General features: G+C 37.7%; 8 protein-coding genes and 1 non-coding gene across 9 annotated transcripts in view; 6 read left to right on the top strand and 3 right to left on the bottom strand.

Moving 5' to 3' along the window:
* Positions 1-11,901, bottom strand: part of rcc1l (RCC1 like) — a 13,920-nt gene extending 2,019 nt beyond the window's left edge. The window contains exons 1-10 of the mRNA XM_067437765.1: positions 11,698-11,901; positions 11,028-11,324; positions 9,866-9,995; positions 9,337-9,465; positions 6,990-7,056; positions 6,621-6,672; positions 4,439-4,523; positions 4,060-4,241; positions 2,316-2,403; positions 1-124 (exon numbers count right to left, since the gene is read on the bottom strand). The exon at positions 1-124 is cut by the window's left edge and continues 50 nt beyond it. Coding sequence (XP_067293866.1) covers positions 1-124; positions 2,316-2,403; positions 4,060-4,241; positions 4,439-4,523; positions 6,621-6,672; positions 6,990-7,056; positions 9,337-9,465; positions 9,866-9,995; positions 11,028-11,312 — 1,142 coding nt within the window. The 5' untranslated portion in view covers positions 11,313-11,324; positions 11,698-11,901. The remainder of the gene's footprint in view (positions 125-2,315; positions 2,404-4,059; positions 4,242-4,438; positions 4,524-6,620; positions 6,673-6,989; positions 7,057-9,336; positions 9,466-9,865; positions 9,996-11,027; positions 11,325-11,697) is intronic.
* A 1,542-nt stretch (positions 11,902-13,443) lies between these two features.
* ncf1 (neutrophil cytosolic factor 1) lies at positions 13,444-23,459 on the bottom strand. The gene is made up of 11 exons (XM_067439937.1): positions 23,302-23,459; positions 22,852-22,932; positions 21,366-21,441; positions 20,681-20,846; positions 19,991-20,058; positions 19,771-19,893; positions 17,003-17,110; positions 16,779-16,896; positions 16,545-16,658; positions 16,291-16,451; positions 13,444-13,864 (listed from the first exon to the last, which is right to left on the bottom strand). Exons 1-11 carry the CDS (start codon positions 23,371-23,373, stop codon positions 13,719-13,721), a joined length of 1,233 nt encoding a protein of 410 aa, XP_067296038.1. The 5' UTR covers positions 23,374-23,459; the 3' UTR covers positions 13,444-13,718.
* Positions 23,460-30,241: 6,782 nt separating this feature from the next.
* polr2j (RNA polymerase II subunit J) lies at positions 30,242-35,072 on the top strand. The gene is made up of 4 exons (XM_067439936.1): positions 30,242-30,392; positions 30,926-31,015; positions 31,103-31,277; positions 34,692-35,072. The coding sequence occupies exons 1-4, from the start codon at positions 30,340-30,342 to the stop codon at positions 34,725-34,727; spliced, it is 354 nt and encodes a 117-aa protein (XP_067296037.1). The 5' UTR covers positions 30,242-30,339; the 3' UTR covers positions 34,728-35,072.
* Positions 35,073-35,320: 248 nt separating this feature from the next.
* Positions 35,321-37,638, top strand: alkbh4 (alkB homolog 4, lysine demthylase). Its single transcript, XM_067439935.1, has 3 exons — positions 35,321-35,456; positions 36,119-36,313; positions 37,024-37,638. The coding sequence occupies exons 1-3, from the start codon at positions 35,349-35,351 to the stop codon at positions 37,540-37,542; spliced, it is 822 nt and encodes a 273-aa protein (XP_067296036.1). The 5' UTR covers positions 35,321-35,348; the 3' UTR covers positions 37,543-37,638.
* A 1,610-nt stretch (positions 37,639-39,248) lies between these two features.
* On the top strand, positions 39,249-58,522 carry lrwd1 (leucine-rich repeats and WD repeat domain containing 1). The gene is given in 17 exon segments (XM_067439934.1): positions 39,249-39,290; positions 39,292-39,329; positions 40,375-40,609; positions 40,732-40,851; positions 40,993-41,139; positions 41,267-41,359; positions 43,968-44,315; positions 44,317-44,448; positions 45,919-46,042; positions 46,138-46,244; positions 47,233-47,440; positions 50,306-50,378; positions 50,525-50,665; positions 50,773-50,879; positions 51,827-51,985; positions 57,097-57,206; positions 57,561-58,522. Coding segments are annotated over 17 exon segments (2,334 nt in total). The 3' UTR covers positions 57,711-58,522.
* Positions 58,523-59,993: 1,471 nt separating this feature from the next.
* Positions 59,994-98,423, top strand: bckdk (branched chain ketoacid dehydrogenase kinase). Its single transcript, XM_067437764.1, has 11 exons — positions 59,994-60,404; positions 62,576-62,644; positions 63,233-63,343; positions 70,347-70,394; positions 71,473-71,592; positions 71,735-71,833; positions 75,934-76,007; positions 80,585-80,713; positions 89,751-89,840; positions 93,463-93,618; positions 97,001-98,423. The coding sequence occupies exons 1-11, from the start codon at positions 60,150-60,152 to the stop codon at positions 97,143-97,145; spliced, it is 1,296 nt and encodes a 431-aa protein (XP_067293865.1). The 5' UTR covers positions 59,994-60,149; the 3' UTR covers positions 97,146-98,423.
* Positions 98,424-102,901: 4,478 nt separating this feature from the next.
* orai2 (ORAI calcium release-activated calcium modulator 2) lies at positions 102,902-113,239 on the top strand. The gene is made up of 4 exons (XM_067437762.1): positions 102,902-103,054; positions 106,549-106,594; positions 108,280-108,515; positions 110,842-113,239. Exons 2-4 carry the CDS (start codon positions 106,558-106,560, stop codon positions 111,412-111,414), a joined length of 846 nt encoding a protein of 281 aa, XP_067293863.1. The 5' UTR covers positions 102,902-103,054; positions 106,549-106,557; the 3' UTR covers positions 111,415-113,239.
* A 3,254-nt stretch (positions 113,240-116,493) lies between these two features.
* LOC137072193 (Z30 small nucleolar RNA) lies at positions 116,494-116,589 on the top strand. Its single transcript, XR_010904642.1, has one exon. It is a non-coding gene; the product is annotated as a Z30 small nucleolar RNA (small nucleolar RNA).
* Positions 116,590-118,356: 1,767 nt separating this feature from the next.
* On the bottom strand, positions 118,357-124,648 carry pex12 (peroxisomal biogenesis factor 12). The gene is made up of 3 exons (XM_067439933.1): positions 124,321-124,648; positions 120,662-121,197; positions 118,357-118,920 (listed from the first exon to the last, which is right to left on the bottom strand). The coding sequence occupies exons 1-3, from the start codon at positions 124,444-124,446 to the stop codon at positions 118,530-118,532; spliced, it is 1,053 nt and encodes a 350-aa protein (XP_067296034.1). The 5' UTR covers positions 124,447-124,648; the 3' UTR covers positions 118,357-118,529.
* Between the last annotated feature and the right edge of the window lie 2,715 nt (positions 124,649-127,363).

Genomic DNA, 127,363 nt, shown 5'->3' with positions numbered 1-127,363 from the left:
ACACTGGGGTTGAACTCTGACCTCCCAAAAAATGTGGCTGGCACTCTTTCTGGGACAGCAGACTCTGAAAGTTTTGGGCCTTTTCCCAGAATTCCGAAACCCCAAACAAACACATCTCCTTCCTCTGCAGAGATTGAGTTATTTCATGTATTACATAAAACAAAATTACAAAGCAAATTATTTTGCTTTTCCACAATACAAGAATTACTCGTTCAGACATTAAAACATTGAGCATTCTAAATTATGAAAGAAGAATATAAGGAGAATGTCCTTAAAATATTCAGATCAGTTTATAGGGTTTTTGGTAAAGTACAGAAGTAGATTCACACAAATACTACGGTGGTTTAAATGATGGTATAAGGTTATAATATTAGGTGTGAAGGAAAACAAATGTCAAAAGTGTTGCAATATTTTACCTTATGATACTGTATCGATGTTTATATATATATATATATATATATATATATATATATATATATATATATATATAAATACTAAAAAAAAAAAAAACCTAAGAACTCAGAGTTGGGATTCCCAAACTTTTTAGACCATCAACTCCATTTGAAAATATTTAGATTATTAAAAAGTGTTTTTATTATATTAATTTTACAATATTAGAATAATTTAGAATATTGATTGTTTTTATTTTAAATTATTATTACCATTATTATAAATTATTACAGTATATTTAGATCAAAACTCACAATCCTGCATGTATGACAAGGCAAAACCTGACATGACCCAATGTCATGACCCTCATAATCAATATTAAATATTGTATGGTCAATGCTGAAAACATCCACCTTCCCCCTCCTCCACCTGCCTAAATCTGTATGTTTTTCTTAAAGGGTCATGAACTCCCAAAACCCACTTTTTGAGATATGAAAAGATATGTACAGGCTGCACATCACTGAAAACACTAAAAGCACTCATAAATTATCAACAAGTGAGGCAATTTGGTTAATTTTTGTGACGCGCTACAGTTCACGGAGACCGAGATGGCAGAAAGTGTCTTGTTTTTTTTCCCTTTTATGTTACAAAAGCATATTTTGTTGTTATTGTGAGTTTACACAAATAGATGCATTACTCGTATCTATATGAACAAAACTTAGTATTTTAAGTTGTTTCCGCTGATATCAGGAAACATGCTAGCGATAGCGCAAGCTAATACTTCAGCTTCCAGACTTGGAAACACTTGTAAATGTGCAAAATAATAGCACACATTTATCAAGGTTAATGTTAGAGCGAGTGGCCAAGTATAGTTGCTGCTAATTGCATGTTTCAAATGATAAGCCATATTTGATGTTGATGGATAAATGGCAAACATTTGTATTTCCTGCCTGACATACTGTAATTACCACAAGAACCAGCCGTTAACTAATAGAAGTTTGGTTGACTAATGTTTAGGGGCAGTCCTAGTGGACTAGGGCTGCTGTTGCTGCAGAGCAAGTTTGGACTTTTATCTGCTATTAGATCCACAGATCCACTGTTGTGAGCATGTAAGATATGATGCTGCTGCATTAAATAAATGCACATAGCTTGCGTACAAATCTAGGGAGGTAGAGGGTTTCAGAGAATCCTAATAGCAAATGGATCTCTCACCTATATTTGCGTTTTGCGATTGAGTTAAATGCATTGTTGTTTAAACAGAAAAACATTAATGTTAAAGTTATTGGATTACTAGGTTAATTTTTGAGAGAAGTTACTTGTTTTACCAGTAGGCCTATGTTATAAATAGCCTATAATACATCAGGAAACTAGATTAGGTAAAATAAATCATGCATATGGGTTAACATTCTTTTGATTTATGTTCATATGTGAAAGAGCATTAATTCTAACCAAATGCCTTAAGCCTAGTCTCAGACTAAAATGGATGTTTGAGCCGTCTTAACTGAAAGCAACATCTTAAAATATGTCAGTGCCATTGTTTTGTCTCAAGACAATGACTCCAGTAATGTTTTTTCTAAGGCAAGTTTATAAAAGCTACTTAAATGCCCTAATTGAACTAAGGCCTAATCCTGGCTTTATTTAAGTCCTGGCTACAACTTGACTATACAAAAAAAAAAAAAAAAAAACATGGTTGACTAAATATGACAAAAATTAAAAAGTACATTTGATGCAGGACTAAGAATAAATTAAAAAATAGCTGCTAATTAGTAATATATAGTAATATAGAACTAAATAATTTCCATATTTATGGACCAATTATATTGTACTTCAGAGAACACAATGGTACTTCTGGTCTTTTTTGCAAGTGTAATGAATTGCTCAAGCAAACTCTAGGATGTTTTGCCTCATTAAGACTGTAATCTTACCGTTGAGAACAGCCACCTGTGTTCCTCCACAGGCCGCCTGTCTGATTCGACCCACACCCCTCAGGGGCAGCAGCCGTGGCGAGCTAATCTGAAAAATCAGACTCCACAAATGAGCTGCACAGCCTGGTGTGGTTGCACACATTGGGCCTCATTCATGAAACACGAGCAGAACGATGATGGTGTGTGTAAATTGTTGATAAAGCTACATGTCGGATTCACGCATTTTCAAAATGTTCATTGGTAAAAAATTAATTTACACCTGCTCCCTACCATGTGTGAATGGTGCGTAAAACATCTGAACGACTAATTTAGGCAAACAGATAACATTGCATTTTGATGCACTATGTACCATCATAATAATTCACGAGTTTATTTGCCCTGTTTGTGTGTGTGTGCGTGTGTTTTTACCAGTCAACTTTGGGTAATATGCAGCGTTCCTCACTGTCCTTTTTTTCCCGGCCATCAAATCACAGTGGAGGGGCAGGACAAAAACTACACTGACCAATCATCTCACTTGTGATTGAACTGAACAACAATCATAGAGAAGTTAATATTGCTTTTGTTTTTACTGCATTTTTATATTCAGTAATATTCTTCAAAATTAGATACTATAGTAACACATTATTGCCATAGATGTTCTGTATCACAGCAACCAAAGTATCTCAGCTAGAAAAAAGCTGCGCTTTCAAGCGCCACCAGCTGGCCGTTTTCAGAAGAGCACCAGGCGTTTTTTTTAGCTGGCTAAAAGTGCTTTGGTGGACACACGATAATTAAATATTTATTGCTAGGCATATGGCCAATTAGTCTCTTCAGAAATTATGCAAAATACTGGAGCCAAACCTAAGAAAGAAGTCAACAAAGAAGTCCTGAGAATATTCCACATCGTTCCTGGACACGTCAACATTTGCATTTGCAACTCAGGGGCGGGGATTATGCTAATTATGAATGAGCCTGAACACACACTCTATTTAGGAATGTTTGTAATTCATTATTATACACAGTGTTGGGTGTAATTAGTTACTAAGTAATTAGTTACTGTAATTTAACTACTTTTCCCTTGAAAAAGTAAAGTAAGGGATTACTCTTATTTTTTCTGTAATTTAATTACAGTTACTTCTGATGTAATTGAACTAAATACTAAATATAATTATACGTAATTCAATAGTGGACATAACATCAACATTTAAAGTCTAACTTTAAAATGCATGTTTTTATGTATCCTTCTCACATTTTTAATACTTTGGTCAGTTAATAAGAGTAATTTATGTAGTTTTATAATGTGTATTTGAATGAATTAAAAGAGCAGTTTTTATGTCTAACCTTGAATCGCTTAACTCGAGGTTGATATAGGATTTAGAAAGTAATTAAAAAGTAATTAGTAATAAGTAATTAAAAACTTTTTGGCGGGAGTAATTTGTACAGTTATCTAATTACACTATTGAAGATGTAATTAGTAATTAATTACTTTTTTAGAGTAACTAACCCAACACTGATTATACATACAGTACATTCAACTACTTTATCCTTGGTTTGTGAAACAGGAGTAGAGTTTTCGTAAAGGTCCATTTTACGAGCAAAATACTCTGAATTTCTTGAATGAGACCCAATGACCTGTTTGCATATTTTGCATAATCTCATTATAATTGTGATATTTTAGACTAATTATATGACAGTGAAAACCACTTCAATCATTCCTGGTAAATGTTTGCCAGCTGTTGTGTGCTGTTTGCGTGTTGTGCTTTACCTGTGTGGACTCCGTGACAGAGGCCAGCTGCAGGTACTCAGAGTTTCCCCAACCAAAAACTTGCCCATCTGTGGACACAGCCAAACTACAGTCTCCATATGTGGCCACCTGCTGAACCTTGACCCCAGCCAGATCTCCTCCGACGGGCACAGGACAGGAGGACTTGTTGTGATGGCCCAGACCTTAAAAAAAAAAATCGGAGACATTAATTGAGAGGGAATGGTCACATGGTCTCAGCCATGAGTCACCTAGTGTTGTCTGGATACATTTTTTTAGAAAACACCTTTAGGCAAGTTTCATAATGGAATGGAACAGAACAAACAGGCACTGAAAGAAAAGAGATAGACAGAGATAATGATAGACAGATGGTGAAACAAACCTGTTTGTCCATCTGCCCCCCACCCACAGGCATACACTGTTTCTGTTTCTGTTAGAAACAAACTGTGATCCTGGCCACAAGCCACCTACAGGACAAGAGAAGCAGGACAGTTGGAGTGAATCTCACAAAGGCCTTATTTACACCTGATATTAAAGGTGGGGTAAGTGCTATGAATAAATTAAAGTTATATAGATCATGAAAAGAGGAAACAAACATATATTAGGAGTATAGTATCTTACTTGTCGGACACATTTTGTGAGCTGATGCTTGAAACGGACAGTGAGGAGATTTAGACGCTCCATACGGTGTGGAAATGAACGGGTCTTTATCATCGCTGAAGTGAGCGACAGTACGATCGCAAATGGACAAACAAGCGGACATGACACGAGCATATTCAAGCAAAAGCCAGCATATATTAGTTCTCGGCTAATGTCCGTCCTGTGTGTCGTGTGTTTTGAATAATGATGACTGATGGTGCACTAAGCGCTCTCCTCTCACGATCATTAGTAGACACGCCCCATACCTCCAGATTGGCTACAAGTTTTTATTGGCCTCGTTTGTTATTGGCCCGAGTATGCTTTGTAGTACAGTTTTGAAATAACACTTAACCCACCTTTAAGATGCGATTTAGTTGATCAAATCACAAGTGCATGATGTTAAATACAGGTGTGAACGTGGACTAAAACGCTTTGAGCTTGTCCACTTTTGACCACTTCCAAAGGTAGTTGAAAACGCATTTGAACAGATTGTTTTCGTAGTGTAAACGTTCATGTTGTCAAACGTGTTCAAACAGCCACAAAAGACGCCTTCTCTCCGCCTACTGACCTAATGTGTAAACATTACGGGAAGCGCGCTAGCCAGACAGGATTTATGCTGCTTTCACATGCTATCGAAGTTATCGTAAATACGAGTTTCCGAGGTAAAAATTGCACATGAACGCCCTCTGATGTCGTGTTTACCACTGGGAAGTTCGGAAATAATTTTGATACCCAAGTTCCAGAGATGGGTGTGGCATAACCGTTAAAAACTGTTATGCTGCTGTGGCAGGTGTTTTATTATTATTATTTTTTCCACAACAATTTCATTTTCTTGTCTTGTCGTTAAAGTAGTACATATTTACATAAATTAATAATCGTTTGAAGCATATTGTGTATTTTAAACACATCAAAAATCGCATGTAGTTGACCATTCCAGAATAGTGAGCAAGCTGACTATCTAGTGTGGTAAAAGTAGCTATACAATAGGATCATGTATGGCTTAAAACTATTGCCATTTTAGTCTTTAAGCAGCCTTATCTGATAGAAGTTTGGTTGACTAATGTTTAGGGCTGTTCCTGCAGAGCAAGTATAATAATCTACATTATGCTTTTATTGCGAATGTGATTCTAAACAATATGCTTTCGTGTTGTCCTGCCATGTTTGCCAGCGATTCTATGATTTTCTGGGACCGGGAAATGACTGAAATGGTTATAGTGCTTAAATAACATTTTCCAAAGACGCACAAAAGTATGAACCTGGCGTCCTCCATTCTTTCCGACAACAAAGCACCTGAACACAACAAGCTCATAATCACGACTTCTGAAGTGAGAAGTAAGAAACTTCCAATAGCACGTGAAGGCAGCATTAAACTTTGCCGGCTGAAATAAGAATAAAAATAAGAAACCAACTAGCACAATGTTATCTCACTATTCCTAATTTCTAACACACACTCACAGCGTTTGCGAGGTCTTGTGGCTGTCAGAGCAGAAAAGCCCATACATTTACCCACCCATAGACCCTCCCCTCAAAGAAATCAGGACAGAAGTGGTTGAAAGTGGACAAAAGAGATGGATTAAAAAACACCAGGTGTAAATGGGTATGTCTCCCTCGTCTACTTGTGATCCATACAAACGACCAAAACTCGTCTTAATACAGATTTAAACCGGGCCAAAGACAGTTCCTGGTCATATCTCAGCCCAGATTCAAAAGAAAATAATAATAAAGCATATTTTTCTTTAAAAAATGGTTATAATGGTGAATTTCCATCAAAAGAAGAAAATGTGAGTAGAAATTTTAGCTCAAGTAGATTATTAGGAACTATTATCATTACTAAAATTGTCTTGTAAACAATACATTATGCATTAGATTATTTTTAATGTTGATATTGTTGTATTTACCATCACATCTGAATAATCAACACATACCTGGGTGACTCGACTGTCAAAACCCTCAATCTTGTGAACAAGATGACTGCCACTGTAGGGAATAGATGAAAAGGACAGCCATTAGACAGAAAAAAGCAGCTCATAATGGTTATTAACAAAGGAAACAACAAGAGTATATATATCGTTTTTTGCTTGGATGAAAATGGTTCATATGAGTTGATAATTTGCCTGATGATAAACCCAATTCTCCGTCATACTGAATAATCTAAGCAAATCATAAAATAAAGCATCAAAGTTATACACCGTGGATAATTCAAGGCTACTGGGATACAGGGCAAGCAATTGTTCATAATGTGAAGTAGAGTCCTTTGGTGTAGAATACTGGACATATGTTGCTGAAAGACAAACCTGTACACTTCATCCTCCACAATCTTCCTCCCACACTGCCCGTAAGCATTATTACCCATGCTGAAAACTAATGAGAGAGACAGAAAACGAAAGGCATGAAGGACTCATCACTACTACAGCACAATGATTCAGTTTTATTTGAAATAGAAATCTTGGACATGATTTTTCCTACTGTATAGTATCTGAACACCTACAACTTTACTACTTGAGTGAAGACCCAAGAACACAAAAAAAGTGCTCTATAAAGGAAAATCTTCATACTAAAGCTCCGATATTGTATATGACAAAACAAACAGCTGTTTCATCCACCTATTTTATGGGTATTTTGGGATATTGGTGGATGGAACACCAAGTTTCAGAAATTCAAAAAATATACATAAAAAAAATTTTTTTATATCCGATAAGAGGACATTCGCTAAACTATAATGGAAATACATTTATCAAATAAATCCCTCAATGTGCACTCCAGGGTAAAAAAAAAAATGGGCAAAGACAAAAAATGCCATTTCTTTTAATGATTTTAACCATTTGAATCCCAAATCACTGGTCAGGAAATTAACAAGAATTGCACAAACTGTAGATCAGGGATCCCCAAACTCGGTCCTGGAGGGCCGCTGTCCAGCAGTTTTTAGCCCCAACCCCTATCAAACACACCTGAAACAGCTAATCAATGCCTTTATAGGACCTAGTAAGACATTGATTAACTGGTTCAGGTGTGTTTGATTGGGGTTGGAGCTAAACTCTGCAGGACAGCGGCCCTCCAGGACCGAGTAAGGGGGACCCCTGATAGATAATGTAACTTAACATGGAATAGCCTTCGCGCAGACAGCGTTTTACAGGAAGAAGAGTGACTCGATAATGGCTTCAAACAATTCATGAGTAGTTGAAAAATGTCAGCCAGTTTGAATTTAACGTGAGACCAAATATTCACTATAGGGTTCAATTCAAACCATGAGCCTGATGGACTTGTTCTCAAGCCACTTCTTGGATGTCTTTGCAGTTTGGGCAGGAACATTGTCTTGTTGAAAAATAACATTTGATCATTCCTCTTATGATAAAAACTTTTAATTTGTAAAAAGCAAGCCATTCTGCAATATTCTCTTGTTTTCCAAAGCTTTAAATTCCTTTTTTTACAGTGAAGTAGCTCATCAATACTGGCAGCTAAAAAGGCTCCACACACAATGACACTCTTCCTCTATGCTTCACTGTGGAAGAGATGCATTTATTATTATATTTCTCACCAGATTTCCAAAAACAACCATGCAACTCGTGTTTCACTGTGATCCATCACTCCACACCCAACTTCCCATATTCTGCCAAAAACTTTATTCTGTCCTTGATATTTTTTTTTTTTGAGACAGCAAATACTTGGTAAATAGTGCATTTGCTTAAATTGAGCTAATATGGAAACACTTCACAATAAGGTTTCATTAGTTAACATTAAAAACACAATATGTAGTTTTTCACCACTAGAGGTCGCCTATTCAAAACAAATGCGTAGCTTGATGATGCAGAGATTGAGCGCAACATTTTGTCATCTTCACCTCACAGCCGGTGGAAAAGAATCAGGACGGGACTCATGTTAAAGGATGAGATTACGGAATTAACATTATTGTAGTATGAAGCAGAGCAGGGCAGAGTGTTGTGGGAGCTGAACTGGAGCGATTGCTAAATAGAGACGAGTGCGACACATGGGGACAGCAGCAGAACTTTTATTATGTCACAGTCGCCGCTTCCACTTCTTCTGGTCAAGCGGATGTGAGGTAACGCAGCACTGTTTTATCATATAAGAAGCTTTTTGAGTGTGTTGAAAATTATGCTATAACATTACTTTGCGTTCGCTCCACAGCTGCTATGAGACACTTGTTGTAAACTGCAGTAAGATATTACAATATATTAATAAATGCTGGATGGCTTGTGTTGCTAAATGGCATGCAATTCATTTTAAAACATTGGATGATGGAGAAAATGCTGTAGTATTGTACAATAATTAGTTTTCTGTCTATAAATGTATCCAAACAGTTGTTCCCTTGTCTGATAAAACATAAAAAATACATTAAAGCGCCTTTGGTGTATCCATGGTTTCTACAAAATAAAACCGGAAACTGAGGGTAAGACAGGTATCGCATCCCTGATAGGAGACACACGGACACAGTCCGTGTCCTGCTGAAAAGGCCATTTTCACCTGGATTTAAACATTCCTGGAAACATCTGTGATAATGTAATTACACAAGTCAAAATATATAACATTGTTCTAGTGGTTCTTGGATATTTTAATCCAAAGATCTTACACATTGTGCCTTTAAATTCACAACTTTGGATGGAAACATAGCTAACATTTGCTCACCTCCCTCAGAGTCTGTGAGCACCAAGGAATGAGCACGTCCACACGAGACCTGCATCACTCGCGTCTCCTGAGGGTTCAGCAGCGGGAGAGACACTGGAGACGGTTCCAGGACATAGTCATAACCTTTATCTACAAACACAAGACAAAGCAGTTGATTTAGAAAAGTGCTCGAGGAAAAGGTTGTTTCTTAAACGTTGTATATTGAGTGAAGTTTGACATCAAATTCCATCAAAGAGGAACAGAATAGATCATTAACATCAGCCAGATCAAGAATCTTACCATGTTCAGTAGGAAGTGCTGATGAACACTTTCACTACCCCTAAACCTCAGACCAGAACTCAAAAAAACACTTTTTAACGTAACTTCCCTAACAAAAAGTACAGTGGCACTACAGTATTTTTGAAGTACCCTGTTATATAGAGTACATTTTGAACCTGCTGGTATAACTGGAACTTGCTTGTTAGGGTTGTTTTTACCCAAAGCAGATGAGTTACTAACAGGAATGCAATGGGATTCTGGGATTTCTTACTTCGGTCGTGTTGAGTACGCTGAAAGCCCAGCTGGGAATCTTTGTTAAGGCCCATGCCCCACAGTTTGGTCAGATCTCTAGTATTACAGGCAAGTAAGGTGAAGCCATATCCACAGGCTGCTGAGGAAATCTACCAAAAAACACACACACACACACACATACACATACAGTACCATTCAAAAGATTTGTTTTTTGAAAAGAAATTAATACTTTTATTTAGCAAGGACACATTAAATGGATCAAAGGTGACAGGAAAGAGATTTCTAACGCTACAAAAGATTTATATTTCAAATAAATGCTGCTCTTTTAAACTTTCTATTCAAAGAATCCTGAAAAGATAAACATGATAATAAAAATAAATGTTTCTTGAGCACTAAATCAGGATATTAGAATGATTTCTGAAGGATCATGTGACACTGAAGACTGAAGTAATGATAAAGAAAATTCAGCTGTCATCAGAGTAAAGTACATTTTAAAATACATTATTGCTGAAAAATAAATAATTAATATTCAGTAACATAAGTAATAATATTTCACAATAATACTGACTTTTTGATCAAATAAAAGCAGCTTTGTTAAGCATAAGAGACTTCTTTCAATAATATATATTTTTTTAAAACAACCCCAAACTTTTGATCAGTAGTGTTAATAATAGAAAACCCATTCCAAATATTTTGGCAATTTTTGTTAAAGGGTTAGTTCACCCAAAAAATGAAAAGTCTGTCATTAAAGGGTTACTTCACTGATTAGCATACAGCTTTGTATCAGTAGAAACCCTGGAGTATATTCAAATGAATTTGCTTGGGATTTAGGATTTTAGTTACATAACCATTCATAAACTCACATCAGTTGTGATAAACGGAAGGTCAAGCATGTACGCCTCCCCTGTACGAGAACCAATGAGGTTCATTCTCAAATTCATATTCATACTCTCAACTTATATGGAATAGTTTTACAATCTCCATTTGAACTTTTTGAAGGATCAAAGTGATAGTCGCGTAGCTTTCAAGGGACAGATAGAAAGCTCTCAAATTTCATCAAATTTATTTTCATTTGTGTTCTGAAGATGAACACGGTTTGGAACAACACAAGGGTGAGTAATTAATGACAGAATTGTCATTTGTGGGTGAACTAACCCTTTAAATCTAGGGTAGGACATAACCTTTTGTGCAGTATCCAGACGGTATGGTGTGAGCTGGTACTTCCTGGGCTTTTTCCTGCCACTGTCCGGCACTACAAAGCTTGGGATCCCTAAAGCTCCAGTAAAACTGAAGCCCCACACAAACACCTTCTCTTGGGGCTTTCTGTGTTGACCCACATACTGGAACACGGGTGTGTCATCTTGCTGCTCCCGCTTCCTTGGGGTGCCAATGGGTCGTGTGGCATACGCACGGAGACACAGATCAAAACCATGACGGCCACGGGAACTAATGTTGACTAAAGCCATTATGACATTCACCTGCATTAAATACAAAATAAATTCTGTTATACTTAATACAAATAAGCCTACAAAATATTAGGCAAATGAAGAAAATTATCAAACACTAAGAAAAAGTTCCATGGTGTAACTTGTTTGGACATATAATATGGCAATTTCATTTTCTAAATACCTTAGAACAGCATGTAATTACCACAAGTAATACTATCATGATTTCCTCGACATGGTACCATTGCATTTTCACGACATGGTACCATTGCATTTTTTGGAGGTACCGTGGTGTCTTGTAACTGTCACTACTATGATGATATATATCAACACTGTATTAACATATCACACCAGAGTATTTTTGAACTCTATTTTGTTTGGAGGTGAACTCATTATAGTTACTCACCCCTCAATGATCGGAAAATCCTTTATAGTATATTTGTCAAGTCGTTTTAAATACTTATTATCGCGTAATGTGATTCACACATGGGCGCATCTGTTCATCTGTAAGCAGCGAAATAAAATATACACGGTAATACTCTTCACTCTGTGTTTTACGTTCTTCTGACATGTTTTCTATGGAGGCGGCCATGACAGTCTCCGCGTGCAATGTGACGTATGACGCATGACGTACTAGCTAGTCATATGTTGGTATTTTTTTACGGTCTATATGGTTGGTACTATTTTTTTTTTCCTTCAAATTCCAAGAATAATAATATAGCTATCCGTACTCTTTTCCAGAGAGAAATTGTTACGGTACCTTATGTTTTGTCTCATTGGACCTCTTTACTAAATGGAAAATGTAATTTGCTGGAAGAATGTATGATTATTACCGCAGAAATATCATCTAAGAAATAAGATTAAAGAAGTTTCTTATAAGCTTATTCACAGATTTTATCCAGTAAGTCATTATTTACAAAAAAAATTAAAAAACAGATACATGTGAATTGTATTTTTTGTGACAAATATGATGAAATCATGCACTTATTTTGGCACTGTATAATATGTCACATTATGGTGTAAGGTTAAAAAATGTATCAACGAAAACATTCAATGTTCAAGACCTATTGCACTCTTGTGGGAAAATGTACTCTTTGGCTTTACTGACTATTCTGAACAAGAAGAACAATGCTTTTACTTAATTAATTTAATTGTATTATTAACCAAATTTTACATCCATGAGTGTAAATTCACCAGAAAGAAACCAAATGTCTTAATTTTACTGACTGAAATGTGTATGTATATTGACAGTATCAGAGATTGTCTGAATATGAAAGCTTTAAGAACTTTGAAAGTTTGTAAAAAAAAAAAAAAAAAAAAAAATTCTTGTTGTTACCATGTAACTAATCATTATAATGCTGTTTGTACATTACACTCCTGCACTTCTGTTATCCACATATTTATTTTTATAGTCTCCAGTTTACTTTCTCACTTATTTTATTCCACATCTCTTATTTCTTTTACTTGATTTATTCATAATTCTACATATATATATATATATATATAGCACATTTATCCTATTCCTATTTTATAATTTATTGTGCTTTTTTTGTTAATTGTTATTTGCTGTCCATGGAGCGGACCTGTTTACATTTCACTGCCGGTTGTATTCTGTATAACTGTGTGTGTGACAAATAAAACTCTTGAACTTTATATTGATGTTTATATTTGTATGTATTTTCTGTTTTTGCATTTCCCCTGGCAACTCTTTTTGTTTATTGTAAATTGTAACCATTTTTTCCCCTTTCTTTTTCCTTTTATATTGTTTCTTGATAGATTATGTTATTGTTCTTTGCATAAAAAAAATAAGGTAACAAATGTTTCTCGAGTTATCAATTATATTCGAGTTTATATAGCTTTCTTTTTTCGACACTATACACACAAAGGAACGTTTAGCAAAAGCACATTGTCATTGCATTGTTTGAAGTATCTTGGAGTATGAACACTTATAAAAAGTAACAAATATAGCATGAATTTTAGCTCCGTGGCACCGCGTGACAAATTACCATGGTACTAACATCTGATACCATGGTACTGATTTGCCAAAGTACTTTTTGTAAGTAAATAGCATTTTTCATTAATATGTTAATCATGCAATCACAGATTTCTTCACAATTTTTGTCTTCATATTACCACACATTTCATTTGTAAAATAAAGATATGTTTATTTATTTGTTACTGTTTATGAAAACAGGATTGAACACAGTAAGTTATAAAAATGCAGTATAGCTGGTCAGCAATATAGGGGCTAGACATAAACATTATTATACATTAAAAAAACACATGTCTAACACACACATAGCTTATAACAGGTTCTGGGCTAAGCAGGAATGAACAGATAATTTGCGTAGCTACAAGTATCTGAATGCCTGTTTACATTTCTAATACATTTTCAAGTCAAGTTGTAATGTGTGCTGTTGAATCATTTCAGTCGGCCTCATGTATGCTGACTCTCTTGCATGTGTTCTCAGTGCAGCGCTCCAGAATGAGCTGAGGACTGGGCCGAGGAGGAATGACTGGGATACTTTTATCCAGATCTTCTGCTTGAGGAGAGTCTGATTTTACGATGTTATCTACATAAACAAAAACATAATACAGATTTTTAATAAGATCATCCTGAGATTTCTTTCAACCAGAGCCACATATTCTGTGAGCAATGCATTAATAATAAGTTTAAACAGCACTAGGTAACTTTTCAAACTTCATAATATATTTATAAGACTCTTGTGATGATACATCGACTTACAATAGGTTGAATGACACGTCTGCCATAGCTTGACGGGGTCTGTATCGTTTTTAATCGTACTTTTAAACTTCGGGTTTCGGGTAGAAACCCGAGAACAAAAAAAACTACAAAATTCGACTGCTTTACGGCATATACGTCACTTCCACCAACACCCACACTTCCTTAAATTCGGACGTGCGAGCCCAACTTTTTTCGTTGGATAATATAGTCATGTCCGAAGCAGCACAGACAAATAAGAAAGAAAAGGTTTTGTTGGAGGAAAGCAATAAGAGGAAACGAAAAAGTGATGGGATTAAAGGCAGGACGAGGATCAACATGTGACCAGCGTTTGCTCGTCGGCGTGAGCTGAAGGAGGCGTGCCCGACCGATGCTGTCCTGCTTGTTACGGTGAGCTACCACTCAAACATTGAACTGAAGTATCATATAGATTCTGTAAAACGGTAACCAATAGACTAATATAATGACGCTGGCTTGTAAACGTGAGCATCGTGATTATTTGGTGTTTGAAAAAAATAAAACCCATGAAATTATATTCATATGACACGCTGAAACATATGCCACTGACTGTACCTGGGATGAAGACATTTCACACGCGACACCAGAAGAACACCTGCATGTGAACTCCTCCTGCAGTGTTCAACTGTTAGTGCTGCACCAACCCACGGAGACGCTTCCGCCCCGCACCACTGTATATATTTTTACAACCTGCCCCGCACCCGCGACCATTAAATAGACATACGGGGTCCGCGGGTTATGAGACGACCCACGCATCACTAGCTCAGGGCTATCAGGGCTGTCATGTCAACAAATGCACGCGCGATGGCATCCCCTGTTGTAGGATGACAGAGCTTACGACAGTAGTTGAGGACATTATTTTTTCCAACTGTAGGGGGACCCCGAGAGCAAAAGCTACCCAGTGCTGCTTTAATAATAAGTTTTGTTTATATAGCGACTTGTGTCAGTGCCCTTGGCAAAGGTAACTTGCACTTCTGTGAAGGCACCATTAATGCTGAAAAGTGCATAGAGATTTTGGAGCATAATATGCTGCCTTCAAGAAGATATCTTTTCCAGGGACGTCCATGCATATTTCAACAAGACAATGCAAAACCACATTCTGCACACATTACAATGTCCTGGCTGCGGAGGAAGAGGGTACGGGTACTTGACTGGCCTGCCTGCAGTCCCGACCTGTCTCCAATAGAGAATGTGTGGCACATTTTGAAGCGCAAAATGCGACAACGAAGACCCCGTACTGTTGCCCACCTTCAGTCCCTAAACGTCTTTTAAGTGTTGTGAAAAGGAATAGCAACATTACAAAGTGCTAAATGCTTTACTGTCCCAACTTTTTTTGAAATGTGTTGCAGGTCTGAATGACAGGAAAGGATGCATATTTACATATGACATGAAGTTGACCAGACAAAACATGAAATATTTTGTGTTCATATTGTCTGCAATGAAATACAAGTCAAAGTAATTTTAGAAATCACTTCTTTTTTATTTTATTTACACATTCCATACTGTCCCAACTTTTTCTGATTTGGGGTTGTATATAATTAATGTAAATGTCATTATACAACAATAACATTACATAAAGGGGTGAAATACATTATATATTTGTATTTGTTTCATTTAATATAAGTGTTTTAAGATATTTGTATTTATCTATTTTATATTAGGCCTATGCTAATATACTGTATTCTATAATTCAATATGAAAATATGTTTAAATTAATTATTTTACTTTTATTTTATACATTTTTATATTTCATTTGTGTGTGTGTGTGTGTGTGTGTGTGTGTGTGTGTGTGTGTGTGTGTGTGTGTGTGTGTGTGTGTGTGTGTGTGTGTGTGTGTGTGTGTGTGTGTGTGTGTGTGTGTGTGTGTGTGTGTGTGTGTGTGTGTGTGTGTGTGTGTGTGTGTGCGTACGTGTGTGTGTGCGTACGTGCGTGCGTGCGTGTGTTTATAATGCACTAGACATATTTCTTCATGAATACACAAATAATAGTGTTTTCAACTAAATATCCAAATAAAATTAATTTCTTAATTAATTCTATAAACTATAATACTGATCTGCCAACATTGTCACTATATGATAAATTAAAATAAGCTGATAAAATCACCGCTTTCTCCAGAACGACTGTACAGTACAGCCGAATCAAATTTTGTTGCAATATTGTCCTGTTTAAAACTGAGAAGCTGCTTTGACACAATCGTCATTGTAAAAGCGCTATATAAATAAAGTTGACTTGACACACCTTTGTTTGTCTTCCTCTCCTGCAGTGGAGATCGTATCACACCCCTGGAGTTTAGTCTTCCTCGCTGCTGTAAGAACCGTCGGCTCTGTTTCCGATAGGAGTCCTGACTGATTCGCTGACGTCCATTAGGATGGATGCTCTGGGCATTGCGTATGGTAGATCTGTTGGCCCAAATTTAAAATAAAAAAAGTATTACATATTTTGCTCATTTCAGCCAATGTTCAGTTATTGTTATCTTAATAAATGCTGTATACCTTCTGGGTGGTGGTGTCGCTCTTCTGACCACATCCTTCTCAGCGTCCACCTCTTTCTTCTCTCCCGTCCTGCACAGGAACATGGATGGGTAGAAGCCTGTCTCTTCTCCTTTCCTGCATAAAAATGATTTTTTTTAGACATTGGGGAATCCGACTCAATTATGAATCATCAAATGACTGCAAGCGTTTCAATTGTTTCGACACACCATGAAGTTAAAATGAGATGACTCATACCTGACCACCCACCACCCATCTAGAAGTTTATGGATGACCTCAATCATCTCTCCTTCCTCGAGAGTCAGCTCATCCGCTTCGGCAGCTTTATACCCTTTAATGGTTTTATAGAGCTCTCCTGTTGTGGGTAAATATCATCAGCATAATCCAAATAGCACAATGAATCACTCCCAAAATAGTGTTTTGGGACTCATATCAGTGGAATTATGGCAATACACACTGACCTGCATAATTAGGCTCTGGTTCCTCAGATTCATCTGCTCCATCCAGTGGCTCTAAATATGAAGCTGGAACCCAGCCTCTCCTGGACTCACACTGACAAAACCACCAGCCTGTACACATCAGATCAGATCACCTTTATCTCTCACTGTTATTATAAAATGTGGAAAGAGAGCTGTAAGTGCATTATGAGTGCCTGACCGTTTCATTGGTCATGTAATGGAGAAGTTTTGTAGTGCACTGAAATATTTTGTAATTCATATCATAACATCTAGATATGGCACAAGCTGATCCTTTACATGCAGTCTGCATGCAGTCACATAATTCCTGCATGGCACAAGCTGATTGGTCTCTGTTAATCCTGCAGCCAATGAGATTGCTTGCTCAACATTTCAACAGTCTGGTTCACTGTTTGCAGTAAGCTAGTCCTGCAGCGCGGTATCATAATCCCTCTGAAACCCTCCACCTCCCCCAGCTCCACCTGCCTAGATCTGCTACAGCGTGTCTGTTAAATATGTCTATCTATTCATGCAGCAGCATATATTTCATTAATTTAATTTATTAATTTAATTATACCTGCACTGTAAAAAAAATTCAGGTCACCATATAAAAATGTTCTAGTGACTGATCACATCTAAAAATTTTAGTTGGCCAAATTGAATTTCTGTTAATTAAATTGCATCAATTCACATTAATTCAATTTGGCCAACTGAAAAATTTAGATGTGATTAGTCAATACTAGAAAATGTTCAATTGGAGACATCATTTCTACTACTATCAACAGTTTGGGATTGATAAGATTTGTAAACGTTTCTGAAAGTTAAAGAATCTCTCACAACCTCCAAGATTGCATTTTTTTCAAATTATTCAAAAATACAGAAAAACTTTAATATTGTGAAATATTATTACAAATTAAAATAACTGTATAATTTAAAATGTAATGTATTCCTGTTATGGCAAAGGTGAACTTTCAGCATAATTACTCCAGTCCAGATCCTTCAGACAATTATTCAAATACGATGATTTAATGCTATCACTGTTGAAAATGTTTTACACAAACAGAAAGTTCAAAAGAACAGCCTTTATTTGAAATATAAATAGTTAGTTAAGTTATAGTGTGTGTGTGTGTGTGTGTGTGTGTGTATGTGTGTGTGTGTGTGTGTGTGTGTGTGTGTGTGTGTGTGTGTGTGTGTGTGCTTGTTTTTGTGAAATATCAGGACACAAATGTGTATAATGACATGGATATGACACAGGTATTACAAGAAGAGGGTGAAATATGAGGACAACCATGTCCCCACTTTTCAAAATGCTTAAAGGGGGGGTGAAACACTCAGTTTCAGTCAATCTTGAGTACCTATAGAGTAGTATTGCATCCTTCATATCTCCGAAAAGTCTTTAGTTTTATTATATTTATAAAAGAAATATGGGCTGTACCGAGTCTTTCCGGAAAAAAAACTTACACAATACGTCTGGAGGCGTATCGTGTGGGCGGAGCTAAAGAATGACGAGCGCGCAAAGCGGTGACGTCCTCAAGCGTGGAGAAACCCATTGTTATCGATCTCAGCTAATAGATATATGATCCAGAATCATTCGGAGGCTGAAATAAATTGAACAGAAGAAACAGCAACAGCAGGACGTCCGTCTCCGTGGTATGTACTGTATTTAGTGGCCTGTCAACATTTGTGTGTCTTTACTCGCAGTTTATGAGGACATGATTCGGTTTATGGACTATTGTATGCGACTAAACCTTAGCAGTAGCAAGCAAAATGGTTTTGCACGTCAGACTAGTGTAACGTTATACATAGAACAACAATGGAGTCCGTTAGTGCATTTGAATGACGAAGCACGCGATCGTGTCGTTTACTGATGTTTACTCACGCGACGATAGCCAACAGCAGAGACATTTGAAGCAGTTTAACTCACCGGCTGCTTCCAAAGCAGGACTGAACCTTTATCGCTGGGACCGCTCCGTCAAAAGCACACTTCTTGGAGTGTGGAGATCCACTTTGCGACGCGACTGAAGCGATGTTGTGAAGCTTCCCGTCATTTCTGCGTTCAAATCGGTTCAAATGCAGCGCTGCCTTTCCGGAATGCTGTGCTGAAGCGTTGAAGTCGCTTGATGTCACCCATAGGAATAAAGTGGAGCGCGGCGCGTCATAAGTGTTCACGGACGAGTGGATCTGCAGCTGAGCGAGTGTTTATGGCCGTGCATTTCCTCTCTCGCTCTATTCACGCGCGCGCACCCTACCGGGAGAAGAGCCCGTACGGCCCATACAAGGACCTTCTGCTCTATTAACGTCAAGTCGAGCCATACTCGAAAAAAACTCTCCGAAACTTGTGAGAAACCGGAAGGAGTATTTTTAACACAGAAATACTCCATCAAACGTCCAACATTAGTTTTTGAAACTTTGTCTATGTTTAGGATGGGAATCCAAGTCTTTAAGAGTGTAAAAAGCTCAGTATGCATGAAACAGCATTTCACCCCCCCTTTAATCATACATGAGTTTTTTTGAGAAAGTAAAAAATGCAAAATGTTTCCTAAGATTGTCAGGTTTAGAGGTAGGGGCAGTGTAGGGGGATAGAAAATACGGCTTGCAAGGTACTAAAACCATTATGCCTATGGAATGTCCCCACATTTCACAAAATGTGTGTGTGTGTGTGTGTGTGTGTGTGTGTGTGTGTGTGTGTGTGTGTGTGTGTGTGTGTGTGTGTGTGTGTGTGTGTGTGTGTGTGTGTGTGTGTGTGTGTGTGTGTGTGTGTGTGTGTGTCTCACCATTGGTGCTTTTCTCCACGATGTCCACCATGTCTCCCATCTTTAGAGTGAGCTCATACTTTGAGCTCTTACTGTAGTCTGCGATCACTCTGTAGCTCTCAAGCATAATAGGCCCTGTGATTTCTGTACAAAGAACAACAGCTATAAAAACCTGTTGAGAAATGGGATACGAGATTTTGCTATTAAATTATATCATCAAAAACAGGAAAGTTGATCTTGCCTGATGTGGTGTTGGTGTTGCTCCGTGCTCTGTTTGTGGACATAATAAAGGTCTCATTTCTTTTGAATCTATAGAAAGAAACATATGTCTGTAAATACTGCTTTCTTTTTTCATTTCTTTTTTGCATTTAAGATTTTTTTTGGCCTTTTTAATTCACAGTACAAAGCAGATCCAGCACTGGAGGGAAAGCACAATCTCATGGCAATGTGTAACTATTTTATATTTTGGCAAATTGGTTACTAATTCATATGAATCTTATTTCTATATTTTCGTATGATCTACTTACTCTCCAGTGATGGGTGTTTTTATAAAAATCATAAATGTTCATGCATATCAAATTTAAGAAATTGTAAAAATGTTCCTGTGAGTTCAGATTTGTGGGGAACATGATCAGCTACATACGAACCCCCCACCCCACCCCACCACCCTAAACCTACCCAAGAGTGTGTCATATGCACGCCATAAAGTGCCTATCATATGCACGCGAAAATCTGCGCAGCACTTGCACGCCAAAACCCATTTTGGCGTATCCATTCCACGAGATTTAACACTCTTACTATTTATACGCATGACCATGAGATCGTGTTGAACATCATCAAAAGCAATATTTGAGCATTGTCCATAACCACTATGGCTTAAAGCATCAAAACGTTGCCACAGCTCTAACTAACTTTGACCAGACAGGCTTACGGGTGCGGTGCTGGTGGAGTTTCATCTTCAGGCCGCATTTTGAAGAAGTCACACACAAGCTGACAGCGAGAGATCTTCGGCAGCAGGCTGAGAAGGGCCCGGAAGTATTCAGCAAGAGTCGCCTGCCTCGTCTCTGTCGTTTTCTGATTGTCGAGCCATTTAGGAGCTGAGAGAGATTTAATTACAGAAGGTCAGGTGGACTGTTTCACTTGTGTTGTCTCTGCGGTGACCATGTTGCACAAGCTCTTTTGAAACACTTTTTTGTTACAATATCTGTATCTTGCCTGCCACGTTGGAAAGTCCAAAGAAAGTACAGCTTATCAACATCGGTCACAATATCCCCCATAAAAAAGAAGTTTTTTTTTTTTACTTTGAACTTTGCAGAACTGAAACTTAAACTAAAAAAACCCAAAATAAAAAGGAATATCACTGTATGACATGCAAACAGAAAAGGCTTTAACATTACGTGTAGAGTAGACACCTTTCATGAACTTTAAACAGACTGATATGCTTGACATGAAGCAGGTGTTTCCTATTCTGATAGGAACACTGAGACCTGAAACTTATTTCTGTATTTTCTGAAAAATGAAACTCACATGATGGCACATTTATTGCTGGTCGTAACTGTTTTATTTTATTTTTTCTGAAAGACATTACTGTAAAAAGTGACAATAAAGACATGTACCTGGTAATGTAGGAATGATTCTGTCCTTTGCATCAATGTCTCCTGCCTCAATAGGGAACATTTCCTTCAACGTTTTCTGTAAATTCAATGTTTTTGGGTTACACTTTATTTTTAAGTGTCATTGTTACAGTGTAATTATATATATTTTATTACTATGTCAAGGACATTTTAACATATAACAAGGGCACTGTAAAAGTGTTACCTAACAACATGCATGAATAATATCAACATGCATTTTTAATGGATATATATATATATATATATATATATATATATATATATATATATATATATATATATATATATATATATATATATATATGCATAGTAATGTGTAACTCCATCACCGTAAAATATTGTGAACTATTTTTTTAATATAAAATTAGCTTATGCATTCATTTATATATATATATATATATATATATATATATATATATATATATATATATATATGTATATGTATGTATATATATATATATATATATATATATATATATATATATATATATATAAATGAATGCATAAGGTTCTCGATTAAAAAAAATCTAATTAATTAGAGGCTTTGTAATTAATTAATCGAAATTAATCGCATTTTAATTGCATATAAATATTCGAACTGGAACAATGATAAGTCATTTTTCACATGGATTTTTAGTATACCATTGAATAATGACTGAATACATAAGCTTAATCAACAAAATATTGTTTATTGATTTCAGTCCAGCAGACCAGTGCAATGTTTGCCATTAAGTGTAGCAAAAGCATATTTGTGATATTTGAGGCTCGTTGTGCTGCGGTGATACGCAAATTCCTTGTTGTATAGCTTGCACACAACCATGCTCTTGTCGACGCTTCCATCCTTTCGTTTTTTAAAACCAAATTTCCCATCCACGGGGCCAAGCAAAGCGGTGTAATTCGCTTCTTCGTTCCTGTTCACTATGGTTTGTTGTTGTCGTGACTCGTGAGCGCTAGTTGGTGTTCCAGTATAATCGGTCCGTCGAAACTCATTCATTGAAAAACGTTCCACGGTGCAAAAATAAGAGTGGTTAAAATAGTTATTTATTTTTTGGCGTAATTAATTAACGCGTTAAAGTACCGTAGTTGATTAATCTTAAATCTTAATTAACGCGTTAAAGTCCCGGCCCTAATATATATATATATATATATATATATATATATATATATATATATATATATATATATATATATATATATATATATACTTGTTTCAAACTTTAAAATGAAGTTCCATTTGTTAATATTAGTTATAATATATATGCTTTTACCTAACATTAACAAATAATGACTAGTTACACTTTTTTAGCCCGTATTGTAAAATGTTTAAACATAATTTTATACAAATGTGATCATGCGTGACTAGAAATACAGGAAATGCTCGCGGCAATGATAATGAAATCAGTTAAGTAAAGGGAAATGAAACACACTCTGCCACTTTCAATTGTAGAAAACAGAAAAAGAGACTTACATGAAATGTGTGGATTTCTGGATAGCGTCTGTACACCAGCTTTTCAGACTGATCACTCCATTTAACCAGGAGCATGTACACCTTCAGTAAAAAAATAAATAAGATTAAATGTTTCTTATAGGAAAAACTCTATGACAGTTGTAATCATATCAAAGCACTTTACTTCACACTAAAAAAAATGCTGGGTTAAAAAACAACAACCCAAGTTGGGTTGAAAATGGACAAACCAAGAAATTGAGTTGTTTGAATGGGTCTATTCACTGGGTTCAAACAACCCAATTTCTGGGTTTTTCCTTTTCCAACCCAACTTGGGTTGTTGTTTTTTAACCCAGCATTTTTTAGAGTGTTGTTTATAGCTATGCACTTGTCTTGATATTTCACAATAATGTGTAAAAAAATAAAATGTAAAATATCATGTGTGAAATGCTGATTTTGGAGTATTTTACTTACATAGTGCTGACTGGGAAAGAATCTTTTCTCGAAGCCTAACAGTTCCACATGTCGCACATAGGATTCAGCCATCCTGCAGAACAAAGGTCAGACAGCGAGCTGTGGGAGAGTGTGCTGAGCTGTTATGATCACCAGGGGTTTATAGAGTTATAGACTATGAGTGTGGGAGGGGCGTTCTGCAACAAAAACTTCCTATTCCACAAACCCTGATGAGGAAATACAGATAGAATATTCCACAATTAGTTTTGTTTAACATTATACAATAAGTGAATTTATGTCTGATAGTTAACAAATATTGAATGATATGATTTACACTGGACATACTTTGACATGTTGTACATTACAAAATTCAACACATTTTTAAGTCAGTTTTAATGTTGATGTTTTTAAGTTGAAATTACTTAAACATCCAAGTAAAACCCATTTAATCATGAAAGTAAAGAAAGACAGATAAATACTAGGTAAGGACTCCCAGAACATTAATGAGTGACAGATGCGCACCTATCAAATAATTTAGGTGCTATTTGTAAATGCAGGAAAGGAAAATCTTGCTGGTGTGCAACATAGGAGAAAAAAAAGAAGAACAAAAATATTACAATAATATCCCATATAATAATTTCCCATTTTATGATTAAACAACCTTAATTCCTAATTCAATTACTTTATTGGTATCATGGTAAAGAAGAATGCAACACATAGGTCATTTCCATGATAAAAGGTTTATTGCAGGTATGCAGAAGACAAATGACGTACGGTGAGTAACTGAGAGAATGGATAGGTTGTCTAGATCAGGGGTTTTCAAACCTGTCCTGGAGGACCCCCAGCTCTGCACATTTTGTATGTCTCCCATATTTGACACACACACTTCAGGTCTTGCAGTCACAATAATGAGCTCATCAGGTGTGTTAGATGAGGGAGATATACAAAATGTGCTGCGCTGGGGGTCCCCAAGGACAGGTTTGAGAACCAGTAGCGATGAATGACAGTTCTTATTGGATTCAGATGGGAATGGCAGATGACTGGAGAGCTGGAGAAGACTGAAGACGAGCTGAGACGATTGCACGGGTAAGTGTCTAAGAGGTAGGAACAATGAGACCAGACAATAGAACTGATGGTTGACTGCTCATATAGTGCATGGGTGATGATTGAATGCAGGAAGGCGTGCCAAACTCTGGAGAAATTGGCGTCTGTGATTGGAGACAATGTCTTCAAGTATCCCAAAGTGATGGAAGAGTTGATTGAAGAGGGTTTTGGCCATCTCTAGGACAGTAGGTAGCCCTTTCAAAGGAATTTATTTACAGGCCTTCAACAAAGGAGATCAGTAAGGAAGTGCATTAGTAGGACCAGGGTCAACTCGGGACAGGTAGAGGTACCAATTTATCTCCAGGAAGATGGTGTGGGACCTGGGAGATTGCACAGACTGAGCATCCTTGGATATATCGGGAGACCTCCTGGCCAAACATTAGCAGTTGCTGATGAGCAAGATGGTCAGCTGGCAGCTTGGGTGTCCTGAGCCTGGTGATGTGTGTGCTGAGTCCATTTAGGACAAACAAAAGTGATTTTGTACATCCCTCTGGACCTCCCAGTGGAGACCACGAGACTTCCGCGATTTGGTCATCAAGGGACCACTGGATGGGACAGACAATGATGACTGGAGGGAGAATGGGTTCGGAGGAGCAGTAGTAGTCTCTGGATTGTGTTTACATCAGCCTTCTGGGCCTTGTCACCAGGTCGGTAGGTTACGGTGAAGTTGAACCGAGTGAAGAAAAGGACCGAGTGAGCTTGACGAGTGTTCACTCTCTTGGCTTCTTGGAGGTACTAGATTTCGATGGTCATTGATCATTTTGAATGGGTGTTGGCTCCCTCCTAGTGTCGCCACTTTGATGGTCAGCAGTTCACGGTTGCCCCTGTCATAGTTGTGCTCCACCGGGACAGTTTATTTTTAGTAGAAGGCACATGGATGGAGTTTGGGTCCTGTTGCTGAGATGCCATTGAGGACAGCTTATACCCCAGTGATGGAAGCGTCCACCTCAGCAATGAACGGATGTTCAGGATTTGTATGGTCGTTGGATAGCAACAGGATTTGTTCAGTATCTGTACAGAAGGCTTTCTGAAGCTGACTGAAGGTCATGGTGGTAGGGTCGTTGTTCCAGGACGGAGAGAGACTTGGGCAGTGAGAGATCAACTGATCTTGCTGAAGTTATTCATGAATCTCCTGTATTTCTATTAATTTCTTTCTCCTGAAATTGGCAAACCCCGGGAAGCCCAGTAGCTCCTTGATGGATGGTGGTTGTGGCCAGCTCTCGATGCCTTGTACCTTCCTCTAGTCCATCTGGATGCCATGTTGGTTGTAATGGCGGACCACTCTTAGTTGGGACGTATGCTTAGCTTCTTTGACAAGCTATTCGACTCATAGAAATCTAAATTGTACCTTTTTGTTGTGGATGAGACAGGTTCCAGCCGATGGATGTACAGGGCAGGTGAGTAACAGAGGAACGTGGACGTAACAGAGGAAGTGAATGGTGTCACGGTGGAACACACACTTCTTGAGTGCTTCAGGTATAGTTGGAAGTCACAGAGTTTCCGCAGGATCTGCATCATGTGGTGAAGATGATCAGACAGGTTTCGGGAGAAGATAAGGATGTCTTCAATATAGACAGGTATTCTCATCCCTGGTCCTCGAGGTTGACTGTCCTACAGAGTTTAGCTCCAACCTTAATCAAACAGACCCGAACCAGCTAATTAAACTCTATTAATGCCAAAAGTGAAATTATCCTTTGCACCATTTTAAAAATGTACAGTGTAAATAGTCAATAGTAAAAAAAAAATATTCTGGTTGCCTGAATAATTCTGTAAAAAATACAGTAACGACGTAAACATATTTACAGAACAACCTGGCAATTTTACAGTATCAACCAGTAATTAACAGTAAAAAAACAGCAATTTAAACCAGAAGTTCATCACAGTCTGAATTATACATGCTTCCAGAAAATGCACAGAGTCATTAACACAAAACACCATAATGGTAACACGCACTAAAATAATGCAATAAACATTATTAAACAACAAATGTAACATAAAACCCAAATGTGCATACCTGATAAAAAAACAAAAAGCAAAACAAATTAAGAAACATAATTATTTAAACAAAATACTTTCAAATGTGTCCCAAAGGGAACTCTGGGAATGTCAGTTTACAGATTTTCACTGTAAATTAAACGTATAATTTGCCCTTTTTTACTTCTACAAGCCGTACATTGAACAGTATTTTACTGTACAAATTGCCTTAAATGGCTGGTTTTACAGTTATACAGTCTGTAGTACGGGATCTTAGTGTTAACCTATTTACATTTGTTACAATATTTTACAGTTAAAATGACACTAATTCTTTACAGTGTACTTATTTGAAAAAGTAACTCAAATATATTCTTGATAATCTAAGCGTCACCCCAAAATTGTTAAAATAAAATAGAGAAATGCATATTTCAGCATGTATAAATTAACAGTTATTCATAGTTGATGTCATTGTTGATTTACAGTTAATGCTGACATTCTCAATGAGCAGTTTTTCACGTTCACATCTGTCATTTAGAGGTGTTTGTTTACCGAAAAAGAGAAGGAAGCGATTGTAAATCCAGAATCTTTTTCAAGTGTTCATTGCCTTTCATGGCGTGTTCCTCTTTTTCATCATCATCATCAAAATGTGTTATTGTCAGAAATCATTGAATGGTTGGAAACAGACATGACTCTTATGGCGATCAAATACTACACTGCTTCTGAAGACATTTTATTATAAAGCTTTATAATCATTTTCTTGTTTATTTTTCCACTGTGACAGTGTTTCTCAAGCTAGACGATTTCACAGGGGATTTTGGAAGACTGATTATGAAAGATGTAACCACAAACCTCCCCACATGCATGTAGCATCCTTAAAAACTGCAAAATGTTTAAGATTTAAAGTCAGTATTTTTAAGATAATGTTTTAAATTATTGGCTTGGCCTGCATAAAACATTATAAAAGGCCTTTGCTAACAAAAGTTTTTCTTAATAATATAACTTTATAATATATAATATCACTTTTTTGTAACACAAAGCATAAAGGGATCTTTAGTCATGAAATTATATTACATTTATATTTTTGGAAGGGGGTCCCTTATGATATCATCTCAGGGTCATTGGCATTGAACTTTTATTTTTTTAAACCCTAAATCACTTTTGTTTAATATAAAATATAAAATAAATAAAGACTACACACATAAAACAATATATTATTAGTGATGAATATATTAATGTTTTTATTCAAACAATTTTATTATTATTATTATTATTTTTTAATAAAAATAGCAATTTTAAGTGTACATGTTCAGGTTTTGATGTGCACATGGCAAATGTATATAAAAAATAAATGCTCTTGAATAAGGTTCCTTGTGTTCCTGTGAGAAGTCATTATCGAGTCAAATCAAATGTGGAAGGAGTGAAGAAACTTGTGAAAGACTCGTGGTCTGGGTAACTTCATGGACATTCTTCACCCACACAGGACAATACTCCCTTTTGTAAACACACACCCACATATTTCACTTTTCTTTTCTTTTTGATGATGTCTATTTTTCCACATGACTGTTTGTGGTTGCTATCACATCTGTGCAATATTTATAGCATCCCTCTCACACAGTTTTAATAAGAAAAACAAGAAAATCGAATGGAAATCGGATAAAAAATATTTTACATTGTTTAGCGCATAAGAAAAAATGGAAAATTAAATTTTATTAATATGTTATGCTATGTCCTCAGGAAACCAGGAAAAATAAAAAAGCATGAAAAGGCAAAAACAATGGCATTTTTTTTTTAATCAATCAATTTTTACCTAATTTTTTAGGTTTCAGGATTGTATAAAGATGACCCTCAACTATGTTAATTATGATATATAAAAACAGAATGTTTTGATATCATTTTGCTTCAATATATATCTATAGATTGATGCAAATGAGTGTGTTCTTGGGGCAACATGCATAATAATGGGACTAGAGACTGGCAAGATTTTCTTAATGATATCTAATATTTCATAGAAATATTGAAATATAATTTATTTCCCTTCACTTGTTGTGTCTCCTAAAATGCCTGATGAACATGCAGGACAAGTCCTGGTGTCCTCTAAAGTGGACATGTATGAAATCGATGTCCTGTTTTATAACAGTAAGTCATATATTGATTTGAAACCCCTTTTGAGATGGTGATTTAATGACAAAATATTAACAATTAGTCATATAAAAGTTAAAGGGATAGTTCACCCAAAAATGAAAATTAGCCCATGATTTACTCACCCACAAGTCATAGGTGTATGACATTCTTCTTTCAGACAAATCAGACTTCTACTAATAAATGTCCTGGCTCTTCCAAGCTTTATAATGGCAGTGAATGGCTGTTTCTGTTTTGAAGTCACAAAAGTGCATCTATCCTTCATAAAACTGCTCTACGGGGGGTTAATAAAAGCCTTCTGTAGTCAATCGATGCGTTTGTGTAAGAAGTTAAATATGATCAGTTAATGTCAGTCATTTTTAAAGTCCAAGGAAAGGCAGTTGTCATTGTGAAACTTCCAAACATGTGGCATCTCTGAGAAGCCCTGAATGTGCTCTTTACAGGACATCCAGACTGTGACATTATGTTGTCAGAGAAATTGACTAACAATGTTGTCTATACAGAGGACAAAAATCTATTCCTGGCTCCCATGCAGGAGGATATATGTGGGCAGTTGACTATAGCTTTCATCAGAGCATCAGTGTTTCCTGAACTACTGTCACAAGACTGCTCGCATCAGTATTTTCATGCATTACTATAAAGAATGACTAACAACATCTAAGAAATGAAAGCTTTAGCATAAGTTCTGCCGGGAAGACTTAATTGTGAGGTCACTTCAACTAGCTATCCAATCACATTCTAATACTTGGGTATAAAAGATCGGTACTTACTCATGTTTGAGTTTGCAGATGCTGACGCCCCAATTCACCGCCATCCTCCCCACCACCTCCAAGTCAAAGGGCCTCTGCCTTCGTCTTCAGGCAGGATATGCAGAGTCCATACCCTCTGATTGCGAGCTACGGACGGGCATATGCCAAAGTACTTTATTGCTTGCTGGGTTGTTAATAAATGGATTATTCTCACAGTATTTATTCTCCCGATTCTTTCTGGCAGAACTGTTTTAACCGAGGCCTATTTATGTGCTTTAATGACAAATATCGAAGAAAGCTGTCTGGTGTCATTTCCTATAAAAGGAGACTTTCCGTATTGGCAAATCACAGTTGTTGTTTTTTACACAGCATTCAAGAAGTTGTAAAATGCATGATTCATATGTTATGAACCTGTGAGTAAAGATAAGGTCATGAGGAGGAGTGCCTTTCACGGCTGAAAAATAAGGTTTAGTCTCTCTCTCTCTCTCTCTCTCTCTCTCTCTCTCTCTCTCTCTCTCTCTCTCTCTCTCTCTCTCTCTCTCTCTCTCTCTCTCTCTCTCTCTCTCTCTCTCTTTTACAGTTTTTCGGAATAGAGAAAGTATGTAAGACCAAACAGGAAATAATTATATTTATGTCTCAATATATAATTATATGCCTGAATATATATGTAAATCTGAATATAGTTATTATATATATATATATATATATATATATATATATATATATATATATATATATATATATATATATATATATATATATAGGCTAATTATATGTTATATATTTATTTATAATAACATATATAAAATATATAATTTAGGTTTATTTCCCAACCATTTCAACTTATGAAGAATCTTTAAAAATCTTTAAATATTTAAAATAAGGCTGACGTCTTTATTAATGTGTTAAAAACACCGCCTTTATTTAGCGTTAGCATCCTTTTCCTCAGTAACTGATCTACGGCTAATCACTGCCCTCTGGCGGTCTTCACCCAACACTGCGCGCAAAAACGGTCGTTTTTAGCTTCGTGTTACTGCGCCTGCGCAGTATAGTGTGCGTCCATTAGCACAATCGCCACTGGGTTTCAAACAGGATGAACGCGCCACCAGCATTCGAGTCCTTTTTGCTATTTGAGGGAGAAAAGAAGTAAGTGCAGTTCAACGCAATCTTTACTATTCAGTGAAACTAACTGATAGCTGCCTGTAATGAAACAAACAGCCATCTGGAATACAGGAGGTAGCTTGCAAAGTGTTTAGCTTGTTGGCTATAATGGCTAACAACAGATAGTAAGTCCATCTGTAAAAAATATAAATGAATAAAAATAATGTTGCGATTTTAAGTAGACCTGTGCAACTTTTCAGGTATCAAACAAGGCATATTTATATAAAATATAAACTGGAAATAATGCTCTTCATGAATAAGATTACTTGTGAAAGTTACTGAACTGAAGTTAGATTTGACCAGTAAAATTAAACTAGTTAAATCAAATTGTTAAACGTGTATGTATGTACGTTTTTGGACATTATTTAGCATACCATGATGCATGTACAGTATGGTGATTGTCCAGTACTACACTCTTAATCAAAGTTTCACAATTATTACCACCATTGTACCGCCACAGTAAACGGTTTGTAATGGAAAGCTATTTTCTTATGTTCATGTTCAACTTCCTTTTACAGGATCACAATTGTTAAAGACACCAAGGTGCCAAATGCATGTCTGTTCACACTGAATAAAGAGGATCACACACTGGGGAACATCATCCGCTCGTAAGTACTTGATGGCCATTCAGATTTAAGTCATTACTGTGACACTCTACTGGTCTGTGAAATCAACCTCTGCCACGTTTCCATAAGGCAACTGCTGAAGGACCCTCAGGTGCTGTTTGCTGGATATAAGGTTCCTCATCCTCTAGAACACAAGATTGTGATCCGTGTTCAGACGACACCAGACTACAGTCCCCAGGAAGCCTTCACTAATGCCATCACTGATCTGATCAGTGAGCTGTCTCTGCTGGAGGAGAGATTCAGGGTATGTGTTTTATGCATAGCATAAGATTGTTTCAAAGCAGCTTCAAATTAATAAATGATCAAAAATTCTGGTAGCACTTTATTGTTTACAGTCATGTTCCCCATGTCCATACTATATACTTATTATAGTAATTACAATAACTGGGTAATAATTAGGTTTCTACTCTAAACCTACCCCTTAACCGAACCTTAAAGCTACACTGTGTGATATTTTCCCCAATCTAGCGGTGAAAAGGTATATGACCATCCAGTGAATATTAGTTTCTGTTCCTCTCAATTCTGATTTCGTTTTAACTCCTACGGTGGCTGATTTAGTGCAAGATTAACATGGCTTCCAATCATAGACCGTAAAAAATATGGACGACTCGGCATCATCCGTTTCCGCTTGCCAGAGTTAAAGCTTTCAGGCAGCCTGCACGGCGCTGACATCTTGGGACCGAGTCTGCGCACAGTGCGCAGTAGAGATTTCGGCACCGGAGTTGCGCAGTAGAGCGCAGGAAGTACAGTCGCGATATCAAAAGCCCGCCCACACTCTCACAGATGCAGAACAATTAATTATGTTTGGTGTGAAATAAACAGTTATGGAAATGTAGAAATTAAAGCTAAAGCTCCAATCTGCTCCCAAAAATCACGGAAAAAATCCGTTAGTGCCTCAGTGACGACTTCATTCAGAGAAGCCGTCAGTCTCAGCTGTCAATCATGACGTCACACCCCCCGTTTTTAAAGCATCAGATAACTAACTAAAACTAAAGATCCTGATCCAGATCTTGCATCCTATCTGGCAACCTCGAGTCAGGGAGAAGGGGAGAGGATACACCGCTCTACAGTAATTTGAAAGTGATTGCAGTACCACTTTTGGCCACAATCTTACATAAACTTCCTTTAAGTGAACGTGAACGGTTGAGAGAAAGCACATGCGTAACATTATATTGAATCCTAATATACCTGCTGCTGTCTGTGTCATTAATGTGATTATTTATAAGAGTAAGATGTTTACATGCAATTTTCATTATTCTGATTATTCGCTAATGGTTATACCACAGTCAGACAGACATACAGTATGCATATTACCGCCCATTTTTTTAATCTACTTGCTTCAGTTTCAAAGTATGTTTTCATGGACGTACTGGATTTTATTCACTATTCTGGGTTTGCCTACGCTGCCATGGCGTTCTTCCCGCAGTCAAGATGAAGATGTACGGAGCAGAGACTGCGTAGCCAGTTGTGTTGAGAGAGTTTAGTGATTTGGAGAAGAGAAACTTTAACGAACTTGTGTGAACAAGACATGGCATCCATGTAGAACCGAGCACATGCACACTGGTCAGAGCAGTAATAATATGATTAAGGTGTTTACGTGTCTGTTTATTGAGATTTAAAATCGGTGTGCACCACATAGTTTTAATGCGACTATGGGTTTAATCGTATAAGTTTGATCAAATAATTGCTAAAATCCCATTATAATTGCATTATAAGGGTGCATGTAAATAGCCTGGCTCTGCCCTCCTACGTACTTCCGCTCAATTTTCATTTTCCTTCAGTACTACGTCTGGGACTGCTGTGTAGTCTGCTGTGTACAAATTTTTACTGGTCCAATCAGCGAACAGAGGGAGTGGCTGAGAACGATGACGTTGATGTCATGCGCTAGTTTGAGATGTAGTTCAGTAATGTCGGCGGAGTAAGATGCAAACTAGACCATTCATTGCATTGTGGCACCGCTGCCGAATAGAAGTTAAAGCCGGAGCAATAACAGTCTTTGCTGGGGTTAGTTGGTGGCCATGATGTTGCGGCCCTCCAACAGGGTAAATTCGGGAAAAGTTTGATTTTCCAGATCGCTTCGTTAGTGATGAAGGAGTTGGCTGAAGCCCTATTCAGATGGTAGCTGTTTCTCGTGGGGTTGGAAGGTATTGCCATCATTTAGGTTACAGGGACTGGTCAGTTATTTTATTGCCGTCCGTCTCTCACCACCCGCGTAAAAATCCCCGGCCGAGTTACCTACTGCTTCTGACAAACGCAAGGTAATGTTGATGTAACAGCTGTCCGAATCCACATCTCTGAGTTTTCAACAATATATCACTTCAAAATTCACTGTTTGAAATCATTTTTGACCACTGCAGAACACCATACGGTTGCTTTGATGTTATTAGGATGCATAGACTTGTATTTCCTTAAAATGCTGGCAAGTGTTTAAGAGCAATATATTTCATCACTGATCAAACAAATCAAAATAAAAACACTTAAACATTTGAATTGGTCCATTATTTATAGCAGCATTTATTATCATACCAAGCATATGACATTTTATTTACAGCATACAATGATGTTACGGATCGCGTGAGTGCCGCCGATCACAAAGTTCTCCTGTCCGCCGTGGCGTGAATAAACCACAATCCGAATGCACGAGTTTTAGGTTTTATCCTATAGTTTTATTACTGAGGTGGCCTGCACATGTGCACATTTATTTTGTCGGATTTCCATGAGTGAAACAGGCGAAGGGCGCATGACATACGTCACGACCAAACGATAGCGATTGGTTATGGCAGATCCAGAGCGGCTCAGGGCAGATCCAATAGTTTTAAACTTCAACAGAGTACCCGCCTTCGCGGAAATAAACCCTTGTCAATGAAGAGTGGCCAGACTCTATGTACAAATGAAATGTACGAGAGTCTGGTAAAACCAGGCTAGCATGTAAACTCACTCACTGTTAATGAAGAATAAAAGATAAATAAAATCACTAAAGTCACTAATCTTCACTGAAAAACTTTTGTTAAATGAATGATCTATATTTTATTTATAAAAAGTAAACTATGCAGTGTTATTTTACATTTGATTTTAATTTCTGATGTTCAGTTGTATTTTTATTTGCTATTTTGTTCTTATTGTATTACTGACTATATACATGTCTTTAATAATGCTTGAAATTTATATTAGTCTAGTTTATTAGTTAGTTGCTCTTTAGGCTGATGATTTTTGTTCGTTATTCAGCTGCAACAGAATGTTTTGCAAAAAAAACAGAATACATGTGTTTTTTTTGTACCAAATTTTTTTAATTAAAATTTGAAATTAAGAATTGGAATCGCTAAGCAGAATTGGATTTGGAATCAAAATAGCAGAAATTCAAATGAAACCCAGCCCCACTGATCGGTGTATAACATCATAGCACTGCGAGAGCGAATGGAAAACACACGGAGCCGTAGGTTCTGAACGCTCTGGCGATATTTTGAGGACACCAATCGCATCCAGTCAAACACACCTTGAGTGTTACTGACTGACTGGGAAGAGATGTGCTGCAACAATGTCAGATGTGTTTTTTGAACATATAGGCATGACATCCTATTCTAGTAGACCCAAAATGTTAACCAAGATTTCGCAGTACTCCTCATCAGTCTTGTTTACTATGTGACCTTTTTTATTTTAGGTTGCCATCAAAGACAAGCAGGAGGGAATAGAATGAAGAACCATCACACTGCATTGGATGACAACAACTTATTCACAACGAACTGAATAGTCACTGCAATGGGTGACAATACTCCCGTTTATTTATTTTCTTAAAATGTGACGGCTGACAAGCTCTCAGAGAACAGCCTCTAGTAACATTGAGGTCAAGATATTTGGAGTTCCTCTTCCAGTATTGTTTTTCTAACAACACATGTTGGAGTAATAAAATTAATTATTGATTAATTGAATATTTCGTTGCATTGTTTATGTACAAGGAAATCATTTCCTCATCAGTCAAGTTCCACTTTATTGTGATGTACTTTATTTTTTTGTTATTAATAAATTGACTTTTTTTATGAAATGCATTGATTTGTGATTTATTCAAGTCTTATGTTGTCTTCATGCTATTAGAAATTACCTACTTCCCACTTCTGAAGTCGTGATTACGAGCTCATCGCCGTTGAAGTCCAAATTTTTAAAACTAGAATTTACAATTATTCCGATAGCATTTGAAGGCAGCATGAATTGTAGCATAGTTTCATGGGTTTGTGATCCATGCGGCTTGAAGAGGTGGGAACTGATATGCCTTCAGTTGTTTTACGGGGACACATTAAAGTGATGCACAAATGTTTGCTTGATGGCTGCGGAATATATTCCGAGTTTTAACTGTGGTTGTAAAGGAATAAGAACATGTCTGAGGTGCGAGGCACAGAAGTCTAAACATTTACTGCTGGAGAATGACCTGGTGAGTCAACAACACTACGTTCAAAAGCGATTGTCTTAACATGCATAGCCAAAGTTTCACTCCATCACAACCTGAGTTAAACGGGGTCCTCCATTTGATTAAATTCAGATAGCCTGACTCCCAAAATTACGCTACTAATCTTTACACACGAAGGTTTGGGGTTTAGTTAGGGTTTTTTTTTTTTTTTTTTTTTTTTTTTTTGTGTGTGTGTGGTGAAATTCTCATGCTCACCAAGCTTTTATTAATTTGATGTAAAGTTAAGCAGTACTACAAAAAATTAAATAACTTTTCTATTTGAATATATCTTAAAAATGTAACTTATTCCTGTGATGCAAAACTGAATTTTCAGCATCATTCCTCCAGTCGCAGCGTCATATGATCCTTCAGAAATCATTTTAATTTGGTGCTCAAAAAATATTTCATGGTAATATCTATGTTGAAAACAGTTGTGCTGTTTGATATTTTTAGCATATTTTAATTCAATGAACAGAACATTCAAAAGAACAGCAATTATTTAAACTTTTGTAACATTATAAATGTCTTTACTGTCACTTTTGATGCATCCTTGCTGAATACAAGTATTAATTTCTTTCAACAACAGAAACATTTTACTGCCACAACTTTTGAATGTCATATAAAAATAAATAAAAATTCTATTGCAGATCCATTATGATTTCACCTATGATCCAGTGTCAAAGACAGCGGTCCGAGAGGAGGAGAATGGTGCTCGACAGTCCTTTGTGTTTCCTGGAATATTTCTGTGGGAGAATTTTGTGTCAGAAGATGAAGAGAGAGAGCTGATCGCCAGAATGGATCAAGACGTCTGGAGAGAATCTCAGTCAGGCCGACGGAAACAGGTGATTAAGGGGGTAAAACTTTATTTATCAGCAGCATGATCTTTATGTAGTAGACATTTTAGATAAGAACATTTGTGATTTAAAGTTAGAATATTCATAAATCTATAGTGGAAAATTGTCATAACTGGTCACCATTTTCTTCTAGTAAATCACTTTTTGAGGATTTTTGCAGTTTACTACAACTGTGCTGTGGTATGCCATCAATTTTTAAAGATGACCTGTTATGCATGTTTTTGAGCTTTGCTGGAATAGGTTTTTTATACTTAAACATTCAAAAACATTATTTTTCACATGGACCAGTGTGTTGTGATTGTTCATCCGCTGTAGAGCTTGTTTTGGAAATGTTGTGCCCCTTATCATAATAGCAACACAGCCTTGTCCCCTTTATTTTGCCTATGCTTTGGGCGGGAATTATTTAAATGAAGGATGTGATGTGTACAGAAACAGTGTGCACTGGTTTAGAGAATAACTCCTTTTGGAGTGACTATGCACTTTGTAACTTTGCAGAACTTTTTCATGCTGAAACAGCAACATTACACCCTAAAGAAAGTCGAAAATGTAAAATAAAAATAATAGGCCTTCCTTAAAAGTTCAGAAATTCGATGTAGTTTCTCAATTATGAAAGTTGTTATTAGAAGAGGTTATACAAGTTGTAAACCAGTACTATTGTAATAGCATCCAAGTAACTGTATATGTATAAATATCCAAAGGACTTTGGGCCAAAGGTGAACTTCAAGAAACGCCGTGTCCGTGTGGGAGACTTCACAGGCCTGCCTCCTATCAGTCGTCACCTGCTGGACAGGATGTCAAAGGCGCCTCAGTTGGCCTCCTTCAAACCAGTGGAGCAGTGCAACCTAGACTATGATCCCGTCAGAGGCTCTGCTATTGACCCTCACTTGGATGACAGTTGGCTGTGGGGAGAGCACCTGGTCACCATTAACCTGCTCTCGGACACTGTCCTCACGATGAGTTTAGACCGAGGCTGGGGAGAATTGGGCCACGGGGAGGTGAGAGTAGCTGTGCATTTACCACGCAGATCATTGGTCGTACTCTATGGAGAGGCACGTCACCGGTGGAAACATGCCATCCACAGAAAAGACATTCATGGACGCAGAGTGTGCAGCACCTTCCGGGAACTGTCTGCTGAGTTTCTTCAGGGAGGAGAGCAGGAGAAACTGGGAACAGAGTTGTTAGATATAGCACTGAGTTTCAAGGGTACACCTCTATAAGTTATACCTCTATAAATGTATGTTCAGTTTTCATTACACACAACTGTAAAGTGATTCATTGTAAATCTTAATTTAAATAAATGCATATTAATTTTACTCAGTGTTATTATTTTTTTAATGAACAATGGATATGAGCTGCAATAATTTCTAACTAGTTAGAAATATATACAATAATTAGTTCTAATTTCCAACTTCTAATAAAAATATTGATGTAATGATTTCCTTTTATGTTTAGAGCAAACTAAAATTGTGTAATATTTTCATCTCCCCCCCCCCCCCCCCCCACATATTTCATATTGCAAGGGCACATGAATAATGTATAATCATGGGCCATTGATTTTAATTATTTATCATGTATAATACATACTGCAATGTTCCATAAAAATATGAATTCTCAATATTGATTTTATAGAAACTAAATGTTTCAACAAAGCTGCACTATTAGCCTTTTACCTTAAATTTATCTTTTTATTTTATTTTTATTAAAGAAATATGTTTGATTTGGTTATTGTATCAGTGATTCTCAACCATTTTTACTCCAAGGTCCTCCTTTGTCTGAAAAAAATATTTGAAGACTGTCCTATAAGCTGATAAATACCTTTGGTACTTATGCACTTCAGCTCAGCAGCATATTTCGAATATTTATGATATATGCAATTTTGGACTCAAATGTGGAGCACTGAGCTGAACTGGTTAAATTGTAATAAATACAAATAAGCACATGCCAGTTTATTGTTGTACATCTTTACTTTTATGTTCCTAAAAATAATTTTAATTAAATTAAGATTATATTACCTTATTGAGCCCTTGGAAGTTTGCCCACTAGGTGAGATGTGCTGGTTAAGATTTATGTTACAAGTGTGCTTGAAATATTTATATTTTTTCAGTTATACTGAACATTTAAGTTTTTCTGACTACAATGCCACACTCAATATGGCGGAACGGCGACGCCAAAACCCATACCAACTGAAGCGTCACAGCTGGTCAAAGTTCAATTGTATTTTCCCGGGAAAATATCTGACGTTCTAAACCACATGAGCTCGTGTATTGTATATTTAAAGATCTCTAGCACCGCATGTACGTTCGAGGTAAGCTGTTCAAATAGTTTTGAGCACCAATACATTTGTTTTTATTCCTAACCATAACACAACGTTTATTTAACAAAACTAAACTCGACCGCTCAATAAACATAAATAAATAATGCAGTGAGGATTTTAGCAATCGAATAATGTTAACGTCTTAAGTTGACAGCTACGTTATTACGTAAATATAAACAATATGTAATCTTTGTTTTCAAATTCGGCTTTAGCATGATTTTAACAACAATATTGTTTTGAGTAATATAGTTTAAACCTGACAAAAAAGTAATGTAATGTAACTTTTGATTAAGTTGTATATTTAGACATTTCTTTTGGGAATTATAGTGTTTCCCAAAATATTTCGGTTGCATTTCCCAGTGTTTTCTCAATGTAAGTGATGTTGCTCTCTGGTCTCTATAAAAGTTTTAGGGTAATCTCCTGTGTTCAGAGCCCCCGCAGGGTGTGAATAGACCACTTGTCCTGTATCATTACATAACAATACAAGTTTCTGACATATAAATACCCAATAGCAAGAGATCTACAAAGTCTCTGAAACCTGCAATCATTCCAGCCTACCTTTATAAGGTCTGACTAAACACACTACTCACACTTTCACTGTGTGTAGCCATGGAGAAGATAACAGAGAAGATCCTGCTGGAGAAAAGCTCTCCAAAAGACTAACAAACTGGACCAGATCAAGACCCTCAAGTAAGAAAGATATTTTTGTTATTTTAAGGCACACTATGATGTAGGTCAAACGTTTTTTTTTTAAAAATTATTATAACAATGTTTTTGAAAGTCTCACCAATGCTGCAGTTTTTTTGAGCATAAATACACTAAAATATTAATATTGTGAAATATTATGTCAATTTAAAACGAACCTGGGTTAGTTCACCCAAAATGAAATTGATGTCAGACACAGTTTAAGATAGTTTATATTTAGTCTTAAACTTAAAACTATCTTAAAGGTCTTACGGGTGTGGAATGACATTAGGGTGAGTCATTAATGACATCAATTTAATTTTGGGGTGAACTAATCCTTTAATATATATTTAAATGTAATTTATTCTGTGATGGCAAAGCTGAATTTACAATCATCATTATTCCAGTATTCAGTGTCACACGATTCTTCAGAAATCATTGTAATGTGCTGATTTGTCTCATATTATTATCCATGTTAAAAACCATTTTTTATGGAAACCGTAATACACTACCATTTCAAAGTTTGGGGTAAATAAGATACATACATAAAAAATAGAATTTAATACACAAGTGTGAGGTAAGTAGATTTTTTTGACAGTAAAGACATGTATAATGTTACAAAATATTTCTAATTCAAATGCTCAATTTTCAGTATTAAGCAGCAAAAACTAATTTTCAACATTGGTATCAATAAGAACCATTATTAATAATTGAGCTCAAATAATAAATTATAGCTGAGTACTTAATTAGCATATTACTGGAGATGCTGAAAATTCAGCTTTGCTTCACAGGAATAAATTATATTTTAAATTATATTTAAATGGAAAACAGATATTTTAAAATATAGTAGCCTAATATTACTGTATTTTAATAAATTCAGCCTTGGTGAACAGAAGAGACAAATCTATCAAAAACATTAATAAATCGTAATTTTACCGCCAGTGTATAAAAAAAGAGAACTTTCTATTTGAATTCTATTTAAATCCTTAGGTTATAAAAACAGAATTGTCTGGCATATTTGATCTGAAATATACATGTATTCTCTGTTCAGTCTCTCGCGGATGGGTCTGAAGAGCGAGGATCTGCCTGTTCCTCTGCTCTCTAAACTCTGCAGTCTAGAGCAGTTGGATTTGTCTGGGAACATGTTGCAGGAGATTCCCAAAGGCCTCGTTCTACCCTGCCTGAAAATCCTCAACTGCTCAAACAACGATATGGAGGATGTGGCGTCACTGGAAGCCCTGAGAAACATCGAAGAACTTAGACTTGAGGACAACCTCTACCTCACAGTGAGAATCACACTTTAAAATAAAAACCCTTGTATTTATCTTCAATCCAGAGCATCAGCAGTGGCGTTTGTAGACACTATAATTCTTGCTCTCTGTGAATTATTTTTTTATTTTTTATTTAGGTCAATGATGAACACAAAGTGATCTTCATGTTACCTAAACTGAGGGTGTTCAATGGGAAGGATATCAGCTCTACAGCCCATCATATTCGCCATGGCAGCACTGAGATCCTCAGGAAAAGGGTGAGAACTGACTTTTACACTAATTCATATCATTTTCATGCATGTAATATTTCTGTCTGTTAATGTAAGTTAGTTTGCACATTTTTAAGGATCACATGACATTGCGATCTTATTTCTTCAATGTTTTTTGACCTTCTTCAGGTGATTGGTTTGTGGGAACGAAGCTTCAGTCTCCCTGATCCCATTACGGCACAGAGTCTGGCTGCTGTCGAGAAGAGTTTTGTCAATGCTGTCTACAGCCAAATCAAATACGGCCCCAGTTCCTTGGGTGATTACACAAAGTGGAGGGTTGGTACTCTTGCCTGTTTATTGCTGTCACTGGGTCCTCGTGTGGATTTTTGCATTAATAGAAATCTATATCGTTGTGTCTCTGTGGTTGCATTTGAACTCCTTTTGTTTCTGCTTTTTTTTTTAGCTTGAAGCGATTGCAAAGGAATATCTAAAGTCACTAACGTGCAGTGAAGAAGGAAGCAAAGTCACAGACATAACTCCAACAAAGGAGAATGAGGTAAAGCCAGTGGCATAATTTTTTTGATGTAACGCCAAATCAAATCAATTTTTTTAAATGGTACGGTTTAATTTAAATCACTCAAACACTTATGTATATTATTCAGACTCCCAAACTGAGCAAAAATATGCAATTTAATGCAGTTGCTGATATTTATGTGGCCAAAAAAATTGTAATTTTAATAGCTTCTAATGTAAATCAATGAGATCTTTATAACAGTGTACCAGACCACTTGCATAATCTGCATGTAAATATCAGTTGACAGTCTATATTTCCCAAAAATATGTTTTAAAGGTGCACTATGTGACATTTTTAAAGTATAATATCCAAAATCCACTAGGCTTAGTGTTGTGTATTTTGTTCAGTTGAGTACTTACAATATCCCAACTATTTGTAAATCGTGAGAAAATTGCTATTTTAACCAATGAACCGGGACGTCTGAGGGAGTCTCCTGTCATTTGTGTCATATCTGCGTTACCCTCAGTTTCCAGTTTTATTTTGCAGAAACACTTTACTCTTACTAAACACAGCAGCCGCTGAGAAAACGCACAGAGTAACGTCATAACGTCATTTTAAACACACTCAGATGTATCTTATATGATAAACAGAGCTGCGTTACCTTATACTCATGACCGGAAAAGCAGAAATGGCGCCGGCGACTGGGGCATAATAAAAGTCTTATTAACAATCGCTCCAGCTGCCTTGCTCAGCTCCTCAACACTCGGTCCTGCTCTGCTTCACACTACAGTAACGTTAATAATCGCATCCATGAACATGATTTCTGCCCGAGTTCTATCCCGATTCTTTCCCACCGGCTGTGAGGTGAAGACCACATGTCTGTCATGGCGTCATCAAACTACGCCTTTTTTTTGAATAGGTACCCTCTAGAGGATGGAAATGTTACATAATGCACCTTTAAGGCCTGTTCACATCGAGAATAATTTTTAACAATAACAATATTACCGTCCACACCGACACACACTTTCGTATAAGAGCGCTGAAGTTTTGTCCTGCCACTTTAAATACTTGAGCTCTTTAAAGCTGGTTAGATTTAGTTTGGCTGTCAATGTATTTATTGCTCATCAGTTGGAAAAGAAATCATTCTGAAAGTGATTCCAAAGATATTATTTCTCTCTCTCTCTCTCTCTCTCTCTCTCTCTCTCTCTCTCTCTCTCTCTCTCTCTCTCTCTCTCTCTCTCTCTCTCTCTCTCTCTCTCTCTCTCTCTCTCTCTCTCTCTCTCTCTCTCTCCTCTCTCTCTCTCTCTCTCTCCTCCTCTCTCTCTCTCTCTCTCTTCCTCTCTCTCTCTCTCTCTCTCTCTCTCTCTCTCTCTCTCTCTTTCTCTCAGTGTGAATGGGTTTTTAGTAAGATATATTTCTATGCATACATTTTATGATCAAAGCTCTGATAATCAGATCAAAACCATCAGGGCAAAACCTATGATGCTACATACAAATAAATGTTCCTCAGAAGTCTGATGTATCATATTTACTACTGAAATATAAAATGATTTATGGATAATCAAGAAAAACTAATTCAGTCCAGTAGGTGCTGCTCATCTTGAAATATTTCTTACAATTTAAAAACTTTTTTTTTTAAATAAAAATCAGTAAAGATTTCACAGCAAAAAAACTTGACCTGCAGTAGGAAGTTTTTACAATGAAAAGGCATTTTACTTGCTAATAAAGTATGAAATATCAATCAGCGTTTCAATATCAATAATTTTTTCAACAAATGTTTACTACGAGACATTTTTTTACTCGTAGTAATGTTTACTACGAGAAATGTTTGCAATTTCGAGACATTTAAGAGTCTCGAAATTGCAATCCACGCTCTTATATCTTCAGGACTGGACTACTGTAATTCTTTATATAAAGGAATTAGTCAAGCCTCTATTGCATGGCTGCAGAAGGTCAAAAAAAATCTGCTGCGAGATTATTAATGAATATTAAAAAACATGGACACATCACTCCGTCGCTAGTCTCTTTACATTGGCTCCCAGTACTACTTGTATACAAATCTCTGCATGGCCTTGCACCGTCTTATTTATCAGACCTGTTAATTAAACTTCAATTAGGAAGAACACTGAGATCAACAACTCAATATTTGCTTAAAATTCCAAGGACTAAATTAAGCCGGAAAGGGGATCGTGCATTTGCGGCAGTAGCACCTAGACTTTGGAATAGCTTACCAATAAATGTCAAGGATGCTGATTCCATACATGTTTTTAAAATACAACTTAAGACTCGCTTGTTTTCCATGGCGCATCCCTAGTATTAAAATAGATATTAATACATAGAGATAGAGAATAATTTTATTATGATTATTATGTGTATTGTCATTACTATTGTTTTTATTTCTTTTATATATAGATGTTGTAAAGCACATTGGTCAACGTGTGTTGTTTGAATGGTGCTATATAAATAAAGCTGACATTGACATTGACAAATGTTTGATCATTTAGAGGCTTTAGAAATCTGCCTATTACATATAATACTATGGGCTTTATAGAGTTAAAATGATTTTTCCATTCAAGCTGTTTGAAAAACATTAGACTATAATACAATAGAAATGAAAAAACTAATAAAATCTTTTTTTTACACAACACAGACTCAAGCAGAGAGAAGGACTCGTGATCTTGGTGGTAACAGTATCGCAAGTCCTCTGAAAAGAACCCGAAATAACACAGACGTGTCTGCAGAGGCCAGTCCACGAAAGTCGAGTCGCTTAACGAGCGCAGCTCCAGTTGAGGCTAGTCCACGAAAATCCACACGAGTGCTGAGCACTCCACAGAAAAACGACCCTATATTGTCCAGCCCCAGAAAGCATGCCAGAATAACCAGTGTGGATACTCCAGAGGGAAGTCCAAGGAAATCAAGCCGCCTGGAAAATATTTCTCAGAAAGTTGTTAGTAAAACTGAAAGCCCAGAAAAGCAGCTAAGAGCACAGGCGTCTCTAGCCCACATCAAGGCCGGCCAAATGTGAGAGCCCGAGAAAAACTGTTAAAGATCAGAATACAGCTCAACGAAGCAAACGGACCACTGCCGACACACCCCGGAAAACTACCAGAGTCAAACTCCATGTTCCTCAGGTGGGTCAAAGACATGATGCATAATTTCTTCTGTATATCTATTCATTTATTAAAGGGGTCCTAATATGCCTGTTGTTTTTTGGGTGTACTTGAATACGTTTTCGGCTTGAATGTTCAAAAATAAACATACTTTTTGTCATCATATTTGACATTGCAGCACTCTCTTCCCAGTCTGACAGTATCTCTCTGTTTTGCTCCTGTCTCAATGAAGTCCTCCTTATAAAAGCACATTGTGCTCTGTCTGATTGGTCTGCTGGACCAGTGTGTTGTGATTGGTCAACTGCTTTGGGCACATTTGCTTCGAGCGTGGAAATGTCACTGGGCAAATGCTTTGGGCGGGAATTAATTGAATAAGAAAATTTTTGACGTACTTACCCGGAAGAAAACTCGAGACTACAATGGAGGCATTTCAGGGAGTTCAGAAACAGTGCGCACTGATGTAGAGAATAACTCCCTTTGGAGTAGCTTTGTAACTTTGCAGACCTTTTCATGCTCAACAGAAACATAACATTAAATTAAGTAATGTAATGTAAAAAGCATAATAGGACGCTTTTAAAGGATACATTAACAATCCATCCAATGACTTAAATATCCAATGACAACTATGATGAGAAATTAAAAACCTGCTGAATTATGACTATTTTTTAGTCTATTAACTATTGACTTAACTATTTTTTAAGTCAAGGTCTTCAGATTATAATAAAGAAAAAACACCTCGTATAGAAGAATCAAATTCTTGAAAGCCTAGTAATTTAGCATAATCTTTTATAATTATTATTTCAGTATTTATTACTTTTCATTTAATTTAAACAAATACATGTTTTTGATTGGTTAAAATATAAATGTATGATTTTTCAATGCCAAATTAAAGTCATGTGGTGTGACCAACATGCAGGGAAAAAAACATAAAACTAGACATTTTATCATAGACAGGAGCCCTGCTGTGCCAAGATACATTTTTTTAATACAAAATAAAGTTGGATTAGTTTGTAAAATACCATGTGGCTTATCCCCCTATTTAATTATATTTTTTTTATCCATAAATAATTTGATATTTGTAAAATACCTTGAACATTTTTTTTTAAAATATGTATTGATGTTTTTGAGATGTAATGAAAATATGGCATATTAGTTTCTTATTAGGCTACTTAGACCACATGACTTTAAAAAATATCTATAAATATATATTTCAAACATGTAATGTAAACTGCATTTATTCTGTTAATTTATCTCATATACTATTATTTGTTGTTTTTGAACTTTAATCCACTTTCTGACCATAGTTTTGGTCTAAGCAATTTCCTGATTGCACCAGATTATTGTATTTGCATGTCTATATTCACTGAATCACTCTCAAGGTGTGGATTCCTATTGTTCCCTTACTGTGAGTGTATTGTGTGTATTGTTGTTTGCTCAGCACACACTCATTAGCGCATCGTTAATGTGCGTCTCTCTCCCCTGCCGTTACAGGAGCCGGTGAGTCTGCAACCGTTCCATGTCCTGCAGTGTCACAGCCGACAGGACAGTCCCGACGACTTCAGCACTCAGCTTTGGGCCTGTGCTTTTGAGCCCCCGCAGGATTGCAGTGGTGGTGGTGAGCACTGTCAAGTAATTCAGTTACATGAAATCAGCTGTTGGCTTGAATTTATTTTTGCTCTTAAATGTCTGCAATTGCTTTGAATCTTTTAGATACCAGAGATGGGTGTCGGACAGTTGCCACATGTGGGGGGGAAACTTTGTGCGTGATTGACTGCGAGTCAGGACATGTGCTGAAGAAATACAAGGTTCCTGGTGAAGTGAGTGCGAAGAAGTTCTGTGCAATACCGTCTCTTACCACCAGGCGGTGTTTGTGTATAGACCAATCAGTTTTCTGCATGACAGGATGAGACCTGGAATACACTGACTATTCAGAAAATCAAACCTCAGTTCTGTTATTTCTGCGTTATCGAGAATGTACACAATTTTCCATATGCGTACCGGAGTGACCTACAGAATTTGCATAAGTTCAGTCTTCAACAAAGCAGACTTTGAGAAATATTATTTCAAACAAATACAATATAGTCCATTTATAATTAATATATTAGAGAGATTTGTTCTTCACGGGTATTGATTATTTGTATGTGTATGTCTGATAACCGACAAGTAGAACTGATGTTTAGTTAATATTGTACCTCTGTTTTTGTTCAATTTCATATCACAACAATAAAAGAACATGTTTTTATGCCAATAACAACAATAACATTAACAGGGGGGGGGGGGGGGGATTATTCAGTTTAAACTACAGTTTAAATTGAAAATGTAGGTGTTTGAAAGTGAAGGAATAAAGTTTACTGGAATACATTATCAGGAAAGCAACAATCAAATCAGTAAAAAAAAAAAAAAAGAACTGCATTTTGTTCTATTAAGATTGTAATTTTATTATATAATCTTATAAATGACAGTTTTGCTTGCAATTCTTGAAATGTTTATTGATGATCCCATATTACAAACCAATATCTGATAAGAGGTCAGATGGGGCAGGCGCAGGTTTGATGATATGGGTAGGTTTAAGGATGGATTAAGGCTTTTGGGAAGGGTCACCAGTGTAATTATAGATACACTATAGATATACAGTACTGTATTCAATTCTGAACATAGCCACCAACAAATCTATTTCCATTTTTTTATTTGGTTTGTTGTCACACAAACCAACTCATTTAACTGCAGGAGTTAAAGGCTATAGTCTGCAGTTAACTGGCATCCACTGCCTGTAAATTTAATGTTGCATTCCCTGTTGTCTTGTAGGAGTTCTTCTCGCTAACATGGTCCACGGTGCTGATGTCCAGGACAGGTGGCTCTAGCCGACCCTGCAATATCCTGGCTGCTGGGGGAAAGAGGGGTCTTGTAAAACTCATCCACCCCAGAGTCAACCTGGCTTTCGGAGAGTTTCGTGCCAGTCGGCGTGCCATTTCCATAATGCGCTTCAGTCCAAGCAACGCTAGCTTTCTCTTCAGTGAGTAAAACAAACAGTTAATACAATAGGGGCTTTCACACCAGAGGGACGTTTTTATAGTTCCTATAACTATTGTTCCCATTACTTGGCGTGTTCACACTGCTGGATCTGGGAATTATTTTTGTTCTAGGAACGGCTTCTAATTATAGGACTAAATTAACTAATACAAATAGGAAATACTTGAGACGTAAGTGTAAGTTGATTGGCCAATGCATGCTATAGGATACAGCAGTACCCGCCATTTTTAAAAATCAGTGTAAACTCAGTTTATATATACCGAGGTGGGAGGAGCAAGCATCAAGCACAGTGGGTGTAGAGTCAGGCCTCAGAGAGCCATTTATTAAAATGAATACAACATAAAAATGTCCAAAAGGGAATTAAGTGTCTAAGGGAAAAAAGTGGGGCGTGAGGGGCGGCGGCTCGGCTTGCCTGGAACCGCAGTGTTTGAGAGGCAGGGCGGCCTGCTTCCTGCTCGGGGCTAGTCCGGTAATTCGGGAATCCCTCCCCACTTCCCTCTCCCCTACTAGGCCTAGGATGACACAAGCGTGCATGCACAGGGAAAAGAGGTCCCTTGAGGGGAAGTGTGCTTTGCATTTAACAGCGGCAGTGACAGCGCTTCATTTACTTTAGCTGTGCCTCATAACGCGTTGTCAGTCCTGGTTGTTACAGCATCCCTCCTCTCTCTCACACACCCACTCCAGTCAGGAACCTGGCCAAGGGTGGCGATTTAATGGATAGTTCACCCAAAAATGAAATGTGTCCCATAATTTACTCACCCTTAAAGGGGTACTTCAGCGCTGGGAAGATTAATCTGTATTTAAACTGGGTCATTAATGTAGTAGAAATGTGAAATTATTTTTGAATTTGGTGCTTTCTAGACTGAGAAAAGACAGAAAATGTATTTTTGTCTCATGGGGATGAAAAACTACAATTCCCAGAATGCTTCACTGCCCTGTATGGTCGGGCACCGTATCCGGTCGGCTAAACTCCGAACACATCTTCCCTTTTTAAGAATGACTTCAGTGCCGCTCTTTGTTCTTTTCTCAGAGGAAAGCTTAACTCCAAGTCTTCCGGAGGCGCGGGCAGAGCTGATTCGAAAGACCGCCGCCGTTCGCCAGTTTCTGTGTTTACTAGAAGACTGTGTTACTAGAAGCACGCAAACGCAACTCGGCCCTCGTCATTATGGCCCCGCCCGCCGACTCTATAGCCTACCTACACGATGTGATTGGGCCGTCCAGATTCTGAGGAATACAGCTCAGATAGAAATTGAGAGTTGCTAGACCACACTTGCGGGCAAATTAAATTTGCTGCCGCTAGGGTGCGTCTAGATTTCTAGGCTAGCTCTCGTGATGAGAGCTGAGGTAATCGCGACCACGTTCGCGGCATACATTCACAACGCGTTTTCAGTTCATGCCTTTGGAAGCTTAACTTTCATAGAAATTAATTCGAGAAGTTAAAACACTTACATTGCTTAGCATCCTGTAACAGATTCAACCCGGCGCTCTGGTGGAGTTTAAATAGTCTGTAATCGGTGCTCTTGGGAAAGGGAAAAGACGAATGGCAAAAAAGGCAGGTCCAAGGCACTCAGTTAAGTAAAGGATGAGGAAATAATTAAAAAGCCTTTATTTGGTATGGCTTAAATCATTTTAAATTACAAGAGCCAACATGTTTCGACCCAAATTGGTCTAATCTAATCTAAAATCTGTAATTTAAAATGATTTAAGCCATACCAAATAAAGGCTTTTTAATTATTTCCTCATCCTTTACTTAACTGAGTGCCTTGGACCTGCCTTTTTTGCCATTGCTTAGCATCCGTTTAAATTAATGGCTGTAGCTGAGCTGTGCTGTAAGTGTGATCTCCATTCCCCATGCACGAGTTGAAAACATGCGGAAATGGCTCCCTCTGCTGGCTGTAGTCTTTAGGCTCTGGGCAAACATTCCTCTCGTTACGCAATTATCGTCAATTTGCGTCACGAGAGGAATTTTTCCAGAAATAAAATGCATAAATCTCTCGTCTCAGGGGGATATAAGAGGGGGGAGCACGATCATTTGAATATACTTCAGGGTTTCTACTGATACAAAGCCATATGCTAATCGCTGAAGTAACCCTTTAAGCCATCTTAAGTGTATATGACATTCTTCTTTCAGACGAATACAATCAGAGTTATATTAAAAAATGTTGTGTCTTGTCCAAGCATTACAATGGCAGTGAATGGCAGCCCAAAATTTGAAGCCCCAAAAAAGTGCATCTATCCAATATAAAAGTAATCCACAAGGCTCTGGAGGGTTAATAAAGACTATCTGAAGTGAAGTTTGTGTAAGAAAAATATCCACGCTTTTTATGTTTTTTGTAAGTTGAATACAGAAGGTTACCTGGTGGACGCTAGATATTTTACTTCATAACATTAAATATAGATCTTTTTCTTACACAAATGCATCGCTTCAGAAGGCCTTTATTACCATCCCTTTAAGTTAGGCACTGATAATAAGGGGGAGGCAGCCATTCCACCATAATACTTACTCCACAAACTATCTCCATAAACATGGAAAATCGCAAAAGATGGACCGAGATGAAGTCCAGGCACTTCACAACGTTTATGAGACAGAGTTGAGTGCCACGCTTAAATTGTGTCGCTGTCGGCAGGCTTAAGTCACTTCAGAGTTCCTAATGGCGGCGCAAATGCAACCAGGAAAATGGCCCTAGGGGAATATTTAGTTTTTGGGTGACCGCCTTGCCCTGGTGGGCTCCTATAACTAAGCTCCTGTAACTACCGGTGCAAAAGCCTCTAATGAGATTAACTGAATAGACTGATTATCAACTTATTTTAGCTATATAGACATAAATCACTTTGTTTCTATTTACAGCTGGAACGTATGAAAATAAGATCTTTTTGTGGGACATTGGTGGACTGGATCAAGATTACAACTTTAAAATCAGGTTATTATTTATTGAGTAATTTTTTAATACTGCATTGCTAACATGCTGCATTTATGTTCAAAAGCATTTCAATTATTATTATTATTTTTTTTAATCTACCACACTTTTCTATTTCATAACTGTTGTATTTCTTATATTACCCACAGTAAGCTGCTGGTCCTGGAGACGAGCTCCACTCCTCTGCATCTCTCTCTGCTCCCCGCGTCTCCAGACACACACCTGCTCTCGGCCTGTGATGAGGGGCTCTATGTCTTTGACATCCAGCTCAGTAAAAATACACAGAAGAGGTTTGAGTTCTCCATCAGTTCAGATATGATCATTCCTCTGCTGATTAATCTATGTGGCAAAGAAAAAAGTTTCTTTATTGAAATTTGCTTTTTTTTCTTTCTTTCAGAAACGAGGAGATGGAGATTGTGTTTCCAATTTACAAGAAAAACGACAAGAAAAAAAACACCTACCGGACTATTGACGGACTGAGCTTCCTCTCAGATGATATAGTGGGTGAGTGAACGATAAGAACAATATAAGACTAGTTAAACAAATAATACATTTAATATATAATGTATATTTTACAAATGAAGGTGCATTTATTTTCGATTTTTTTTAATTATTATTATTCATCCAATATATATATATATCCTCTTAAACATATTTGTAAAAAGTACTGATCATTTCTTCAAGGTTGTCACTTTTTTTGTCCTCCATTGAAAGTCTATTCACTCGAAACTCTGATGGTTCAAAATGTTAATAAAGAGATTGTAAAATAAATCCATATGAAGCTAGTCCTATATGATGCTTTAGCCCAATTACAAGTCTTCTGAAGAAACCTGATCGCTTTATATTATGAACTTTATATGATTTAATTTAGGCTTTTATTTACATTGATCAGTGAACATGAAAACTGAATGTAAGTCTTTTGGGTTTGGAACGACATGAGAGTGAGTAATTGATGATTGATTACATTGATAACGCTTTAGAATAATAGTCATTAGTTAACATTAGTTAATGTATTAACTAACATGAACTAACCATGAGCAGTACATTTGTTACTGTATTTGTTCATCTTTGTTAACGTTAGTTAATAACAAAACAGCTGTTCATGTTAGTTCACTGTGCATTAACTAATGTTAACAAGATTTTAATAATGCATTAGTAAATGTTGAAATTAACATGAACAAAGATAAATAAATGCTTTATAAGTGCAGTTCATTATTAATTCATGTTAACTAATGTAGGTAACTAATAATGACCAATATTCTAAAGTGTTACCACTGCATTTTTGAGTGAACTAACCCTTCAAAGCCCTCAATTATAGTGGATATTTTGCAATCTCTTTATTAACACTATGAATATTCATTTTTAGATGAACTATCCCATTAACACATTTCGTGGCCTTTGTTCTGTGTGATATTGAAGGCGATAATGATGCATCTAATTTTTCCTCCCAGCATCAAAGAGCCACATGCAGGGGTCTATCTACTTGTGGAGCTGGAGTGGTACACGGGCCTCTTGGAATGGCAGAAAAAAAGAGACTGCAGCTGTTGTTCTGGCAGAGCTGCAGTGGTCCAGCACTGATATCCCATACCTGTCTCTAGGCACCTGTCCAGGTATTCATGTTGTCTTTACAAAATGTTATATGGTCAAATATATTAAGAACAAAAAACAACTTCTTCTCATTACTAATAGGTAGAATCTGTCTGGGAAGTGTTCATTAACCCTTGTATAACCTAATGCCCATTTTTGTCTTTTGCCTTTTTGTTATTTTGTATCATTTTGTTAATGCCAACTGCATAAATTTAGGCACAAATGTGTATTTTTATTGAAAATTTACTATTTCACCCCCATTTCTTTTTAATAAATCTATTTTACACTAGAAACACATTTTACACTCAGGACCTTAAAAGGTACATACACACACAGTTTCTGCCAGTCTTGAGTTAATCTTGAGTATATAGTGGTATTGCATCCTTCATATCTCCACAGAGTCTTTAGTCTTACCATTTTTTTAAAAGACAGTGTTGAGGCTATCCTGTAAGCCTCGGCATGGATGGCGTGGTGTTCTCAACTCATAGCAACAGGAATCCAAGCTCAAACGTTAGCTTTCTTTTCTCATTTATTATAAAGGTAAAAGGTAAAAGGAGTCCATCGAATGGCTCTTCACCCAGTGTGGCTATAAACAACTGTTGTTGTGCTGTTGGTGGAAAGGGTGTTCACGGCTATGGTAAGAACCGTGCGTTCCCCGCCATCCACACCTTGTCTAACTAATTACCACACCTGTAAATATACTCAACTCTCGGTGAAGTGCCACGCCTAGTGCAATGCTCCCTCTAGTGGCTAAAATAGGAAATAACAAAATTAACCTGTCTAAAAGTGAGTATAAATGGCTCCTACAGACAGATACACTGTACTGATTCTTTCCGAAAACAGCTAAGCTTGTGAAGGTGCGGTGGGCTGAGCTAAAGAGACATGAACATGAACACACACACACACACACACAATACATCTTTGGATTATCCCGCCCTGGATAACTTTTGATTCACTTTATGTTTGTGTTGTTTACATTATATGCACTTACACTCCGATTATCAACAAAATCATTGCCAAAAAACCTGCGGTTTCGACTTGTGACAGGGACAAAACAAACAATATGTGATTTAGCCGCTGAGGGAGTCTCACAGCCCAAAACGCTGCAGGAGTCAGATATATTGACAGTCATGGATGAGTTTGTGATGAGAGCTGAGGTAAACGCGTCCGCGGCATAGATTCACAGCGCATGTTCAGTCTGACGCGTTTTCAGTTTATCCCTTTAAAAGCTTAACTTTTATAGGAATTAGTTTGAGAAGACTTACTTTGCTCTGCTGGCCGCACCGTTTAAAGGGATCCCATGGTGTTGAGACTTGTATGGCTTAATATAACATAAATGATGTCTCTTACTGAATTATGTGGTAGAAAACCCATGAAAGATCTACGTTATTTAAAAAATCGATTTTATATTTGGACCATGGGCGGCGCCATTTTGTTTGTGTTCTAGGTTGATGACGTAGAATGGTTAAACTCCTCAATCAGCTGGCGTTACCCGTAGCTATTTTTACCACAACGCAACTCCAAAATTGTTTCAGAGTTAAACAAAACCAATGAATTGCTTTGTAATTGTACTTAAAACACACTCAAACATACATGTGCACACAAACTCACCTACACAAGTCACAGATCGGCGGGCGCGCACACACACCTGACAGACTGCTCTGTCTCAATCGCATGCATCATCACCAAAACATCCTGCCTCCTTCCTCACGTTACCTTATCCCATCGTCCTACCTAGATATTTCCCTCTGCTGGTTACATTAGGCATTACAGTTAATCTACTGCATATCAACAGTCTATCTATGATATCAACACAGGGAAGGGTTATGTATGCGCGCACGCAGTGCGTGTGTGTGGGTTCGCGCCGATCTGTTGGGGTGTGTGTGAGTCTGTGAGAGAGAGAGAGTTTGTGTGCACATGTATGTTTGAGTGCGTGAAGTCGGACAGCTGTTTGTAAATCGGCTGTACACTCGTTATTGCGTTGCCACGTGAGACTGAATCACTGCACTCGAACATGTCCACTATGGTGTCGGACAACACTACAAATGGCCGTCCCTTCAAATAATGCCCTATTTAAGGGTATAGGGGGTTGATTTCAGATTCAGCCCCTGTCGTGGAGACTGAGCAGCCCAACATCTCGATTGAGACAGAGCAGTCTGTCGTGTGCGCGCCCGCCGGTCTGTTTGTGACTTGTGTAGGTGAGTTTGTGTGCACATGTATGTTTGACAGGGTTGCCAACTCTCACGCATCTGGCGTGATACTCACGCTTTCAGGCTCTGTCTCACGCTCTCACTCCGCCCAACACAATCTCACGCCAAATTGCCAAACCTGCTTTTGATATTAAACAAAGCTATAAGCTTTAATTTTTTTAAATGTGTTTTAATGAAATTCAAACAATAAATAGCGTTTTGGCGCTAATGTGGCATAATGTTAAAGCCAGAGTCGTTGAAAAGCGGAGTTGCATGCTCTCGTCTCCCTGCGGTGCGCGCTGGTCACGTGGCCCATGAGCGCTCAATACTTCTAGCGCTGTGCCAATGAATTTAAATGGCTTAAGCGGATACACAACAGTTTCACCATATAGATGTTTGCTGCAAGTTTTGGTAAACAGTACAGCATAGTGTTAGTGTTTATTGATTATTAAGTCAGCCATATTTACAGGATCGTTTTATTATGGAGAGTGATAGAGATTCAACATTGTTAACATTAATGTTATTCTTGTATTTAGCCCTCAGGTATTCCTTACTAATAGGTCACACTCATACTCATTAAATTATATTTATTGAATATTTTGAGGAGATCTTTTGGTACTAAATACTATTTGTGCAACAATTATTGTCAATAAATGACCACTTAAAATATTTTTCTTCTAATATTTGTATTTCTTCTAAAATTTATATTACAATTAGTGTAGTAATTAATATTAAAATAGAGAATTCCAATTCAAAGAGGCAAATTAGAGTCATTTTGTGGCTAAAAAATATTAATGTTTATTTGTAATGCCATTAGGTGCCTTATGGCTCTTTAATAAATATACATGTATCTAATCTAGTTGCTCAAAAATATATTGCAGTCTTTGCATTCTAATAAATATTTAGATATGATGATCAAACACTAAATTTCTTTAAATGTGAAATTTCAAAACTTAAATAACTTGCATCCTAATCTTTTTAATGAATAATGATACTTATATAAGCAGTCACAAGTGAATATTAAGGAATGGCACATATAATTTGACCCAAGAAATCTTTAAACTAGTGCCAAAACAAACATATTATTATGTACAGTATATATACTAGATATAAACTGATACTGAATCAAGATCAAAAGCATCACCCCCCCCCCCCCCCCCGGCCCTCAAAAAATCTCACTCCAACCTAAACTTAAAAGTTGGCAACCCTGTGTTTGAGTGTGTTTTAAGTACAATTACAAAGCAATTCATTGGTTTTGTTTAACTCTGAAACAATTTTCGAGTTGCGTTGTGGTAAAAATAGCTACGGGTAACGCCAGCTGATTGAGGAGTTTAACCAATCTACGTCATCAACCTAGAACACAAACAAAATGGCGCCGCCCATGGTCCAAATATAAAATCGATTTTTAAAATAACGTAGATCTTTCATGGGTTTTCTACTACATAATTCAGTAAGAGACATCATTTATGTTATATTAAGCCATACAAGTCTCAACACCAGGGGATCCCTTTAAACATGAATGCCTGAGGCTGCAGCTTCAAGCTGTGAGTGTGATCTCCCATCCCCCATGCGCGAGTTGAAAACATGCAGAAATGGCTCCCTCTGCTGGCTGTAGTCTTTAGCCTCTGGCCAACAATTCCTCCAATGGCGCAAATTGGCGATATTTGCGTCATGGGAGGATTTTTTCCAGAGATAAAATGCATAAATCTTTTGTCTCAGGGGGATAAGGAGGGGGAAGCACAATCATTCGAATATACTCCAGGGTTTACATTTACATTTATGCATTTAGCAGACGCTTTTATCCAAAGCGACTTACAACTCAGGAGAACAGGAAGCGCCCATCAACTGGGTTTCTACTGATACAAAGCCATATGCTAATCGCTGAAGTAACCCTTTAATGTTGTGGTCTAAAAACAAAATGACAGCGCTGCCGACGGCTTCTGTAACTCGAAAGAAGCCCGTTGATGGGCGCACCCTTGCTCTTGCTATGGTTGATGTGCGTTCACAGTTGTCCTGGAGAAGTGCCCATATAAGGAATTCTTCCATTTCTGAAGTCATACAGGGCCATACTCAAAAAACATTCCGAAACATATTTAAATCCTGAAGGAGTGTATTTGGCTCAGAAATATTCTGTCATACTTCCAACTCGTTTTTTGAAAGTTTGGCCATGGTTAGCATAAGAATCCAATTCTTTAACAGTGTAAAGAAGTCAGAATGCATGACATAGCATTAGATCCCTCCTTAATGACAAAGATTTCCGCATTAAAACCCATTAAAACTGCTTTTTTAACTATAAAATGATGGAATCTGGTGCTTTCGATAGCTGAGGTAAAAAATAAACTCCTTTTATTTTTGTTTTCTGCTTCGAGCCAAATTGATAAATTATACGCTTATAATTGTGTTGGTATGGGTTAGGATGTCTGAGTGTGGTTTGTATGTGTGTAATATTTAAGAAAGAAAAACTACTTCAAATCATGAATCCAACCACTGATTATACTAATGGAGCTTTGCTGGCATCTAACAGGGAAAATTTGGCACTGAGCCCAAAATAGTTTTTTAATGAAAGCTAATTTTTTGAGATGTGAACATCAAATTTGGAACACAACTTAATGGATTTGATTTTCAAGTAGTTTTAGAGTTTAACTTTTCATAAAATATATATGTATGTAAAATAATGTACATAAACTTAAACCTCTATAACTGGTTGTGTCTTCATTTTTTAAACAATAATCTGCCAAGGGTCTTCTTTAAAACGAGACTAAACTTAAGTCTGTGCTCCCAAGCTTCACATTTTTATGACTTTCCAACAAGCTTCACAGTTTTTGGGCATAGACATTTTTTAACTCTATGGACCTGTGATTTAACTTTTTTAACTGACACACAAGGATTAATAATGCACCAATCACTGGTGAGATTAAACTGATGTGTGATTGTTTTTCTTGTAGGTTGTGGTTATGTGGTGTGTGGGGATGAGCAAGGCAGACTATGGATGTACCATATCACAGACACTGTGATGAAAAACTTCAAGAATGGAAAAACGATCTCAGCCACTGAGGTAAGTGAACCATTGCTGGGTGAGCGATACAGTATGGATTTAATAATAATCTTTTAGGGCATTCACTGAAAAAAATGGTAAACTAAAAGAGTTTACATCCTAATGCACTGGTTTTATTCAAGTCAAAAATATTATTTTGAAATTGCTGAATCAACATATTTATGTGTTAAATCAAGTAAACTATAGCTCTTTAAGGTATCAGTTGCAGGTAAGATATTCCTGTAAGCTACAGTATAGACACTCGCTGAATCCACTGAACGTGTCAACATGTTAACTCTAGAGTAGTGATTGTTGTTCATGTTTGTATACAAAGCTCCTGGATGTAATTTTCCTCATTTGCTTGTGTTATTTCAGGTGCTGGAGTGGCCATCACCGGTAAGAGCTGGAATGGGTGCATTAGAGGGGCCTTCTATTAACAGCATTGCCATGGATCCATATCTACATTACTTGGTTGCCCTTACTGACAAGAACATGGCTGTGGTTTGGAAGAGAGACAATCACTGAGCACAGAGATATTCAGTTGCTGGCAATATACGTATTGCTTTGCATTTCTGAACTCGACTTGAATTGAGATCATGATTGTGTGCGGAGTGCAGGAGTTAAAAAGAAGACTTCGCCTGTTTTTAAGACTTACTGTCTCAAAGAGACAGAGACTAATTTAGCTATTGTGTAAATGTGTCCTGTTACCAGTTTTAGTAGATGAAGGCAATTGTTATTGCAAACTCAATCATAATTTCTTATTTTAGTTTTTAAAAATATATATACTGTATATAAAAGTGGCACCAAGTGGCATCTATGATCAACTTAACTCATGATGCTTTTAAGAAATGCAACCTTGTTTAGTTCTTGTCTCTATGAAAACCCTCCTTCCAAAAAGCACAGTGTGCTCTGATAGGTCGGCTAAATCAGTGTGTTGTGATTGGTCTGCTTCAAGCGTGTTTCTGAAATGTCACACCTCAACTTGTCACAACCTCAACTCAACTTGACACAATCATGAGTTTCACACATTACTAATGTAACTGAACCCCTTTATTTTGCGTATGCCTTGGGAGATAATTATTTAAATGAGGAATATTGTGACGTGTTTGTTCCCGGAAGAAAACTCAAAGACTACAGTGGAGGTGTTTCAGGGAGTTCAGAAACAGTGGCACTGATGTAGAGAATAACTCCCTTTGGAGTGTAGAAAAAGTTGCATAATAAAAACATAATAGGACCCATTTCATTTCAGAGAAAAGACTGTCAGAAAAGAATGACATTGTTCAAAAAATAATTGTTTTCATGTTTTTGTTGTAATGAATAAACTGGTGTCACACACCATTTTCTTATTTACATGACTCATTCATGCTTCACACTTAGTTGTAGGACATGTTCACAATCTGACTAGTTGCTGAACTGATGCAGATACACACCTGTTGCTGAAGTAGATGGATTGGTCTTGAACTATGTGTAATATAAAAGTGTGGCAGTCTGATTCTGCCTCTACAGCTCTCAATTGTTTGCATTGCATTTCCATATTTCACCATTGATGGTGAAATACTGCAAAATACCTTATATACTGCAAAAAAATGCTTCATTTTGATTTTCTCCTCAGAAAACAACGAGTAAATGAATCTTGATTTAATAATTTTTTAGGTAGTTGGACAGGAAACAAGAAAAAAATACTAAATAAGAAAAGCACTTTTTGCGGTGTAGGACAATTATTACATATCCTACTGTAGCCTACCTGCTTGTTTAAGCCATATGCTAAATGTTTTATTACCGACTAACTTTACAACTTAAAATAAAAACCAAGAAACTAAAATAGAAATCTAGAAACTAATATTTGTTGCAGGTTAAGTTTATATAGAGGGCTATCTCATATCTGCTGCCTGCGATAGAAAAATGAACATGATGATTTTTGTTTTGTTTTGCTGGCTATATTACAAATATTAAAATGTTGATATTATGAATATTAAACCTTTTCCTAAATGTAAAAATTATCATCTACTCTCCCTCTACTCACAACTCATGCTAGAGCTCACTATCCCTTTTTGGTTAGAGTATCTCTTTAACTGGTTTATTGAAATGTCAACATAAGCAAAATTAGACTTTAAAATGGGATTGGTTCTGCATTGGCATTTCTCTTTCCATTATATTTATTTCCTAATGATTCAAATCATTACATTATGTGGGGTAAATTATTACGTTCTGTGCTATTTCTATGATCTATGATATAGCTGCCTTCTTTTAAGTTCAGTTTGGACTATAATGATTTACTTCAGCTTATATTTCTTTCTCATTTTTGCTTACTTAAACTTGAGTGTAATATGAACAGAATGACAGTGACTGACAGCCATTCACTTTCGTTGCATTTCCTTTTCCATACAATTAAAGTAAATGGTGACTGAGACGAGCTTTCCACATAAATAATAAAATAATAAAATAAACCAGTGCCGTTTGGGGTTGGACTATCCCTTTAAGGAAAACGTGACACAATTTACCCCACTTTCCGTTTATTGGGTGTTGGTCCTTTCAAAAGAAACTTGAATAGCACACATAAATACCATATATAAATTATAGTCTTGCTTTCTTTAATGTTGTTATCGCTTCGAAGCGGATGACACGATGCAATATTTATTATATAATCCGCGAATGTATGTGGTGTAGTCAAAGGAAGTACGCGCTGTTCCCAGTCATGCCTGTACTGTCTCTCTCATTGTCCTTGCTTCGCAGTGACTCATTGGCTTTCCGTTGCTGCTGAGGTCGTGATGACCCAGAAGCCCCGCCTCCTCTGATCGCTGATTGGCTGATCACAAGTGTCTTCAGATAAACACCACAGCACAGAGACGGTATTTTCACATCTAGTGATGTGATGGGGCCAGAAGACATGCCTTTGTGCACGAATATTAAACTACAGACAAGGGATTGATTTTTGTTTGTTATTTGCGTTGTTAGAATTTGAAAATGCGCGGACGCGTTACGGGCCAGGCCATGGAGCTGCTGGGAAGCGGCGGCTCCAGGATAATCTTGACCAGGCTCTTTCTATCCCCATCAGCCAAAGCAGCCGCTCCGCAGTCGACCGGAGTAACGTTACATGGCATCGACAAAAGATTTCGATCTACATCGTCCATGTCCAGTCACTCTGAGCTGGCTCGCGAGCGGTCCAAAACCGTTACGTCTTTTTACAATCAGTCTGCCATCGACGCATCTGCCGAGAAGGTCAGTCACCATTTCCCGATAGTTTTGCGTCAACTGTTGTCTCTTTACCCCCGCAATGATGGAGGTCGACACTCTGTGGTCTCCATCCATGATTTGGATGGCCTAATCCAAATGTAATGAACACACTTTCAACGGTTAACTTACTCGTGAAGTCATTAAACTGACCGAGATCCTCAACTAGTTATTGCTGCTACTAGTTTTTTGAGACGTCGTATATAGCCTCAAATGTTTAATAATTTCAGTGGTCCAGTGGGTAAGTTAATATTTTCATATGAGATTTCTGTAGTCGTCCGTTGAAATGTCAATTAGCTATTTAGCTGCTAATAATCTCTATCATATAAACTGCTTTCTGAAACCATAAAATGAATACAATACCCCCCAAATATTGAACCCTTTAAAATAAATATCACTGCAAATATCAAACTTAACTTTCTGAAGCAATTTTAATATTTTTTACAATTATCAGGTGATTTTTAGTTGGATGTGACATAAACCCCTAACCAGAATGTGTTCATATACATTTTGTCTTTAGACCAAAATGTCGATTAGTAATAATATATTTTTTTCTGCAATGTTTAAACATTTTACTTTACCCCCGGCCCATTGTCCAATAATATGCAAACTAAACTGTCTTGGTTGCTGTATCTAACATAGAGATCTAGGATTGGGTGTCAGCACAGCAGTTAAACTGCCATGAGGTCTACACACACTCACAGGTCACACCAAGGGCAGTAGCCTTCAAGAATCCCCAACCAGTTGACAAGTGCATTTTATTAGTTTGTGTTCTTGATTGCATGTTAAAAACATGTGTCTGGATGTCTATGATGGTGTGCATGGTATCCTTATGTAACCTGTCCTACTTGGAGCATCTCACTGGGATTGCACTAGTGACTCAACAAAACCCAATGTGATCACTGTGCTCTGCCACTGCTCTTTTTGTACTTAATAGGTTCATTAAGTACATTATGTTAATCAAATGGAGATTCTATGATAATTTACTCACCCTCATGGAACATTTAACTCGTCAAGCCTGTCATAAAAATAATAGTCGAAAAAAAGAGAGAACGTTTTGCAATTTATGTTTTTTAAGTAGTTGATACATCAGGCTTTTATGGTCCAATTAGTGTTTTATAGTGAGAATATGGAGATGCACACAAGTACTAAGATTATATTTAAATACTTTGTTTTATAATCAAAGCTCTATATTTATTAATAAATATGCTTAGATATATACTAAAAGGGTTTTTACTAGCTGAAAGAGTATGCACTGTCAATTAAAGAGCAGAAGGCATGTAGCAGATTGTGTAAAATAGGTACTTAAGACTCGTGTCTTCTGAAGCCGTAGTTAATGCATGTACATAAGCTCATGTGAAAAACCAAACAAAATTTAAGCTGTTATTCAGTGACGTCTCATTCATTCTTCCCTGTGGTTAGACAAGACATAAGAACTAATGACTTGATATTAACATTGTGAATTGAACAAAATAAATATAGATTTTTCCTGTACTCCATTCATTACAAATAGGGCTATCAATAAGCGTAACTTTACCCATGGATAATAACATTCATACTTCATAGGATATAAATTTAGGGTATGTTTGCATGACAACGATGTACTAAAAACAGAAACCTTTTTCTCAAAACAATCCCGTTCACTCAGATCTGTGAAAACAACTAAAACTGTGTATTCTGCTTCCAGGCCAGTAGTTGGTGATGTCACTTTGTAAAGAAACACTTAGCACGTAATATGCATGCGCAAGACATCAACATCTTCACAAATTTGCATTTTTGTTGTTTAAATGGGGACGATAATGAGATAATTTTCAAAAAACTGCACTTTGAAACTTGTTTTCAGGCCCCCAAAACAATGATATTGTTTAAATGAACAATGAACGGCCAAAATTAATTAAAAAAAGTTTTAGTTTTTATTTGAAAACTGTGTAAACTGCCACTTGTTCATATCCTATAAAACAAAGTAGATTTGGACTAAATGCTATGGTATTTTTACAAAACGGGCTGAAACCCTGAACTATAGCTTGGTCAACTGAGTAAATTTCCTAAGAAAGACATCATTCAGTTATTCATAAGAGTTCGCTCAGCACATGCATTATCAAATCAAGCAGTTATATTTAAAGTATATGCTATTTTTAACAGCAATGTTCCCTCCACAGCCTTCTGTCAGACTGACACCAGCCACAATGCTGTATGCTGGAAAGTCTCCTGATGGGCAACATATTCTGGTAATTACACACTCCTGTCAGCAGTCCTACATTTATCCCAACCTACATTGGTCCCGGTCTTCTAAAAAGTAGTCATTTAGTAGTACTTTGCATTTTATCTGTATTTCATCATTGTTGCATTGGAGATCAGATCACCAATCTCCTAGGTGATACGTCATAAGATTATATATATATATATATATATATATATATATATATATATATATATATATATATATATATATATATATATATATATATATATATGTATGTGTATGTATATATATGTGTATGTATGTATAATGTATGTGTGTATATATATATATATATATATATATATATATATATATATATATATATATATATATATATAATATATGTGTGATTGTAAAGTCCATTTTACTTGTTACAGTGCAAGCAAAGACGTTTTCAGTTCATTCCTAAGGAAGCTTTATATGCACTTGAGCATGAACCTCAACTTCCATAGGAATGAATTGAAAACGTTTGCTCTGCTCCGCACCAGTGTGCATGTACCATCAGTGTTGGAGAAATGCTTCAGTTTTTCATTATGAGTTCTAATGAAGCTGTGTGTGATTTGATGTATTGCAGAGCAGTGCCAAGTATCTGCACAAAGAGCTGCCTGTCCGTATCGCACATCGCATTAAGGGCTTCCGCAGCCTGCCCTTCATTATTGGCTGCAACCCAACCATTCTCCAAGTGGTGAGTTTCCCTACGTCTCTGTTAGATTTCTCTGTTATCATTCATTCTGTTGTGACTGGTAGGGTTACCGTCTCTCTTACGTTTTGATTTGTTGGAGAAGTTCCACCCTTGATACTCTCAGAGGGCGTATGAGGTGATGAGGAGCTGGAGCCGGTTAAAGTGTTAGTTCACCCCAAAATAACATTTCTGTCATTAATTACTCGCTCTCATGTCGTTATAAAACGAACCCGTAAGACCTTCGTTCATCTTCAGGACACAAATGAAGATATTTTTGATGAAATGCTAGAGCCCTCTGACCTCTCCATTGGCTGCTATTTAATTACCATTTTTAAGGCCCAGAAAGGTAGTAAAGGGATGGTGTTTTTTTTTCTTTTCTAGGCTTGGTTGTGTTTATGGGGCGCAGTATAACATGTCTTAATACGTCTTTTTTTTATTTAACACCTCGTTTGCTTCCTGCTTCTATGAAGCCCATCCCTCTGATAAACGCAATGGTCTTAGATTGGTTAGATGGCCAAATGTAGTTTCCTGTATTTTTATTGGCTGAAGTGCCAAGCACAGGTTGTCCGGAAACCCCACGCCCCTCACCATTACGGGCAGAAGTCACATCTGCAGTGACTAGCAAGGGTTTATGATGTCACCAACCCGGAAAGAAGCTCGTTGTAGTCCAAACCGGACGTTTTTGTAGGGAATAAACTGCCATAACTTTAAAAGACAATATCTCCGTTTGCATTGAACTTTCAGGGCTGTAAATATGCAGATAGTGTTTATGCTCAAGCAGCAACATTACACACATACTTAAGTTAAAAAAGTGAAATCGCATGCAACCACCCCTTTAAAATAGTTCATGTGACTACAGTGATTCAACCTTAATATAATGAAGCATTGAGAATGAGTATAATGATTTAAGGTTTTGGAGTGACATGAGGATGATTGATTAATTAATTACAGAAATGTAATTTTTGGGTAGACTAACCCTTTAACTTTGGCACAGTGTTCAGACTGAGAGCTGAACTGACCATGTTCGATTCATTGTCAGTGTTGATCAAAACCCCTAGTGCTCTGCACTGACGTCTTGCTGAATTTGACCCTGCTTGAGTCCTTCAAACAGAATCCTATTATTGATTTGGGATGGATGGAAAGTGCATTATCATTACATGTAGGGGTTTTATTTAGTGCATTGATAAGTTTTAATGAGTTCACGTTGTGAAATCCATCTGACCATGCCACTTTTCTTAGATAAATCAACTTGCCTTCTGTGGTCTTATTTCATAACGGTACACTATCTTTTTAAAGTTTTATGTCAGTGTTTTTTTGTTGTTGTTGTTTTAAGAAATTACTGTCTTTTTTATATATGCAAGAATGCATTAATTTGATCAAAAGTGAGAGTAAAAGCATTTATAACTTTGCTAAATATTTCTGTGTCAAATAAATGCTGTCCTTCTGACAAATTTGAATTACAAATTAATCAGCACCGATAATCCTATTAAGAAGAAATTAATATTAATAGAAATATTTTTTAACGATTTCTGAAGGATCATGTGACACTGAAAACTAAAAATTCAACTCTGCATCATAGAAATAAATTACATTTTAAAATCAAATAAAACTAAAAAATATATAACATTGTAATATTTCAAAATAACGACTGTTTTTACTGTGTTTTTGATCATATCATATTTGATCAATAGCATCAAAAAAAGTCTTACTGACCCCAACTTTTTATTTGGTAGTGTATCTTTTAGCCCTCGTTTCGATAAATAATTTGATGTTTACGGTTATTTGATAACACGTTCTGATATTTTGAATGTGTTTAACTTCTGTGGTTCTGTTCTTCATATTGACTGTAAACTTGGCTTACTGACTGAATGCTTGGACACCTGTTCTCATGTTTTGTTTATGGTACAAACTCAGTCATGTTTTATTTGCGCATTGTATTATTCGAACATGTTGACTACAGTGGGGTTCAAAAATCAGATACCACTACTAGTGAAAATGCTTCTATTTTCTAATTTAATTATTTATAACAACATTATTATTTTTGCTTTAATGACAGCTGAACTCAAGCTGCACAAACTCCACAAGTTTGTGTAAAAGCTGATAATAACAGTCTCAAGAATGATTTGAGAATATTTTCAGGTTTAAATTGGATTTCATTGTGGACTTTTGGACCCCACTATATGTGTTGATGTCCTGGACTGGTCTGCATGAGCTGTTTCTCTCTTCAGTACAAAACATAACTTAGAATACTGACCACCACAGTCATTCCCCATTTCAGTGGTCCACTAACAGACAAAAAAAAAGACAATCAGCAAGTAATAAGTAGAAAGAGGATACAGTTTCCCTCCCCTTTCCCCTTCTTGTTTACTTCCTTCTGCGAATCCTCCTCCTCCTGTGAACTTTTACCCACATCTCCTCTGAGGAGAGTCTCGTCTACAGCTTGTTTTGTTTTGTTTGTTTGAAGGAGACGAACTCACCAGTTCAGTACAGAGATGTCCTGAACAATTCATAACAAATTCTTCAGTCCTAAAAAAATCTGTTTATTAACTCTTTCCCGCCAGCGTTTAAAAAAAAAAAAAAAGGAGGACAAAAGTCTCCAGCCAATTTTCAATTTACAATTAACAATTTTCACAAAAATGTAATAGCTCATAGAATATGTTTTTATAAATATCTGAGCATGCAATATATAAAAAGAAAGAGCTGACCAAAAAAACTTTTACTCTAGCTTCATGCATTCCTTTTTTATTAACACCTCAATATTGGCAAGTTTCATAAAAAAACCAACATTTTGAGCAATAAGCTGAAAAAAGTCAAGTTTTTGTGAAAGACTACATCCAGATCAGACTCAGAATGATGATCAAACACAGATGGAGTAGATCCCGTCCATCAACACCCCTAATGTGTACACACTCATCCTGGGTTCACATTTTATTCTCTAACATTAGATAGCTTTGATTCATATGATGTTTAATGTTGATGATCACGTTATTTTTCCATGCTTACATAATTTCGCTTGTTTTACTGCGTCTTCCTCATGTGTGTTTTGATCAGAAGATTCAGTACTCATTCAGAAAATGTGTAATAGTGCCCCCTAGCGTCTAACAAATTCTGTATTTGGCGGAGAAAAAGTTAAGCAGTATTTTCTGTAGAAGTGTCAACATCCTAAAAGTATTATTAACTTAGGCCCCATCCCCATGAAGCCAGAGCTTTTCCTCCCCCGCCCCATTTTAAGAAATATCTGCGTACACACCATAGACCGTAAAAAAATATGGACGACTCGACATCATCCGTTTCCGCTTGGCAGATTTGAAGCTTTCAGGCGGCCTTGCACGGCGCGGACATCTTGGGACTGAGTCTGCGCAGTAGAGCGCAGGAAGTAGAGCAGGAAGTACAGCCGCGATATCAAAAGCCCGCCCACACTCTCGCAGATGCAGAACAATTAATTATGTTGGTGTGAAATAAACAGTTATGGAAATGTAGAAATTAAAGCTAAAGCTCTAATCTGCTCCCAAAAATTTTGAAAAAAGTCCGTTAGTGCCTCAGTGACAACTTCACTCAGAGAAGCCGTCAGTCTCAGCTGTCAATCATGACGTCACACACCCCGTTTTTATAGCATCAGATAACTAGGGGTGTCAACAATAATCGATTCGGCGATGCATCGCGATGCGGGGCATGAACGATTTAGCATCGATGCGGCAAAGTGCCATAATCGATTATGTCACTGTTTATTTTCTGGCGGACGATAAAGTTGTGAAGTTTCAAATACTTCCGGTTCTGAGAGAATAACAACAACAACAAGGAAGATGGCTGAGGCGGAGGGAGATGACCGGGTTATTAAAAACGCGCTAACGACCCGAGGTGTGTAGGATTGTACGTATATTTTTTTTGCACAATAATCAATGAATCTATAATGACGAAAAAAACGCCGCAATTCACCTTTATTCCACAAGGTGGCAATGTCTGATACGCAATGATGAAGTGACGTTTCACTCATAGTTACCTCTGACAGAAAACGAAACAATAATCTGCAAAACTTGAAATGGCTCAGTGATTTACCGCAGAGAGCAAGTACTAAACACAATCATATGTTAGTGTCACTGTCACTGATGATGGATGTGGTCAAGAAGCTTTCAGTGATTAAAATATTGATTTTGAAGACATGAAAATGAGTTTGGAGAATATGCTGGAGATCGCGAATATGAGGCAGATGCTGGTAAACTGGTAAACGAGCTCTGACGAGGTCATGGTCAGATTAAACATCTGCTCAAACTGAATCTTTCCAAGCTCCAAAAGGTAACGAAATAGGTTTTATTTTATTCTTCTGTAGCTGTTATACTCTAAAATCAGGAGTTTTATATATTATCACAACAGGTAGAGGTCTATCCATGTTAAATATAGATCTGGGTCGCTAACGACCTGAATATGTAAGAATGTTTGGTGAAACAGTCATGCATTTAAGGGCTAATTGCATTTTATTTAATTACATTTTATTTTATTTAATAACTTTTATGTCAAAGATACAGGAGACGCATAGCAGCCAATACAATCTGTTGTTTAATATCTGCTTGTATTGCCTAATGACTGATGAAAAATTTGCTTTGTGTGCAGTAGAATTTTGATGCATCACAATGCATCGTAGAATCGAATCGAATCGAATCGTTACCTGGTGAATCGTAATCGAATCGAATCGTGAAGGAAGTGCCAATGCACACCCCTACAGATAACTAACTCAAACTAAACTTATTTTAAAAACAAACACTTGAAATGAAATCATCGTGATGATAACTGCCTTCAGTGACATAAACTAACTTTGCGGAAACATTTTTGAAGTGTAATTTTATTATTTAGTTTGTCTCGCGTCCATTAGAAAACACAGAGGGGCGGCTATACTGGGACCGGTCACCGGGGGGCGATCGAGGCGCGAAAGCTTCAGTAAATGAGAGGGAGACTGCAGGCTTGGTACACACGAAAACGATGTATACATGCCAGTCCAGTGTGTGGCGCTGTAATTCTGCCACAGAAATACACTAAAAATGGAGAAGAAGAGTTGTGGCTAGAAGGGGTACAGCAGAGAAGCAAGGCAAAAACTCATAAAATATGATGTAATAAAATAACAATAAATAAAATTGTTGCTTCTTATAAGATATTTTATTAATGCCTACACCTACCCCAACCCTAAACCTACCCTTGGGGTGGCTCAGTGGTTCATGTAGGTTGTCTACAAACCAGAAGGTTGGTGGTTTAATCCCCGGTTCCACCTGACCAAGTGTCGAGGTGTCCATGAGCAAGACACCTAACCCCAGCTGCTCCCGACGAGCTGGATGGTGCCTTGCATGGCAGACACTGCCGTCGGTGTATGTATGAGTGTATGAATGGGTGAATGTGAGGCAATATGTAAAGCGCTTTGGATGGCCATAGGGTCTGTTGAAAGCGCTATATAAATGCAGTCCATTTACCATTTACAATAATGCACATACAGTAATTAAATGAAACAATATTGATGTGTGCATGCCAGTGTCCGTAGTTGTATTGCCCTTTAGTCTTTAACGTGCAAACTTTACACTTGCAAACGTGCACTTTAGCGTGGTGTGATGACATTACTGTTTCACAAAATGTATGGATTGGCTGTACACATGAAAACGCAATGGTGATTGTTTTCAGATTTATCCACTCTGGAACTCAGTTTAAAAAAAAAATCGGTTTCATTCTCCCAAAATGCTGTATCCTGAATAGCTGTGGACTTGTGTACCAAATTATTAGCCTAGAAATCTAGACGCACCCTAGCGGCAGCAAATTTAATCTGCCTGCGAGTGTCGTCTAGCAACTCTCAATACCCTTCTGAGCTGTAATCCCCTGACTCTTGCCGGGCCAATCACATCGTGTATAGAGTCGGTGGGCGGGGACATAATGACGACGGCCGAGTTGCGTTTGCATGCTTCTAGTAAACACAGAAACTGGCGAACGGCGGCCTTTCGAATCAGCTCTGACCGCGACTCTGGAAGACTTGGAGTTCAGCTATTCTCTGAGAAAAGAACAAAGAGCGGCACTGAAGTCATTCTTAAAAAGGGAAGATGTGTTCGGAGTTTTGCCGACCGGATACGGTGAATGTTTAATCTATCAACAAGCTCTTCTTCACCTTCGTTGCTCTGGTTGGTTGTAGCGCTATCCTATCGCGTGCAGAGGGAGTCTGAAAGACAACCGTTTATCCCGCCCCTCGGATTGAGCCCTGTCTAGGGTGAGTTTCCAGACCAAACATCTTGATGTGGGTCTGGCTTGTCAGGCTACCAAATTATCATATTAGAATGATTTCTCAAGGAACATGACTCTGAAGACTGGAGCAGTCTTATTTTATTATTTAGATACTATTGCAATTCATATGAATATTTAGAGTTAGTCTATATTTATATTTAGAATTTGTGTATATTTAATATTTTGTTTATGTAATATTTTGAATTAGATTAACTTGTACATCAAGTTGAACGAAATGAAAATGAGAAATTTTGCTTGAAATAAATGCAGCCTTCTTAGGTAAGCATCATTTTTAAATGTTAAAAAAATTCAAAAATCTTGCCAAACCCAATCTTTTGAACAGTAGTGGTGGATGCCATTTTGATTATCAAATAGATTTATGCCTATAGATTTACTAGAAAACAAGATTTTTTTTTTTTTTAAGAAATTATGATTTTTATAGCGTCATCATGACATGCAAACATTTAAAAGGGAAATTGTCTAGAATTCGGTTTCCTTGTCCGCTAAGATTATTCAAAACCTTTAGCATGTTTATTGTGTTTCCCACTTCTTTTTATTAACATTTGTTCCTCGAATCCATTGAAGAATGTAAGCAATGCGCTTATGGAGGGTTGGTGAGGGGCCAAGAATGGGGCTCAAGGAAGGATGAGGCACACAGGCCTCTGGGAAGACCAGCTCCAGGAACCGAACCACAGCACATTTGTTACTCATATATTATACTCATCCATTCTCTCTCTCTCTCTCTCTCTCTCCACAGCACGAGCTTTATATCAGGGCCTACCACATGCTGAGCGACTTCCCTGCTGTAAGTTCGAGTTGACCTGCACATATTTATTCATGCACATCTTAGTCAACTGTTGACCAGCTTGCAAATTTCCATAATGAATTCTGTAACCTGAGAAGCCTGTGAGTTTGGTGTACTGATTCTGTAAAAGGGATCACCTCTCACCAGTGAAACATTAGTCTTTGTTGACTGACTCACTGACTATGTACAATGCTGACTCATGAATATGTTAAATGCAAGTTTGTCTTATGGTCAAATAAAAAAAAATCCCCCTTTTGCACAATATCTGCTTACTGGAAATATGAGGCAACTGAACCGATTGCTCTAGTTATTTTGGTAGCTTTTACATTGAGTCACAAATTTTGGACACAATGACCCATTCTTTGTTTTCACTTTCCCCCTCATTGTAGAGTAATAGTATATGCCGAAATATGACAACACAGTAATGCTACAGTTAAAACGTTAGGTTTTTTAAAAGTCTCTTACCCTTACCAAGGCTGCAACATATTTAAAACAAAAACAGCAACATTGTGACATTTTAAACAGCTGTTTTCTATTTAATACATTTTAAAATCTAAATTTCACATGATCCTTGCTGATTTGCTGCTCAAGCAACATTTTATTTTCAATGCTGAAAACATTTGTGCTGCTTAATAGTTTTTGTGGTAGCCATGTGACTTTTTTTTAGGATTATTTGATGCAAAGAATGTTGAAAAAATCATTTATATAGAAATAAAAATGTTTTATCTAAGTCACAACTTCATACTTCCTGGGATGCTTTATAAACGCTATATTGAAGGAGCTATAGATTTTCTTATACTTTTTTGTAAGTGAGTTCAAGCATTTAAAACCAACATTTTTGATAAAATATTTTAAAGATAATGAGAAATAAATTCATTAAAAGTGTATCCAAACATTTTCTGCTAGAGTAACTGGATCAGTTAATTTTTTTTGTATGAAGCCACATAAGCGGAATAACCGTTAAGACATGATCAAACCTCCAAGGGTTTATTTAGCTATAATGACTGTAAATTGCCTATTACATAGGAGAGATTAACATTCATTTTGCTAACCTTTCCACCAATGTTTTTATCTTCAGATTAAAGACCAGGAGACTGAGGCTCGCTATAGCAAACTTGTAAAACTTCTTCTTGATGATCACAAAGATGTTGTCACCATGTTAGCTGAAGGATTCAGGGAATGTCGTAAACACATAGTGGTAAGGTTTCAAAAACCCTAGAGGTTTGTTCTACCTCGGCAGAATGATCTTACTGTAGCATGTTTCTAGATTGTCCATGTTATGCTTCAATTGCGGTAATAATCAGTGAATCTGACCTAACGTTTTTGCATTGTTTGTGCAGGACGAGATGCTTGTTCGCAATTTCTTGGACACAACGTTGACGTCCCGTCTGGGCATTCGAATGTTGGCCACACACCACATTGCCCTGCATGAAGATAATGTACGTCTCTAATTTTCTCTAAGATTGTTTCAAAGCAAGTTACGTTGTAAAGATCATCAATTATTACATTTGTTAATTTCATCTACAAAGCAGTTCTGCAAAAAAGCTCAGTTCAGTTCTCATACAACAGTGTTCTCCTCTGGATAACAAACAAACGCCGTGTCATGTGATTCAGGCTGCATCACAAATCAGAGTTCAGATCAGTAGCATTCAAATATTCATCCAGTTCCTTTTACTTAAAGGGGGGGTGAAACACTCAGTTTCAGTCAATCTCATGTCAATCTTGAGTACCTATAGAGTAGTATTGCATCCTTCATATCTCCGAAAAGTCTTTAGTTTTATCATATTTATAAAAGAAATATAGGCTGTACCGAGTCTTTCCGGAAAAAACCGAGCGGCTGGAGGCGTATCGTGGGCGGAGCTAAAGAATGACAAGCGCGCAAAGCGGTGACGTCCTCAAGCGTGGAGAAACCCATGGCTATCTCAGCTAATACAGATATGATCCAGAATCAAATCTGAGGCAGAAATAAATTGAACAGGAGAAACAACAACACAGGGCGTCCGTCTCTGTGGTATGTACTGTATTTAGTGGCCTCTCCACATTTCTGTGTCTTTACTTGCAGTGTATGAGGACATGATTCGGTTTATGGACTATTGTATGCGACTAGACCTTAGAAGTAGCAAGCAAAACGGTTTTGCACGTCAGAATACTGTAACGTTATACAGAACAACAATGGAGTAACTGTTAGCGCATTTGAATGACGAAGCACACGATCATGTAGTTTACTCATAGACAGTAAAAGAAATGGACAGAGCGTTCCCATTGACGTCTACGGCGAAAGAATGAAGTCAACCTAGGGGCACTCACTTCCTGATGGCTGAGCGAACTGCGCAGGCTCAGACTGAGCTTGACGACGTAGATGTGACGTGAGCCTCCTGTCTGACAGCTGTGAGTCTTCTAGTAGATGTGGAAAGCGAAAGCTGAATCACGTTGTTTAAATATTTTCTCCCGTTGCTTTTGGCTCACTATGGGCTTCTCCCCATTCTTCCCCCTTGACTTTATCAGACTAGTCTCCAGGACATGTCTCCACGTCCCCCCGATTGTCTCATAGACAGTAAAAGATTGCCTGCGAGCGTCTCCTCAGGTCTATACGGTAATTTCTCAACTGTGCGACAGGGTCGCGTTGGTTATGACGCAATCGTTAGCCTATTTTTACAAAAACAGCTTCTACGGGGCGATAGTGTAAGATACAAGGTAATGGAGCCTTTTATACATTGTCATGTTTCTTTAGAAATAAACAATGGACAAATGGAGTCTTTAAACGTCTCAGATGTAAAGTTATTCACTGTCAAAGTGACTCAAAAATGAATGGGAGTCAATGGGATGCTAACAGAAGGTGATGGCTTGGTTAGCAATGGCAGCCCCTAGGGGTGGAACGCTTTCCGAGCGCTAGATTACCCCCTTGAGTTTACTGATGTTTACTCACGCGACGGTAGCCAATAGCAGAGACATTTGAAGCAGTTTAACTCACCGGCTGCTTCCAAAGCAGGACCGAACCTTTATCGCTGGGACCGCTCCATCAAAAACACACTTCTTTGGTATGATTTGGTGAAGTCCTGTGACAGCAGTGGCGTGGAAGTCCACTTTGAGACGCGACTGAAGCGATGCTTTGAAGCTTCCCGTCATTTCTGCGTTCAAATCGGTTCAAATGCAGCGCTGCCTTCCCGGAATGCTGTGCTGAAGCGTTAAAGTCGCTCGACGTCACCCATAGGAATAAAGTGGAGCGCGGCGCGCCACATAAGTGTTCACTGACGACTGGATCTGCATCTGAGAGACTGTTTACGGCGTGCATTTCCTCTCTACCGCTCTAGTTACGCGCGCGCGCCCCCTACCGGGAGAAGAGCCCGTACGGCCCATACAAGGACCTTCCGATCTATTAACGTCAAGTAGACCCATACTCGAAAAAAACTCGCCGAAACTTGTGAGAAACCGGAAGGAGTATTTTTAACACAGAAATACTCCATCAAACGTCCAACATTAGTTTTTGAAACTTTGTCTATGTTTAGGATGGGAATCCAAGTCTTTAACAGTGTAAAAAGCTCAGTATGCATGAAACAGCATTTCACCCCCCCTTTAAAGATTGATTCATCACGCCAGTATGGAGCCGAAGCGGGCCATAGGGTCTGTGCTGAGGACCGGTCTGGTTCTTGTGGTCTTTGCTTAGGATCTGTGCAGACGGCTGTCATGTAGACGAGACCTTCACATGGGATTGTCTAGTTGACGTGGTTTTTGCTGACAGTCAGGGCTTCGATTTGGTCATGTCAAGGTGCAGGTCTACCATCTGATCTGGATATGGACTAATGCGGCTGATGAGTATGAGACAAGCAGACTAATAATAGCATTGATCATGCCATTCTTCTTACAATGTAACGCGTACATTGGGTGTTATTGGAACCGTTCTCGGTTCCGGTTGACACGTTACGCAGCCTAACATGCGTTTAACTGATTTGATTAATAGAAATTGATAATGCGTTGTGTATGTCAGGTTAAAGAGATGTGTCTGCTTCCTGAACAAAACTATAAAGACTTTCAGAGTTTGGGTGCTAAATAGGAAATGGCTCTACCGCCTGAAGTTGATTTTGATACTTGATAGATGTTTTTTTTCTCTATGTATTATGAATGTTTCCTAAAATCAGATATGGATCTTAAAATCATTCACATTACACAAATTAAAATTTACTGTGAACAGTAGATCTATATTAGGATACTTTCCAGTTCTCTTTCAAATACCCATGAGCACATGGACAGAACATGTCCAGCAGCAGTAAGAGCATTGCCTTCTTCAACCATTTGCCCAGTGACATAAGGGTCTCATACAGGCAGCCAAGTGGGCCAACAATATTTTTGCATGACCCACATGCATAGACTAAATATACAAATGTACACTCCCACCCATCTGCTGGCATGTTGTAAAAAGACATGCTGCAACACACTGGTGCTTACTTGTGGAGGCACTTGGCAGCTATGGTAGTTCAGGACTGAATTTATGAGATAAAGTGTATGAACTCTCTTGTTCAGCCGTAGCAAATATGCTTTATTTATATGCTCTGTGGCCATATTAAAGTTTATTATTATTTAAGAATGATCAAATTGAAAATAATTGCACATACAGTTTAGACAAAAATTTAAAGGAAGTTTGTGTGTGTGTGGTTAAATGTCACCACCACATTTAAAATATATATATATTTTATTAATTACAGCCATAAATGTTGAAATGGTTATCAGAAATTAAACTCGTACAAACTGATTCGATGCAATCTTCAGTGGATTAATAGTTCATACATTGCTTTTTCGTGATTGCCCTAATTGAGGTGACATTCTACTCCTTGAAATTGTTTTTCTATGGCTACACTATCAAAAATTCAGAGTTTAAGTTGTAATCGGCTAAATTGCTCAGATTATAATAAATAAAAAAAGCTGACTAGCCCTATTCAGATGGGACTTATTTTCTAAACAACATTTGAGTTATTCTTATCACTCCATGTGTCTTCACGATTTTCATGTACTGATTCGGATGGGACTAATATCTGTGTTTATTACAGAGGTGGGAGTTTGTTTTGTAGATGTGAGCATTTTCAGAAGGTCATATGTTGTATTTGCGTGCATCAAGTATAATGTATATGTCTTTTAATTTATTGTTTGCTGATATAATGCTCAGGTAGGTCTAAAACATGAGGAGAAGCGTTAGAATAATACAACATCAGCAATCACAGACATTCGGATGGGATTAGATTCCTCAAGAGATTCATTGAGATTTATTCTCGCACAACCTCAGTATAAATTCTGGGGCAAATGAACCACTGTTTTTAGGCAAAGTATATATGTCAATTTATATAACTTCCCCCACCCCTGGAAAACTTTTAACATATGTGCTCATCTGTATCTGTCTGATTTTCTCACACTGGATAATAATTACAGTATAAACAGTATCTCTGCCTGTGTTGTAACACTGTTTATATACAGTCATATTAGCCCTATTATGGATGCTTACTGTATGATTTTGAGTCTTGACAATTTTCTGTGTTCTTTGCTCTGTCAGGCTGACTTTGTTGGCATTATATGCCGCCGCCTGTCGCCTAAAAAGATCATCGAGAAGTGGGTTGACTTTGCTCGGTGAGTATGTCATTTTTCCTTTTGTTTGCCATCTGCCTTTCATCCTACTGTCTGTTTGCATATGTGAGTGCTTAAGACTCGAGGACTATTTTAAGAGGTTATTGAAAAGCTTTTTGTTCTGTTATCAGTGCAGTCAGCTCCATTTACAGCAGCGTGTGTTTGTGTGTGTGCGCTCTGTTTGCCAAAGAAAGGGGTCAAAGCCCAGATCTCATTTGTGATTTACCAAGAAGAGTGTTAAAGGTCTCTGTCAAACTACTGTCTAACATTTGCTGTGTGGGAGCAAAACAAGCTTTTACTTACGCTATATGAGTTTAATGTGTCAACAGGCCAGGAATGATTTGCAGTGCATATAAACATGTCTTTCACAGTTTACTGCAGTTACAGTTATAGCAGCATAATTGCAATGCATTATTCCAAAATAGAAAATTGCAAGCTTAAAAAATATATATATATTAATATATTTGTTCTGGTGCCTGTAGATGTTGTATGAAATTGTAAAACTGGGCCAGAAGAAATAATCCTTATTGTTGACATTCAGGCCTTGATATTCAAATGTTTCATAAAAAAATTTAAACTGGAACTTCTGTTTTCATAATGTTGCCGCCCATGTCCTGAGGTGTGTGAAACAACTCGCACACTTTCTCACTGATGTCTTGTGTGTTAAAAATTCTGCCTTGTAAATCGTCTCATGTTAACTGATCTGAATGACCTCAGAAAACGGTAACAAGAGGACGTGCTTGCTTGTAATTGGCTGAACAGATTTTATATTTCACACGAAACACAGGCAAATGCCAAATGCACAGATTGTAGCATATATATTTACTCCAGAAACTCTACGAACATGGAAAACAGTGATAGACCTCTTAATCTTTACGCTAAGGAGAAAATTCAACACAACTGTGGACCAAGCGAAACATGATTATTTATTGTGTGGCTCAGCTAGCGACATTGGGCATCAACCACATAACAATCGCAAATACCTTTTCATATATGGTCAAATTTCTTTGTATAACAGTTGTATCAAATAATGTATTAGACAGGACTGTTAACCAGATCATGAACTAATGAAGAATGGGAGCACTGTGTGCTCAGGCTGTGGCGTTCTCAACTCTGTCAAAATAAAATTTTGCTGCACAGTCAAAATAAGTCACAACAACAAGTGTGGCTTGCGTCACTCCGACTTCATCCTGGTGGTGCGAATGCAACCAGGAAAAGGGCTGTAGGGGAACCTTTAGTTCTTGGGGAGCCACCCTGGTGCTAAAGCCCTATATGATGATGAAGTAGTGTGTACCAAAGCTTGCCTACTCTCTACTCAAAAGTATTCAGAGAAAACAATACATATTTTAGGGCATAGTATAAGTAGGAGAATTAGGGATGCACCGATACCATTTTTTTACTCAATTTTAATTACTTACATATTTATCTGTACCTGACATAAACTATGGAATGGCTTCAAGACACTTATAATATAGTGCATGAAGCATTGATGATGCTTTATAATGTTTTTGTGCCTCTTGGCACAAAAACTTGTGCTGGAGCTTGTGGGGCTTAAAGGGGTACTTCAGCGCTGGGAAGATGAATCCGTATTTAAACTGGGTCATTAATGTAGTAGAAATGTGAAATTATTTTTGAATTTGGTGCCTTCTAGACTGAGAAAAGACAGAAAATGTATTTTTGTCTCATGGGGATGAAAGACTACAATTCCCAGAATGCTTAGCTGCCTTGTGAGGCCATTCCCAAAGCCACCGCTACTGGATTACAGTGACTGAGTTCAGAAAGTACAATTAAATACTGAACGTGTGTGTTCAATATAACGATCGAGTTGCCGCGTGAGTCTCACAGCAGACTCAGATTAGGAGTCAGATTACATTTAACGTCATAAATGATTTAATGAGCTCTCGTGATGAGAGCTGGGGTAATCGCGACGGCATGCATTCACAACGCGTTTTCAGTTCATGCCTTTGGAAGCTTAACTTTCATAGAAATTAATTTGAGAAGTTAAAACACTTACATTGCTTCGCATTCCGTTTAAATTAATGTGCTGTAAGTGTGATCTCCATTCCCCATGCACGAGTTGAAAACATGCGGAAATGGCTCCCTCTGCTGGCTGTAGTCTTTAGGCTCTGGGCAAACATTCCTCTCGTGACGCAAATATCGTCAATTTGCGTCACAAGAGGAATTTTTCCAGAAATAAAATGCATAAATCTCTCGTCTCAGGGGGATATAAGAGGGGGGAGCACGATCATTTGAATATACTCCAGGGTTTCTACTGATACAAAGCCATATGCTTATCGCTGAAGTAACCCTTTAACAATAACACAGAATATTATACACACAGTATTAGATTTGGGTCGGTCTTGTCTGAACGAGACCCGATCCGGCAAATAATTGCGTATCAGTGCCGTGCATCCCTAAGGAGAATTGGGAAACTGCGAATCAACTCATTCTTTCATCCTGCAAATGTACGGATATGAAAAAAGAATATAGAGAAGTTCTCTAAGATAAGTTTATCCTCATTTATACTAAACTCAGTATTGACATATTGGTACATTCTGGTCAATAATAGTTTGTTTTGGTTTTATGTGGCTTTCAGGGAAATAATCATCTACTTTCAATATCATTTAGTTTTTGCAGACAAAAACAAAACCACTCTTGTGGACTTTAGTAGAAGTGGCGGTCAGGCTGCTCTGCTCCTGCTCGTCTCATGAGAGTCTCATGATTAGCAGAGGCTGCCTCAGCAAAACTGTCCTGTTTCTCTTCTCAGAGGCATGATCAAAGCGTTCTCTCAAAGGCCAGACTGAGCCCAGATTTTACTGGCTATAAATGAGATGCCCTCATTAATTAGTGTCAAATTATTTCTAAAATGTCTTTAACTGGCAATTTAATAGCTGGCAATTCATTCAGTATTTCCACACCAGCACTTGTATAACATGTTGTGGCAGAACCAGTAGCCTGTATTTACTTTTTTCTGTATGCAATTTGTTTGATTTCTATACAGTACCAAATGTTTAAAAACAACAGAATTTGTGTTTTATGATTCTGATCTACAGGCACCTTTTCTGAACTCCCAACAATGCCTTTATTGTAGTCTTGAATTTTATTCCGGGAATGAATACATCTCCAATATTCCTCATTCAAATAATTTAATTCCTAGGCAAAATAAAAGGTTGGGTTAGCGGTGTGTTGAAACTCCCAGTTTCGGTAAGGGACACAGCGTTTCTGAAATGCACTGGAAGTGGTTGACCAATCACAACACACTGGTCCAGCCGACCAATCAGAGCAAATTGGATTTTATAAGGAGGGACTAAACAGGAACTAAACAGTGAAATGCTGCCTTCACATGCTCTCGAAATTATCGTAAATACGAGTTTCCTAGGTAAAAATTGCACATGAACACCTTACCATTTTGAGAGCAGCATTACTGACAGACTGGGAAGAGATGTGCTGCAATGTCAAATATGTGAAAAACTATGTTTTTTTTCTTTTTTTCTTTACAGTCTTCTTTCAATCAATCAATCAACTTTATTTATATAGCACTTTTACAATTAAAGTTGTTTAAAAGAGGCTTCACAGTGTTAAACAGGACAATATTGCAACAAAATTAGATTTGGCTGTACAGTCGTTCTGGAGAAAACAGTGATGTTATCAGCTTATTTTAATTTATCGTATAGCGACAATGTTGGCAGATCAGTATTATAGTTTATAGTATTAAATAAGACCTAATTAATTAATTTTATTTGTATATTTAGTTGAATAACTTGGATCATAATTTTAGTGTCCCCAACTGAGCAAACCAAGCCAAAGGTGACAGTGGCACATGAAAAATAAACCTTGGGAGAAACCAGACTCAGTCGGGGTGCCAGTTCTCCTTAGATCAGAGTTATTGCGCCGGTGACAGGTTTATTGAGGATGACCTGCCGGTGAGGTGAATTCAGAGACACCAATTGACATGGACTCAGCAGACACTCCAGGATATGTTGGTCATGTCCAGATGCCACTCTTTTTATGATGTAATGAGTACATCAGGTGTTATGGAAAGTGTTCCTGGTTTCCGGCTGACCTAGTTAATGCAGCCTAACAATCAGTCAATTGATTTCAATAATGAAAGTTAAAAATGTTCTATGTCTATGCCATAGTAAACAATTGTGTTTTTAGTCTAGATTTAAACTGACTGAGTGTGTCTGCTTCCCTACTAGGAAGACTATTCCAGAGTTTAGGTGCTAAATAGGAAAAGGTTCGACCGCCTGCAGTTGATTTTTCTAGGTATTATCAACTGGCCTGTGTTTTTTGAGACTGCAATAAACGTGATGGAGTATAATGTGTTAAGAGTTCGCATTATACATGATCTCTTAACACGTATAATAATAATAATAATAATAACTATACATTCTTTACACTGGGGAGCTAGACCATTTAATAAGCAATTAATAAGCAAGATTTTAAAATGTATGCAATGTTTAATAGGGAGCAAACCTCTTTCAACCTAAGAGGTTAACTAAGAACACTGGAGTGGAGACAAGTGACAATCTTTCCAAACTTGATTGGTGGTGTAAATGTCTTGCCTCTGTTCCTTGCAGACGGCTCTGTGAGCATCAGTATGGGAATTCTCCACGGGTTCGTATCAACGGCCATGTGGCGGCCCGCTTTCCCTTCATTCCACTGCCTCTGGACTACATTCTGCCTGAGCTGCTGAAGAACGCCATGAGGTAACATTCCTGTCACGTATAGGTCAATGACAACACACGACACACTTCCTGTTCTACTATGCTAATTAGCTAATATTTAATTCCTGGTCAGGAATTTGTCAGATTTGTTGTTGATGCAGTTGCATTATTTGGACTGTAGGGAGTGTTGTCTTAGCCGTCACTTGTATAGACAACTCTAGAACCATTACCACTATAATGCAGTGAAATCTGTTGTTGCATGAACTATGACCCAAAAATATGTGTATTTTGCCTGTCTGTCAGCGCATGAAGGAGTTATTGTACTGTGACCTTGTGTTAACACAATAGCCTTTGGTGAGACGCCAGGAAAAACAAGTCATTTACATTTCAGGCAAGTTATGCAGGAAGCCTGGAATTTGAAACTAGAATTTTGTACTGAATTGTTGGATGTTTGCTGTTCAATCTGGCGCAGTTATGGCATCCACGGCTCATTGAGCCCCATTTGTCAGGCAGAAGTTATGAAATCATTTAAATGAATAAAGAAGTCTAAAGCACTTAAGTAATATAGAAGTTTTTATTATACAAGGCTTATAATATCTAAAATATTATGTGTTTTATCTGACCAAATAATTTGACAAAAAAGGCAAACTAAAGCTACATGTTTTATTTTAGTATGTACAAAAATGCACACAAAAAAGCTCAGAAGGAAAAAAACATACATTGACAACAACATAATCACTAATTTTTTTGTATCTCTCTCGTTTTTGCATATTTTCATCATTTATTTGTATGACATCTTGGCCAAAAATTATATAATTTGGCATGTTTCATTCATTGTGTTATCACAAATCCAACAATTGACTCCAAGCACTACTAAAACTATAGATTTAGTAGTGCTTGGAGTCAATTGTTGGATTTGTATAGTTTACAATATACAATTTTTGGATATTGTGTATATATACAATATCCAAAAATATTTAACAAATTTGGTATATTTGAATAAAGGGTGAAGATGTCAATTTTCCCAGGCTGGACATTACTTTTGGCCACTACACATACAAATCTTTAAAAGTTAATGATTATACTAGGATAATATTTCTAAAGGATATTGCATAAAGAGTACGTTTTTTACGGTAATTAGTACGGTAATTATTGATTTATTGATTCGTTATTTTGCTGACACAATGCTTTCAGACCTTCTGAACTTGTATTATTTGAGCTTGCTTAGACAAGAATCAATAGGCCTATTGTTCATATTTTCACATGCTGAATAATAAATTACTGCTAAAAGCATCCCATAGATTCCATTACCACATAACGGTAACAACCACCCAGCATACCCTAGTAACCATATAGCAATGCACTAAAATCCACCAAGTTCCAACAACACCCTAGTTTTTTGTCTAAAAATTGTTGTCTGCATGTGCAAACGGCACAAGTTCAAGCTGAATTTCCAGTTATGGGACCTATCTTAGCAAAGAACTCCTTTATCTATGTGAATATTTTGCTGTTTTAGCAAAGTTCGTATAAGGTCACCCATCTGTGGTGTTCTGACACTGGTTGCCTGCCAAGTTCAATGCCACGATACAGGTTTTCTATGATGGTGGCTGACAAGCGAACCAAACAAGCCTCTCAAAATAATGCAGTCTGCTGAAACCAACCTGTATATTTAACAAGATATATCTCCATACCTGCATGATAATCAATGTGGAGCAGCCTGGAGGTCTGTAGTTATACTTTTTTTATCATTTAACAAAAAAGGTAGTAGGGGTTGCACAGACTAGTCTACTTACCATGACACGTTAAGCTTAACGTCGACTACTCCCTGACCATGACCTATAGAGGGCTCAACAGGATGATAAATCTATGAAATCTACATTTATGCTCTGTTTCCATCAGTTAAAAATACAAATAAATGCATACTCTGAGAGCGCTCTACAAGATATGTTTAATTATACTAATTGGATGCTCAAAATTGATGTGTTAAAATGTACGTTTAAAAAACAGTTTATTGTACATAGATTTAAAGGGTTATGTAAAAAACTGTTTATTGTACATAGATTTAAAGGGTTATGTAACCCAAAAAGGAAAATTCTGTAACTAATTACTAACCCTAATGTTGTTCGACACCCGTAAGACCTCCGCTCATCTTCTGAACACAATTGAAGATATTTGTGTTGAAATTCGATGGCTCAGAAAGGCCTTCATTGACACCAATGTCATTTCCTCTCTCAAGACCCATAAAAGGGACTGAAGATGTCATTACAGTCCCCATCTCACTACAGTGGCCCTACAATCATTTTATGAAGCGCCGAAAATAATTTTTGTGCGCAAAAACTAAATGACGACTTATATAGTGATGTCGGATTTCAAAACACTTCTTCCTGAAGCCTCGTAGCTTAATGACACCGATTCATGTTCCGGATCGGGTGTCAAACCGGCAAACTGCTTAAATCACGTGACTTCGGCGATCCGAACCGCTGATTCGATATACTGATTCATAACTGTTTGATGTCTTTAGTGCCCTTTATGGGTCTTGAGAGAGGAAATGACATAGGTGTCAATGAAGGCCTGTCTGAGCCATCGGATTTCAACACTAATATCTTCATGTGTGTTATGAAGATGAACGGAGGTCTTTTGGGTGTCCAACGACATGAGGGGGGAGTAATTAATGACAGAATTTTCATTTTTGGGTGAACTAACCCTTTAATTGCCTTATATCTTGTCACTTGCAGATCACACACACACAGAAACATTCAATAGTGCAGAAATGTATTGTCAACACTGTTTTTTGTTTGTTTTTTTACCAATAAAATCGCTTGGAAATTGAAAAGTTCTAGCATTTCATAGTAACTAAAACCCACAGCTTCTCTATTAGTCGATGCTGTCATGTAGAATTCTTTCACATGCAATCGCTCTCTCGCTAATGCATTTAAATGAATGTAATCTTTACTATGCTATTTTAACTGATTTAGAACAAGCAGAAATCTGTGAGAAATATAAGATCCCAAAGACAAAAAAATGATAAAAATAAACTGATGTTGGAGCAATTGCCTTGTGAGCAGTGCTCTGTCTAATGACTCCTTCACGTGTATTCGGAAATTTGATAATTCCCACTTCTGAAGCCGTAATTTCGAGCTTATTCCATTTAAATTTTGAAATGCGAGGGCAATGTTCATGTGCAATTTTTACGTAGGAAACTCGTATTTACGATAATTCCGATAGCATGTGAAGGCGGCGATATCTGCCAAAGCTGTGCACAAGACAACAACAGTATCTGACATGTCATCGCTTATGGCGAAAAATAGTCCTGACTCGTTCCTCTGCTTTTCCTCTGCATTTCATTATCTTACAAAAGTCTAGTACCGAGAAAAAACATTGCATTGGGAGGCATGTTAAAATGCACACCTTTTTTTCAAAATATACATAAACTAATGTGAAAAAAAATCTTTATTAATCTTGTCTGTGCAAGTTATAGCCAATATTTCAGCTCTTAAAAATATGTAAACCACTCAACTCTTGACTTTCACACAATACGATCAAGGGTGGAACGGTTTGTTTAAATGTAATAATGAGAAATTCTTGACCAAGTACAGTAAGAATTTTACAGTATTGTACTTATTTGTATGGAAGAATTAATGTTTTTCATTAACCATAAATATGAGTAACTGTTTTTATGCCTTAACCCCAATGACCATTATAAGTGCAGTACTTTAAATTTGATTTGTGCTTCTTTTTTCAAATTGAGACATATATTGATCTTGTTCTCATGGTTCTTTACACTTGGATCAGACTCATCCAGTCATTAGAGAACGGCATGTTCCTGGCAGAAGGGCAGGTCACAGTTGGTTAATACAGCAGTACAGTTCCCCCTAGTGAGAGTGACCCAAGACACACTCATCACGTTTCCTCATTCATTTGATTTCTTGGCATGACTTTATATTAAAATGGGTAGAGACAGTGGCAAATTACCTTTTGATTGGCCAAAATCTGTGACATCAAAACATTTCAACATTGTTTTGAATATTAATTAGATTATATTCAATTCAAACCTGACAACTCTAAATAGTTTTAGCATGTTATTGAATATGGCAATGTTAATGTATTTGGTTTTGGCTGACTAGATCTGCTATGCTGTTGATTATTGCTGCTGCAGAGCAAATATGGACTTGTTATTGCTAATAGATGCACAAATACGCTGCTGTGAGTAAACAACATATGCTGCATGAATAGGAGGTGGAGGATGTCAGGACTAGCCTACAGCAAACCATGAATGAACTAGACTATTTAAGCATGTCGAGCAAGCAATCTCATTAGCTGCAGGATCAGCGGCGGTCTATCAGCTTGCGCCATGCGATAATGATGTGATTGTTTGCAGACTGCATGCAAAGTACCTATCAGCCGGCGACCTCTAAAGTTTCATGACTGAACTAGATATACACTATATTGCCAAAAGTTTTGGGATGCCTGCCTTTACATGCACATGCTCTTTAATGACATCCCATTCTTAATCCGTAGGGTTTAATATGGAATAGGTCCACCCTTAACAGCTATAACAGCTTAAACTCTTCTGGGAAGGCTTTCCACAAGGTTTAGAAGTGTGTTTATGGGTTTTTTTGACCATTCTTCTAGAAGCGCATTTGTGAGGTCAGGCACTGATGGACAAGAAGACCTGGCTCGCAGTGTCCGCTCTAATTCATCCCAAGGGTGTTCTATCGGGTTGTAGGGGTGTAAGAAAATATCGATATGTGAGAATATCATATTATGTTTGCCGATACTGTATCGATTCTCGAGAACTCTGTATTGATATTTATATATTTATTTTTTAACATCCAAGATTTGTGGCTTTGTGTTCGGTTTAAACCACAGACCGTATAAAACCCAACCACTACACGACGTATAGTGTAGTGTACAGAACGTAACTGACACGGAGCCGGAGAAGTTCAACGCTAAAAAACCTAGCTCACAAGACGATATAATTATTCTGCTCCCGCGGTATAAAGAGCTGAAGTGTGGACTCATTTTGGCTTCAGCTATAAAGAACCCACTAAGGAAATCAACAAGAATCATTTTGTTTGCAAAATTGGCTAAGTTAAAAATTAAATGATCTGGAAACACTTTGAATCTTAGAGCTCGCTTAACATCCCGACATTATCCGCGCTGCTGAGAAGCGTTTCGATAGAATATGTACAGCACTTTTCACTCTATGTAACAAAATAAGCACACACAAAAATTGACAGCGGTGGCAGCAGAACGAAAGCATCTGATCACAGCGATGTGGATATTATGCACCAGCTCTGCAGTTCAGTAGCCTACTTGAAATGGCACTTTATACAATAGACTGCTTTAAAGAAAACAGCTTTACATTATTAAATATATGACAAGTCATGGAACTATGTACTTTCTGTTGTTAAATAGTTTAGAGATGAAAAACTGCTATACTGTGAACCTTAGAAACATATATACATAAAGTATGCTGTCACTTTAATATTTTTCATTTACTTAGATTGCTCAAAATACTGATTAGTGATATAAATGATACTCTTAATTAAATAAAATGGGTACTTGTCATGGTTTATGTATATGGTTGTTCTTTATTCTTTTAAATTAGATCTTTCTTTTAAAAAACACACACAAAAAAGAAATATTGCAATACAATGTTGCAGTATATAGCAGTAAATCGTATTGTAACCCCTGTATTGTGATATCTATCGTACCGCCAGAGACTCGTCAAGACAGGCCAGTTAAGTTCCTCCACACCAACCTCGCTCAATCCATAGCCCCGTTTCCACCAAAATTACCTGGAACAATTTGTACCAGGAACTTTTTTTACAGTAACTTTTCTCCCCCCAGACCTGCAACTGTCTGCGTTTCGACCGCGATAAAGTTCCGTGAAGATTAGGCAGATTAGTCCGGTGATGTAGGACTGCGCGTGACTGCTCCTCCAAGTCCGTGACGGACAGTAGCCTAATCATTTTTGCGCGACACTAGCCACGTTTACAAGAACACATTTTTTGTCATTCTGATTGAAAGATTTAGTGGACTGTTTACATGAGACGTTATCTAAACCGATCTGGTGTTAACATGTGATGACTTTAAATCGCAATCATTTTATCACATGCAGTTTGTGTGCCGCATCAAAAATGTCGCCGCTGTTTTCTCCAGCAGCTGGAATGTGTTAACTGTAGCCATAGCAACTCTTAACGGCCACCAGGACTAATACAGTAGTATATAAGATATTTATTTGTTGTAAAGTGTAATAATCATCTCAGAAAAAAAACAATTCTGACAGGCGCAGTTAAAGTAAAAACTGCCTGGGGCAATATACGCTGTGTCATTATTCCATTCATAACTTGCGAGTAAAAAGTTTACCCCTCAGAAAAATGAACTTTCCTCTCTTGTCAACATGAGCGCGGCGCACGCTGTCACGTCATGTAAGGACGCACACTTAAATGTAATCGGTCAGGTCGTTTACATGGTGAAAAATAGACTGTAAAAAAATGAATAACGAGTATGGAAGATATTCAAGCTGTGCTGCTTTTGCTGGTTATGTATACGTTTACTAAAGAGGTAATTAACAACGACAGAAAAGAGCACTAGCATATTCAGAAAGCTTGTAAAGCTAGATTTAAAATGACAATGTATATCATTATCAGCTGTTGCGGACATTGAACGTGAGATGGCTGAGACGAACACGCGCCATCAGACAGAGAGCAAGACTGATATTTACTGAACGCAGAACGAACCTCGCAAAAGACTTTTAAAAATGCCGGTTGAAATAAAATGCTAAAGCAATCAGCATGTTCAGCGCCCAAGTCCCGCCCTCGAAAGTTCCTGAACTTTGAAAAAGTAATACCTCGCGAGCAGGGCCGTTTGGAGGGGGAAATATTTACCCGGAACCTCATTTAGACCCTGGTTCCTGCGGTCAAAACACACCGAGTACCACCCAAAGTTCCTGGGTAAAGTTCCTGCGGTGGAAACGCGGCTCAAGTCTTTATGGACCTTGCTTTATACACTAGTGCGCCGTCATGTTGGAACAGGAAGGGGCCATCCCCAAACTGTTCCTACAAAGTTGGGAGCATGAAATTGTCCAAAATGTCTTGGTATACTGGAGCATTAAGTGTTCCTTTCACTGGAACTAGGGGGCCAAGCCCAACCCCTGAAAAACAACCGCACACCATAAGGCAGTTAGGTAAGTACCGTTCTCCTGGCAACCACTAAACCCAGACTCATCTATCAGATTGCCAGACAGAAAAACGTGATTGGTCACTCCACAGAACATGTCTCCACTCCTCTAGAGTTCAGTGGTGACGTGCTTTACACCACTGCATCCAATGCTTTGCATTACACTTGATGTAAGGCTTGGATGAGCTGCTCGGCCATGGAAATCCATTCCTTGAAGCTTTCTAAGTATTGTTCTTAGGGTTGGGCATCGTTTTGATTTGAACGATTCTGATTCCGATTCCGATTCTTACTTTCGATTCCGGTTCTTTTCGATTCTCGATTCCGATTCTTTGAGGGGTGGAGTCAAAACATGTCACATCGATATTCAATGCTATTTTCAATACAATGGGGGGAAAACGCTGCATATACTGTCAATTAGATATTTTTTATATAATTTTTTTTTTTTGTCTGTCTTTTGAAAGTCTAGGCAATCAAACATTTCTTCTGAAGAGATCACTTTATATGATAAAGCTTTTAAGCTTTTTCTCATATATAAACATTGATCAATTACTATTAAAATTATCTCACAAATATTTTTTAACTCAATGTATTTTTTACAACGGGGTAATTGTGTTGCAATAGTTTACACACAGCACAAGTAAGCTTGATTTTGAATGGCAAATTGAATAAACAAAGATACATATTACAAAAAATAGCACAAATAAATACAATAGAATAAAAGATATAAATGAAATAGACTACTTTATTTTTTCAGGTAGGTCTAACATTCAGGTAAGAAACTGAATAAAAAAACGCAAAGTGGCTAAATAAATTTAAAATAACATTGGATAATTTTTTTGCAAAAAATTAAATAGTTTCATATAAAACCATTAAAGTTACACAAGTTGATCAGTCAAGAGCAGTGTGATCGTTTGTCTTTTTGTAGTTTGACTTTGAATAACAAAGGACTGCTGTCCCTTTAAGAACTGCTTGTTTCAGACTGTGTTTACATACTGTTCAAAATGTGCACTGAGAATGAGTGTATTTGACCAATAGTAAGCTGGAAAAAGAAGCGAATATTTGCACTTGTATGTCAGGGTGGCTTTATTACGGTAGGCTATGTGTGTGTGCGCGCTTCAGATGTGAGCTTGAAATCTGCGGGGATTCGTAAAATTATGTGCAATCCCGCGCAAAATTCAGACCGATCACACACACTAACACTAACACGCTGTTGTAAGGAAAAGTCCAGCAGAACGCGCGTCCGTCGTGTTCAGAGGTTAACCGGCTGAATGAGAATATGCGGCTGCGTGTCAACTCGCTGTCGGTCAGAGAGGAGAGGAGAGCAGCTGGGATGGATTGTGTAGGCTGAGCAGGCTATCGTATCTTTTCAGATATTTCAGTATCGATATTTTTGACAACACTAGTTGCACTGTGCTGACCCAGGCTTTTAAAAGTGAAATAAATCCACACTTCAGAGCTGCTTACCGGGCTTCCATGAACAAGCGGGCGCGCAAGCACCGGAAATCAGGTGGCCATGGAAACCAAAACTTGCGCGCTTGGAACCGAAGATCGGAACCGAAAATAAATTTTCTAAACGATTCCAATGGAATCGTTATTTTTTAAACGGTTCCAAGTTGGAACCGGTTCTCGATGCCCAACCCTAATTGTTCTTGAGCTAATCTGAAGGCCACACAAAGTTTGGAAGTCTATAGCAATCGACTCTGCAGAAGTATATCAGTAGATGTACATCAGCAGCACTTTCACAATTTCACACTCAACTATTGTTGGGTTAAAAGAAAGCTTTATAGTTATTTCAGGCCCCTACTGATTTGCTGATTTGTTCATATCATATGCTCATGTTATAATCAGATGCTTAAATGAGATCACTCATGAAAGGTTTCTCTTTGTTCCTCAGGGCCACCATGGAGAGTCACTTGGACACCCCTTACAATGTGCCTGATGTGGTGGTCACAATCGCCAACAATGAAACTGACTTTGTCATAAGGTGAGTCTGAAGACCGATTCTAATGCCATAATGCTATTGAACCACGTCAATCAACCTGCACAATAATTCATTAATGTATGATGTTACATAAACATGAGTTCTGAATAACATAAAAAACATGTTCCAAACTGACTGCTCGCACTAAAATGACATGAATTTAAAGGAAGTGTATGTAAGATTGTGGCCAAAACTGGTACTGCAATCACTTTCAAATGACTGTAGAGCCGTGTATCCCCTCTTCCCCTGACTCGAGGTTGCTAGATTGGCTACAGGATCCAGCAGGAACGTTTGTAGCTGCAGCTGTGGTAACTAGAGTAGATCTGGCAACCCGGATTCTGAAACACTACTGACTTTGTGATTGGTCGATAGTTGGAGGGTGGAGCTTCAGGCCAAAACATAACATGTCAACATCAGTTGAGGGCTGCAACAACAACTTTTAAATGACAATATTCTGGCCGGACTACTGTTGTCAGTGATAGAAGTATCTGAAATTAACATGATTTCTTAATGTCTAGTGACATATCAGGACCATTTTATGATTCATTGAAATACATTTCGTACATACAGTTCCTTTAAGAATCAAATTTGAATCTGATTTCAAAAGAATAAATTTAAAAAAGGCTTTTAAAGGAGTTTCTTCTGATGTTTGGAGTACAAAATTAATCAGATGAGTCAGATGTGCCGAAACTATCTTGGCTGTTTGAACAAAGCCTAATACATGAACAGGATTTTAGGTGTGGTTGGTCTGCTTTAAACTCAGAAGAATGGAATTAATGCTTTTTCCTCGAAATGCTGAATAATTTGTTGAAGCATTAGCATCTACAGTGAAGCATATAGTTATCAGATGTTTGCACAGAGACCTCATCATGCAGAGTGCTGCCTTTATAGCCATGTCCATTATCCTGCTGTGCACACTCAGCAGTGTGGATAAAACCTCTGTTGACACTGAGCAAATTTACCCATGGACAATGTTTACCATAAACTCGTTGGTTTATTGAAAGCATGAACCTCAAATGCTCCGCACTGGCTGTTTTTCGGTGGCTTTTGGTGGATGTCTGAAATGAAGAAGCAAAGTCCTCTCTGTTTCTGGGTTTTTGGTCCAATGTAAATCCCTCCACCATTTGGTGTGTACACAGTTTTTTAGAAAGTTAAAGGCTTATGAAACATGATCATTTACCTTTTGCTGGGTTCAGACTACATAATATCAGCACGATCCAAAAATGCATAGAAAAATAAAAAGCTCACAGTAAAAAGAATACATTGACAACAAATCAAAATCAGTTAATAATAAGTTGGTTGTCTTTCTTTTTTACATGTGTTAAATAAGCCCCTTTCACACTGCACGTCGGACCCGCAATATTCCCGGAACATTGCCGGGTCGCCTTCTGTGTGAAAGCAACCACGTCCCGGGATTGATTACCGAATTACCGGGACGAGCGCTGTGTGAAGAAAAGCCGAAACTAATGCCGCAACATGTACGTAGTTATCGTGCGATTCCTAGAGCTTGTTTTTTCAATAATACAACCCTGCAGTGCCAGAAGAGCTAGTCGGTGTTTTAAACGCAGAGAGTGTTCGTATACAAAATAAAGTAAAATTAAACAAGCAGAAATGTGCGCAAACTGGACACAAGTCGAGACCACGGAGCTCCTTACTATCCGCGCTGAAGCTGAGATCGCTCGCCATTATACGTCACATCAGGATGTCACGTGTCAACTCGACCCGGGACCGTTATGGGTTGTGTATGAAAGCGCACATATTACGGTATTTCGCTGGCAGTGTGAATGGACCAAATCTAGAGGCCCGGGAACAAATGCCGGGTCGCATTATCCGTGTATTTGCCGGAATCGCAGTGTGAAAGGGGCTATAGATGCATGTATAATTTCTTGTATGACACCCTGGCCAAACATTTTGTGCACGCAATTTGGCATGTTTCATTGCATTATCACAAAATAAAAGGGATCGTTCACCTTGAAATGAAAATGTTGAAGACTTGGGTAAGCATATTGCTTATAGTCAAGTGTTTAAAAGGATAGTTCACCCTGAAATGAAAATAGTCATCTTTTCCTCACCCTGCTGTTGTTTCAATGCCCTATGTCCTTCTATCCTTCTCGGACCTCAAAAGGAGACATTTTAAGTCTCACTGTATCATTGTGTGATACTTTTGTGTTCTTTTTGTAAAGTTTTAGCCTGGTCGCCATTCACTGCCATTTATATGGAGGAGCGCGTGCGTGCAGGACGTTTTTTAAATTTCTGCTTTTGAGGTCCGAAAAAAATAGAAGGACATAGGGCATTGGAACAACAGCAGGGTGAGTAAAAGATGACTATTTTCATTTCAGGGTGAACTATCCTTTAAACACTTGACTATAAGCAATATGCGTACCCAAGTCTTCAATACATGTTTTTAAAAATAATATTTCTCTATACACCCCAAACGTCTGAATGGTAGTGTATACATAATAATCTTAGGCCGTGTGTCCACCAAAGCGTTTTTCATGTGGCTGGCGTATTTTTCCAGTTGTTTTCAATGGGAGTGCCTCGTTTTTAAAATGGCATGAGCGTAGTAAGAAGCCTGAGCATCTATTTCATGCTCAAGCGCTCTGCGTTTTTTTACCAGCCACAGGGAGTTGAAGAATGTTCATCTTAGAGTAACACAGAACTCAACACTGTCACTTTTTATACAACCGACCAATCACAGTGGAAGAGGGGCGGGACAACAGATGACAACAAAAAGCAGTAATAATGGAACAAAATTTAAAACAAGAGCAAATACTTTATATTGTATGTTTCAGATACTATGATTGAGATATAATTTTTTATATAGAAACAATACAGAAACCAACTATCTGTTAATTATATACTGCTAACACTTCCAAGGATATTCCGTCACAGAAAGTAGAGTCTCAACTGAAAAAAACTGCTGCAAAAATACTCTCAAGCTCCCAAAGCTAGGAGTTTTCAGCTGGCTAAAAACCCTTTGGTGGACATGCTGCCTTGCTCTCATCAAGTGTAACTTTTTTTTTTTTTTTTACTTTGCTTCCAAAATATAGTCGGAGCTGATAGGCTTATGGGCAGCGCTCTGATATGAAGGATCGAGATATTAGTACGAGTCCCAATCCTGTCCCCGCTTCTTTTCCTGTCAGTTCTCTACACTTTCCCATCTCAATGAAGGCAAACAAAATAAATGTGTAAACCTATTTTGTGCAGCTTATGTATTACTGCTAACTGTTAATTGGCTATTTTGAATCATTAGTCCATAAATCCTTGGGGAACACCAAACAAGTATAATGATGGTGGCAGCCATGCAGGCAGGAATTTTCACCTTTCATTTAACCACACTAAATGAAAACCACTAAAACAGCTCACTCACAGATCATTTCAAGCTCCTTTTGATTCAGCGGTGATGTTTGAGTGGGTGCGTTTCTGAATCTGTGATTAGTCCATTCACCTCCACTAGTTTGGATTCCTCATGGCTGATCTGCATACTGGTTCTAAAATATTTTTTTTAGTTTGAGGTGGCAAAACAAAAAGGTTGCAAACTATTGCACATGATGTACTATATGCACTTACACAAGCATATGTAAATGAAACGGATTTGCCTAAATTTGTTCAACTCATTTTGCAGGATCTCAGACCGTGGTGGTGGCATTCCTCACAGCATTCTGGATAAGGTGATGGATTACCACTTCAGCACAGCTGAACAGAGCACACAGGATCCCCGCATGAGCAATCTTTTCGACAGCATCACCAACAGCGGCCCCCAGTCCGGACCCATGCATGGGTAAGAGCAGATGGATCCAAATCTGTACAAAACAAGCTGCTTTTAAATGTTGGAGCTTTTTACGTAGATGTGCTGTTTGAGATCATGTTTCGTTTTTGCATTTACAACATGCTTTTCACCCCTTAGCATGTAAATATTTACATCTCGTTCGCATGCAGCAGCTGACTTTGCAGGATTCTTTGCGTTCTTGCAAGAGCAGTGTAGTAGCTAAAGGTGTCAGTTCAACATGATCCAGACTCAGCCAGTTCGATCTGGATCTGCAAGTCTTTGGTGTATAGTGTCACACTGCCCTCCTCACTGCGAGTGGTCTCAAATCACAATAACAGAACAACAGATGCCGACTGGTAGGACTGGGTGATATTTTATTTCGCGATATGAGTTTTTATTTCACAATTACAATGTATGACAATATAGGTTTTTTTTTTTATTATTAAAAAGTAGCATATAACACCAAACAATAGGATGAATTCAATTATACAAATGAAGTGGCCGTTTACACAATAGTCTTCGACTAAAAATGTGCAACTTTTTATGCGTTTGGCTGTTCATTTACATGTCAACAGCATTTTGGGGGCCCAGAAACGCAAAAAGCCAGAGGGGATTCATGAAAACAGGTTATGTGACATACCTGTGTTTAAGAGTAAGCAAGCTGATAACCTCAACTTTCAGTTTCAAAAACAGAGGTACATTTCAGGGTATGTAATTAGCCATAGAAACTCACTCTCTGAACATAACCTGCTCCAGAGCAGCTCATGGGTTAGCTTCGCCTGGATGCCAGCCGAACTCAGCCCCGCCCACAACATTTTTAGGTCAGGCGGTTCGGTCTGGCCTTGCTCCATAGAGGAGTAATTATCCCCGAACAGAAACTGTTCGGACCAATGAAATCATTAGGGCGGGCTTTAGACGATGATGGACAGATGATCAACAGTAACGTAATCATCACGCAAAGGGGCTTGGGTTATATTTTTTCGAATCCTAAACAGAGAGCTTGTTTCTATATGCATTCACCATCACTTTCTCTCAGAAATGATGATCATGTTAGGTAAGTACTCTGTGTATCATTATATTATTTTATTTTTTTACAACACCGGCAAAGATCGTGTATTTCAGACTGATACCAGTGCACGTGCAGACAGGGTTGCCAAGTTTTTACAACAAAACCCGCCAACTACTATCCCTAAACGATAGCTTCTCGGGGGGTTCTCCGGGGGTAAAATGTGTGTTATTTTGGCAAGGTTGCCTGCTAAAATTTGCACTCACGGGTCTATATATCACATAATATTCGCTTCAACCCGCGGACATAGAAAACAACCTGTGGGGAAAAAAACGCGGACTTTGCAACACCATGGGCAGCACTGCAGTTGAGCTCTGTTGACATTTGACAATGCGTCGCTTCGTTGCTCTGATTGGTTGTTGGTCTATCCAATTGATGTCTTTCCTGGTTCGGTTGAAACACGCCCCATAATCACAGCCCAATGGAGCAGTTTCAGACTCATATTCTGACTAGAATTGAGTATGACCACGTCAGGCTTGGGTTAGCTTGCTTAAAGGGACTATTCACCCCAAAATGAAAATGTTATCTGCTTACCACCAGGGCATCCAAGATGTAGGTGTGTGTGTGTTAGTAGAACACAAATAAAGATTTAGTGAGTGTTTCAACTTTTCAAATGAATTCCTATGAAAGTTAAAGGGGGGGTGAAACACTCAGTTTCAGTCAATCTCATGTCAATCTTGAGTACCTATAGAGTAGTATTGCATCCTTCATATCTCCGAAAAGTCTTTAGTTTTATTATATTTGTAAAAGAAATATGGGCTGTACCGAGTCTTTCCGGAAAAAAACGAGCGCCTGGAGGCGTATCGTGTGGGCGGAGCTAAAGAATGACGAATGCGCAAAGCGGTGACGTCCTCAAGCGTGGAGAAACCCTTGCTATCGATCTCAGCTAATAGATATATGATCCAGAATCATTCGGAGGCTGAAATAGAAACAGCAACAGCAGGACGTCCTGTCAACATTTGTCTTTACTCTCAGTTTATGAGGACATGATTCGGTTTATGGACTATTGTTTGCGACCAAACCTTAGAAGTAGCAAGCTAAACGGTTTTGCACGTCAGACTAGAATAACGTTATACAGAGAACAGCAATGAAGTCCGTGCATTTGAACGAGGAAGCACGCGATCGTGTCGTTTACTGATGTTTACTCACACGATGATAAGCAACAGCACAGACATTTGAAGCAGTTTTACTCACCGGCTGCTTCCAAAGCAGGACCGAACCTTTATCGCTGGGACGGCTCCGTCAAAAACACTTCTTGGAGTGTGGAGATCCACTTTGCGATGCGACTGAAGCATTTCTGCGTTCAAATCGGTTCAAATGCAGCGCTGCCTTCCCGGAATGCTGTGCTGAAGCGTTGAAGTCGCTTAATGTCAAAGTGGAGGAATGAAGTGGAGCGCGGCGCGGACTATAGCCGACATTAGTGGTCACGGACGACTGGATCTGCACCTGAGAGTGTTTACGGCCATGCATATCCTCTCTCGCTCTAGTCACGCGCGCACGCACCCTACCGGGAGAAGAGCCCGTACGGCCCATACAAGGACCTTCCGGTCTATTAACGTCAAGTCAACCCATACTCGAAAAAAACTCTCCGAAACTTGTGAGAAACCGGAAGGAGTATTTTTAACACAGAAATACTCCATCAAACGTCCAACATTAGTTTTTGAAACTTTGTCTATGTTTAGGATGGTAATCCAAGTCTTTAACAGTGTAAAAAGCTCAGTATGCATGAAACAGCATTTCACCCCCCCTTTAAGCTTCCAAAGGCATGAACTGAAAATGCGCCAGACTGAACCTGCGCAGTGAATGTATGCTGCTGACGCGATTACCTCAGCTCTCATCACGAGAGCTCATTCAGCTCATTCATCTCAATGAATGTAATCTGACTCCTGCTGCGTTTGTGCGGTGTCTCTCACTCGGCTCACTCACATCATATTAAACACACATGTTCAGTTTTTAATTGTAGTGTTTGTTCTCTAAATGAACTGATTTTACGAAAATTAATTGCGGTGGGAAACTGATCCAATAATCCAGTAGCAGTGGCTTTGAGAGTGGCCTCATAGGGCAGCGAAGCAATGCATTCTGGGAGTTGTCTTTCATCCACATGAGACAAATACATTTCCTGTCGTTTCTCAGTCAATTAGGCACTAAATTCAAAAATAATTTCACATTTCTATTACATTAATGACCCAGTTTAAATACAAAACTTAAACCTAAATCACTGAAGTAACCCTTTAAGGTTTATTTGAGGTATCTGATCAACTACTATATGTTGTGATGTGTAATCTGACCGAAGAACAACTCAATAATGCCACTTGTTTTCTCCTCCAGGTTTGGCTTTGGCCTGCCCACATCCCGAGCGTACGCCGAATACTTAGGAGGTTCCTTGACCATCCAGTCGATGCAGGGCATTGGCACAGACGTCTACCTGCGCCTTCGGCACATTGACGGCAAAGGAGAAAGCTTCAGAGTTTGATGACATGGTCTATTCTTAGAGCTTGTGGTCAGTCACCATGTTGAAGATATTAAGGGTCGAACCAGGGCGTTCAACAGTTAACCTTTCACTCGTTTCACCTACCATCACATTTTGGATCACGTTTTCGGCAGATCGTGGGTGTCATGCTCAGGATTTGCATTGTGTTTGTGTAGTTCACTGTGATAAAAAACAAAACAAAAAAAAACACTTTCAGCCTTAAGATTGCTAAGCGATTTCATGATTAAAATCCAGCATGTTACTGTCCAACGTGGGACGAGTCCTTACACTTCAGGCTCCTGCAGAAGAAGCTCTCCAGACAGCCATATCCTGGTTTCCTTCAGAAATATGAGTGAATTGTTTGAAAGATGTAGTGTTCACTCCCAGCGGTGAATGCAGAAGCTCAGAAAGGCTTTTAGTAATCTACTATGAACTCTGACTAGAGGTCGACTGCCTTACGAAAAAGACTTGAAAATGTTGTCAGTCTTGCTTCACACCAGTTGTTCAAGTTTGACATTTCATATTAACCATTTGAGCTTAAGAGTTTGTTGTAGATTTCATTCTAGAAATTGTTTGCTAAAAAGCCTCTTGGGTGTAGCGCGGCGCAAAATATATTTTGTTTTTGTTCTTTCCTGCAAACAGTGTTTATATAGATGTTCATATTTGAGTAGATGTTTTTACACTCTGCCTAGCTGCACACGTGTTCTCTTGATGGATTTTGTTAAGCTCATGGATGCCAACATGTATGAGACATTTGTTTACCAGAATGGATTTTGAAATGGTCCCCAAATTGAATTGCTAATCTAACGTCTGGAGAAGTTCACAGTACACACAGTGATCCGTAACATATTTTGTCTTGTAATGTTGTGCCTGTGGTTTCTTTTCTGTCCTTTTGAAATGACCTTTCAAGAAAAGGAGCCTTAGTGTGTGTTCTTCTAATTATCTGTCCTCAAGTGCTGCAGATTTGTTGCCCATGTTTGCCCCCTACTGGTGGAAATTGAGTATTAACTTTTGACTTTAAAACATGGGCATACTGATGATGATGTAGTGTAATAAATGGTATTGTACAGTAGGTTTTGGATGATTTAGAATGAAGCTAACATGCACATATTACCATATTCCTTATGTTTATATAAAAGGCCAAATTGTGGCATGATGCACCCAGAATGATAGCATGGATGGGATCATTTTATTGTATTTCTTTTCTTTTTGATGTTGAGTTTGCATTACATAGATGCCAAATACGCATAGTTTTTGGGCATTATAAAATTATGGATGAGAGCATGTGTCTTTTTCCTTTCTCAGTACATTGCTGGTTTTATACTGTTAATTGAGTAGTGAGACATTTTTTATCCAAACGTTAGTGGAACATGCTTAAAGTTAAAACAATGACGTTTATTCATGTATAATGATGACTTAAGCATCCAAATTCGTTTGGAGCATAGCCTATTTTTTAAATTACTTTTAATAATTGACAGATGCTTTAGTCGCATTTACTACAAAGTGCACTATTTAAATGTAACTGTGCTAGCAACAAGGCAACAAAAAAATCTATTTTTAGATAGGTCTCTCACTAAATTAGGTAGTCCTCAGAAAACACGACATAAGCGCTTAAGCTCTGGGAACGAACTGGCCAATCGGAGAACGCTTTCTACTTGTCGCTCATTTTGCGCCTTCGGGAGCGGTTGACGTTGACATGTCTTTGGAAAAGATCTCGCCGTTACAGATCAAGCCACGGCTTGGAGGGTTTGAACATGTATTTCATTAAACAAAAACATTATTTAAAAAAAATGTATATTATAAAAATGTATGTATTAAAAAAATTTAACAAAAAAACTTCCAGCTGATCCTCGTCACGTGATGTACACACGTTCAGAGAACTTGGGAGAGATCACGTGACACGAGAAGTCTGAATCTCCGCGAACCGGTTCTTTTGAATAGTTCGTTTCAAAGAACCGGTTCAAGCAGCTGAATCACTATTGGCATGTCTTGTCATAACGTTTTACAATAAAATCACATGTAAACATTTACGTATTGCTGTTTAATGGGTGGTTTTAAACATAATGGTATTTCATTTGTCTTCAGTTTGTTCAGCCAAGCTTCAGCCCAAAACGTCTTTTAGAACCTTGAAAAACTACATTGAACAATAGTACAATTATTTTGTTATTTCATTATTTTCATCTCCCCAACATAAAAAAAAATGCTACAGTAATGTATAGTAAATAATAGTTTTTTTTAACCAATTGCCTACTATATAGGCCTACTTTAATTAATTTGTTGTGGTAATGTATATATATATGCCTATAGTATTTAGCCAATACTGTACTAAGTTTTCTAAACTGTAGGGTATATTACACTGCAATACAGAATAGTAAAAACTAAAATATACTTAAGTATTTACAGTATTACAGTTCACTACAGTTAACACTACTGTGTGCTGTAGCAATCATTAACAGCGTGTTTTAAATACTAATATATTAGGGTAAACCTGAGCTTTGTTCAGCCCTGGCAAAAACGGAAACTGTAGTGTCGAACACCCTGTTGATGACGCATAAACTGCAACAATGGCAGCTGAGAAGGCCCCAATTTGTTCGGAAAATTTTCGGAACCTGATGAAATTTGTATAAATACGTGTTTACAGTTTTTTTCGATTGCTAAACAACAGTGAGCACAACTGGAGCGACATGTGCAAAACTCTTAACAGTCTGCACTACAAACAGTCACCTGAGCTAAACAATTCACACATCACCTGCAAAACTCATTCCAAGCAACACAACCCTCACCGAGATAATCAACACACACTGTCACTCAGAACACGCTGAGAGTAAAAACACATCAGACACCAAAACAAAAAATACAAACTTTCCACTGGTAAATGGTTTACTTACTATGGTATTACTGTGCTCAATTGGCCTGCCAACTCTCCTCCTGAACCTCATAGAGAATCTGTGGGACATTGTGAAGAGAAAGTTGAGAGACGCAAGACCCAACACTCTGGATGAGCTTAAGGCTGCTATCGAAGCATCCTGGGCCTCCATAACACCTCAGCAGTGCCACAGGCTGATCGCCTCCATGCCACGCCGCATTGAAGCAGTCATTTCTGCAAAAGGATTCCCGACCAAGTATTGAGTGCATAACTGAACATAATTATTTGAAGGTTGACTTTTTTTGTATTAAAAACACTTTTCTTTTATTGGTCGGATGAAATATGCTGATTTTTTGAGCCAGGAATTTTGGGTTTTCATGAGCTGTAAAATCATCAGTATTAAAACAATAAAAGACCTGAAATATTTCAGTTGGTGTGCAATGAATCTAAAATATATGAAAGTTTCATTTTTATCATTACATTATGGAAAATAATGAACTTTATCACAATATGCTATTTTTTTTAGAAGGACCTGTACTAAACTCAAAATTATTAGTTCTGTTACCTTGTTATTAGTGCTCACATTACTTTTTTGAAATTATTAGGAAACCGATTGCCGTAAAATTCTCAAGAAAGCTGAACTTAACACTCAATTAAGTAAGCTTAATTGCATCAAGTTGTTCTTAATTAAACCATTCAATTTGTGTCGAAGTGTACTCCCAGAATGCATTGCAGCACGGATAAATTAATCACAGGGCAATCGTGACTACGTTTTATTATTTTTGTCTTTATTTGACCATTTTATTTGCTGTTTTTTTTGTCAGTATAACCCCAATAGCCTAATGACATGCAGCAAATGAATTGTAATTGTCTTATTATGTGTTAAAAAATGTTTGCATGAGGGTGCAAAAAAATCTAAATATTGAGAAATACAAAATCATACAATGTTAACTATTGCCACAAATGAGACTTATGACTGGTTTTGTCGTCCAGGGTCACATATACAGTATACAACAATTTACTACAGTAATTTTTCGTGCGTCGAGACTTTTTTTAAAACAATTTAAATAAAATATTTGATTACGGTATTAATACATTTTATTAATAAATATTAAGGTATTTACTATTTTCCATGTGTGTTGATAGCACAGTGAAGTCATAAACATATTTCCAGTAGATCGTAATTTCTGCTATTCTATGGCAAGCCGTTTTGACTTTTATTCATTGACAGGATATGAATTCTTGATATCAAAAATTATATTTTCACTAGTGAAATGTCACCATAAGCTCCCATTCAAACTCAATTGTTGATATCAAGAATTAGCATATAACCTGTAAAAAAAATATGGACAACGCGACTTCATTCTCTTCCGCTGAAGTATAATTGAAGCCTCCGGAGGTCTGAATATGGCGCTGACATCGTGCGCAGATTTGGGGCAGAGTCTGCGCAGTAGTGATCTCAGGACCGGAATCTGCGCAGTATTGAGCAGGAAGCAGAGGTGTGATATCAAAAGCTCGCCCACACTATCGTTGATGCAGAACAATTATTTATGTTGGTGTTAAACAGTTATAGAAATGTAGAAATTAAAGCTAAAGCTCCACTCTCCTCCTGAAAATCCAGAGAAAAGTCTGTTAGTGCTAGCCTGGTTAAAACCAGACCATTCTCAGTAGTAACTGAGCTATGGTCTGGCAATGGTTCATAGATAAATCATTTCCAAAGGGGCGTCACCAACAGACATCAGTCAAATACCTGTCCGCGGCGACTGGACTGCAGTTGTATGGATCCTGACGTGCCAGCTCCACAGAGCACAATTTCAAGATTTTCTATTAAATTTATGTAATATTTCCCTCAAATCATCAATGTACTGATTTCACCCTCTGCTAAAAGATATACCCATCGTGCAGGTCTTCTGTCAGAATTAGATTTAGAATTGAGCTTGTGTCTATATAATGTGTGTGTCCGGTGTGCGACCCCCTTACCATTCATTTACCCACCAAAGGGGCAAACCGAATCCAGTCGGCAAGACAGCAATATCATCTTGTATAGATATGAAGGCTTCAAGTGTTGTTCTTTGCGCTTGTTTTAACGAAAACTAAAAGTTTAAATCACTTAAAACAGACGCGATAGCTAATTCGAACGAGTGATGTTGCACAGCGGCATCCATCTTAGTAATGTACGAAATCTGCTTCACCATCGCTGCGCTGTCGTCATCGTGTAAAGCCCATCCCAACATTTCTGATTGGTGCCACGATTTCGACGGATTAGAAATGGGTTTGAATGGGCTCTTTTGCCAGACTACTTGCAGAGCAAATCTAAATTTGCCGGAAATTTTCTGGGTTTTCCCAGGCTATGTTAGTGCCTCAGTGACACCTTCACTCAGACAAGCTGTCATTCTCAGCTGTCATGGCGTCACACCCCTTGTTTTTATAGCATCAATTAACAAAAAATAAACTTATTTAAAAAACGAAACACTTAAAATGATATTATCTTGATAAAAATTGCCTACAATGACAGAAACCAACTTTGGGGGGAAAAATATTTGAAGTGTAGCCTAATTTGATTTAGTTTGTCTGGCGTCCATTAGAAAACACGGAGAGTGGGTTATGAGTAGTCAACCCCAAGTGGGTTATGTGTAGCCTATCCACCACTTGGGGCGTGGAGGCTTTAGTTTCTGAAAGGAGTGCTAAGGTAAAAATGTAATTGTTGACTTCAAGAATTCATATCCTGTGAATGAATAAAACTCAAAACGGCTTGCCATACTATTCATCTCTAGCCTACTGTCTGTGAGTCATAGCGGAGACGGTTCTCAGTTCAATGAATCACTGACTCGAGAACCGCACAGACTGATTCAGTTCGTTCGTGAACGAAGCATTCGCGGTCAACCGAAGATCCGACTCAAAAGAATGAATCGTTCGTTCGGTAACCGGACATCGATTGAGCGGAAAAGCGTGTCCAGTGCGAGCTGTCAACGTCCATTTCTCTTCCATATCCACTTTCTATCGGCCCTAATGTGGATGTGAACGCAAAAAGTGACTGGCAGCAAATGTGAGTTGGATGTGAGCGTAATGATATTTCATTGCAGCTGTGCATGTATGATGATCTGTGATGCTTTCTCATTGTGTGCTTCAGTGGTCAGGAAGGGAAGTTATGTGTGGTGAGAAACACATCTGTGGCCTGGCGTTTATTTTGTATAGCTCCGGTTTGCAAAATAACCTCGGGTAGACGCTTATGTTTAGACAGAGACTGTCCACTAAAACATATTTTGGTCCCAAGCGGATGAGGTGGTTTGCGTCGGACGTGGCGCTCATTTAAATAACCAACACAACGCAGCTAACTTAACGTTACTCATCTTTAAAAATGAACACACATTGTTTTACAATGTCGTGGATGTGATGTGGAAAGCATATTACATGTTCTGTGGCTCCATTCTGACATGAACAACAAATCCTTAAATATTAAAATAGACTATAATTACAAATGTCCAAAAAGCTTTTTAAATGAGTCTACTGCATGTGTTAATTTAGTTTGCATATCTTAAAGTGATAGTTATTCCAAAAAATTAACATTTTGTCATTTACTCACCCCCACGTTTTTTATTTTCTTTGTCTGTTAAAGGCACAATACGATTTTAGATTATATATGTAAAAACCACTAGAACAATTTTATGTTTTGTTGACTTGTGTACTTACTGTGTTCCAAATGTTTCCAACTATGTTTAAATACAGATAAATAAATGATTTTAACCAGGACACGGACCGTGTCTATGCGTCGCCTATCAATGACATCATACCCGTTACTCTCGATTTCTGGTTTAATTTTGTAGAAACCATGGAAACCCCAAAGATGCTTTAATATATTATGTGTTTTATTAGACAGATGAACAACTCTTTGGATACATTCATCGAAAGAAAATGAAACATAGTTATACAGCTCAACACAGTTTGTCCTATTGTTTAAATCTCCTTTTCTTGATTTACCGCGAGTAGCATACCGTGTTTTACCCATAGACCGTAAAAAAATATGGACGACTCGACATCATCCGTTTCCACTTGCCATATTTGAAGCTTTTAGGCGGCCTGCACGGAGCTGACATCTTGGGACCGAGTCTGCGCTGTAGCGATTTCGGGACCGGAGTTGCGCAGTAGAGTGCAGGAAGTAGAGCAGTCGCGATATCAAAAGCCCGCCCACACTCTCGCAGATGCAGAACAATTAATTATGTTTGTGTGAAATAAACAGTTATGGAAATGTAGAAATTAAAGCTAAAGCTCCAATCTGCTCCCAAAAATTCAGAAAAAAGTCCGTTAGTGCCTCAGTGACAACTTCACTCAGAGAAGACGTCAGTCTCAGCTGTCAATCATGACGTCACACCCCCCGTTTTTAAAGCATCAGATAACTAACTAAAACTAAACTTATTTTAAAAACGAACACTTGAAATGAAATCATCGTGATGATAACTGCCTTCAGTGACATAAACTAACTTTGGGGAAAAAATATTTGAAGTGTAATTTTATTGTTTAGTTTGCCTCGTGTCCATTAGAAAATACAGAGGGGCGGCTATACTGGGACCGGTCACCGGGGGGCGATCGAGGCGCGTAAGCTTCAGTATCTGAGAGGGAGACTGCAGGCTTGGTTTTACCCAAGGGGGTAATCTAGCGCTCGGAAAGCGTTCCACCCCTAGGGGCTGCCATTGCTAGGGGCAAGCCATCACCTGCTGTTAGCATCCCATTGACTCCCATTCATTTCTGAGTCACTTTGACAGTGAATAACTTTACATCTGAGACGTTTAAAGACTCCATGTGTCCATTGTTTATTTATAAAGAAACACGACAATGCATAAAAGGCTCCATTACCTTGTATCTTACACTATCGCCCCGCAGAAGCTGTTTTTGTAAAAATAGGCTAACGATTGTGTCATAACCAACGCGACTCTGTCGCACAGTTGAGAAATTACCGTATAGACCTGAGGAGACGCTCGCAGGCAATCTTTTACTGTCTATGAGACAATCGGGGGGACGTGGAGACATAAAGTCTGATAAAGTCAAGGGGGAAGAATGGGGAGAAGCCCATAGTGAGCCAAAAGCAACGGGAGAAAATATTTAAACAACGTGATTCACATTTCACTTTCCACAACTACTAGAAGACCTACAGCTGTCAGACAGGAGGCTCACGTCACATCTACGTCATCAAGCTCAGTCTGAGCCTGCGCAGTTCGCTCAGCCATCAGGAAGTGAGTGCTCCTATACTGACCTCACTTTCCGCCGTTGAAGTCAATGGGATAGCTCTGTCCATTTCTTTTACTTATTTCTATGGTTTTACCATGCCTAATATAGATATAGCTGACTACAGTGTGAACCACAGAGCGAACGTACAGAGACACATAATATAACATAACTTTCAACACACTCAAATGTATCTATCTAATATGATAAAACAGTGCTGTGTTACCCCACATATGCATGAGTGGAAGTGGAAGTGCTGGTCTGCAGTGTAAAAAAAGCTCCACGAAATCAAGATATCATCAAGTTATGCCTATGTTTTGAATAAGCGACCTCTGGTGGCGAAAAATTACATCTTGTGCCTTTAAACACAAAAGAAGGTATTTTAAACAATGTTGTTGGTACCCAGACAGTTAATGGCACCCACTGACTTCCATAGTATTTTTTTTTCATAGTATTTTTGTCTTCCATAGTCGTTAATAGTTTTTTTTCCCCCAAGAAACTCTTACAGGTTTAGAACAACTTGAGGGTGAGTAAATAATGACAACATTTTTATTTTTGGGTGAACCATCTCATTAATTTAATTATTTTTAGATGGCGCTTTTATACTTAGTTTTATATTTGATGATTCTTGTGTATCACTAGGTAGTTAGAAAGCGATTCAGACTTATTTTTAATCTAAAGGAATCTGGAACCAGTAGGTTTTGGTTAACCAATTACCAAAGTAAATGAAGCACAAACCTCTATGTTGTTCAGATGGTTAAACATTTTTAAAATAACATGTAGAGCATGTTGTGGGTGCCTACTGCCTAGTATTGTTTCCGCCCCATTAGCTTCAGCCCTAGACTTTTATGGAGTAAATCAGGAAGGGTATCTCTATTTTACCGGGCTGTAGTAGAAAACATTGTGGTATAGATTAACTGTAACTGCTTGCAGTGCAATTATAAGTGTGAGTTGGTCTGGTGCGGATGTCAGTGAGGATTATGAGTAAAAAATAGTCCTGGGAGTTATCGTGTGAGCAGTCAGGGAAGAAAAGATTTCAGATCTACACACAAGTAGGAGTTTGTGGCCTCTGGTAGAAAGTTTAAGTTTTTAATTTTATTGTTATAGAACCAATTTAAATATGTATTTTATTTATTATTATTCTTTATATAATGATTTGAATACTACAGCACCGTAGAGTCTAACACGTATACAATCCAGATTTTCCTGCAGGGACAAAGTATTTGAATGTCATTTTAACATATTATTTATCTTTTTGTCATTCTTAACATTTTCTAAATCTTTTTGTCTTATTCTGTAACTTTTTTCTTTTTGTACCAGAGATGTGCGATGAAAACCAGTCCTAAAGCAGGGCAAAGCCAATCAGGTATGTATTAGGGGTTTTTGCCATCTGAGCATTATATCAAATGGAAATCTGAATGATTTCTATAGTCATATACCACAAGATTTTTAAGGTTCTTCTAAAAACACCATCCAGCTGTCATGATGCATATCCTAAAAAAAATTAAAATTACCAAAAATAATGATTTTTTTTTATTGTATCATATCTGAAAACATATTTCTGGGACCTATTTGTTACTTATTGTTGTGAGTGTTTGTTTAAATCTTGTAAATCTATTAAAGTTTTCAATGCAGAACTAAGCTATTTTCTGTGAATGGGAGACTTATGATTCATTAGCCGCTAAAAGTAACTATAAGCTAATCAAATTGCAGTTAAAGGTAAAACTTTTGTTGCAGTTTTTTATGTTTATGTAAATAAATTTAATATGATTACAAATGCAAGTTTGTAAAGCACCCAGTGGCGCCTCCAGGGGGGCCAAAAAAAACTAACTAAATAAGCTTTTCCCCCATGTTGATTGTTTATGCTTGATAATATTAGAATAATATTTTAAGTTCTACACCTATTACCTTAAATATTTCACAACAAAATTCCACAGTAATGAACATTACTTTATTAAGGATTTTCTTCTCAAACTCCGCCTTCTCTTTACTCGTGCGTGCATGCGAGTTTTAGCGCACCACTTTAATCATACCGCTGGGTTCGTGTGAGGATCGCTTTGAGCTTGAAACTGACAAAACTCACAAGTAAACTTCAGATTCACAGTGTTTAACTCTCTGTAAAATAGGAAATTTGCCTGTTTTCATTTGATGCATGAAACAACTTCACTAAACATTATTTGTAGCGCCCGACAAGCTTTGTGTCTTGCTACTTTTACTGTACAAATTATTACTCGTGTAATTGCTTAAGCGGTGTTTCAAATGTGGACAAAACGTCAATAAAATAGCTGCTAAACAATGTTAATATTACATTTACATCAAGAAAGCAATTCCATGATCATACATTTGTTAGTTAACTATAAAAAACAATAACTCTAGAGAGGAGCATTTTGGGAACATATTTATCACCTGTTCATTATATTTTTACTTAATGTAATGATTTCTTCATTATTTAATAAGAATAAGTTTAAATGTTTGTTTAAATGTTTATATTTCACCAACGAATTGTAGAAACATAGTAAAAACAATTCTGTTATTAAAAGTTGTCTTGTAATTTTAATGTTCATACAACTCTTATTATTATTTGAATGTTGATTTATTACTCTTATTATTATTTGAATGTTGATTTATTACTCTTATTATTATTTAAATGTTGATTTATTACATTCATTTGAAGAATTAATTGATTATAAATTAAACTTTGTTTTCGACCGTCCGCATCCTGAATTTTCATTTCGGTGTGTCACTCATATAAATGTATTTACACAGGATTTACAATCGTGGGAAATGTGCTTTATGTTCAATAGCATCTAAATTAACTGGTTTCATGCAGGTCAAAAATGTAATTTAATCTGCATATCAACCTGACAAATTAGAAATTTCCCTGTGTATTTAGTGTGCCAGCCTAGGATTTTTACTGTCCCCCTCAGTCCACCCCATTACAAATTTCCTGGAGTTGCCACTGCAAGCAGTATACAAAAGTACAAATGGCCTCTTACATTAAAAATAAGGTGCATACAATATTTGACATTGGTTCAAATTAATTATTTACAGCTACTATGAGCAGTGAGCTCAATGTGCCAATGGGCTCCCCCACTCCTGGGGGCTCAGACCGGCTGCAGGATGGAGGTGGGATGGACTACAGGGACTGGGTTCGACGAAGCTATCTGGAGCTGGTCACCTCCAACCACCACTCGGTCCAGGCTCTCTCATGGAGAAAACTCTACCTCAGCAGGGCTAAGCTCAAGGCCTCCAGCCGAACCTCAGCCCTGCTGTCTGGCTTTGCCATGGTCAGTATATTACACTCTGTGATCCGTCATATATGTGCGGCTCTTCATACACAATGGCTGCGTTTGAATGCTTAGGTAGCTGACTTGTTGCCTCACTGCCCAAGCAATGACTTTGCAGGTAGCGAAGATACCTCCCAAAACTGATTTCGGACAAACTTCTGAGGTAGTGTAATGGTTTAATGATCTACACCCAAATAGAGTGAGCTATATATATAAATATTTGAAAATATTTGATTACTACAATAGTAATTTCATGCTAGAAATAACATCAAAATTTGGTTAAAAAAAATTATGTTTACACAAAGTGACCACCAAATGCGACTTTTTGACATTTATTTTTTCTGGAAGCTGTCATGGAAAAGAAACGTACAGGATTGTGGGGTATCATAGGCGAAGGATACATCTATGCTGCCTTCATCTCTGGAGACAGGAAGTGAAGCTAACTTTGGATTCAGATCAATTCCTACCTGGGAATGTATCCTCCAAAGGCAGTGTTTTTCAGCTTTTGGATGCAGCCTAAAAGTCTTGTATGGAAGATTGTTTCCACCACGGAATAAAAACTATTTAAAAGATAATTGATACATTTTTTCTCAAAATTCCTACTTTTTTTTCTTCTTGCAATTGTGAGTTATAATCAGAATTGCATGTTATTAACTCAATTGTTTAATATAAACTCACAATTGCACAAAAAAAAGTAAATTGTGAAAAAAAATCAGAATTACAATTGCATGTTTATAAACTAAATTCTTCTCGCAATTGCGAGTTTCTCATTTTTTTCTCTGAATTATGGGATATAAACTTGCGAGTTATAAAGTGGGGGGGGGGAAACAAAAAAGGTTATATGTCAATTTAGACTTTATAACTCACAAACTCACGTAATTCTGATGTAAACTTGCAATTGGGAGAAAAATGTTGCAAAAAGTTTTTTTTAATTTTTATTCAAGTTAATTTATTTATAAGCTTCCTTAGCCTTGTGTACTCACTTTAGATTGTAAAGCTTGTGTGTTGTTGAATTTCTTAGAAACATTAGATTGTTTGGAGATAAGATTGTCTGAAACATTGTCCTGTGGCGCTTTGAACCACTTTAGCCCAAAATAGATCATTTAAGGGACCATCCACATGACCGGAAGCATTGTTCACATTCATTTTCTCCATAGGGATTTCAAACATTCTTCAGTAAAGAGTTATGAAAGCAATAACTCTGAGATGAATCGCATCATTACAAACTTGGAGCAAGCAAACATGTATGAAAAGACAAGACTGTAACTAGTTCTATTATTATAATTCTATCTATTTTTATTGTATTTTATTTAAGGACAACTAAATCTTTATAAGTGATGATATAAATGTATTTTTAGCTTATCACAAAATATTCAAACACACTAGAGAGTCTGACTTACCTGACTGCATTGTTTGCAATGATTCATGGGAGTGGGCAGTATTGAGCTACCTTTAAAACAACAACTGCAACAATTGGGTTCTGGAGGTTAAACTCATAGGAAAATTATTTCTAACAATAACTTATAAACCTTTAAAGACAGCTGTGAGTTTTGAGGCTGTTAATCAGTGTTTTATTTGAACTTAGTTTTAAAATAATTGAACAGTTGAATTGGTGAAAAACATTACCCATGATGCTGTACAAAAAAAAATTCACCAGTCAAAACAGGCAAACCACACGCTTGTTAGCTCTGCTCACTCCCATGACGTAATCTACCTACACTCAAAATACATAATAATATGCATATTTTGCAATGACCTTTATATATATATATATATAGTACAGGCCAAATGTTTGGACACATTACTATTTATAATGTTTTTGAAAGAAGTTTCTTCTGCTCATCAAGCCTGCATTTATGTGATCAAAATACAGATTTTTTTTTTATATTGTGATATATATATATATATATATATATATATATATATATATATATATATATATATATATATATATATATAAAAATAACATTTTTTAATTTAATAGTTTATATTTCACTTTAATTGAATAGTTTATATTTCACTAAAGCTGTCAAGAACACAGTCTTGTACGTTTTATAGTGTCATCAATTTCAAATATTAAATACATTCTATTTTTTTATTATAATAAAATCTATCCATATATAGAGACAATTATATATATATATATATATATATATATATATATATATATATATATATATATATATATATATATATATATATATATATATATATATATATAAATCTCATATATGTATGAGAGAGAGTGAGAGAGGATTTTTATTGTTGATATCTAACGGTATTGTTTATGACAGCCACTTTAATATCTTAATGTGGTCATGACCAGGTGGCCATGGTGGAGGTGCAGCTGGAGATGCAGTACAACTACCCACGTTTCCTGCTCATTGCCTTCAGCGTATGTACCACAGTACTGGTGGCCGTCCACTTGTTCGCCCTCCTCATCAGCACCTGCATCCTGCCCAATGTGGAAGCTGTAAGCAACATCCACAATCTCAACTCCGTCTCCGAGTCTCCCCACGAGAGGATGCACCATTATATTGAGCTGGCCTGGGGCTTTTCCACCGCTCTAGGGATCATATTGTTCCTGGTTGAGGTGGTGCTTCTCTGCTGGATAAAGTTCTTGCCGGTAGACTCTGGGGCACAATCCGCGTCCGTCCAAGCAGCCCTTAAGCAGAACTGCAGCTCCCCTGTGGGTCCGCCCGGCCACAGTGGCTGGCAGGCGGCCTTGGCCTCCACCATCATCATGGTGCCGGTTGGATTGATCTTTGTGGTGTTCACCATTCACTTCTACCGTTCGCTAGTGCGACACAAAACAGAGCGGCACCATCAGGAGATCGAGGAACTGCACAAAATCAAGGTGCAGCTGGACGGCCATGAGCGAGGCCTGCAATCGGTGTGAGATCCAGGGAGGCTTTTCGTTTGGCGCAGGGTTCCATTGCTAGACTCTTTAGGCTTTCAAGCACATCAAAACTCCTCCTCAAGACTTTCTATATTGTTCTTAGAGGAACGGCCTTTTTGCCTGGTGAAAGAATAACTTGTGTAGAAACTATAGAGGATTTACAGCAAAAGTGCGCACGTTTACAAGATTTCAACTGCAAGGGCTATTTATTTACATTTCTTTAGGCTTTAAGTCAGTTGTGTTTTTAAGTGCCATTTTCTGTTTCTTTGCCTCTAAATACACTACATGAATGTCACAGAGTGGCTTTCTTTAATAGAATTTGTCTATTTCTCTTCCGTTTGCTCTGCCATTCTGGAACGATAGTTAATGTGCCACAGATAATGAGACCAAATGAGTTGGTCTTGGATCCATTATGGATCAGAGCTGCCAGAGTCACTGCCAGACTAAAATATCCAGCGTTTCCAATGTACATGGTTGTTCGAGCTTCAGTTTAAAGTGATTGTCCAGCCAGAAATTAACATTCTGTCAACATTTACTCATTCTCATGTCATTCCAAACCTGACTTTCTTTCATCTGAACACAAAAGAAGATATTTTGAATGTTTTGAATATTTTCAATGTGTTGGGTCCAAAACAACATTGGATCACTGTATGGACAAAATAACGCACTTCTGCAGAAGAAAGAAAGTAAGTCATACAGGTTTGGAACGACATGAGGGTGAGTAAATGATGACTGAAGGTTCATGTCTTTAACAAAAAACCTTTAAAAAAAGTGATGCACCACACACAGTCTATGTTTAATGGTTAGTGTGTAATACTGTAATTTTTTTCAGCCTGCAGAATTGTCATGCCAAAAAAAAAGATTCATTTTAAAGCTGTTACAGAAGTATCACTCATACTAGACCTATATGTAGTGCAGTATTTTTAGCTTGGGTGTGAAATCTAGACGCTTTAGCCATGCACAGTGCGCGCTTGTATTTCATTGAAGCTTTTGCATGTGTAATGTAATGCACTGTCATTTGTCAAGCACAAAGGTGGAGTTATATCCATATTTCACACAAGGCCAATTGAATGTTATTCCTTGGGCTACTAGAAGTTTACGCTGTGTGACAATAATCACGCTCGAATATGATTTGCTCCAAGAAATCACTTTTAATGGGGACAGTAAGTTTTAAAATACTTGAGAGAGACAAAGGGGCTTGCGTCACAGCTGAAAACGTTTAATGTGAACGGAGTTGTATCGTCAGAGTCAATTAGAGGAAAACATTCCAGGGGGGAAAGAAGTCGGACCAATTTCTGCCTGCCTTAACTAACTAATCTGACAAAAGTGCACTTGTAGTGTAGTCCACGGAGATGATGGATGTGTCCGGTTTATTTTTCAAGTCTGCAGACTGATTTCAACTGCTGTAGTTCTTTAGAATGCGGAGTTATAGTTTGCTGCGTCATTTCATGTCTGATGCATTAAGTTAATTTAATAGTGTGTTTATGAGTTTACTCTGTAATAAGGCATAGTGAAGCGCTACTCTTGTCACAGTTGCTCAAACAAGGGAACTTGACCAAAATTGTGTGTATGCTACTCCACTTGAAGGGGCTTTTAAAAAGCACTTTGCTTTGGTGTGTGGAAACCTACTTTAGTATCATTTTTTGATACTTTTGTTGCATTGTGCCACACTATCAGTAGAGAAAGTCAAGTGAAACATATTTTTGTGTCCAGAACACGTAGCCGACTATTATCGAAACGTTATGTTGAGCATGGCCATTTCACACTGTATGTACTTGTATGTTAATTTATGTCAAATAAACAGCCTATTTTGTTTACTTCAAAACGTTGTCATTTCTGTGCCCAATGGAAGTTTAGCGCGCATTTTTCATTACCAGGATAAAAAAAAAAACAATAAGGTGCATCCCACTGTGTGTGCTCTATTCCATGCTCTTTTGTACAAAATAGTGAGAGTAAGCAATGAAAAAATTCACTTTAAACTCAATTAACCGGAAAAAAACGTGTCTGAAATGGGATCTCTTTGAGTAGGTACTTATTTTGAATAATTACTTCACAAATGCTAAAAGTGTGTTCTATATCAGGGGTTTCCAACCCTGGTCCTGGAGCGCTGCCACACTGCAGATTTTAGCTACAACTTGAATCAAACACACCGAACCAGCTAATCATGATGGTGTTCAGGGCTGCTGGATAATTACAGATAGGTGTGTTGGAACTGAAATCTGCAGGGTTGGACACCCCTGTTCTATGTAGTGTGAATGTAATCTACAGTCGCCATGTTGTCATTATTATGTGACATTTGTGTCGCTTCACTGCCATTCTCAAATCCTCTCCCATGCCTCAAGGGATAGGGATCGTACGCACACTGCAGAATCTCGCCAGAAGTAGGTCATCCCGGTGTTTTTCTTATGAGTACTGTGAATTCGGACATATTTATTTTGTCACATACTGTTATGTTACTGTCCTACTGTATAGTAGGGAAGTATGCAAGCCTTTTTGGAGCCTTTGTGTGGAATGTTGAATGCTTCACACACTCAACTGTTACAGTGGGGAGGGGCTATGAGGCTGATGTTGAATAACCAAAATTACCTTAAATTCATTGTGTACATAGTGCATGAGTGTGTCATTTGGGACAAAAACTAATATACTAACTGCGTAATTTAAGTATTTTTTTTCGTTGTTGTTTTCTGCCTTTTAGTTAAAAACATTTATTTATTTTTTTACCTTAGTTCAGTGGAAAATTACACTCTTACTTTAAGAAACTAAATTATTATTTGTCTTGATTGGGAAATGTGCTTAACAATGTTTTTACAATGCAAAATAAAAAAGGCACAAAAATGTGCTTAATGTAGTTAACTTTGGGCTGAAATATTGCCCGGTCATGTAGGCTAGACTTGTGTGAGAATCATCATGTACTGCATTAGACTGATCCTGGTCGTTAGTATCCGTCTTTCGTTCACTCTGATCCTGGTCGTTAGTATCTGTCGTTCGTTCACTGGGAGCGAGTGAATGGTCAGGTTTCACGGCTGTGACTGGCAGGCGCACATGAACCAAGGCTGCACACTGCGACACACTGGCTGAGAAAAGAGATCAAATTATAATGCAAAAATGCTAAAAGTCTAGTCTACCTTCCGCATAAACGTTTTAAAAAATCATACATCAGAAACTTTAAAAGTGAACGGTGAATTTCTGTCATTTAAACAACCAAGAATATCCAAAATATGGATATTGTATACAATGATTATATTATTACCAATAGCACAATATTTAATCTCTGCATCTGAAATAGATGTTAAATGCATTAGGTTATGAAATATACTGTGGGATTTTTAGCTTTCTACATGCACACATACTGTTTACCCACAATACTCTTGGCTTCTTGGCATGACAAATGCATTGGAAGTAGGCCTATTATTTACCACAGAATATGTTTTCCTTTTTTGACTCATAGAGCCACATAATATTTACATTGCACAAAAGGTTCTTTAGATCATTCAAATGTTCTTTACACTAAGAATAAATTGTCATTTTATTATTCAGTAAGCATGTGCTAGTTTTGCATTGCACACAGTAATTCTAACCCTCCTGAGCATCTTCACATGAAAGTCCATATTCTGTCAGCAGGCCACAAACATTTACATTTAATTCATTTAATAAGGCCTGAACTGTTGAAAAACACAGCTCTCATCTCATCATCTCATTTTTAGTGTTATTGGGACTGTTTTTGATAAGTCACAAGTGTTTTAACTAAACAAATGAGCAGCCAAGTGTTGAACATCCTCTTCTGAACTCGGTGACATTAATTACTTCTCTAAATGAATAGTGATCCCTTAGGCTTGATTAGAAATTCAGGTGAAGCTGCCTTGTGCCACAGCCTAATGATGATGAAGTGAGAACAGGTGTGCAGTAGAGACCTAAAGCCACTAGATAAACTATAAAGGTTGAAAGGCAAAAGCAGTTCCCTTGTTGCCTAATCAATCAATGAGTTGACAAACAGATGCCTGAACCTGTTTCAGACAGGCTTCCAAGTTCTTTAATGCTTTAGAACAACTAGCCTATTTTACTTATGACTTGTTGCTATTAAGTAACAAGGCTACTTTTAAGGGAGAATAGTGTTTTTTCTAACGTGTTTTTGCGGTTTAAAAACGTGAGATGCAGTAGCCTTACAAGTGACAAGCCAGACCCACATCAAGATGTTTGGTCTGGAAACTCACCATTGACAGGGCTCAATCCGAGGGGCGCGCTCTGCACGCAATTGGATAGCGCTACAACAAACCAGAGCAACGAAGGTGAAACAGAGCTTGTTGATAGATTAAACATTCGCAGTATCCGGTCGGCAAACCTCAGAACAAATCTTACCTTCATAAGAATGACTTCAGTGCCGTTCTTTGTTCTTTTCTCAGAGAAAAGCTTAACTCCAAGTCTTCCAGAGTCGCGGCCAAAGCTGGTTCTAAAGACCGCCGTTTGCCAGTTTCTGTGTTAACTAGAAGCATGCAAGCGCAACTCGGCCGTCATTATTTTAAGTCCCGCCCACCGACTCTACACACGATGTGATTGGCCCGAGATTTGCTGCCGCTAGGGTGCGTCTAGATTTCTAGGCTAGAGATGCAGGTCAGCGGAACGACAAAAGACGCAAGGCGTTTTTTTTTTTTAAGAGGTAACCTTTTTAACTTGAGCAAAGCGTTTTTAGAATATGCGGCAAAAGAAACGGGCGCGAGTTCCAATGGTTCAACTAACTATACTAGACGTCTAGCGGAGTCTAACCGTTGAGCACATACATTGTCAAACAATGTGCAAGTAGCGCAGTGGAATAGAAGACTCATTCTGTGTGAACGACCTTGATTAATTTAAAAAAAATTAAGCAAGCGAAGGCATTGAAAACTGACCATACTGGTATCTTTGTCAACTGGTTTGGGAAGATTCTTAATGCCACCCTAGATCCTACCTGTATTTAAGGTTTGGCTAAAGTGTTTTTTTTTTGGGGGGGGGGGGGGGGGTTAGTTTCCAACTTCAGTAGAAGTTTAATGGCAACTAAGTGAGCTGTTGACTTGTTGAAAGTTTAAGCTTAGCAAGCATCCCAGCAGCGATGATGAGTGAAAGAACACTTCTGACTTGGTATTGCTGCCCTTTGGCATCATTGACCAAGATCTGAATGAGTTTAATCTTCTCTCTGAGCTGGTAACAATCTCATGTTTGTAGGTTATTCTCTGAAAAGTTTGAGCAGAGACCCAGTTTGATTTACTGACACTATCTTAAACCAATACAACGATAACTCTTTCTTGTCTTGCTCTTAACTGGTAGCACAAGCTCTGTAATAAATGTAGTGGTTTTTCAAGAGTTTTTAGGCAAGGGTGAACGCAGGGTCTCATGGGTCTGGGAAAAATTCCTTGGTCCTATTTTTAGGCCTGGAATATCAGTACAGTTCTTTGAATGCTCATTTAAAACTGAGTGCTCTGCAAAAACATGTTCAGTGGTGTTCTGAACCATTGGGTTATTGGTTCAATTAAGAACTTCTAAGGGGAAGTGTTTTAAGTTGTATAATATGTTTAATTATGGATATTTCCAGTTTTTTTTTTCCTCCTAATGATAAAGTATGCTTACAAGACACCAAAGCGCTGTGTAATATTGCTCCGCTGCACCGATGATATGGCAGCAAAAAACCTGAATGCAGGAATGACAGTATGGTTTAGCCATATTGGTCTAGAAAATCGCAACTTTTCATTTTCCTTAGTACATGATGAAACTATACACATCACAACATGTAAATAGGAAAATGGTGTTATTTAGTCACTTATTGAGCAGTAGGCTAGATGGAGCCGTTTACCTCCAGTCTTTGTGCTAAGCTAGGCTAGCAGTGGATGCTTCAGACAGGGTTATGGCATGTATGGAGATAAAAATGGTAGATCTGGACTTATCTAACTCTAACTTATCTAAACTTTAGTCTCAAAGTCAGCGTGTTCCTTTAAGACATTCAAAAATGGTCTTGAGACTTGTTTTTCATGCTCCTCCATTTCTCAATGTATGAAATGCAAGGTCTAGAAACCTATTAATTGAAAGTTGAACTCTTAACTTTAGTGTTTTATGGTCAAAGATGCCCGTCTAGTACATTTAAATGGAAAAGTAGCATAGGGCCAGCCAATTATGTATTGACTTGTAACTAATTTCTGTTAAGAAATAAGCATATGTTATGGGGAATAGAGCATTAATGAATTAACTTGTGCGAAGGCTACTTCAGCTTTTAAAAACTGTCCAGATGATGGGAGCCATGTTTACGTAGAAAAACAAGGGAATAATAGCGAAGTGGAATGCAAAAGCACATTGTGTGAATGGCCATATTTTTCCTTTTTTAGTAATCATTTTATTTTTTTCAAAACTGGCTTTTCTCTATTAATCAGACAGTTAAGACTTCATTTAAAATAACTTCATTTTGAGGCCTCTTTTATGGTCAGCGGCCCCTTGGCATGCGTGTTGGTTAATCCGTGTTTTTGTCAGCTCTAAATTACTGTGATGGGAGGCGTTACACATTTGCTGTCACTAAGCTGAAACAGATGGCAGACACTACATTTCAGCATAAGCTCTAACTTGCTGCTATATATGAAACCATTCAATTTGAATAGAACTGTGTGAAAATAGCATCACATGAACTAAATTAGTTTTCCATTTTTAGTGGAAAACAATGTTGACCTAACAGGCCAATGTCTGCTTAAATCTCACCCCACAAGCTCACATTCATCTGCTTCCACTTTTGTCAAATTGAGTACAATGCCCACATCTCAAAAACCAACCAATGCATAGAACCAAATCTCTGGCCTACATTAATTTTCTTTTCCTAAACATCCATTGTATGTATGCCACAATACGGAAAATACCCATTACTACTTCCTTTGCACAGTGACAATAAATAGGAGTCAGCAGGGATTATCTGTACAAATTTAATATTTTCACATTAAAAAGTAACCATAAAATTTTTTTTGACCATAACCACAATTCATTTTAGTCTTCCCTGGGATAACAATTAGCAACAGGTTCAACTTAATGTGCAATGATTATGTAAAATCTGACAGATTTGCATTAAGAAAAGATTTAGCATTGAAAAAAATGAAACGTATTTGAGTAGTCTATCCATCGGGTGAGTATATTTTAATAAGGTGCTGCAGTCCTGAAGGGTAGCCGGTGAGAGGACACCTGTGGTTGGCTTTGACATACACATATATACACTTGTAACAAAACACATAGCCTGAAGTGGCAAGGGCAGTGTCATTGGTGCGCACTTTCCTGCAGAGCGGGCAGACTTTGATGTGTGTGAGTGACGTCTCCTGGCTGTGAAGGTGGAGAGGCGGCGGAGGGGTCGGAAGGGAGGTCAAGGACTTAACGGTGCTCTGGTTCTCGGATGAATACCACCACTCCAGGAACTGAAGGAAAAACACTCCAATCGAAAGGCTGGTTGAAAGAGATACAGCCACACCCCCAACTGCTGTAGACACCAGATGCTGACATTTCTCAACAAAGCTGAAAATAAAGATATTTCTGTTAGATTCTTTATATTTTAGTAAAACCAATATACAAGACAAAAAAAGTCACTTTTTTTCTAGGGCTGGGCAAAAAAAAAAAAAAGATTTCTCAATTTTAATCGAATCTCATTTTTATGAAGCAATTTTGATTCTTAAAATACTAAGTATTGATCTTTTAAAGCTCAACCAAGTCTGCACTTTCACAACGTAATGCCGCTTTGACTGCCGGGTAAAAGTCCTCTGCGCAGCTTGCAAATATGCGGTCTCAGCTGAAGTGTGCATCGATGGCGCATAGCAGCCGCAAAGGAGGCGCTCACAAGCACCCTTCTTTAAACGTAGGGATACTTCACCGCTTTTTCATATTAAATTATGTTATTCCCTTAACTAAGACGAGTTGATACACACCTCTCTCGTCTCAGTGCGTGCACTTAATCGCTCTGACGCGCGGTGACATTCTGATAGCATTTAGCATAACCTACTAAGCCCAGTTCATTCACTATGGTACCAAACAGAGATCAAGTCATAAGCGACCAAACACCTCCACGTTTCCCCTATTAAATACAGTTACACGAATAGTTGAACGATCAAGTATGTTGACACAAAATAAAACGTGGAGCTTCTCTAAGCAGATTAAAAAGGAGAACTATAATGTATGGCGGAATAGCACTTCTGAGAGTACTTCGACTCGGCGCAGTAAAAAGTCCCGGCTGAAACATCCTTCCTCACATCTCCCCCTCTCATTTCTGTCAATAGGGGGGAGAGGGAGATGTGAGGGAGGATGTTTCAGCCGGGACTTTTTACTGCGCCAAGTCAAAGTACTCCCAGAAGTGCTCTTCCGCCATACATTATAGTTCTCCTTTTTTTAGTGGGTTAAGCTAAATGCTATCAGAATGTCACCACCGCGCATCAGTGCGATTAAGTGCACGCACTGAGACGAGAGAGGAATGTATCAACTCTTCTTAGCTAAGGGAATAACAGTTTAATATGAAAAAGCGGGGAAGTATCCCTTTAAATGACAAATGGGACACCTTACAGTCTTCTGCAGCAGTCTTGCTTAACAAGTCCACAAGTCCACAAGAGCACGTCATTTGGGACAGAGCCTTAGTCTAAGCTGTTTTCCATTGATGAACAGAACATTGTAACGCCTCCCATCCAATATATCAGCTTGGTTACTTTTGATATGAAACAGATATTAAAGGAACTGTATGTAAGAAATGTATTTCAATTAATGGCCCTGATATGTCACTAGACATTAAGAAATCATGTTAATTTAAATTACTTTTATCACTGACAACAGTAGTCCGGCCAGGACATTGTCATTTAAAATTTGTTGTTGACATGTGTTTTGGCCTGAACCTCCACCTATCTACCAATCACGAATTCAATAGTGTTTCGGCGTCCGGGTTGCCAGATCGGCTCCAGTTACCACAGCTGCAGCTACAAACGTTCCTGCTGGATCCTGCAGCCTATCTGTCAACCTCGAGTCAGGGGCAGGGGGAGAGGGGATACACCTGCAGTACCAGTTTTGGCCACAATCTTACATACACTTCCTTTAATGTACAAACTGACTCCCTGTATAATTTATAGTTATAGCATTAGTTGAGAGACTTATTTCCTTGAGAAAATTAGCCATGCATGTATACAGTACCTGATGTATATATCAAATTGAAAGCTTGTGAATCAAATACTACCAACCCAAATCTAAAATAAACTCAAATTAAGACATATGATGAACTCACCTTTGACTCTGGCTCAGTGCTGGGTCTAATGGCTTGAGATCCAGGCTGCGGATGTCATTAGCCGTGAGATATGACAGTTTAACCCCTGCCAGCCACAGAAGTGGAGAATGTGTTCGTGCTTTGCCGAAAACATACAAAAGCTGTTGGCAAAAGACCCAGCCATCCCAGGCCATGCACACAAAGGGGTACGCAGCCAGAAAAGCCCTGTACAGCTTCTGCATGAAGGACTGTGGCAAGCGGATCGAGAAATCGTCTTCATCTCTCTGTTGAGCCAGGACTTTTCCCAGTTTGGTGCGCAGGTAAGGAAGGAGGGCCAGAAGGAGCAAGGAGCGCCAGTGCTGTCTGCGCCGGAGCCCCAGATGGGCAGCACGTGTGCCGTCTGCTCCAACACGCTTCAGGCCATAGAAATTCTCTGAGAATGACGCGCTGGTGCGGGAGAGGAAATGCTGCTGCAATAACATATCCAGGATGGCATAAATCTCATCAAACCTCCTCCAAAGAAACCCATAGCGAGCAGGGTTAGATGTAGCAAGGATCTGTGGACAATGGCAGGGTTTTTACATCAGGAGCATTCAAGGCCAGCACAGTTAATACTGTAAAGTACATCTTTATACTTCTTTTAAACATGCAAAAATAAAAGTATGCTTGCAACACTCAGTGAATCAAAGAGTACCAGCTTATGAAAGGGGTGTTCAAACTAGGATCCACTAAAAAGTTAAGAGAAAAACTGTGTAAAAAATAAATAGGATTAAAATACATACAATAACAATAAATTGAAATACATTAATAAATTAGTAAATCACAGTTCTATAATGGGTAGAAACAAAATATTTTCTAACACGTATATTAGACGCACTATTCTGCCAAAAGTATTGGGACACCCCTCCAAACCATTAAATTCATTCCAATCACTTCCATCACAGGTGTAATCAAGCACTAGGCATGCAGACGCTTCTACAATCATAATGGGTCGCTCTCAGGAGCTCAGTGAATTCAAGCATGGGACTGTGATAGGTTGCCACCTGTGCAATAAGTCCATACATGAAATTTCCGCACTACTAAATATTCCACGGTCAACTGGTAGTGGTATTATTGCAAAGTTGGACAACTTTGCAATACAACAGCAACTCAGCCACAAAGGGGGGTTAGCGCCTGCTGAGGCGCACATTGCCTTACATCACCAAGTGCAGTGCAAAGCGTTGGATGCAGTGGTGTAAAGACATGTTCTCATTGAAGTGAGGAGTTGTCATGAATCACCCTTCTCTGTCTGGCAATCCGATGGACGAGTCTGGGTTTGGCAGTTGCCGGGAGAACGGTACTTCCCTGACTGCATTATGTCAAGTGTAAAGTTTGGTGGTTATGGTGTGGGGTGGTTTATGACCCCTAGTTCCAGTGAAAGGAACTCCTAATGCTTCAGCATTCTAAGACAGTAGGCCGATAACACCAACAAATCAGCTTATTGAAATAACCAGTTTTCCCCGTTTACATGCAAACCAGTAAACGGACAACGCAAGTAAACCGCGTTTACATGATTATTTATAAACCGGGTTTTTCCTTGTAGTGCCGTCAAAAATAATAATGTCCGTATATCTGAATATGAGTTTTTCAAAAGTTACGTCACTTGTGATGTTAAATAAAGCGTGTCAGCGGGAGATTTACGGCTCATATGATCCCTTATGCAGTTATGCAGCGTTTTGACTGAACCTCTTTTAGGCTACTTCTGCTGCATGAGAAAAGAGAACACCTCTTTACAATTTTCTGGGTCTTAAACGAGTCTGTGTCTGTGATATGTCCTTATTTCATGCAAAACGGTAGCTCGCTCTGTCTGGATGCGTTTAAATCTGCTGTAAGTTTGTGTTTTTGTAACCTATCACACATGCGCACTTCAATAAGCTGACAGAAAGCAGGTTAATGCGTTTACATGCAGCGCGAAATCGAGTTAAGAGGCAAAAAACTACCTGTTCCGACCGGTTTATTCTTACGCCGTTTATGACATTACTCCAATAAAAGAAAATGGGTTACCGCATTTACATGACCATGTTCATTGTCGGCTTATTAGGCATAATCGGCTTAAGAACGTGCATGTAAACGCACCCATTGACACCCTCAAGTGAGAGGGTAAGACACAGAAAGAAATTTCTGAACGAATAGGCTGTTCCCAGAGTGCTGTATCAAGGCACCTCAGTGGGAAGTCTGTGGGAAGGAAAAATGTGGCAAAAAACGCTGCACAACGAGAAGAGGTGACCGGACCCTGAGGAAGATTGTGGAGAAGGACCGATTCCAGACCTGCGGAAGCAGTGGACTGAGTCTGGAGTAGAAACATCCAGAGCCACCGTGTACAGGCGTGTGCAGGAAATGGGCTACAGGTGCCGCATTCCCCAGGTCAAGCCACTTTTGGGCTACAGAGAAGCAGCACTGGACTGTTGCTCAGTGGTCCAAAATACTTTTTTTGGATGAAAGCTAATTTTGCATGTCATTCGGAAATCAAGGTGCCAGAGTCTGGAGGAAGACTGGGGAGAAGGAAATGCCAAAATGCCTGAAGTCCAGTGTCAAGTACCCACAGTCAGTGATGGTCTGGGGTGCCATGTCAGCTGCTGGTGTTGGTCCACTGTGTTTTATCAAGGGCAGGGTCAATGCAGCTAGCTATCAGGAGATTTTGGAGCACTTCATGCTTCCATCTGCTGAAAAGCTTTATGGAGATAATTTCGTTTTTCAGCACGACCTGGCACCTGCTCTCAGTGCCAAAACCACTGGTAAATGGTTTACTGACCATGGTATTACTGTGCTCAATTGGGCTGCTCCTGACCTGAACCCCATAGAGAATCTGTGGGATATTGTGAAGAGAAAGTTGAGAGACGCAAGACCCAACACTCTGGATGAGCTTAAGGCCGCTATCGAAGCATCCTGGGCCTCCATAACAACTCAGCATTTTACATTTACATAACCACATAACATTTCTGCAAAAGGATTTCCGACCAAGTATTGAGTGCATAACTAACCATAATTATTTGAAGGTTGACTTTTTTAGTATTAAAAACATTTTTCTTTTATTGGTTGGATGAAATATGCAAAATTTTTGAGATAGGAATTTTGGGTTTTCATGAGCTGTATGCCAAAATCATCAGTATTAAAACAATAAAAGACCTGAAATATTTCAGTTGGTGTGCAATGAATCTAAAATACATGAAAGTTTAATTTGTATCATTACATTATGGAAAATAATTAACTTTTATGACATATGCTATTTTTTTGAGAAGGACCAGTAGCTGCAAAGGGTGGGCCAACTCCATATTAAACCCTAAGGATTAAGAATGGGATTTCATTAAAAATCAGCATGTGAACAACAGGCAGGAGTCCAAAAGCTTTTGGCAATATCATGTACTTATACAAAAATATATAATTTTTTTCTGTGTAAATTGGGTCACAAGAAACTATATGCCTTTTCAATTCATATTTGGGGGTCCGTGACATCTAAAATATTTAAAACCCCTGACCATGCAAACGAGCTGAATTAAGTCCTAGTACAGAACACATAGTAGGCCTATACTATAATTTACAACAGTTCTTAATGGAAATCACACCATCATCATAATGTAAGGTACATGTTTGTAAAATGGTGACAAATGCAGTACAATGCATTTTAAATTTCGTATGCATACCTTAACAGCATGCAGTAATGCAGGTTTGACAGCACCCATCAAAGAGTCCTGCGCTAAAACCTCAAATACAGACGGGCTGTCTTCAGCTGGAGCCGCTGTGGTTAAATGTGCACCTCGCTCTGCCATACTGCGAACTTTGACACTTAAGACAACAATAAAGCGTCCTTAAAAGTGTATTATTAGTCCTAAGAGTCTTTTGATAATATTATTTCTATCATTATACCAAACAATACTTTTAAGGCAGAAAATTACAGTGCAGAAAAACAATGCATGACAATCAGTGTCAATGTTTGTTCCTGTAACTGTCGGTGCTATCTCACTCACTGGCGGCTTAAGCCAACAAAATAGGTTCACACTGCCACCTACTGTGCTGGGGTGTGAAGAGGATGAGAGAAAAACATGATGAGCACTGTCTGTTTATAATGGAAGAACTATAAAACTATCAAGAAAACTACTTTTCAAAATAAAAAAATTAAACGGATTAACGTCATATTGTAGCCTAAATGTCAAACTTCCAAAATAATCTAGTTTGTGTTTTTTTTTTTTTTGTCAAACAACTCTTAGAAAGATTGTTATGTGTATTTGATGCAGTTTATTCTTAAAATATATGTGCCATTGTATGTTACTAGGAAACTATATGGACATAAAACTCTTTGTAAACCATAATTTATATATGATTTTTAAAAATATTTATTTAATTTATTTTGGTCCATGAACCAACCCATGTTATATAAAAAAACATGTCAAGGAATCCATAAAAGATCTGCATTTTATTAAAATACATATTCTTGCAATGTTTATTAATGTGACCTATTTTTTAGATTCTTATGGGATTAAAGAATAAATGTCTTTGAAAGAGTTTTTTTTTTTTTTTTTTTTTTTTACAATACATGCCTGCATATGTCCTGTATAAAATGTATGCATTTGCATACAGTAGGCTATATGTGACCCTGGACCACAAAACTGAAAATTTGAAATTGAGATGTATATATCACCTGAAAGCTGGTTAAATAATCTTTCCATACAAGTATGGTTTTTAGGATATTTGGCCAAGAAACAACTATTTGAAAATCTGGAATCTTAGGATGCAAACAAATCTAAGTATTGAGAAAATCACCTTCAAAGTTGTCCAAATGAAGTCCTTAGCAATGCATTTTACTAATACTAATATTTTTGATATTTACAGAAAGAAATTTGACTAAATATCTTCATGGAAAATTATCTTTACTTTAATAGCCTAATTTTTGGCATAAAAGAAAATAGGTCATAATTTTGACCCATAAAATATTGTTGGCTATTCCCACAAATATACCCGTGAGATTTATGACTGGTTTTGTGGTCACACGTGTAACTTGTTTAATCTCATAATGTACAAAACAATATATTTGATATAAAAAGTAGTATCAGATAATCTGCAAAATTTTAAATAGTGAACAGAATCCTCTTGGATTTAAAATATTCTTTGAAATGCTCACATCTTTATTTACTTATTTAGAAAGCCTACATATGATTAATATTATAAATTCTCTTTTGATTATGGCTTCCTCAACATTGCATCCTCAGCTGGCACTATGGAGAAATCCCTTTCTCTGACCAATCCCTAAGACTCCTTCAAGTCAAGTCACCATTTATATAGCTCTTTTTACAAAACAGATTGTTTTAAAGCAGCTTCACTGTGCAGGAAAGAAATGCAACAAAAATGAGATCCGGCTGTACAGCCGCTCTGGAGAAACCATGATGTCATCCAGCTCATTTCAGCTGTCATGTGTGTCAATACAGGCAGATCAGTATAATATAGTTTAATATTTAGTGTCCCAAATTAAGCAAGCCAAAAGCCAAAGGCGACGGTGGAAAGGACCTAAAATTCCATCGGGTGACAGAATGAAGAAAAAACCTTGGGAGAAACCAGGCACAGTCAGGGTGCTTGTTCTCCTCTGGCCATCAAACAAATAGTGTATGATTATGATTCAGGCAACATTTCAGGTCAGAAGTCAGACTGGATGGGAAACATTCAGAATAATTGTCTAGTTCCATCTGGTTGAAGATCAGAGTCATCACACTGGAGATCAGTGTCACTGTGTTGATGAGGCCTTCATATCTCTGCAGACACTTCGGGGAAGCATTGTGGTCATGTCGCAGGTCCACCATCCGATCTGGATATGGCCCAGATCCAGCCAACTGCAGTAAACCTCAGGATTAACAGATTGACTAATATTAACAATTCTTCTCGTGATGTAACGAGTACATTGAGCGTGAAGTGTTCCTGGGGCAGGGCCTCCTCATAAACAGAATCCTTCTCCTTCAGATCCTGCATCCTTAATAGTCTCACACCTCACAGTATTTATCCTTCTCGTATTTATCACCTAAACTCTGGAATGACTACTGGAATGGGGTTCATATTGTTCGGGAAGCAGACACATTCTGTCAGTTTAAATCTAGACTAAAAACTCTATTTAATCTGGCATATATAACACATTATCAATTTCACTAACCAGTAGTTTGAATACTTAGGACCATGGGGTTTTCAGTTTTTATAAATCTGCAAAAACAACAATTTTGTGTTTTTCTGTCAATATGTGGTGCTTTGAGTAATGAGAAAAAAATAAACTTAAATGATTTTAGAAAATGGCTGAAACAAAGTGTGAAAAATGTAAAGTGGTCTGAATACTTTCTGTACCCATTGAAGAGGCAGTGGATTCAAGAATCCACCCCGTCAGCCCATATCACAAAAGGAATGGCCTCTTCTTGGGCATGGTCAAGTGGTGTGTGTGTGTACTGGTAGTTGACAAATAAGCAGTAAAAAAAATGTATATTTTTGTTTGTAAAACAGCACTTTTGAAAAAGATGCATATTATGTATTGTGAAGTCTGATATTTGAGTCTCAAGTTTTTTTTTTTTTTTAAATGTTATACTGAAATGTGTCCTATGGTGTAATTTAGAAAGGAACTAGGAGTGACACACCAAAGGACTAGAGAAATTAACACTTTTACAGTGATTCCAAAAAAGTAAAATATTTGAACAATTCTGAGACATAATCCTACCA

Source organism: Pseudorasbora parva, chromosome 3, assembly GCF_024679245.1.
Source record: "Pseudorasbora parva isolate DD20220531a chromosome 3, ASM2467924v1, whole genome shotgun sequence".
NCBI lineage: Eukaryota > Metazoa > Chordata > Actinopteri > Cypriniformes > Gobionidae > Pseudorasbora > Pseudorasbora parva.
The sequence above is the reverse complement of the archived record's forward strand: the minus strand, read 5'-3'. Positions and strand labels throughout refer to the sequence as shown.

What these genes read in the sequence shown, in the direction of transcription:
- bckdk (XM_067437764.1), top strand. Translation starts at nt 60,150, where the DNA reads ATGCGCGGACGCGTTACGGGCCAGGCCATGGAGCTGCTGGGAAGCGGC. An exon ending in AAGTGGGTTGACTTTGCTCG is followed by an intron (nt 76,008 to 80,584) that starts GTGAGTATGTCA and finishes TGTTCCTTGCAG; the next exon opens with ACGGCTCTGTGAGCATCAGT. An exon ending in CTGCTGAAGAACGCCATGAG is followed by an intron (nt 80,714 to 89,750) that starts GTAACATTCCTG and finishes TTTGTTCCTCAG; the next exon opens with GGCCACCATGGAGAGTCACT.
- ncf1 (XM_067439937.1), bottom strand. Translation starts at nt 23,373, where the DNA reads ATGGCTGAATCCTATGTGCGACATGTGGAACTGTTAGGCTTCGAGAAA. An exon ending in CAACACCAACACCACATCAG is followed by an intron (nt 19,894 to 19,990) that starts GCAAGATCAACT and finishes TTCTTTGTACAG; the next exon opens with AAATCACAGGGCCTATTATG. An exon ending in GATGGGTGGTGGGTGGTCAG is followed by an intron (nt 16,659 to 16,778) that starts GTATGAGTCATC and finishes ATTTTTATGCAG; the next exon opens with GAAAGGAGAAGAGACAGGCT.
- orai2 (XM_067437762.1), top strand. Translation starts at nt 106,558, where the DNA reads ATGAAAACCAGTCCTAAAGCAGGGCAAAGCCAATCAG. An exon ending in AGCAGGGCAAAGCCAATCAG is followed by an intron (nt 106,595 to 108,279) that starts GTATGTATTAGG and finishes AATTATTTACAG; the next exon opens with CTACTATGAGCAGTGAGCTC. An exon ending in TGCTGTCTGGCTTTGCCATG is followed by an intron (nt 108,516 to 110,841) that starts GTCAGTATATTA and finishes GGTCATGACCAG; the next exon opens with GTGGCCATGGTGGAGGTGCA.
- pex12 (XM_067439933.1), bottom strand. Translation starts at nt 124,446, where the DNA reads ATGGCAGAGCGAGGTGCACATTTAACCACAGCGGCTCCAGCTGAAGAC. An exon ending in CATTACTGCATGCTGTTAAG is followed by an intron (nt 121,198 to 124,320) that starts GTATGCATACGA and finishes CATTGTCCACAG; the next exon opens with ATCCTTGCTACATCTAACCC. An exon ending in GCACTGAGCCAGAGTCAAAG is followed by an intron (nt 118,921 to 120,661) that starts GTGAGTTCATCA and finishes CTTTATTTTCAG; the next exon opens with CTTTGTTGAGAAATGTCAGC.
- polr2j (XM_067439936.1), top strand. Translation starts at nt 30,340, where the DNA reads ATGAACGCGCCACCAGCATTCGAGTCCTTTTTGCTATTTGAGGGAGAA. An exon ending in CTATTTGAGGGAGAAAAGAA is followed by an intron (nt 30,393 to 30,925) that starts GTAAGTGCAGTT and finishes TTCCTTTTACAG; the next exon opens with GATCACAATTGTTAAAGACA. An exon ending in TGCTGGAGGAGAGATTCAGG is followed by an intron (nt 31,278 to 34,691) that starts GTATGTGTTTTA and finishes TTTTTATTTTAG; the next exon opens with GTTGCCATCAAAGACAAGCA.
- alkbh4 (XM_067439935.1), top strand. Translation starts at nt 35,349, where the DNA reads ATGGCTGCGGAATATATTCCGAGTTTTAACTGTGGTTGTAAAGGAATA. An exon ending in TACTGCTGGAGAATGACCTG is followed by an intron (nt 35,457 to 36,118) that starts GTGAGTCAACAA and finishes ATTCTATTGCAG; the next exon opens with ATCCATTATGATTTCACCTA. An exon ending in AGTCAGGCCGACGGAAACAG is followed by an intron (nt 36,314 to 37,023) that starts GTGATTAAGGGG and finishes AAATATCCAAAG; the next exon opens with GACTTTGGGCCAAAGGTGAA.